The sequence below is a fragment of the Syzygium oleosum genome, unplaced genomic scaffold (genome assembly GCF_021117445.2).
Source record: "Syzygium oleosum isolate NSW1041296 unplaced genomic scaffold, Sole_v2.1 Sole_v2.12, whole genome shotgun sequence".
NCBI lineage: Eukaryota > Viridiplantae > Streptophyta > Magnoliopsida > Myrtales > Myrtaceae > Syzygium > Syzygium oleosum.
The window spans coordinates 6,684,467-6,828,645 of record NW_026607496.1 but is presented as its reverse complement, the minus strand read 5'-3'; the positions used below and the strand labels follow the sequence as shown (position 1 = coordinate 6,828,645).

At 39.9% G+C, this 144,179-nt stretch overlaps 7 protein-coding genes, 1 long non-coding RNA gene and 1 pseudogene across 13 annotated transcripts; 4 read left to right on the top strand and 5 right to left on the bottom strand.

Moving 5' to 3' along the window:
* Positions 1-6,561: 6,561 nt before the first annotated feature.
* On the bottom strand, positions 6,562-8,090 carry LOC115672186 (cyclin-dependent protein kinase inhibitor SMR3-like). Its single transcript, XM_030593962.2, has 2 exons — positions 7,176-8,090; positions 6,562-7,073 (listed from the first exon to the last, which is right to left on the bottom strand). The coding sequence occupies exon 1, from the start codon at positions 7,764-7,766 to the stop codon at positions 7,203-7,205; it is 564 nt and encodes a 187-aa protein (XP_030449822.1). The 5' UTR covers positions 7,767-8,090; the 3' UTR covers positions 6,562-7,073; positions 7,176-7,202.
* A 43,380-nt stretch (positions 8,091-51,470) lies between these two features.
* LOC115672316 (metallothionein-like protein type 2) lies at positions 51,471-52,614 on the top strand. Its single transcript, XM_030594100.2, has 3 exons — positions 51,471-51,643; positions 51,893-51,973; positions 52,114-52,614. Exons 1-3 carry the CDS (start codon positions 51,579-51,581, stop codon positions 52,202-52,204), a joined length of 237 nt encoding a protein of 78 aa, XP_030449960.1. The 5' UTR covers positions 51,471-51,578; the 3' UTR covers positions 52,205-52,614.
* An 887-nt stretch (positions 52,615-53,501) lies between these two features.
* Positions 53,502-57,726, bottom strand: LOC115672177 (kinesin-like protein KIN-10B). The gene is made up of 13 exons (XM_030593952.2): positions 57,366-57,726; positions 57,057-57,225; positions 56,128-56,521; positions 55,839-56,044; positions 55,466-55,746; positions 55,324-55,387; positions 54,935-55,022; positions 54,435-54,808; positions 54,297-54,343; positions 54,189-54,210; positions 54,036-54,098; positions 53,869-53,907; positions 53,502-53,738 (listed from the first exon to the last, which is right to left on the bottom strand). The coding sequence occupies exons 1-13, from the start codon at positions 57,563-57,565 to the stop codon at positions 53,694-53,696; spliced, it is 1,992 nt and encodes a 663-aa protein (XP_030449812.1). The 5' UTR covers positions 57,566-57,726; the 3' UTR covers positions 53,502-53,693.
* Positions 57,727-80,265: 22,539 nt separating this feature from the next.
* Positions 80,266-83,426, top strand: LOC115672287 (mitochondrial import inner membrane translocase subunit Tim9-like). Its single transcript, XM_030594061.2, has 2 exons — positions 80,266-80,452; positions 82,859-83,426. Exons 1-2 carry the CDS (start codon positions 80,358-80,360, stop codon positions 83,049-83,051), a joined length of 288 nt encoding a protein of 95 aa, XP_030449921.1. The 5' UTR covers positions 80,266-80,357; the 3' UTR covers positions 83,052-83,426.
* Positions 83,427-84,985: 1,559 nt separating this feature from the next.
* LOC115672286 (E3 ubiquitin-protein ligase PRT6) lies at positions 84,986-117,654 on the bottom strand. Of its 5 annotated transcripts, none has more exons than XM_056316513.1 (20): positions 117,425-117,652; positions 115,573-116,682; positions 110,326-111,548; positions 110,037-110,177; positions 106,686-106,929; positions 105,885-106,607; positions 105,169-105,354; positions 104,406-105,094; positions 102,400-102,451; positions 99,009-99,642; positions 94,750-94,958; positions 94,082-94,605; positions 93,876-93,980; positions 93,693-93,759; positions 93,505-93,582; positions 88,989-89,057; positions 88,669-88,765; positions 88,455-88,586; positions 87,833-87,937; positions 84,986-85,214 (listed from the first exon to the last, which is right to left on the bottom strand). In XM_056316513.1, exons 1-17 carry the CDS (start codon positions 117,488-117,490, stop codon positions 88,694-88,696), a joined length of 6,192 nt encoding a protein of 2,063 aa, XP_056172488.1. In that variant the 5' UTR covers positions 117,491-117,652; the 3' UTR covers positions 84,986-85,214; positions 87,833-87,937; positions 88,455-88,586; positions 88,669-88,693. The 5 variants fall into 5 exon arrangements, with proteins under 5 accessions (XP_056172488.1, XP_056172490.1, XP_056172489.1 ...); XM_056316515.1 differs by lacking the exon at positions 87,833-87,937 and having other exon boundaries at positions 94,082-94,310; positions 94,575-94,605; XM_056316514.1 differs by lacking the exon at positions 87,833-87,937 and having other exon boundaries at positions 104,406-104,846; positions 104,934-105,094.
* Positions 117,655-118,362: 708 nt separating this feature from the next.
* On the top strand, positions 118,363-120,102 carry LOC115672379 (uncharacterized; annotated as a pseudogene).
* A 6,671-nt stretch (positions 120,103-126,773) lies between these two features.
* On the bottom strand, positions 126,774-128,559 carry LOC115672363 (uncharacterized). Of its 2 annotated transcripts, XR_004004722.2 has the most exons (6): positions 128,056-128,559; positions 127,937-127,983; positions 127,636-127,819; positions 127,481-127,551; positions 127,249-127,399; positions 126,774-127,108 (listed from the first exon to the last, which is right to left on the bottom strand). It is a non-coding gene; the product is annotated as an uncharacterized LOC115672363 (long non-coding RNA). The 2 variants fall into 2 exon arrangements; XR_008817661.1 differs by having other exon boundaries at positions 126,774-127,399; positions 128,056-128,476.
* A 5,723-nt stretch (positions 128,560-134,282) lies between these two features.
* Positions 134,283-138,107, top strand: LOC115672276 (probable serine/threonine-protein kinase PBL11). The gene is made up of 6 exons (XM_030594048.2): positions 134,283-134,695; positions 135,434-135,750; positions 136,446-136,581; positions 136,729-136,871; positions 136,992-137,115; positions 137,418-138,107. The coding sequence occupies exons 1-6, from the start codon at positions 134,644-134,646 to the stop codon at positions 137,864-137,866; spliced, it is 1,221 nt and encodes a 406-aa protein (XP_030449908.1). The 5' UTR covers positions 134,283-134,643; the 3' UTR covers positions 137,867-138,107.
* Positions 138,108-142,028: 3,921 nt separating this feature from the next.
* LOC115672277 (expansin-A4) lies at positions 142,029-143,628 on the bottom strand. Its single transcript, XM_030594049.2, has 3 exons — positions 143,433-143,628; positions 142,976-143,294; positions 142,029-142,453 (listed from the first exon to the last, which is right to left on the bottom strand). The coding sequence occupies exons 1-3, from the start codon at positions 143,581-143,583 to the stop codon at positions 142,144-142,146; spliced, it is 780 nt and encodes a 259-aa protein (XP_030449909.1). The 5' UTR covers positions 143,584-143,628; the 3' UTR covers positions 142,029-142,143.
* Between the last annotated feature and the right edge of the window lie 551 nt (positions 143,629-144,179).

The following is a 144,179-nucleotide window of genomic DNA, read 5'->3' as shown; positions in this document are numbered from 1 at the left end:
TGAGAAAAACGAGGTTGTCAGGTATAAAGCCCGACTAGTTGCCCAAGGATTCTCCCAGAGACCTGGGATTGATTATGATGAGACATATTCACCTGTGATGGATATGATTACATTTCATTTTCTCATGAGCCCGGTACTATCTCAAAGATTGGAAATGCGTCTTATCAACGTTGTGACGGCATATCTCTATGGCTCATTAGACTCGGATATTTATATGAAAATTCTCGAGGGATTCAAAATGCCTGCTGCATGCACTCCCCGCAACTTATTCTCAATAAAATTGCAAAGATCTTTGTACGGGTTAAAGCAATCCGGTCGCATGTGGTATCAACGCCTAAGTGAGTACCTAATTAAGGAAAGGTACAAAAATGATCCTATCTGCCCATGTGTGTTTATTAAGAAATCAGAAACCGGATTTGCTATTGTAGCAGTTTATGTCGACGATATAAATTTAATTGGAACTACAGAAGAATTAGCTAAAACTGCTGAGTATTTGAAAAGGGAATTTGAAGTTAAAGATTTGGGTAAAACCAAACTTTGTCTTGGTCTAGAGCTTGAGCATAAAGCAAATGGAATAATCGTCCATCAATCAACATACATTGAAAGATTACTTAAACGCTTCAACATGGACAAGGCTCATCCATTGAACACCCCTATGGTTGTAAGGTCTCTAGATCCCCAAAAGGATCCGTTTCGTCCTAGAGAATCTGATGAAGAGATACTTGGTCCTGAAGTACCATATCTCAATGCAATTGGGGCTTTGATGTACTTGGCACAATGTACGAGACCAGATATCGCTTTTACGGTAAATTTATTGGCACGTTTTAGTTCTGAGCCAACTCGAAGACACTAGAATGGAGTTAAACATATTTTTTGTTATCTCCGAGGAACCATAGATTTGGGATTATATTATTCCAAGGATTCTACTACCTCTGGTTTAGTTGGATATACTGATGCTGGATATAGATCTGATCCACATAAAGCTTGCTCTCAAACCGGTTATTTATTTTGTTATAACGGCACCGCCATTTCTTGGTGTTCGACGAAGCAATCGCTAGTAGCTACATCTTCCAACCACTCTGAGATTATTGCTTTATATGAAGCTAGAAAAGAGTGTGTTTGGTTAAGATCCGTTATAACACATATTCACAGTTCTTGTTGTTTAACACCGGTTACAAATTCTCTCGCTATAATTTATGAAGATAATGCTGCTTGTGTTGCACAAGTTAGGGGAGGACATATCAAAGGTGATAGGACCAAGCATATCTCGCCGAAATTTTTCTATACTCACGAACTCCAAGAAAGTCGACAAATTGATGTTAAGCAGATTCAATCCATAAATAATCTTGAAGATCATTTTACCAAATCATTGCCAACGTCAACTTTTGAGAAATTAGTATATGGCATTGGTATGCAGCGAGTTCATAAGATGCAAGATTGACTAGCCCTAGCAGTGGCTATATAGCTCAAATTGAGGAGGAGATATTATGAACTATGCATTGCACTCTTTTTCTTTCTGTCCGGTTTTTTTCCCACAGGATTTTTCCGGCTTAAAGTTTTAACGAGGCAATTAACGCATCTACAAAAGGGAGAGATCTTAATATTTGTGCTGTGTACTCTTTTTCCCTTTTGTCCGGTTTTTGTCCCACTGGGTTTTTTCAGCTTAAGGTTTTTAATGAGGCAGTATCATTCAATGGACATTCATAATATAATGAATACAATGAATATTCAAGGGGGAGTGTTATGAAATACATGAATAAATATTCATTATATTCAATGTACCTATTATGGTACATTTGTAACCTACATACATGAATGTATATTCAATGTATGTATATTCAATGTACCTATTATGGTACATTTGTAACCTACATTCTATGTACAATCTCCAATGAATGTTCATTTCCCTATTCAATGTATGTATTCAACACATTGACATTAATGATATGTGCATTCTTGTTTTCTTATAAATAGGAGTTTAGTTTTGGTCATTGTGTAAGAAAAGAGAACATAATGAAAAGAGAAAATATATATATCTTTGGTGTTTATCTGCATTCTCTACTTAATCTCTATTCTCTCTATTATATACTTGCAACGCAATATTTTACAACACTAAACCTATTGCACTTTTATTAATTCAATTTTAAACCTTTCAATTTTGCCAATTGAATCATAAACATTTTGCCAATTTACCAATTAAGTTCATTTAGCCAATTTTGGCCGGAATTCGTTGATGTGGACGTCGATCGTCCTACATGGCACGGCCGGTATTGACGTAGATAATTTTTAATAATAGTTTAATATTTTTTCGATTTTTTTTTCCTTTCTTTCTTTTGCCAGTGACCAGCCACAGGCGAGCCCTAGCTAGGCAAGTGCTAACCCAAACGAGATCTTGCTAGGCTACCCTAGCTTGGGCCAGGGTCGGCTCTGCTAGGTCTAGCCTAGGCGAGGTCAGCCTCGTCGATGGCAGGCGACAGCAACCCTTGCCCAACCAAGGCTAGCCCACTCGGCCATTGCTTGTGGCTGGTGGCCAGCAAAAGGAGAAGAAGAAAGAAAAAGAAAGAAAAAAATAAAAACATCAGAAAAAATAATCAAAAATATTAAAATATTATTAAAAATTATCCATGACAGCGCCAATCATGTCACGTAAAATGGTTGACGTCCACATCTAATTCTAGCCAAAACTAGCCGAATTGACTCAATTGGCAAAATTGAAAAGTTTAGGACTGAATTGACAAAAGTATAATAGTCCAGAGTACCTAGAAAATAATTAAGTTTGACTTAGGCTTGATCGAGAGTTGGGCAAGGTTGACTGATGAAATAAAAAGCCCAAAGCACATCTAAAACCTGAAAAATAGCTTGTACTCATTAAAACAAGTCTTTTGACGGTCATATTGCCTCTAAAATCCGACGGTCAATTTTTTAGCTCTCAGAATTGGTCACCCATCTTTTGCAGTGTCGAGAAGTTTGTGACTTCCTGATTTTGTTGCACATTCCGAAACTAGGGATCACAAGGTCCCAACACAACAAAAACCGCATCGAGCAAATGTTGAATGAGGAAGTAATCGCTGGTTAAACTTAGGTCAAATCATTATATAAGAGAAAAAGGTCACAGAGCCCAAAACCATACTCAGGGATCTTGGAATCAAACGAAAACTTCCAAACCTTTGAGTTACGATCGATGATTACTTATGAAAATGATAAGCCACCGAAATGACGCTCGGTTCATAGGCCTGAGTCTTAAGCCCCGTAATAGGTCGAAGTCTTCGGCCTATGATTTCGCAAATACCCCTAATAATGTTGGGCTTGTTGGAAAGCTTTTCACACGAACATTCCAATGGCGCCATGAGGAGACACGAGCTCGAGGCGCGTACACCTCCTCTTAAGATGGCCGAAAAAACGCCCATATAAAGCCCTACATTTGTTTCATTTTTAGGGGCGGTGAGTCAATTTCTTACCCTTTTGCTCGTGAAATCTTTCAAATTGAGTTCATTTCGCTTGTTTTGTATCCGAGTAAGATACCGAACTCCCGCGCTTTCGAGGTAAGTCCTGCTCCCTTGTTTTCAAATTTATTTAGAAATGCAAGCTAAGACATCACAATGCTCGTTTAAAATCATGAGATCTAAAACACGTTGTTACGATGTCCGTTTGAATAGTCGAAAAACTCGTGTATTTAGGCCATTATAATGGCAAAATGAAAACTCAAAAACTAGGATATGTCCTATGTCGTGATGCTGCCAGTATGAATAGGCAAAACGCATGTCTTAGACCGTCGTAGTGCCGAAATAAGATCTCAAGTGAAAGGCTTTGTGGTTGTGCTGCTGAAGTGTCGTTAGTAATTATGCATGTTAGTAGGCCGTCATAATGACTGTTTAGATCTGGAATTAAGCTTTTATGATGATGGCTATGATGCGAATGTGATGGAATGCATGCCGCTATTTTTGTTGATATGTAAACTGTTCAATATATAGAAGGGACATAAGGTGACTGATATATTGAAGTGCTACATCAAAACACCCTGTTACCAGAAAGACAACCCATAGGTTATGCACCGAAAGGATTGAGTTCGAGTGTTTAATAGGTTATAGCAATGCGGCTGGAAGTCAAAAGTGAATAGCCATCGCAATTTGAACCCTTGAACTGAGGCCCCGTACATGCATTCTTCATGTCATGGTCTTGATTAGGAAAAATCATTTTGAAATCAAAATATGATTTTGTTTTTACACATTGTATCTGATTTGCTATGTCATGCTACATGTGATATAATGACTCTTGCAACACCAATCGTCGCATATGTCATGCTTATCACTAACTTCATAGTAGCCGTGACTACTGCAGCCATCGCGACCACAGTAGGCCCCAATTATCCCGTCAATCCTCGTATGAATTGTATTCCTTTCGGGTAGGTTGGACATTGGTTGCTCCGCATTGCCGAAGTACATTTACGGGACAGTTGGCCATCGGCTCAATTCCCGATCGGTGCCACTTCGTCGATCGGAACTGGCTTTGTCTTCAAGCCAAGATCTGGAAACCGAGAAGTCATTGGCATTTGGCCTTCCAACCAAACAGTGGTCACCTTCGGTTGTCGTTCTATGGCTTGTTGAGATGACCTACGACGGTCATGATAGAGCCCACACCTTCCAATCTTGGTTGGCGAGATGGTTATCCCCAGGGCTGTTGTTACTAGATGTCACGATCTCCGGTCGATACCGACCCAATGGAAACGAGGCTATAAACACAAGTTACCACTTGCAAGCACACAAAGCGCAGCACACACGAGGCTTACAGAGTTTGTCATTAGTCAATAGGTAAGCTCAATTATATGAAAGATAAAGCATACATCCATACGCGTGATAAACCAGAAAAGTTGGAAACTAAGTCTAATAATCTTTAAAAACAAAATGATATCACTTACTAGAATCCAGGGAAAATTATCAAAAAAATGCTAAACCTATTGCACTAGTGACAATTCAGTCCTAAACCTTACAATTTGACTAATTCAGTCCTAAACCTTTGATAATTTGCCATTTCAGTCCTAAACCTTTCAATTGTGCCAATTTAGTCCTAAATATTTTGATAATTTACCAATTTAGTCATTCTAGCCAATTTTGGCCGAAAATCACTGACGTGACGATTTAGTCAGTGCCGGCCGTCCTACATAATATGGTCGACGCTAATGTGGATAATATTTTAAAATTTAAGATTTTCTGAATTTTTTAGCAATTTCTTTTTTTTCTTCTTTTATTTTTTTTTCGATTTTTTTTGTAACCTTGGGCTGGCGAGGTTGCTAGCCATAGGCAAGGGCCAATGACTATGCGAGGGCGTCATAGCCCTTGACTATGGCCAGCAACTACAAAAAAATAATGAAAATTTAAAAAAAAACAACTTTAAAAATTATCCACGTCAACGCTAGCCATGTCATGTAAGACAACCAATGCTGACTAGATCATCACATCAGCGATTTTCGGCCAAAATTGGCCAAAAGGACTAAATTGACAAATCGTCAAAAATTTTAGGACTAAATTGGTTAATTGAAAGGTTCATGGGCAAATTGTCAAAAGGTTTATAATTAAATTGGCCAAATTGAAAAGTTTAGAACTGAATTGACGTAAGTACAACAGGTTTAGGAATTTTTTGATAATTTTCCCCTAGAATCCGAGTGATATCAACTAAAATATCCTTAATAAGTCTAAAACATAAAACAGAAACAATAAGTTCAGAAACTCCATAATAAATAATTAACATATATAAATATCAAATTTTGATATCCTAAATCCATCATGTAACGAACGAATATCAAATCTTAACGTGCCCCTCATCATGTGTCATGCTAGTTTAAGGTTGCACATCACTTATCTTCCAACACCAATAGCTCATATTGGGGCAATGTGGGCTCAGAGACACATCTAAAATCCAACACCCCCGCAAGGTGGTATGTGACGTATCTTCCAACACCAAATGCCCATATCTAGGCAATATGTAGGATCAGAGACGCATCTAAAAGCCATCATCCCCGCCTTGCCTCCGATAACCATTAAAAGTAGCCCCATTCCGATGTTGCCCGATATTGTTAGCTCTGGTCGCAAGTCATCCACACATGCACCGTTTTGAAATGCATCACGTTAACTTAAGTTTGCGCGAGACTATCTACCAGTGGAGAAGTTCCTATCTAGTCGGTGTGGGATCGGAGACGTATACGAAATCCAATACAAACCCAAACAGAGTTTTTTTTTAATTTTTTTGTTTGGTCCAAACCAAACAATTGAAAACCCCCCCACAAAGAAAATTTTGTAATCGAGAATGGCATGGGTTTAGTTTTTTAGAGCAAAAGATCGAAAGCTTTCTTCTTCGTTTTGCATTTATAGATCCTACAACAAGGGGTAAAAGTTACTGGCTGATGAGAGACGTTCTTGGAGTCAATCATATTGTGAATGAATTTCTATGCATAGTTATGGGAAAAGAGGAAAAACTAGAGTGAGCTTTTTCACTGCGTTCTGTCAGCAAGATCTAGCCTTATTATGCTTGGGAAAACTCGAGATGAACCGTAATGGAGAGGTTACATAGCTGGAAATTTCCCGTCGGATCATTAACATAAACCCATAGTAGCAGATCACATGAAGCAGCCAAAGATCATGTACATCGTACTAACAGAGATAGTACACGTGTGTATATGTACACAAAATCCTCCATACGTCTATGGATACTGTTTGTGTTGAGGACTCTGAAACTTGCGGAGGATGTCTGGTTCTCTACTCCTCTTAGGAAGAACAGCAACCTCATTTACCAGGTAAGAAAGGACAGAGAAAAAGAACATATAATATTTTCAGATACCGAAGAACGAAATTTCATCTGGAACTCCAAATTTCCATCGGAGAGTCAGAAACTAAATTAGCAGATGGTATAGAACTCTTGGCAGGAAATATTTCCTCAAAGAGAGCACTGTAACACCTGGAGAAAAAAGCACCAAACTGGATTTCCAAAGTTATGCTCCTTTCCAATGAATCTGGTCCACATTTTCCTTTCGCTACTTTTTCATTCTTCAGCATATTCAAGTGCTTCTCATCATGGCCAACCTCCAAGAATCACAGAGAGAGAGAGAGAGAGAGAGAGGAATTAGTTTCTTTTTTATTTTTGCTCTAAAGCAATGGAAGCCTTATCTACATGGCACTCCTTACCTCATCAAATGGACATATAATCAATCATCAATTATTATTTCCATTCCTTCTAGCTTTCTTGATCTCATCGCGACGAATTGGCCAAAACAGTGATTCCACTTCCTCGGAGAAATCGAGTTCAATCACTTCTCTGCAGCGATCATCGGATGACATTGACGACGACGACGACAATTTCCGCTTTCTCGTTGGCTTCGGCTTCATCGGCGCAGGCGGGCATTGGGTCATTGCAGGGATTTTGTGGTCCAAGGACGTCGGAGTCCTGAATCCATCATTGTTCTCCCCATCTTCTTCGACAAGCTCCGGTTCTTCTCGGAACGACGTTGTTCCACACTCCTCCTCCTCCTCCTCCTCCTCTTCTTCTTCTTTGCTTGTTCCGATGGTTTTCTTCGGCCTCAGATGATCAGTCTCGATGCCAACGTGGTCCAAAGGGGAAATTTGGGCGATCTCGTAGTCGTACTCCAACTGGGGATTCTTCAACTTGTCACTTCGGATCGTTTCTTGCTCATCTTCGGCGACGAGCTGCTCAGAACCATTGGACATTGGAGTGATGATTAGAGGGGAAATGTTTCGCATGAAGTTGGAGCAGTGCATGAAGAACGAATCAAGAAGATGTAGCTGGTGACGATGAGCAGGAGGGATGAGAGAAGCAATGGAGAGATCTCCAACGTGGTGAATGAATCACGTACACGATCACGAAATCAGCATCTGAAACTGTTTGTTTAGTTAGAGAATTTTGTCAGTCTTTTGACACTTTCTCCAGAGAGAGAGAGAGAGAGAAAGGCGTTGTTGGCGAAGGATCCGATGCACTCATATGAACTCCTTTGCCTATTTCTCTCTCGGTTAAAACTGTCTATTTCCGCAGATTATTTCCTAGGCTCACTTCATAAGTGAAATAATGTAATCAACAGTCGTTTGAAAAGCCAAAAATACAAAACATATGGTTGAAAAAAAATGACTAATATTCGAAGAACTTAATAAAATAAATTATAATATACAACCGAACAATGTTCATGAGATTCATGAGATTATCTGCATGAGCACTAAGAAGTAGCTAGGGAACAATGGTACATCTGAATTTTTTGCACTCAGCTTTTTCTTTTCTGGTGAGTGCTAACTTTGATGCATCAATGCACGTGGTCCCTGCTTTGTGAGGACCACCTGTTTGTTTCTATCCAAAATGTCCATCTAAGTTTTCGTCTCGCGATAATATTAAATCTATTCTCTATGTTTGTTTCACGAAAAAAATAAGTGATTTAGAAAATATTTTTAAAAAAATAATCGTTGTAGCACTTAAAAAAATGAATAAATGAAAAATATATATGATCCACGAAATGTTTACGATATTGAAAATATTCTTATTGACTAATTATCTCAAACGATATAGGTGATCAATTTTAAGAAAACAATTTCCAAGAAATGCATTTTTCGTGAAATAAACGGAGCCTAATAATGTCAATTAGCAAGAATTGACTTTAAATAAAGAGAAAAGATTTGGAGGAGCGTGGAATAGAGATAGCTGCATCTTATTCTTAGTTAATCAATACTATTGTGCATGAGATTCTACATTGTCAATTGATTGGAGGAAGAACGGCTTTTTTTATTTTAAATGAATTGACGCCCTTGGTAGAAAGTCTACAACTTTCGAATAGAAAAGAGTACCTATAACTTAATGCGGATTTTATTAAAAACAGCTTTTCAAGCACTTAAAAGTCATGCGCGGTGCGGAACTATTGGACACTCGAGAAACTAAATATACATGTCAACAAGAAAAGCCAGTACATTAAAATCGTAAAGTTTTCTTTCGGCATAAGGACTCTAGATGTGCCAAAAATTTCATACGGTGCTCACTTTAGTGCCAAAAGTTTTCGCCGACTCACTTAAGTGTCAAATTGGGAAAAAAAAAGATTACTTAACTTCCTCCGGCAAGAAATTTTACCAAAAGTTTTACGTGGCTTTTTTAGTAAAGAGTTAAATATGAGTTGGCATTTTTATATTAAAAACGAGTCCACGTGGACATCCTGAACGACGTCACATGTAACGACGTGGCTGGCTTGCCTAAAAACAATGTTGTTTTTATAGATTAAGCTGAAACTGCCACGAAATTGAGAGAGAAGGGGCGATGAACCTCTTAATAGATCAAACGAGATCGAGAGAAACAGGGTTGCGCAGCCTGTCGAGGAAATCATAGAACTCCATCGAGGTTGAAGACGCTAGCAAAAATGATGATGGAGACGGCAAAGTCGTCTCCATGTTTCAACTTCATTGCTTTGAAGCTAGAAAAAAGAAAAGAAAAGAAAAAACAACACCAAGGTTTCCAAAATTATTACTTCAGAAGTGAGAGTCATGCAAAAAGCACGAGCGCCGATCGCTCTTTCTCTCCGCCTCCACTATCAAAGTCCCCACTCACGATTAGGGAAAATGACCTAACTTGGGATAATGACATAAATAGTCCCTGAACTATGACTTAATGTACAATGTGATTCTTGAACTTTTAATTTGTTCAATGTAGTCTCTGAACTTTATCCTGATGTTCAATGTGGTCCCCAAACTTTTAATTTGTTCAATGTGATCCTTGGACTTTTAGTACATGTTCAATTTAGTCATTGAACTATATGAAAAAGTTCAATGTAGTCCCTGAACTTGAATTAATTGAAAGACTATATTGAACATTTGAACATTTTCATATAGTTTAGGGACTAAATTGAATATATACCAAAAGTTTAAGGACGATATTGAACAAATTAAAAGTTCAAGAATCACATTGCACATTGGGTTGAAGTTTAGGGACGAGATTGAACAAATTAAAAGTTCAGGGACCACATTACACATTGAGCTGAAGTTCAAAGACTCTTTGTATCATTTTCCCTAACTTGTAGTTTGAAAATAGAGGCATGTTTTTTGTCACGGGTTGAAAACTTAGCATATTTTTTGTATTATTGCTAATTAAATTTTAGTGTTTTGCAATAACAAAACTCCACACAATTAGAAAATTCGATTATAGTAGGTGAATTTAAATTGTCATTCCTAATTTTTTTCCATCTGGTGGCTAAAATCACAGTTTTCATCAACATGTCCTAGGGATGGATCAAATTACATGGAGGCAATAGGACACCTTATACTTGCTTTAAGAGACTATTTGTTTGAAGTTCTATAAAGGGATAATGACACAAACAGTCCATGAACTTTAGTCCAATATGCAATTTGATCCCTGAACTTTTAATTTGTTCAATATAGTCCTTGAACTTTAGCCTAATATTCAATTTGGTCCTTGAACTTTTAATTTGTTCAATGTGATCACTGGACTTTTAGTACATGTTCAATTTAGTCCTTGAACTATATGAAAATATTCAATGTAGTCCTTGAACTTGAATTAATGGAAGGACTATATTGAACATTTTCATATAGTTCAGGGACTAAATTGAACATATACTAAAAGTCCAGGGACCACATTGAACATATTAAAAGTTCATGGACCAAATTGAATAGTAGGCTAAAGTTTAGAGACTACGTTGAACAAATTAAAAGTTCATGAACCAAATTACACATTAGGTCAAAGTTCAGGGACTGTTTATGTCATTTTCCCTTCTATAAAAAGCAAAAAGTACTTGTTTTACTTTCCTATGAATTAATATACTATTCAAATTTCAAAACAAAATTATGAAGAAATTGTACGTGGAATGTACTTGTCAGCATTTATATTTTGTGAAAATTTCAAATATTTTAGATTTCAAAAAAGTTAGATACATGCGAGCCATAAGATTATAAGTAAATAAAAGGAATAAGTATACTAGAAGTTTTAAAACTTGTTATGAAAGTATAATTTAGTCATAAATCTTTCAAAAAGTACAATTAAGTCATAAAACTTATCATAAAAGTGCGATTGAGTTTTAAAACTTTCAAAATGTACAGTCAAATCTTAAAACTTATCATAAAAGTGTAGTCAAGTTTTAAAACATTCAAAAGTACTGTAAAATCCTAAATTTGTCATGAAAGTGCAATCGAAAGAACTTGATTGGATCAATTTTATAAATTTTAGGACTTGAATACATTTTTTGAAAGTTTTAGGACTCAAGCACACTTTCCTAACAAATTTTATGGCTTAGTTACTCTTTTTGAAAGTTTTAGAATGATGTTGCACTTTCGTGATAAATTTTAAGACTTTCAATATATTTATCTCTAAATAAAAAGTAAGAATACACACTTTTTACTTTCTAGAAGCTTTTCGGCTTAGGATTCCCCCGGGTTAGTCGGAGATGATTAGGTACATTCCTTATGCTTCCACGGGAAGCCAAAGACTTCGTACTAACAAGAACCTCCCACCAAATCCGTTGGCCCGTCGCTTTCCAACTTTGCAACCCCTTTAAATATTTCACGGTATTATTGACTCCTCTCGCTTCGAGACACAGCAGCAGATCACCCCAAGCGTGTAAGAGTGATTAAAGTTTTGTGGGGAATAATTTAAAATTTTTTTGATAAATGTTATAATATGAAGAACCTGGGAAAATCATCTAAAAATTCCTAAACCTACTTTACTTTTCGCTAATTCAGTCATAAACATTTTAATTTTGCGAATTGAGTCGTAATCTTTTCGCATTTTGCCAATTGAGTATATCCGGATAATTTTAGCCGAAAATCGTTGGCAACATGGCACTACCGATGTCCATGTCAGCGATTTCCGGTTGAAATTAGCCAAATGAACTCAATCGGCAAAATGTGAAAAGTTTTAGGACTCAATTAGCAAAATTAAAATATTTGACTCAATTGGTCAAAGTGCAATATGTTTAGAACTTTTTGGATAATTTTCCCTAAAGAATCTGGCAAATAGGAATTAGAATTGTATATATCAACCACGAACTAGGTATATAAGACGAGGCAAAATATCAAATATACAAAGAAAATGTGAATATAACGCTATGCGGTACGCTTAATATCTCATATCTCAAGACAAGTAATCATGCTTCAATCCCAATTTACTTATTTGACGGGCTAGATGATGATACAGTATTTTACTGCTAGCATGAATTATAATAGTAACTTTAAAACGTTAATGTGAATTGTCGGTCTTACCACTATGTTTAGACTGGAAATACAACGATGCTAGCTTGATTTATTATTTAACATGGCAATTTGGAACTTCTCATAATGACGTGATCATGTGAAGGATTGCGAGCATGCGCTTGGCTACTCGACACAATTCTCCCATATTAACTTCAGCAAAAAAAAAAAAAAAGAATGTTGCACAGTTTATAAGATGTTTGACAAACACCTCACAGCTGAAGTAGCTCGTAATAATTTTTAGGAAGCTATTCCATCCAACTTTTAAGGCATTGTCACTCGAAACATATGTTACTAAATACATAAGTTATAACACCTTACAACACAACTAAGGTACATAAAAGTTACTGTTCAATGTTCTGTCACAGTTATATCGATCTATGCAAACGAGGGAGAAGCGGAGAAGCAACGCCACGGGTGTTGTTCCATCCCATCACGATCCATACCTTTAATCCTCTACCAACTTTGATGCACGGAGGAGGGGCCACATGACTGGGAATCGCAACAAACTTTTCATGTCATTTTGAAAGTGAATCATGTACCATCTTCTTTAATGTTGTGATACCTTCTCCGTATGAAGTGTTGGCGTGCACTCATATAAGCTTGGTTGACCACATCACATAGTCTCATCCTAGTGTATCCCAAGCACGCAGGTTTCAAACCAAGCTTTTCCTCAACAGACCTGTTACGCTTTCTCCCATGGCTACTTTGTAATCAACCTAAAACATATGCTTATAATGACGGTGAGGTAGAGTTGACGCGACTCGTACTTACCGTTTTCACCGCGTCAATTATCACTATGCTTTGATTGCACTAAATTGGCAACCCTTCGATCCTAGCTTGCCCGTAATAATGCAGCTAACAGGTGTAATGCGAAATTAGGCACCGTTGCACCTTCGAATATCTGCTATCGTTCATTACCTGTGACCCACAAAGATCATATGTGTTCAACTTGTCCTGCTGTTACAGAAATAGTACTCTTTGCAGTTAATTTGACAACAGCAAAAATACCTGCCTCAGTGCTATAAGTTTTGTCTGCTGCCACAAAGAAAAAGAAAATGTGGCAATCACTCAGTTTATGGCCACAAAAATTTGACCATTAAACGAAATTTGGGGCTGTATATCATACATATAGCCACGAAACATGTTCTTTTCGAGTCAATTGATCAGCTCTAGTTATGAAAAAGTATCAAAAAAATCTTAAACCTATTGCATTGATACCAGTTCAGCTTTAAACCTTTCAATTGGACCAATTTAGTCTTAAACCTTTTTGCTTTGGTATCAATTCAATTCATCTAGCCAATTTAAGTTGAAAATCGTTGATGTGGACTTCGGCGGTCCTATGTGGCATGACCAGCATTGATTTGGATAAATTTTATATTTTTTCAGAATTTTTGAATATTTTTTCTTTTTCTCTCTTTTCTTTTCTTTTTTTTTTCTTTTTCTTTACCCTCTTGGCCGGTGAGGTCCCCGACCGACCATCGCCGGCCATAGGCTGGTCTGGGCAAGGGCGTCTACGCCCTCGCTGGCCACGGGCGAGGGCCGCCGTACCCTCGCCGACCACAAGCAAGAGCCGAAAATAAGCGACCCTCGCATGCTGGCGAGCAAGGGCCACCGCACCCTCGTCAACCATGGGCGAGGGCGTCAAGGCCCTCACTTGTGGCAGGCAATCGCCGCGACGCCCTCGCCCTCACCTAGATCTAGGCGAGGGCCTAACGCCTACGACCGTGGCCGACGAGGGCATGGGAACCGTCGCCTGTGGCTAGCGATGGTTGGCCGGTGACCTCGTCGGCCAATAGTGTAAAGAAAAAGAAAAACGGAAAAGTAAATAAATAAATTCTGAAGAATTATAAAATTTGTCCGAGTCAGCGCCGGTTATGCCACGTAGGACTGCCGACATCGACGTTAGCGATTTCCAGCCTAAATTAGTCGGATGTACTAAATTGGTGCCAGTGAGAAAAGGTTTAGGACTAAATTGGTCTAATTGAAAGGTTTAGGACTGAATTGGTATCAATGTAATAGATTTAGGACTTTTTTTTATACTTTTCCCATCCTTTAGCTACAAACCAACTTTTGTTGCTAAAGAACTTACGTACTGCCATTAACATATGCCCACGAGATAAATTGTTGTTGCAAAACATATGATCTATCCCCACAAAAGCAATTTTGGGGGCAGTAGATTTCATTTTTAGGCTTTGTTTGTTTCGCGAAAAACATATTTTCTCATTTTCTGGCGTTTGGATCGCCTAAAAAAAATGAGTCAATAGATGATCTATGCTTAAATTCAGGAAAATGATTTTCTCTTTAGAAAATTGGAAATTATTTTCCAAAATATGACTAGATATCAGCACTTGGGCACGAAAACGCCAACGCTCATTCCCAAAACCTTGGCAACTAACTCGAGTCTAGAGGCCAGGGTTAGATGCACAAGGGTCAATAAAGTCCTAGCCCGAGTCTAGAAAGGCCAAGCCCAGGTCCATAGACGCCGAGCTCGCAATCCAGGTGCACGTACCTAGTTCCCTGGTGCCTGAGCCTGAGTCTATCATCATCAGTGCTCGTGCCCAAGTCCCCCTGGGTCCATTGAGACTAGGCTAGGGACCACAGTATTCATGCTCGGATTATGGGCCGCCCGAGCTTGAGTCCTTATGGGTACAATCGAGGCCAAACCCAAGAACTTAGTGCCCGTTCTCGGGTCCCCCTCAATACACGAGATCAAGCCCAAGACCCTAGTACCCGTGCACAAGTCCACTAAGGCTGAGCTCGGGATCCAAGTGCCCATGCCCAATTCTCAAGCAACCAACCATGGGTTCCCCTAGGTCCATCCAACCAGGCTTGGGACCCCGGCACCAATACCCGAGCTCCCAGCGCCCACTCGTAAGTTAGTCGAGGCCGAGCTTAGGACCGTGATGCCTGTGCCCGGATCCTCGCTCCCAAGCCTAGGTCCCCAGGCCGACCTTAATGCCCCGACCCGAGTCACTGGCACCTACGCCTAGGTCCATCGAGGCCTAGCCGGGGACCTCAATGCCCTTGCCTAGGTCCTGGCACCCAAGTCCATTGAGGTAGGGCCCAGGACCCGGGTGCTCGTGCCCAGCTTCCCTCTCCCAAGCCAAGGTCCCCTGCACCCGTGCCCAGGTCTATCAAAACTAGGCTCGAGTCCCCTATGCTTCTGCCCGAGTCCTCGAAGCCAGTGTCCGGGTCTACGGTGCTTAGGCTCGTGTCCATTTAGGCCATGCTCAGTTCCTAGCAATTGGGCTGATCGCTAGGACCCGAGCCCGGCCTCAATGGACCCAAGCTTAGGTGCCAAGTACCTAATCTCGGGCACTAGGGATCCAAGCACAGGCATAGGGATCCTAAGCCCAACTTTTATGGATTCAGGCCCAAGCGCCGAGCACCCGATCTTGGGTGCAGGGAGCCAACCACGAGCACTGGCACTAGCGTCCCGGACTCGACCTCAATGGACCCGGGGTAGGGACTTGACCTTGAAAGACCCAAAATCAGGCGTAGGGAATCTAGGCACAAGCCACTGGGGTCTTGAACCCCATGTCAAGGACTCGGGCATAGGCATCGGGGTCTCGAGCCTAGCCTAGATCTATCTAGGCTCGGCCTAGGCCTCTGCGGACTCAACCACAACCATTAGGATCCTAGACTCGGCCTTGATAGACCATGGCCTAAGTGTCGGGGACTTGAGCTCGAGTGCTGGGGACCCGAGCAAAGGCACCAAGGTCCCGGGCTAGGCCTCTATGGACTTGGTGCTCGTGCTCGAGTCTTCGATGCTCGGGTTGGATCCATTGACACTAGACTTGGGAACTTGGTGCCTATGTTTGGTTTCCTAACCACTCGTACGCAAGTTACTAGAGCCTGAATAGTGTATATTTATTTAAGAAAATCAAATCAGATTTCCTTTCCAAACGACAGAAAATATTTTCCGATTTTTATTAGATTTTGATCAAACACCGAAAAATATTGTTAATTTCCTGAAAAATGACTTTTTGGAAAATATTTGTTTAGAAGTGTAACATTTTCAGTAATACAAACAGAGCATTAGCCAGAAAAAATTATTTTCGTGGTAAAATATGGGATAGAGAGTCATGAAAAGTTTGCCACGAGCATTATTTTGTGGCCAGAAACGCTTTCTATTGCCACGAAACAGGTTTCGTGGTTAAGGATCTATCCTATTACCACAAACATGTGGCAACTATAAAGCTTTTCGTGCCAAAAGATATGACTTTTCCCCACGACAGTTTCGTGGCCATAGGTATTATTTTTAGCCACCAAAACTATTGTTGAGATTCAATATGAGATACACCGACACGAAACATTTGAAATGACTTGATGATCACGTTAGCAATTTTCGGTGAAAATTAGCCTGGAGGACTAGAATTGAATTTCATACAAAGATTTAGGACTAAATTGACAAATTTGAAAAGATTAGGACTCAATGGGCATCTATACAATATGTTTAGGACTCATTGGGCAATTTTCCCTTTGTATAAATGATTGTAATTGCAAGTTTGATGTGATTTATCATATATCTATATCATTAAGGGTATATCTAAAAAGTCCTAAACCTATTGTATAGTGGACAATTCAGTCCAAAACATATTGACGATTTGCCAATTTTGGCTGGGAATTGCTGATGTAAATGATTTTTTGGATTTTTTTCTTTTTTCTAAAATTTTTACTTTTTTCTTCTTCTTTTTTCTCTTTTCTTTTCACCAATGGCCGATTGCCGACCACCAACCACAGGTAGGGTCGACCTTGCCTGAGCATGGGCGAGGGCCATCCTTGTCAGATTTGGCAATGATGACCCTCGCCAAGCCTTAACTGTGTGAGGGCAAAGCTCAATCTGGTGGCCCTCATCAGCCATTGATTGTGGCCAGTAACCAGCCGTTGGCAACAAGAAAAGGAGGAAAAGAAAAACTCAGAAATTTTTTTAAAAATTTTCAAAAATCATCTACATTAGTGATGGCCATACCATGTAGGCTGATCGACGTCTAAGTCAGCGATTTCGCATAAAAACTGGCCGGAAGAACTCAATTGGTAAATAGTCAAAAATTTTAGGATTAAATTAACACAATTGAAAGGTTTTCGACTGAATTGGCCGCCACACTATAGGTTTAAGACTTTTTGGATAATTATTGAGGGCTTTTGGTCTCGCATTTTTATTCTAATAATGTCCTTGTAATAAATATGAGCTGTTGGAGTTTATTGACCATCCCAATTGTCCATGCATTCACTAATAGCTAGCCATCAATAGCAGTCCATACACTCCTTCGGTAGCCACTCGTTGGCTTCATGCATGCTTGGACACAATTTTAGTGTAATACAATTTACGAGGCAAGTTTTTTTTTTTTTTTGCTAAAACAATTTACGAGGCAAGTTGAAGAGTCATCGGGGTGGATCTGGAACGATAGCAATCGTCTCAAACCAATCCTGCTACCATTCTTGGTTATACTCGGGAATTAGCCAGAGTTCTTCCTAAAGCTGGCCTGAAACTAAAGTAAATAAGAAGAATCCCATATTGGACCGACCCCATTACATCCCCTTTAAGGAGTGATTCAATTTGTGACCCAGCCCAAATTCAATCATCTAATTTCTTCATTTCCTTTTTAATTTGCAAACTATGGAAATTATAATAGCATATGATAGACGTGGTCAAGCGACATGGTCCACGTTTTGATACACACAAAATTCCTCTTTTTTCTAGGGGAAAAGATAATAAAAGGAAGATATCGTTGAGGCTAGGAGAGATAGAGATCGAGGAAGAACACAATCTCAATCTCTGATGCAGGAAGCAAAAAAGGATGATTCCATTGGCAGATGGGGAGTGCATAGGGCACATCATTAATAATAACCGAACTGGTGCTTGTACGTCAGACTCAGACATCGGGAGCATCGATAGCCAACTCCCATTTTATTGCTGTTCTGTCATTTTGTATTTTCTTGCCAGAGGCACCGTGTACATTAGCAATTCTAGACATATTAAATTATAAATTAAATTTTAATATTTTGACTGACTTTACACATTGGAAGTAGACGTTTATTAAACGGGTCGTACTAAAAAAATGAATAAGAGTACATCACAATCACATTATTATTATTTTTTTTGTCAAAATTTTTTTTCATTTATTACCAAAATGATAGATGAAAGGATTCATAAGAAATATCAAAAGTCATAATAACAAGGCAAACCAATAAAGATCCAAAACAAACCAAAAACAAAAAATTAAGACATTGTCACCAGAGCATGGTTGGCAAAGATCATCATACGCTCATTCTTCAAGAACAAATTTGTAACTGCATTCAAGCAAAATGATCGGCGATCAATCACTAAATTACACAGCATCATCGGTGAAAAGCATACATTGGGATCTCCATCTGTAGTTACGGCTTTACCTTTCGGTGGTTGCGCCTAAATTCGGCGTCCCCAACACCATCACTGTACGTAGACAACATAAACATGTTGAATAAGATTTAACCAAAAAAAAAAACATGTTGAATAAGATCGAATCTGACACATGTGAAAGCAAGCCTTTAACCAGTGCTTAGCGCCAAAGCTTTTAATTAAAACATGTTGAACGAGCACATATTTGACACCGAAGCTACTATGAATACTATTGAAACTGAAGGCAAAGTACTTATTCATTAAAACTCCAAAATCTAAAATTAGATCGGAAATAAAAGCTCACATATATAGGATCGGAAGAGCAAAGCTCTCGGATCTAAAACTAGATCGAGAGAGTAAGAAAAGAAACAAAAGGAAATTAAAGCAAAAACAACTAGGAGGGGAGGGAGAGATCTAGGTCAAATCCCTCCCCTCTAGAAGTGGAAGAGACAAAGAAAGGTTCAGAGGGAGATTTAGTATAAACAATTGGGAAAATGGCGCAAGTAATCTCTTAACTTTGGCCCAATATACAATGCGGTCCCTGAACTTTTAATTTGTTCATTGTAGTCCTTGAACTTTAACCCAATGTGCAAATGTAATCCCTGAACTTTTAATTTGTTCAATATTATCCATGAACTTTTAGTATATATTCAATTTAGTCCCTAAACTATATGGAAATATTCAGTATAGTCCTTTCATTAATTTAAGTTCAAGGACTACATTGAACATTTTCATATCTTTCATGGACTACATTGAATATGTACCAAAAAACTAGGAATCACATTGAACAAATTAAAAGTTCAATGATCACATTGAACATTAGGCTAAAGTTCAAGGACTACATTGAACAAATTAAAAATTTGTGGACCAAATTGCATATTAGGCCAAAGTTCAGGGACTTTTGTGTCATTATCCCTTATATGACGAAAGGCAATCAATAAAATCAAATATGTGTCGCTCCAATGTTGTATATGAGCTCAACTAGCACTTTTTCATTCATTTGGATTTGACCCGGGCCTAGTCCCGAGATATTAATTAGTATTGAGATTACCTTTTTCTTTTCCACTTGGTAATTGAATTTATTAATCTAGTGATGGAAATTCTATGCTAGTAGTACTTATGTATAATCGATATGAAACATGGCAATTATTTAGTAAATTGCGCATGAAGAAAAATCAAATATTTTCGAAATCGCTAAGAATTCCATAATACCGGCGCACCCGCGAGCTCAGCGATATGTTGCCTAGCTTCACATGATCCCGTTTTCGACATAGCTATGGTTGCACCACGACACCACCTATTCCGATGAGTTGCTTACACCCCGAAATTCTTATTGCCCAGGTAAAGTATCAAAACCAGAGCATTCCCCATATCTGGGTTAACTTTTGAAATGAGTGTCAAATGGAATTTTATAGGAAAAATTTCGACTAGTCCTCATTGAACTTTTTCAATTTAAAGCGAATAGATCATTAGTAAATCATGTGGGATCGATCTAGCGGAACATATATTCTTGTGACATGGATCGATGCCCAAGTAGGCAATGATGATAAAGATGGTGTCGGCCACTAAGCTCTGTTTTGGATGACTTTGGTACACGTGAAGACATCATGTGATTATGTGCGCTTCAATGGAGATATCCTAATACTCTCATCTGAAAGTCAACCGCTTCTATTCCCCAAGAATCATGTGGGTCAATTTGAAAAGTTGGTGGTTGACTTGTGTGTCCATCTCCCAATCTGGTTGGCCATCCTAGAGATCTTCTTGGAAATCAGTGCGGAGAACCGGAGATAAGTCCCATCGGACCGTGAATTATGGATGAATCTCATTGATGGAGATATAACGAGAAAACTGGAAGGGGAAATGGAATAAGTGGGGTTTGGAAGTGAAGTTTATATGTTCAAATTATACTAATCATGTGAAAATTGTTCTAAATTAGGGTAACATGCATGGGCCAAAGATCTGGACTTAACCAGGTCATGAGATTCTAGGTATTTCAAGAGCTTCGAAATAACCGAGTTTTTGTGCTCATGGCCCTAGAATAAATAGAGACATACAAAAAAGGGGGGAACAAGAGCATGTATATATTCATTTTGAAACCCAATTTAGCATGTCCTTTAAGCAGTGCCACCATCAACATCATTGGCGGCGCCGCTCACGACTATTGCACAGTGTTCATAGATCTCAAGTGATCATTTGATCCTTTTTCTCTCTCTCGAGATCTCAGGTTGCGTAACCATCACGGAATTCCACCATTCTAGGCAAACTGCCAGCAGTGGTTTCGCTGTCTATCCAGCCACCATTTCTCATTTTGATTCCAAAGAGACCACCACCACCACCTTGGTCGCGGCTCTTCATAGTCTCCCTTGTTTACCAATGCTCTCTCTGATTTTGATTATAGTGGTGAACCACCATAGTGATTGACGTCTCTAAATGTCATGATAGTCCCAGTGGCTACATCCCTAGATCTAGGGAATTTTTTCTTTACTCAGCAATTTATTGAATTGTTTTTTTTTTCGGGGGAAGAATACTAGAAGTGCCAAAACTTGTGTATGACGTTCACTGTAGTGCCAAAAAAAATTTTCGAATCACTTAAATGCCACTTTTTAAAAAAAAACGATCATTTAAATGCTAACTCCGATTTAGGTCGCCAGAAATCTGACGTGGCCATATTTTATTAATTTCTCAGTCCTATGTGGCACGTCGGCGCTACGGGGACAATATTTAATAATATTTTAATATTTTTTCGATTTTTTAAAATATTTTTTCTGATTTTTTTTTCCTTCTTTTCTTTCTTCTTCTTCTTCTACCTTTGGCCAGTGACCGGACACCGGCCACCAGCCATGGCCGGCCGCCTAGCTTCGCCCGGACGAGGCCGCCGTCGCCCACCACAGGCGAAGCCCGGCCGACCCTCGCCTGGGCGAGGGCAGCCAATCCCCGGTGAGGGTCGGCCTAACCTCGCCTCGCCTGGGCAAGGGCGAGCCCCAATGAGGGCTCCCCTCGCTAGATCCGGCAAGGCTGCCGTAGCCTGGGCGAGGGCCGGCCTTGTCAGATCTGGCGAGGCCGACCCTCGCTGGGGCTCGCCCGCCTTCGCCCAGGCGAGGGTCGACCGGGCCTCGCCTATGGCGGGCGACGGCAGCCTTGTCCGGGCAAGGCCAGGCGGCCGACCATGGCCAATGTCCGGTCACCAGCCAAAGGTAAAAGAAGAAAAAGAAAGAAAAGAAAAAAATCAGAAAAAATATTTAAAAAAATCAAAATATACACGTGGAAATACCACGTAGATTGATTTCTTTTTTTAAAAAAATCCAAATCAGATTAAAATTTTAATTATAAAAGCCACGTATTAATTTGTCCGGAATTTCTCGTCGTTGGCACTTAAGTGATTGTTTTTCCTCCGATTTGAGACTTAATAGAGCTAGCGAAAACTTTTGGTACTAAAGTGAGCGCAGTACACAAATTTTGGTACTTCTAGTGTTCTTCCCCCTTTTTTGTTTCCTAGTATAACATAGATGAACCAAATACTATCCGACATTATGTGTGATATTTTCACGGACACAAGGTAGGATATAAGCATTTTTTTTATCATATCCGAATTCTTATCCTAATGACTAAATGCATTTTAAAAATGTATCTAGACGGGGCTAGTTCCTTTTTACCTATTCTTTAATATGGATATTAGGTGGATTGGAAGGGCTGTTTTACCTGTTTCTCAATTCATTCGGTATTGTATCTGAACGTTCGATAAATCGACATTTATCACGTCTGTTTCTAGCAACAAAAAAAATAGACTCTTAATAAGTGTGGATTCCCATGGTGGTAACTGTATCGCTTGCGGTGGTTTAATATTCTCTTTGAGGTACAAGTTTTACCAAAAGAAGAAATAAATTTTTTGAATTGCATTATGGAATATTAGCAACCGCATATTCAATGCTCATGTTAACACCTAAATTTTGGTTATTCTATATAGTCACATATCATATAGAAATTAGGGATTGACCCCCCCCCCCGATCCCTAAACAAAATATCATTGACAGGCTTGACATTTGCATTACGGGCATTAGGGACTTTTTTATTTAGTAAACAAATTGCATTTAAGTTGGTCTGATCATAAATTACCTTGTATTAGCCCAAAGTGCTGCCTGGGTTTGAGGAAAGAGGCCTTAATCTCATTTGAATTTAAAAACTACGCCCATTTAATTGGGAAATTTTGGCCAACCCATTTATCTCCCTCACTTGGCCGAAAATCACATGTATCACTTGATGTTCTGAACTTGGAAAGTAGGTGTTCTAAGGCAAATAATTCCAGCAGAACATAAAGTATGAGAGGATGATATTTGGTCATATTATGGGATATATATTACAAAATTTCGGCCATATGGGAGTAAGAGAGAGAAATATCCAAATTTTAATTGTATATTTGCTTGATCCAAAATAGGAAAGTAGGAAATTTTTTTTCTTACAAGAGGGCCTATTTTATTCAGTCAAAAAGAGAGGGATACATACAAATGATACACGCGGAGAGAACACACTCAGAGAGCTCTCAAAAATTCTAAAACTCTCATTCTCCATCTCGGCAATCTTGAAACTCTCTCTCGGTAGCAAAAAAATTCCAGCTCGCAGTTTCACGAAATCAACAAGTGACCATTCGTCAACCGTTGGATCATGCTCAAATTTTGTGGAGAGTATGTTCAGACATTATTCTTGAGTTTGTCCAATGGAGATGGTAAGAAATTATAAGAAAGTATGTCTTTGACAAAAAAAAAAAACCGAACCAATCGGATTGTTGGATCAAGACAGGAGAGCCCAATGCGCGATCTTGCAAAAATGATGAGTACGTGTTCGTTACAGGTCATAATGCGTTATATTATTGAGGAGACGTCTACGACACCTAGTTCTTTCAACCCCAACGAAGGAATCGAGCGTCAAAGATTCAGAGATCCCAAGAGGTGTCAACTATCACCGAGTCAAATCCTTGGCCTTGATTCACACCAATTCCGGTGGTCAAACCTGCAGTCAACAACTCCACTGCTCCCAACCAGCCCCTATCACGTCCAGCACTACCGAAGTGGTGTTCATGATTGCTCCACATCGCTGCCCAGCCACCGTGAGCCACCGTCCACACCAAGAGCACCGCCGGCCTCCAAATCTCTCACCGGCGGTCCTTGAGCTCCACCATCGTCCCTCCTAACTGCGGGTCTCCCTTGGTGTCCCTGTTAGTCCTAATCAAGTTAAGTTTAGTAATTGCATAGATTATGAGTTAAGAGTTAGATTTTGCGCCTTGATTCAGTGCATATCGTATAGTTGTCAAAAGGTTGGACCTCAAATTATGTCTTTCATGCATTATATATAGTAACTTGCATCTAAGATTAATCGAGAATATTATCTCTACATCATAATATAATTATTGCATATCTTTGATAGATATTGATGATTCTTTCTGATATTGCATAATTTCCATGAACATTGAATTATAATAGTAATTCTTAAAGTGATTCTTTGATCATGTGCTTTTATCAGATATTGCTCTTTTATCATATATTCACGCATGTTGTATTTTTTAAGTTATATTCATCTATATATGTTTCCTAATATAGGATTTCATATATTTGATGCAATAGAAAACATGTAGTAGTTTAGTAAATCACGAATTCTAGTTTGTGCATGACTAGGATTTGATAAACGTAATTTCCTAGTTAATTTAGGTCATCATATAGATTTAGGGTAATTTCCTATTTCTAATCCATAAAGAAAATTTCAAAAATATTTTATTAATGACTCACGAAGATTGCGTTTAATTATAGTATTAATTACTATTAGCTCTATATTATCCATGTTGCATATTGCATGCCATTTAGTAAGCCACGTGTCTTTAGGAATTAATTTATTGGCATCTCATATAGATTGCATTTAGGATGAATGCATTGCATCACATGTTATTAGCATTTAAGGGATGGACGTTAGCTTAGATTATGCACATCATATCATCTAAAAATTTAAGTCATGTCATATCATATTGCATTAGATCATGTCATTTCGTGTGCACGACATTTGTCATAAGGGGTTCATATTAAGTCATTTGAATATGCCTTAATTAATCCATTCATTTTAGGCATCTTAGTCCAATCAGGATTTTCATGTCATTACATCAAAATGCATGCCCATTTTGGCCATTAGTGTCTTAGGGTTTAATTTCATATTTATCATGGCATTCAAATGAGAAAATACCCCAAAAAAATGAGTATAGGTTGCACACTAGTTAGTTTTGCATCATGATTGCATATTCCTACATAATCATGCATTTCATATGATCTTGCATATATCATTTGTGTATCTCCCTTTTGAGTCTAACTGTGCAAAATCCTTGTTTCAATTGGCGACAAATAGAGATTCGCTTCTGCTTGCTCGTGCATTCCAAGTTTTTTAATCTTTTCAATACTTCTTAATTTTTTTGAATATTAGGTATTACATGATTGTTTGCACAACCCACATCATCATTTCTTACACATTAGTGGTTTAGGATTAAAACCAGCAAAGATTGCATGCAAAACATTTTCGATATTCAGAGAAAATGTACCAAAAGGGCGTCAAATTAATCTAACGTAATCACATTATATATCCATGAATCACTTATTCATAGGGATAAGAACAGTAATGCCATAACTTTTTTTTCGCTCACTTAAGTGCTATATCGGAGTAAAATCGATTATTTGAGTGCCATTTTCGGCAAACCCTCCTACATGGATTTTTTTATTAATTTCCTATTCCGACGTGGATTTTTTTTTGAATTTTTGTAATAATTATCCACATCAGCGCCGGCGATGCCAAGTTGGATTTTCCGACGAGGCAAATCGCCGATGACACTTAAGTGATTGATTTTTCAAATTTGTGGTACTCAAGTAAGCGTCGTACGAAAGTTATGGCACTCCTAGTGTACCTATCCCAAAAATGCTTATACATGCGTCCATTGAAGGAGTGATTATTTAAATATTTGAGAAAATTATCAATTTAGTCCTAAACCTATTGTATGGATGTCAATTCAGTTTTAACTTTCCAATTTTGTCAATATAATCCTACACATTTGCACGATATTTAAATGCAACCTTTCTTGCCAATTGTCATCGCGAATTGCAACGTGGAAATCAACAAATTGCCATCCTAACTTTCCACTTAAGATAAGATGGCCGGCCATGACTAAACGCCACGTCAGCGATTTTTTGTGGTAATTGGCGGGAAAGACTACATTGAAAAATTGGTCAAAAGTTTAGGACTACATTGTAATTGCATTATAAGACAATCCAATCAAACCATTGGCAAATACATATTTTTTGTCAACCCTAAATGCATCAGAATTTCCAAAGAAAGAAAAGAAAAGAAAGGTAAGAAATAATCTTAAATCTGGACCTACAAGAGAAATTATGGTTAGTTTGAGGTAACAGGGGACATCGAATGTCAAAAAAATGGATGAGAAAAGGCTTTTATGCATTTATCCTTTTCACATAATTACTCATTTAAATGTTAAAGCTAACCTACTTAATTATATTTGAGTTGATGCGAGTAAAATAATAAGAGAGTATGATGGGTTTCTAGAATCAAAAGTCATATGGTGGTTGAGAAAAAGGAGAGTCGAATGATATCATTTATAATTAATACTACTTATGTATTAGTACATAATAATTGTTTTGATGATATTTTAATTTTGATCTTTGTTGAAAATTAAATTTAAAATTTTTTGGATTTTCTGTGTGATAGACCTCATTCATGAGAAGTACGTAGTTTTATAAATATGGCACCTACTTTTCTATTAATATGTTTTATAAAGAATTAATTAATGCAAGGCATTTGTTTACGTGGAACCCTTATGGTAAAGTTCAAAAGGCATTGCATTGATTGGCTCTCCCCAACCTTTTCGCTTATAAATAAAAATGTTTTGGATAAGGATAGCAGGAGTGTTATAACTTTCGTACGGCACTCACTTGAGTGCCACATCGGAGTAAAATCGATCATTTAAGTGCTATTCCTTGGCAAATTGTCCTATGTGAATTTTTTTATTAATTTTCCATTCCAACATGGATTTTTTTTTGAATTTTTAAAATTAATTATCCATGTCAGCGTCGGCGATGCCACATAGGATGACCGACGTCCATGTCGGATTTTCCGGCTAGGCAAATCGCCAATGGCATTTAACTGATACTTAAGTGAGCGGAAAAAGAAAGTTATGGCACTCAAATAAGCGCCGTATAAAAGTTATGGTATTCTTTGTGTTCTTATCCCCTTATTCGTAAAAATAAAATGTACTCCGCATTTTATTTTGGGGTCTAATCAACCCATAATCAATTAATGGTGGCTCCAAAAGCTAAGATATGTTATGAGTTTAAATTGAGACTCTAACGAGCAATTGGTATGGGCTTTGAAGAGTTCGCACTAGGCAACGGTACCATCTCTTTAATGAATAACCATTTGTGTTCGCTTAGTAATCCATTAGCTTTTCCTTGGTAGTTCATGCGACAGCCCATGACCATGTACTTTGAGATCTCATATTTGAACGAAACTTTCTAGCTATAGTGAATAATCAGTTTTGATGATCCAAGCTTGCCAATTTGAAATTTGATTTGCGAACCCAAAAAAACCGCCTCGGTTTAAGCCAAACCGTACTTTTTCCCAATTACCCCCATCAATGCTGTGCAGAAAGTATTTTGTCACAAGCTTTCCAAAAATGCAAAGATCGCGCTAATAGGACATCGAACGAGCGGATACAAGCTTAAGAAAATAAATGTAGATAAATGTAAGGCACTGGTCTCACAACTTAATCCATTCTAACTTGCGTTTCTCTCTCATTTTTGCTAATTTGAGGAAGATAAATGTAAGGCACTGGGTTCGCACAAGGTAAGTCACACGACACTTGATAGACATTCACATCATTCACATGCGGTCATTGAGTCGCCCCATCACATGCCCTGTCGTCAGCGTACATCGAATTCACTTACCACATCACATGCCATGTCATTCCATTTTCAATTGCCACTTCATTTTGCCATGCCATCCGCACGTCATTTTACATGTCACATATCTTGTGTACTACGTATACTCCGATTTATACAATCATGCACATAGATGAGATCATTCCGTTTCGCAAGATGTTATAACTTATTTCAACATGTTGCAAACTAGCAAAAGTTAGATATTCTTTTTGGAAATTATTTTTGTCAATTTAGGAAAAATGTGCAATAAATGCGATTGAGGACTTAATCAAAGACTTGTAAAACCGGAAAGGCGTTCTGGGTTTGCTAAACCTTTCCCAGGCGTAAACGAATTTTAGACCTAAGACTCTTGGTTTACGCAGATAAATTGGTCACCTTGCACATGTCACTTAGATATCCTGAAATCTATTAAGGATGCTAGGTGCCGAAGCAACCTACGACTCTTCTACTTTCGAATTTCAAATAATCAACATAGTAATCAATTTGAATCTAGATTAGGAAAATCTAGGAATTGAAGGCACTACGGACTACCTACCTACGTACGTTTTGCAAAATTCCGAGGTGCTACAAAAATGTTAAACAGAAAGTGCACGTTTTTGGCTCAATCTAAGCCTATCGATTCGGCTTTGAAGAAAGCCCAGATAGTTTCCAAGCAGGTCCAATTTGGGTCAGCCAATGTAAATTGGAAATGGGATGATGAATGAATGTGTAATTTCATCGATTAAAGACTCAAATCATGATGCGATCCAACAAAATCTCAGTCCTCACTAAAGGCAGTACGATGATAGTTTCAATAGTTTTTATTGGTTAGGAAAATGAGTTAATGAAAAATATTTCCATTATCAGTACAATATTTAGGCATTAGAACGACGTTGATTATGAAAGCATTTTTTAACATGACTGAATTTTTTCTAAGGGATAACAACGATTAAAATTAAGAAAATATTTTTCAAATTATTGATTTTTCTTGAAACGAACGGATCCTTGAAGTTGAAAGAATGGATTGACGAACTGCAAGACCTGATGGTGTTTTGATTTTTGAGTAGTGCTAAATTCAGGCTGAACAATGAAGGCCCATGATGAGCTCATGACTTAATCTTTTACCTAATTGGGGGCTGTTTAACTGCCTCTGATCCCAGATCTTAGCCCAAAGGTCTATATGTAAAGGAGATTTGGTGCTAAAATAGCCATGAAGAGGGAAATCATGAGATCCAAGAAAATCTCATGAAGTTAGTAAATTTCGAGGTATCGTTAAAAGCAGTGAGCACGATGGCCTTCCTCACTCACTCAAGGCCCATATCATCGTCAGGATGAAAAAAGAACCATATTATAGCGATAGATAAAATACAAGCAAGTAATTGACAATCGCAAAGGAAAGGACTAAAGTATATTGGTCATGGATTTGGCACTAAGTTGCCACAAAAGTTTGGATCGTTTCGATTCCTATTCGAAGTGTGCATACATGGGCAAGTTCATACTATTCTATCAATTTGAAAATGCAATTTGGGATTTTTCCTATTTGCCCTTGGTTTGTGATGAAGAATAACATACCTGTGGAATATAAGTATGGAAATCTGGCATAGATCAGATTTAAATAACATTCGAAATAAGTAAAATAAAATATTGAGTTAAAAAAGATTACATTATACAAAGGAAGGCCATATAACCAAAAATAAAAAAAAGTTAAATTTGTTATTTTTTTACAAAGAGTAAAAAACAACTGTTAAATTTCATGCACCCCTCACGTTTTTTATTGGTTGTTAGAAAGAATAAGGGGAAATTGTCCAATCAGTCATAAGCATATTGTATGACAATTCAATCCTAAGCTTTTAAATTTTGCCAATTTAGTTCTAAACATTTGCGCAAAATTTCAATATAGTCATTTGATCAAATTTCACTGGAAATCGCTGATATGACGGTTTAGTCATCGCCAGTCATCCTACATGCTATATGGCACATTGCCACGTTAGTGATTTCTAGCGAAAATTGGTCAGAAGATCTACTTTGGAATTTTGCGTAAAGGTTTAGGACTAAATTGGCAAAATTAAAAAGTTTAGGACTAAACTAACATCAATACAATAAGTTTAGGACTAATTGTGCAATTTTCCCAAAGAAAAAACGATAAAGCAATAGATGATGGATGAATACAAGAAAGCGTTCCCTTTTTTTTAATACAGTAGTATTTCTAGTATTAATAATATTATTGAATCTTTCATCATCTGCTTGAAAAAAACCATTAATCAAAGTCTTGATTTTTTTTTTATAAATTAAAGAATGGAGAGGGATGACTGACGCTAGTAATCTATTCTGGGTGTTATCATAAGTATCTCACACCCGATGCGAAATGTTTGTCGGATCATGACTATTTCACAGCATCCGTGACATGAAAGTTCAAGATTGATGAGTCTGTCACCGCAGCACCACCAAAATACCATCAATCAGGAAGTCCAAACGAGGTATGCTATAGCTGAGTAATGTAAGACAAGCAATGTCGTCTAGAGATTTGCTCATCATTTAAATTTTACTCATGACCTCGTAAAAGATAGGTGATCCATTTACCATTAGACCAACCACCTTGTTAGTATCAAAGTCTTGATTTCAATAAAAACCATATATATAATATGGAGTTTTGTAGTTGAGCCACATCATCACAAAGCTCTATTCCCTCACTTCCCTTGACATCTACATATAAAATTATACATGTCATTAAATGAGTCTAATTATAACCAGCATTAATTGATTTTTGAACGATAAAAGTTCTAATTCATGATTTTCTTAATTGAGTTCATTAATTATAATAGTTAGTATTACGAAAAATATGAAAATCTAACTCAAAAAGTCAAAGGGCCATGAACGAGGATAAAGATGAAATTGTATTTGATAAATTATTTAGAGAATTGAATATTTTCCATAGTTCATTTCATAATTGATAGTGTACGAAAATGAAAAAACACACACACACACACACACATTTCACTTCTCCTAGAGACACGATTTACTCTCTTAAGATATCTATATTATTAGTAAATAAGTAAAAAGAAGTTAGTTCTTAATGCGAATCATATAACGAATTTAATTTATCAACCAAGCCACAAAAAAAATGAAATCCCATCTGTATAAAAGTTGCCCATCTTCCTTTTTATAGTCATGGCTTTCGTAATTATTTTCAATTGATTTATTTTCCTAGTTAGCTTTAGAAATATTGTCTCCTGATTAAATGTAGGGTAAGTACCAAAAACATGCATCTTTTATCTTATGATGACTTCCGTACCTCTACTTTTGAAAATGCATTTTCCATGCTTCTCAACAACAGCCCATCAATAGAAGACCAAATTACCCCCTTTGAAAACTCCCCAATATTTCAAATCGTTTAAAAACCCTAATCTCTTCTTCACCGCCCACCACCATCAGCCGTGCCATCCTACGCCCACAGCAACCTACGACCACCGTCCCAACTCGGTGCGCCGTCCACCACCTTTGTCCCCTCGATTCGACGGGCTTTGTGTGTGGGTGGCAATCGGAATTTGGTATTTGGGTGGGGGTATTTTGGAAATGAAAATGACATTTCTGTAAATAAAGAGGCACTACTAAATAATGTGAGGATGTACTGTTGTAGTTGTCGAGTTAAAATTTAAAGGTGCAAAGATATATTTTTAAAAGTTGATGCATGTTTCTTTGTTAATGGGTAAAATTTCAGACATATTTAGAGTATTTGCCTCTAATAGTTATAGGCCTTGATTATTGATAGGTTAACGAAGGGGAGAAAAGCAGAATCAATCCTGGCCGAATGCCATGATCGACAGCTCTAGAGAGGATAAACGGTGTCTAGGGTTTGGTTTTTTAGCTTTTATCTCAAGGCTCCAAGTAAAATGGTCAAAGTGCATTTCATTAAAAAGTCTGTAGAGTGCTCTACTTGTTAGAAAGTAATGTTCTCCGAAACACGAACGAATAAATTAGCCAAGCAGTCTCACGTCACAAAAAGCCATACGACTGAGCAAAGAAATTACAAATTGTAAATTCTACTTCTTCCGCATGTCGTGTAATTTGATTGAAGTTTTTTACGGCTTACTTATTATATAGTTAGATGATCTATTTCCTTGGAAAAAAGTAACATGTGTTAGTCTATATGTGGTGAACATTGTCGCATCCATGATGAGACGAAGTTTAGTGAGGGTGGGACTAAAATATGGTGCCAATTTTTATGTTATAAAGTAGTCCTTAAATTCAATTTGGATGATTTATATGATATGTGCCGTATTTGATTAGATTCAATTTTGTCGAGAAGCTTTTTCTTATATGATCTCCTTTTGCGATTTAAATTAAACCGAAACCCATGCATCGCACACGTCTTTGACCAGTATATATAGGGTGGTTAAGGCTCTCCGAGCATTCGATTGATCGTCACTACGTGCGGTAGTTCTTCTTGTATACGGGTGATCTTTGGGAATATGGGTTTGTATTTCTGAGGATGGCCTTATCAATGTGCGAGTATAAAGACTCAAACTCAAAAGTGATGTCGAATCTGACTGTTCAAGACCAGTAGTGAAGTGTAGGGACTACGATCAAGTGAGCACATGTATCTGTTTTGCCACATTCGCGATAAGTTCTCTATCGACCTCTATCCATCTGAACTTGCATTTGGATTTGGTATTTTGGAAAAGTATGTTGACCCACCTCTCACGATCAAGTAAGTGTTCGGACAAGTTGCCTTCTTTTTTCTTTTCAGAGAAAGCGAGATACCAAGCTGCACCGCAACTGAATGGCTCGTCCATAGCAATAAAAGGCAAAGAGAATATCACAGTGCAATAATCTAGAGCAATCGTTAATTTATCATATCAATGGGTGTCCAGAGTTCTCAAGCATCCCGCTAGTCTCTATCGGACATGGCAGCCCTCGTCTCCCACACACCCATCAGGTATTTCCTGAGACACACGGGTCTGTATTCCTAAGGGTGGCCTCAAAGGAACGTCCAAGTGTACTGATTTGAACTCGGGTGTTGAATGAGGAGGACAAATCTGCTTACCGCTTAAGTTATCATTAAGGTTAATTGAGAGTAATTCTCGAAATATTGAAAAAGACATGCAAAAATTGATATATCTAACAATTAGCTCTTTTATTTAAAGGATGTATTGAGAGAAGCAGGCTCGACATATGTCGTGATGAACTTGTTCAGGCTCAAATTGGAGAATCAGCTTCGTCGGCGCAAGTTGGAGAAAATCGTTGTTTCCAAGCTCTGCTTTCATGGCGGATCCTCATGCAATAGCTAGCGGCGGCAGAGCCTTCCGTACAGGCGCCTCTTCTAGTTCAGGATCAGAATTGCGGCAATCACCAACCACGGCAACGTCGCGAGGAGGAGGACGAGTACCCACACCTCAATCAGACGCTCCACAAGCCGGAGATGTTCGTCTCTTTCATAGGCTTCAACTAGTCGACTGTGCTCAGCACCGTGCTGCCATGGACTACATTCATAGTGATCGGCGTGGTGTTGCAAGTGATTGTGCTCGAGCCCTCCGATTGCTCGGATGCGAGCAATACCAAATCTGTGCGAGGGTCGCAACCCTTGCCGGCGGCTGGCGAGGGCGTCGCGACGCGAGCTCGCTGGTCACTATGGGAAAAAAAAATACAAAACAAAAGAGCAGAGGAAAAGAGAAGAAAAGAAAAAATAAAAGGAAAAATATTAAAAAAATTATACCACATCAGCATTTTAGGACGGCTAGCGTTTACGTCAGCAATTTCCGGCTAAAATTGGCCAGATTGACTAAATTGGCAAAACCTGATCAAAGATTTAGGACTAAATTGGCACAATTAAAAAGTTAGGACTGAATTGGATAATAAATTTAGGATTTTTTTGGTAATTTTTCCATCTGCAATGAGACCAAGTTTAGTGAGGGTTGGACTAAAATATGGTAGCAATTTTTATATTATAAAGGAGTCCTTAAATTCAATTTGGATGATTTATATGATATGTACCAAATTTGATTAGATTTAATTTTGTTAAAAAGGCTTTTCTAATATGATCTCCTTTTGCGACTTAAATTAAAATGAAATCCACGCATCGCACACATCTTCGACTAGTATATATATATGATGCTTAAGGCTCTTTGAGCATTCGATTAATCGTCACTATGTGTGGTAGTCCTCCCTGCATATTGGGTAATCTTCGGGAATACGGGTTTGTATTCCTAAGGATGGCCTTGACAATGTGCAAGTGTACAGATTCAAACTCAAAAGTGAGGTTGAATCTGACTGTTCAAGACCAGTAATGAAGTGTACGGACTATAGTCAAGTGAGCACATGGATCTCTATCGACCTCTATACATCTAAACTTTCATTTGAATTTGGTATTTGGAAAAGTATGTTGACCCACCTCCACGATCAAGTAAGTGTTCGGACAAGTTGGCTTCTTTTTCTTTTCGAATAAAGCGAGAGAACAAGCTGCACTGCGGCTGAATGGCTCGTCCAAAGGAGTAAAAGGCAAAGAGAATATCACAATGCAATAATCTAAGAGTAATTCGTTAATTTATCATATCAATGGGTGTCCAGAGTTCTTGAGTATCCAGCTAGTCTCTACCGGACATGGCAGTCCCCATCTCCCACACACCCACAGGGTATCTACCGGAGACACACGGATCTATGCTCCTAAAGGCGGCCTCGACAGAATGCCCAAGTGTTTCGATTCGAACTCGGGTGTTGAATGAGGAGGACAAATCCGCTTACCGCTTGAGTTATCATTTAGGTTAATCAAGAGAATTCATGATATAGTAATAGACATGCAAAAATCGATACATTAAACAATCTACTCTTTTATTTAAGCGTGTATTTAGAGAAGAGAATCAGGCTCAACATATGACGTGATGAATACGTTCAGATATCTAGCACGATCGATGCATATCATTCATAGGGAAAAATGACACAAATGGTCCCTGAAGTTTAATCCAATGTGTAACGTGGTCAGTGAACTTTTAATTTGTTCAATGTGGTCCCTGAACTTTGGCCCAATGTGCAACTTGATCCATGAACTTTTAATTTGTTTAATGTGGTCCATAAACTTTTAATTTGTTCAACATGATCCATGAACTTTTGGTACATGTTCAATTTAGTCCCTAGACTATATAAAAATATTCAATCTTGTCTCTGTTATTAAATTAATGGAATGACAGCACTGAACATTTTCATATAGTTCAAAGACTATATTAAACATGCATCAAGAGTTCAGGGACTACATTAAACATGTATCAAAAGTATATTGACTACATCGAACAAATTAAAAATTTCAGAAATCACATTATACATTACGTCAAAATTCAAGGACCGTTTGTGTTGTTATGCCTTCCATGTGCCAATTATTTCTTTATGAATCCACTCGTCGCATAAAGGCAACGAGAAGATGACCGATTCCCACATCCACCGTTGACGGGCCAGGTTCATTCGGGCCCCACCACGAAAACCGCGGCGGTATGATTGAGCAGGGGCCCCAGTCCACGTCAAGTCCGTCTCGAAAGGAAGGGCTTGGACCGCAGCGGGACCCGCGGCGCGCAGCGCACCATGTGGGGAGACCGTGCATAGTGGGGGAAGCGGAACGTTTTTGTACTCGGCACTGCGCATTTGTAGGGAGGGAGGGAGTTGCAACTTGTGTCCGAACAGATTTTGTTCGGGGAAGAGGTGAACCATCCCTTTGTTTGCGAATGGGCCCCGTGAGTCAGTCGTGTCCTTGGGGGAATCTTTTGGAGTTGTGTCCCTTCAAATGACATTACTTTTCATGTTATTCAACGGGTTTTTAATCTTTGGATCCGAGCAAGATCTTGAGATCATTGTGATGTAAAATTGTCGAAAGGTATTCCATTTTCCTGAGAAAGACAAAGATAAGGGGGCATTGGGAATACGAGGCGTGTGGTCACAGTATATAAGAAACACATTTGTAGAGCCCGCCGTCCTTGTATATCGAACGAACAGGCCGTGGAGGCCTTCATAAGAACGAAAGCTCTCTCTCTTCGGTAATATTACCTCTTAACCGAATACCAAAGATCCAAGTAAAATTCTATGCAAATGTCTGAATGGATTTTGTTGAGGAAGAGGTGAACAACCCTTTTCTGCGAATGCGCCTGTGAGTCTGTGTCCTTGGGGGAATCTTTTGAGTTGCGTCCCTTCAAATGTCATTACTTTTCCTGTTGTTCGATGGGTTTTCCTCATCTTTGCTTTTTGAGCCTTTTTTCCCCGGTTGGATTCGCCGTCAATGGTTTAGGGGGACAATGAATGGTGTTCATCATATTCGATTGGCATGAGATTTTTCTCTCTTTTGTAATGCCACGAGCACGGCCATGGGTTGAGATAAAGAGCGGCGTCGATTCGAGGTCTCATTCTTGAATAGGGTAATCCACCCAAGAGGTCTTTTAAACTTTTTCTCACCATTCGACATAGGTTCTGCTGTTAGAATAGTTTTTTGTCAACTCGTCGTCCCATCAGCACCCCTTCGAAACCCATCCATCTCTCTCTCTCTCTCTCTCTCTCTTTCCGCGCCTCAGATTTGAGGTGCATGACTGCAATTCTAAGTCGTCCTCGCCTCAAACCTAGTACCGTTGAAGGTCACATCAGTCGCGAGAGAGAGGAGGGGGGCGGTGGTGCCAAGGTCTTCTGATGACGATGATGTCCTCTTCGGTGGTGGTGGTGGTAACAGCGGAAGTGTTCGGTGGTAATCATGGGTTCGAGCGGCAGAGGTGTGATGGACGCGGGTGTTAAAAGATGCAGAGTTAGGTGCTATGTCAGCAATATGGACATGGCTGGAACATTTGGACCGTCTAATAAAATGTGTAACGCCAACTTGGATACTTGAAGGATGGTTAACTATATTATGTGCCCTATTTACAATTTTTGTTAGCCTGATTAACAAAAGAATGAGATTGCACCGATTTTAGGCTATACAAGAACTACATTGAACCAAAAAAGAAAATACAGGGAACCAGATTGAACAAGTTCACATACATGCGGTGCATCTGCCTATTTTCAAACTCAATTGCATTCTAAAATTTAGGAGTATGCAAAACAGATCGTCCAAACCAAGAATCGCCCAGACCAAATCAGAATGAACCGGCCAGTTTGGTATGGTTTCCCGGGAGTATCGGACCAATTCCCAGTTCCTAAAAATAGAACCGGTGTCCAGACGGTTCGATTCTCGGTTCCAAGGGAGAACCGGGAATTGGACCGAAGTGGATCGAACCGACTAGATATACTTTTTAAATTTTTTACTTCTTAAAAAAATAGTAAAATATGAACTAAATCCTAAGTGAAGTACTTTAGTCTTCTCGACTTCTCGAGTCTCGTCCAGTCGCCACTCGCCAACGTCAGTCTGCCGTCCACAAGGGGGTAATACTTAACACCACCTATAAAAAATAATGTAATGTGCTAGACTTACCAGTGTACAACTAACCAAGGGGGTAATACTTATCAACAGTAGTAAAATTGTTTCTAATGGGTCTCTTCTTTTTTTTTTTATTCCATCATAGACATTAGTAGTACATGTGTAGTTCGCATGTTTTGACCAGTCTACATCAATTCGTCATCGCAATGGCTCAAATTGCACGGTTGTTTTTATGATTATGTGTAGTCAGCATAGGGAACATAATTCCAGTTTCAAAACAGATGGCATCAAGTAGCGGGAAAAAAAAAAGTGACCGATTCCATTGGACCGGAACCGAACTGGGAACTGATCACCCATACTAAAATCCAAGATGTTGGACTCATCTTAAAGTTGAAATTGATCCGCATTATGTTGATTGAGCTTGATTACTAGTAAGAAATTTTAATTCATCTCGAGCTTGAACTCAAGTTTTCATAGCAAGTTCCGTGCAAATTTCCGGCCTCGTTTGATTTGTGAAGATTTTCAATTTTCCTATTATTTTTTCCAATGAATGAAAACGTTCCATAAGAAATGTGTTGTAGTATTTTCGAAGCGGTTTCCAAACAAAAATAAGGGAAATTGTCATCAAAATGAAATATGTAATAAAAAAAATTTAGACCATCATTCCAAAAGAAATAACAAGGAGGTGTGGAAAACTAAAAGAATAGCCTCCCTTACAATTATTATGAATATAAGATTATTTTTATTAGAGATGGGCACGGGGCGTGACGCTCCATTTCGAACAGGGCAACCTCGCAAAAATGGAGAATAGGGCAATGAGAGGGGATTTGGCAGGGTGGGTAAGGTATCGACCCCTCCCCTCCAATCCGTACCACGAATTAAAATTCATAAGAAAATTATATTTCTCAGTGTTTTAACAAAAATAAACAATAGACACTACATATATTATTTTATATATTAATATCTATTTATATAATAATTTAGAACTTTCTCTAAAACTACTTTGCTAGCTCATAATTTTCGTTGCTCGACTAATAGGGGGCAAGGCTTTTGGGAGATTATGTACAGGTCAAATGAAAGTCTTGGTTTTATAGGAAATGCAAGTTTCAAAATTCTTTAAGTACGCAATGTGAGACCATTGTCTTCCATGTCTCATCTTCACCTTGTTTTCATATCGACAAATTTATGAAAATTTAGCTTGATTGACATTATCAGACCCCATTGTTTTTTAAACTCACCTATGAGACCCTTCTCTCTAGTAAAAAAGGAATTGATCTTGGAAGTGATTTGAGTTCACTTTTAAAAATAAAAAATAAAAAGCCTTGCGCGGCCCCGTTGCTTCGTGATGCAATAATCGCTCAATCCTCGTAGCGCTCTCACTTGGCATTGACATTCCAATTTTGTGTTAAGAGTTTTATATTTCTTTTTTATTTTTCTTGGATTAATAACACAAAAAACCCCAAACTGGTACACCTGTGACAAATTTACCCAAAACTAATTTTTTGACAACCAAAAACCCTAAACTGGTAAACCTGTGACAAATTTACCCTCCGTTAGTTTCCGTTAAATTTTACAGTCAAATTGCTGAGTTGAATGACACGTGACAGTTGACAAATGTATTAGTTTGGGGTTTTACCCATTCGTTTGTCGCAGGTTTACCAGTTTGTGATTTTTCATGGTATTAATCTAATTTATCGGAGGGTAAAATTGTCACAAATGTACAAGTTTGGAATTTTTGGTGGTCACAGGTGTACCAATTTGGGTTTTTTGGTGGTCAAAAAATTAGTTATGATTAAATTTATTACAAGTGTACCGGTTTGGGATTTTCGTGGTATTAACCATTTTTTCCATAAATCCGGTCTAATCTTGCGTCATGCTGTTTTTTTTTTTCAAGTTAATCTATGAATTTAATCTTGTATTTCCACCAAAGAAATGGAAATTTGTACTAAGTGGGAGTGTACTGCTGTTTAACTAGAAAAGAAGGGGGAGTGTACTACTGTAATTTTTGTACTACAAAATATCTATAGATCTATCCCTAAACTCACGAAAAAAAAAAAAAACAGCCTCTATATCTAGGTTCGTGGTTGAGTGTGAGCCACATATGTGTTTTTTGTTTGTTGTCAAAATAAAAATTTCTCGTTTAATTTTAAGAAATTTATGCAAATCGAAATTTAAATTTTAAGACTAATAATATAAGTGATAAAGTCAAAAACAAAAATCATTGTAAGTCTCTAGCGCCGGTCGGATACATTTATTTTTGTTTCATAAAAAATAATAAATTATTTGACTCGTTTTTAACATATTTAAACGTTTCTTAATTCAAAGCAATATATGTTTGGTTACGTCTAGTAATAAATTTTTATTTTATATCATTTCTTTTACTTTCAAAACACTATTTATATGTACTTAACTAAACCGTTGCCCTTTAAGCCAACAATTATCCTAAAATCCAATGACACTTATGGAAACCACTTTAACTAAATATGATTTTTGTTAAAAAGTTGCCATCGAGACACTAGTCAACCAACCAAATAAGGAAATACAGCAATTTTTAGTACATTAAAAGTATAATATACACAATCAATACTTTGAAAATTGAATATTTCCTCGTCAGACATGTTGAGCGAATGCTCCGAATGTACTCATTAATGAGAATTGTAAAATAATTTTGTTATGTCCACTGTAGTTGAAATTTTATTTTTTTTTAACCCAGGGAACCCCCGCACGGCCGACAGCCGGGGAGTAAACCCTGGGGGCGACACGTGCTAACCACCACACACGTGCCACCGGTTAAGTCACCCTGCGGCGCCCGGGATTCGAACACTCAACCTTTTGCGAGAGGAAGAGTGCGCGCTCCAGCAGCGCCACCCAGTTATTGCCTCAGCAAAGTCAAAATATTGGCATGCATTCGATTTTTCTTTTCTTTGAGTAACTATATTCATTTCATAGATAGATGGATCTACCTTAACAAGGTGGTAATATCACCAGCACAACTTTTTCATGTGAAAGATTGGAAATATTTTAGGGCAGCCTCATTGACACCATAAATTTGAGTTCCACTCAGGTGATTGGTTTTGTCCCAAGAACCGATAGTTTATACACTTAATTTTTTTATTTTTTATTTTTAAAAAAGCTTGTCATGTTTAAAGTACAGACAAGTTGAATGGCCTAATTGCCTTTTGTGTCCAGTGATATAATAATTAGCACCTAAAGTATCCTTCAATGAATTTCCTAATTAATATGTACTCACAAGAGTGTCTTTACCACTAGCATATATATTCTTATAATTATGTCATACGAACATAAAGTATCTCATAATGCGTAATATTAATTTATATCACCTAACAACTTTAAAAATAAACCCGATCAATAAGCAGGTGGCGAATGGGCCCGCCCATTGGCCGAACTCTTTTGCCTCGGAGAACTTTTCTAGGCTTGGTCAGTAGGCGGGGCTGGGCTTGGGCAAGTGCCTCGACATCCTACCTGCCCGACTCGCCCATATATTTTATACGTATCAGCACTAATAAGATAGAATAAGCCCCAAATTTCTACTATAGTAGAGAAAAATACACTAAAAGTCATAGGTAAAGTAATAAAATAAAATAACACAAACTCCTAAACCTCATTTTTCATTTGTCTTCAGATTTGCACTTTTTTTGTTGAAATACCTTTTTTTTTTCATAAAAAAGAATGGTGGCCCGATGGGCGGGCCTGTGCAGACCTAATGATGTTCGGGCCCTAGCCTGCTCAATGAGCAGGTCTAATTGTAAATGACATAATTGCTCTTCAAGCCATAATACTTTAAAAAAAATAACAATATTGTTTTATGTCAAAAAAAGTTTATGATTGCCTGGACGGGCCAAGGCATCCACAGTGGGGGGGCAACTGGCCCCACTGTCTATGACTTTTACATTTTTTGGGTTTGATGATATGTTTTTCTTGAGAAGTATCAACTTTCTTTGTAATTTCTTTCATCTTGACTTTTCCGAAGGATTTGATCCCCTTGCTACCATTGTGACTTTTAATTAATTGTGCCGTTAGGAACTCGCCATATTTTATGGCTTTTGTTATTTGAATTATCAAAAATTAACAAAAGCCACCTAATTGCTTAGACGACATGAAGTGTTGTCACTATAATATGTTATATAATAGGACATATCATAATTATATGCATATGGAATATTATATGGTAACAAATTGTTTATACTTTTAATATTCGTAATATACTTTATTTAACTCTTTTAACATACTTATTAATTCCGCAAATTTCACAGGTTTATACATGTATCTACTTAAGTATTGAGTGGATACGAGATGAGTATGATTCTAAACCCTGTAATCTACCATACACTCACCGGTGTTAACATTACAATGATCTGGTCATGCAAGTTCTGCAGATTCCGTAGATTTCCTAGATTCTCTTGCGCAGCCCTAGTTACAATCATCTACGTTGTCCGGAAACAGTCTTCCTCCTCATTTCTTGACAAATTTTCTTTTCTTAAGTGTCTTCTTTGATCCTTGACAACATTGCCAAAACGGCAACTTTGGCATCTATGCAATCAGTCAACCTAATTTCGAAGAGTACGATGGGTCAGATAAGGGTAGCTTTCATTAGGACTTAATGGGAAGTTTCTTCTTCAAGAAACCTGCCGCAAGCCCCAATACTGCTACGTAATTTCTTTCTGAATTCCATCGTACTCCGAAAGCACTTGTTCAAAGCAACCTCGCGTGGGGCACGGCGAAAACAGCTATTTACTACTTCAAGTTATGATAATCCATCTAAAAATTTGAAAAAAAAATATTCAAATTCATAATTATAATCTTTATGTATTGAAATAGATTTTGGAAGATTCACGCTTAAAAAATATTTGAAGTGACATCAGCCACAGAACTTAAAAAACGTAAAGGAGCATTAATCAATCTGGGGTGAGTGGCGCGTTGGAGTATTTCAATTGAATGTCAAGTGTTGTTCCTATTTTGCTGTTTTTAGAGAAATTGTGAAATAAACACAAAAATTAGTAGATGTTGTGATTCAATATCAAATGTAAGAGACCGAAATTCTCGGAGAAACCAACAAGAAATCATAAGAACACTGGAGATTTACATGATCTGATCCGAGTATGGGTATCTATTTTACGGGGAGAGCCAATCGCAAAATATTCTACTATGAATTTAGAGAATTACAAAGTCACAATAAATAAATAGCTCGAATGCTTTCCAACTCTAAATTACACTTAAAAGATTTCCAGTTGTGTTAACGCCCAATCGCTCACATGTATTCTCACAAGAAAATATTCACAGAGACAAAACTAAACACTCGGATAGAAGCTCCAGGTGTACAATACGAGCAGAATCCACTTTTACTTTGGCGGAACCAAAAACCCACGTAAAGAAAGATTCCGTCTTTGTATGTTCTTGCGTGACTTTTTTATTCAAACTTTTTTTTTTATTCAAACTTGAAAACAGTTATTTTCTTCTTCTTTTTTTCTTTATAATCCAAGATCACACCCCATCAAATTTTAGACTCCATCGAATTTGCTTGGAGTTCAGATGCAAGTCAAACTTTACTTAGGGTGTGTTTGTTTTGGTGAAAGTATTTTCCCGAAAAGTGTTTTTTGAACTTTCAACCGTTTGGTTCTTCGAAAATGATTTGGTCAACGGAAAATACTTTCCGGTTAACATAAATATCATGTTTAATTTTATGAAAGCGAATTCCCTAATTAAAAATATGAAAACACTTTTCGGAATTGCTTATCTTGAATTTATTAATATTTTTTCTTTTCTTTTCTTTCTTTTTTTTCTTTTTTTTTCTTTCTAAGAAGGAAAACATTCATGTATTTTCTTTTCTTAATAAAAATAATTTTATAATAACAAATAATTTGAAATAATTTTAAAAATACAAATTTTTTTGATAATTTTCACTATCAGATTTTCCTTACCAAACAACTAAAAATACTTTCCAAGTCTTTTTTAGGTTTTAGCAAACACCAAAAAAATGAACTCATTTTCCTGGAAAGTGATTTCCTGAAAAGTATTTTCCAGAAATGGTACATTTTCGGCAAAAAAAACACACCCTTAGTAAACACCACAAATATCCAAACAAGCTCGAACTTCGATCGACTCGGATTTCGATATGAGTCCATACTCGAGACATAAGCTGAAAATATTGGGGAAAAGTGCCATAAAAGTTCTAAACCTTTTGCATTAGTGCCAATTTAGTCATAAACCTTTTTTTGGTGCCAATTCAGTCCTAAACCTTTTGTTTTTGTGCCAATTTAGTCCTTCCGGCCAATTTTGATCGGAATTTGCTGACGTGGACGCCTGCCGGCAAGCGACCGGTCACCGACGCCGACGTGGCGCTGACGTGGACAAATTAAATAATATTTTAATATTTTTTGAATTTTTATTTTTTTCCTTTTTTTTCTTTTTCTTTCCACTTTTTTTTTTTTTGGGTTTCTCCTTCCTCTGGCCGGTCGCCAGTCCGACGACCAGCCAGAGGCCAGAGGCCGGCAAGCTCGACCTCGTCGGCCACTGGGGAGGGCGGCCTCGCCCGGCGAGGGCGAGCCTCGCCCAGCCGCCGACGAGGCCCGTCCTCGCCAGATCCGGCGAGGTCGGGCCTCCCCCGACCACGGCGAGGCTCGCCCTCGCCGCGGCCTCCGGCGAGGGCTCGAGCCTCGCCATGGTCGGGCGAGGCCCGACCTCGCAGAATCTGGCGAGGTCGGGCTTCGCCCAGTCGCCGGCGAGGGCTCGAGCCTCGCCATGGTCGAGGGAGACCCGACCTCGCCGGGCGAGGCCGCCCTCCCCAGTGGCCGACGAGGTCGAGCTCGCTGGCCTCTGGCCTCTGGCCGGTCGCCGGACCGGCGACCGGCCACAGGAAGGAGAAACCCAAAAAAAAAAAGTGGAAAAAAAAAGAAAAAAATGGAAAAAAATAAAAATTCAAAAAAATATTAAAATATTATTTAATTTATCCACGTCGGCGCCGGTGACCGGTTGCCGGCCGGCAGGCGTCCACGTCGGCAAATTCCGGTCAAAATTGGCCGGAAGGACTAAATTGGCACAAAAATAAAAGGTTTAGGACTGAATTAGCACCAATTTAAAAGGTTTAGGACTGAATTGGCACCAAAAAAAGGTTTAGGACTAAATTGGCACCAATGCAAAAGGTTTAGGACTGAATTGGCACCAAAAAAAGGTTTAGAACTAAATTGGCACTAATGCAAAAGGTTTAGGACTTTTATGGCACTTTTCCCGAAAATATTGATACCTATCATTGTCGAAAGGATAGAGATGAAAACAATCGCAGCCCAGAACCACCCCATCTATCCTCTTGAGTAGATGTTTTGTTTCAACACCACAAGAATATTCAAGAATCAATACATGAAATTTCAATCCCAATGAGGTCACTATATGATTTTCCATGGTAAAAGAGTCCTGAACAATTCGAAGCCAAACTAAATAAGAAGATAGTTGCAATGAAAGGAATTCATTGACCATATTGTTCTCCTATCAGAGTTTTGCTAACGTTTCCAACGAATTCATGGTCATATTCGTGATTTCAACATAAGAGAACCCGTCCATGGCTTGACTGTGCTATGGAAAACTCCAAGGAAGTCAGAATAAGAGAACACTCATCTTAGGGTGGCCTTTTTTTTCACATTTTTTTTTACTTTAAGACCCTTATATCTTCTCTTGTTTGGGGGCAAAAGCTACAAAAAAACTCCAAACTATGCTCATCGTGACACATTTATCTGAAACATTTTCTTTTGACATAAAAAATCCCAAATTTCTATCTATGTGACACATTTACCCCGTCAAGGTTCCTTAGATGATTTTTCAGCCAAAATAATGGCGTTTTTATTTCACTTAAATCACGTGGGTGCCATGTCAACATAGTTTACTTTCTGGCTCCATGTAGGCAGATCTTTAGTAATTCTCATTGACAAAACTTTGATGAAAGGTAAATGTGTCGTATAAATACAAATTTAGGGTTAATGTGTCATACTGAGCATAGTTTATGATTTTTTTTGGCTTCTGCCCTTTGTTTGGACAAAGTATTGTGAACGATTTAACTCGTGTTGTATGTAAACATTATCTTGAAAATTGTAATATTCCTAATTGAGTATATATAATAAGTGCTCCAGAGCCACTCGTTTACAAGATTTAAATAAGAACACAGGAAAATTGATTTTTAGGCTACTCAGTATTGCTTTTGAGGGGCCATCATCTGTATTAGCTTGAAATAGAGGATAGGCATTTTCAGTCATGACTCTCTTCAATGGAGATATTTCAACAAATTTCTTCAAGTAACTCACAATCATCATCGTCACCAAGCCACAGTGACACTCTTTTTTCTTCCCTTGGCAAAAAGAGGAGAGCGGCAACTTGATAGCTACTCTCTCTGGATGCTACTACAAGAATTTCATATCCGCTATGAAATGTCTGATTTGAAGTAAAACTATTCAGTGCACCCATAAATGAGTCGTCACACGGGAGATGCAGTTGCAAGACGTGGCCATGACCAAAATTGATCAACACAAGCACTGCTAAAAGATGAAGAGAAGCTCAATGGAATTTGAAGGGAAATTTTCAGGATAAGAAAGCAGGCAGTCTATATTTTAATTAATGTCAAGACAAGGTATTCTCTTTCATAACCTCTCAAAACATGGTGATATAATATTTAAATAGTGTGAAAGAACCAAAATATTGGGCGATGATTTCATTGCCCTAGAAGTCTCTATCCATTGAAAAACTAGGACTCTTTCCTTTCCCTTTCCCCAAACAATAGAATAGCTGCGGAGCATCAACTATCAAGATTGGCAATCTCTATAATTCTTTGCAAATTGACTTATTTTGTCCCATCGAAAATCAACAATCTCATGTTCTTTTTTATCTTCGATTCAAACGATTTTTAGATAGCCACAAGAAATCTGACTCACTTCTGACTCTCTATCTTTTCCTCGTTCAGATTCTTTTTCATTTATCGAAATACACTTTTAGAGTCATTCCTAAATAGGAAAGATATTTGTCTTTTTTGGCAAAAACCCTAAACTATGCTCACTCTGATACATTTATCATAACCTTTTAGCTGTGATATCAAAAATCTCAAACGTGTACCTATGTGACATATATACTATCCGTTAAATTTATGTCAACAAGAACCGTTAAAAATATGCCAACATAGACACCAGAAAGAAAATAGCATTGACATGGTGCCCAAGTGACTTAAGTAAAATAAAAATGATATTGTTTTGGCTTAAAAATTATCTAATTGAACATTGATGATGGGTAAATACGTCATATTGATGCATGTTTGGGGTTTTTTATGTCACAAGAGAAAGTTTATGGTAAATATGTCACGGTGGACATAGTTTGAGGTTTTTTATAACACAAAAAAATTCAAGGTAAATGTGTTACAGTGAACATAGTTTGGAGTTTTTTTTTTTTTGTAGTCTTTTCCCTTTTTTAATGAAAGACTCGTAATTATTTTAGAGCCTTCAATCGAATCAGTTATTTCACAAAGTCCTAATTCCGTGGTCATATTTCAACAACTGAACACGTGGCATTAAATAATATCGTCATTGATCGACAGGTGTTGACTCCTGTGCCCGTCGATAGATCAATACGTGCATGATGGTGTTCATGTGTTATGCACATGATTACTTTTAGCCATACTCATATGCCACTCACATGTTTTCTTCATTCACATGCTAGGCACTTGTGTATCAAGGACCAGATCATTTTTTGGTATCAACACTAGTGACATATTTATCCCCCGTCAAGATTCCGTTAGAAGATGTTTTAGCCAAAACAAGATCGTTTTATTTCACTTAAACCACGTGGGTGCCATATTAACCGTTATCACCGATAAAATTTTGACGGAGGGTAAATGTGTTACACATATACAAGTTTGATATTTTTGGTGTTACCGAAAATTTTTTATGATAAATGTGTCTCATTGGTTATAGTTTGGAGTATTTTTGTGACTTCTGCTCCTTATTTGGATAAAGTATTAGAAAATTTAACTTGTGCTATGTGTAAACATTATCTTGAAAATTGAAATCTTCCTAATTGAGCGTGTATAATAAATGCTCCAGAGGCACTCGTCTACAAGATCTAACTAAGAACGGGAAGGTTAATTTTAGGCTAATTAGTATTGCTTTTGGGGGACCATCATCCGTATTACCTTAAATAGTGGATAGGCATTTTCAGTCACAACTTTCTTCATTGAAGATATTTCAACAAATTTCTTCAAGTAACCGATAATTATCATCGTCACCAAGCCCCAATGATACTCTTTTTTCTTCCCTTGGCAAAGAGAGGAGATTGGCAACTTGATAGCTACTCCCTAAGAATTTCATATCCGCTATGGAATGTCTGATTTGAAGTAAAACTATTCAGTGCATATATATATATATATATGTATGTATATATATGTATGTATGTATGTATGTATGAGCCCGTCACACGGGAGATGCGGTTGCAAGATGTGGACATGACCAAAAACTAATTAACATAAGAAGTTGTTGAGATACACGCGTGAGTTGTATTAGAGAAGTCTCACATCGGATAATTGATGTAGTGTTGAGCAGTTAATATATTTTAGTTGGCACATAACTCATTGGCTTAAGCTTTTGAATGAAGGAGGGTCCAACTGGATATATTAACGGGCTTGAACTTGAGCTCCCTCTTGTCGATCTCCCTAGGTGAAGGTATTAAGCTTCTGCTACGCATTCCCAACAATTGATATCAGAGCCGATGGTTGATTGGTGGGGGCCTCCAATCTATTAAGGTGTTTGGTGAATATTTCAATAAAGAAATCTCAAGATCGACGCTTGTTTCGGGTGGAAATTTCTTTCGCGGTTGGTCTGGCGAGAAGTGACCATGGACAGTTGGTCTGGTGCGCGAAATAAAGACGATGGGTGATGCAATCCTAAGTTAGCAATTGATGATGGTTGTAGTGGATAAAAAAGTCAGAATTTTTCCACAAAGGCAGTTAATGATAGTTGTTGTGCATACTTGCGGGTGCATTGCAATGACTTGGAGATTTGAGTCAAGATAAGTTGATGCAGAAGAATACCTAAATTAAGGGAGAGCAAACATAACACTGAGCTCACACGTGAGGACGAGATTGTTGAGATACACGTGTGAGTTGTGTTAGAGAAATCCCACATCAGATAATTGATGTGGTGTTGAGCAGTTAATATATCCTAGTTGACCCACAACTCATTGGCTTAAGTTTTTGAGTGAAAGTAGGTCCAACTAGATATGTTAACGGGCTTGGACTTAAGCTCCCTCTTGTAAATCTCCCTAGATGAAGGTATCGGGCTTCTGCTGCGTGCTTCCAACAGAAGCAATGGTTAAAGATGAAGAGAAACTCAATGGAATTTGATGAGAAATTTTCATCTCAAGACAAGGTATTCTCTTTCATAATCTCTCAAAACATGGCGCTATAATATTTAAAGAGTGTGAAAGAACCTAAATTCTGGGCGATGATTTCGTTGCCATAGAAGGCTCTATCCATAGAAAAACTAGGACTCTTCCTTTCCCTTTCCACGAACAATAGAATAGCTGCGGAGTATCAACTATTAAGATTGGTAATCTCTATACTTCTTAGCGAACTGACTTACTTTGTCCCGTCGAAGATCAACAATCTCGTTTTTTTTTTTTAACCTTCAATTGAAACAATTTTTAGATAGCCGCAAGAAATCTGACTCACTCTCTTTCTTTCCTCGTTCGAATTCTTTTTCATGTATTGAAAAACCCTTTAAGAGTTGTTCTAAAATAGGATCGATATTTGTTTTTTTTTTTAATGAAAGACTCGACTCTAATTCCAAATGAATTTCTGAAAATCAATTTACAGCTATTTTATCATGTTAATAAAAAAAATTAGTTTATAATGTTTTTTGGACCTTGGAGATCTAGACCCACTTCACCATCGTTCATCTATATACTAGATTCCTTTTATTTTACGAAAAATAAATAATTTAAAAAATATTTTTAAAAAAATAATCACTTATATCACTAGAAATAATTTGTAAATGGAAATTTTTTTCATTATTGATAACAATTTATGGCTCGAGGATAATAAAGATGTGTTTGATTCATTCATTTTCGTAAACAATACAAGTGTTCATTTTTTTAAAAATGTTATTCAAATCATTCATTTTTCACGATATAAAGGAAGCGTTTAAGGTGGCACGCCATGATTTCGGAGCTCGATTCGAGTCGATTATTTCGCGAAATCATAATTAAAGCTGCTCAAGCCATCACCCCTTTTGAATTAGACCTTTTCATCGGATTCATCGATGGAGATGGGTAGGCGAAAAGTCATTATCAATCAAACTAGCGTGAAGACAAATGTACACCTCAATCATACCCTTTAACCTCTTTCCTAAAGTCGGACGGGTCGAGTTCATCCGTGTTCCAACGTGGTGTAGCTTTCAAAGGCCCGACGCTTTCGCACAGACCACGTTCTCACCCTTTTCCTCTCATTTTCCCCCTCTCCCCCCAATTTGATCTCTTAAGGAAAAATGGAAGCCCAAGTTGACGTATCCACCACGTGTTTGTCGGGCTAATTAACACTGCTTATTATTTCGATTTTGTCTCACGAGAAATGAATTATTTGAAATATATTTTCGTAAAAACGATTACTTATATCACTTAAAGTAATTAGTCAATAAAAAAATTGTTACTGACAACAACTTATAGAAGATGAAAATATTTCTTCGTTCATTCATAAGTAAACGATACAAACGATCGTTTTTTAGAAAATATTTTCTCTAAATTCATTCATTTTTTGCGAAACAAATGGAGCCTTAAACTTATAATAACCTCACTCTCCTAAGGAGCTTTGCCTATTTGGAATCCATTTTATGATACAAGCTTAGAGTCTAAACTACTTTTATTTTTAATAATACGTTTTTTTTTTAGTATTTAAGGTTCTTGATATGGAATAACCTGTATCTTTATAGCCTTGTTGATCGATACATAATTTTTTCCTAATACAGTTATGTAATATTTTTCATAATTTTCTAAAGTAAAATTATTATTCTATTATTATTATTTTTATTTAGATGAAAAGTTGGTAAGCATTTTTTTCAAAATGGAGCCATTCAAAGAATATCTCTAACCAAAAATGACTAAACTTTTCTTAAAGAAGTTCAAAATGTTTTGGGAAACTGACACAAATAGTTTCTAAACTTTGTCATAATATACAATGCGGTCCATGAACTTTCAATTTTTTCAATGTGGTCCCTAAATTTTTATTTTGTTCAAGGTGGTCCCTGAATTTTTTGTACATGTTCAAACTAGTCCCTAGACTATATGAAATGTTCAACGTTATCCCTAAACTTAAATTAATGAAATGATACCGCTGAACATTTTCATATAATCTAGAAACTAATTTGAACATGTATCCAAGATTCAGGGACCACCTTGAACAAACTAAAAGCTCAGAGATCGTATTGCACATTAGGCTAAAGTTTAGGGATCACATTAAACAAATTAAAAGTTCATGGACCACGTCACTTATGATAAATTCCAGGGACCGTTTATGTCATTATCCCAAATATTTTAGCCACGGAATCTCGGATCGAAGTAAAAGACGATAGCGAGACACGTTACGCGGCTCCTACTTTATACTCACCGGGAAGGACCTAAATTTTCTCCTCACGGCACATACGGAACAAAATGAATCTAACTTCGCGAGTGAAAAAGACGGAGATCATCGAATCTTCTACGCCGTTTGCGACGCGGGATCGACCGGAAAAATTAATTTACCGGAAGAAATTCACCCCGTAACGGGCGGTGAACTTCATCTGAGCAAGTATGATAGACGGGGCTGATTAGCAACCAAAAAAAAAAACAAAGAAACGAAAAAAACGGTCTTCCCTAAGTATTGGATTAGATGTCTCTTCGAAAAGATAATAAGCAATTTGCCGTATCGGCGAGCCTGTCGAGCTGAGTATCGACAAATTTCGATATCGCGCGAGCGAATTCCGAATAAATTATTGAGTACGAGCCTTGAAAATAGCTTCGGCTCCGTTCCGCGCTAAGACAAGGAGGGGCGAATCTGGCTCTAAGATAAGAAGAGACGGCGCGCCGCGGCTTCGGCTCGGCTCGGTTGGGGGTGGGTCGGCATCTTGCAAGACAATCCAGGCCGTCCAATCGTCCGAACGTCTCGTCATCCAACGGATACGCCGCGCGGAGATGGACCCCGCCCCCCACCAGGAGGAACGCGCGGGGTCTGTCTATCCCCCATCTCGAAACCCGTTAAACAGCGCGGGGCCCACGCGACGCTAATCGTTTTGACGGCCGAGATGAGGTGAAATCATATAGAATCGGGTGCAGGCGATGGTCACTCCCGCGGAGGTAGGGGGGCCCACCGCTCACGGGACATCTTATTTCGGAGCGACGCGCGTGGATGGGATCGAGGGGTAGATATCGCGACACGTGTACGGTGGACACGTCCCCGGGGTGCCCCAACCTCGCGCTATAAATTCGGGCGGCGCTTCGTTCTTGAGAACTCGTTCTGCGCCAAGGAGAAAGTTCAGGATCAACTTCGATACCTTCGTCTTGCCTCCGCGATCTTTCCGAGCTCTCCGGCTGCCTTCTCACCCTTCCACCGCAACCCGAGGATGTCGTGCTGCGGAGGGAACTGTGGCTGCGGCTCTGGCTGCAAGTGCAGCGGCGGCTGCGGAGGGTACGTCTACGTCTCCCTCTGCTGCTCCCTACGTTCGGCGCTCGTCGATGCGCCGATGATTCTTGTTCTACCGCCCTGTTTGATCCTTCAGTGCCTACTGAAAACTTCTTTGAATTGCTGGGTTTTTTTTTTCCCTTTTTTGGGCTTAGTTGTCGTTCGCTTTGTCGAGTCTTGCGATGGGTGACTGGAAAATGAAACGGTGTTGTTTGTGTTGAGTGGATGATGACGATGATGGCGATGGTGATGCAGGTGCAAGATGCATGCGGACCTGAGCTACACCGAGAGGACCACCACTGAGACCCTCGTCATGGGCGTCGCTCCCGAGAAGTCGTACGCGTCTCCTCTTCCCCATTAGACTACGGAAAAAATCGGAACTTCATCGGAGACGTTTCTTTCCACGCAAGCCTCTTGTTTTTTTGGCCTCGAGCCTGAGATCTGTGATTTTGATGCGAATGTTTTACGGCATGCAGATACTTCGAGGGGTCCGAGATGGAGGCCGGAGCCGAGAACGGGTGCAAGTGCGGCTCGAACTGCAGCTGCGACCCATGCAACTGCAAATGAAACGGATCGCGACCTTGAATTCAGCACCGCCGACCCGCCCCCCGACCGAAGGCAGAGACCGAGAGATCGGAACTAATCCTTAGCTTTATGACATGTTGGCGTTTTACTATGTGTCCTTCGCCATGTGGGTCTTTGTCTTGTGTGCTAGAATAAAGCAGCCGCGGCTGGATGTGTGCGACTGCATCCTGAACTCCCCGGTTTAGGGTCTCCCCCCTTTGATGGGGGGGTTGGCTTCAGCCGTGACTGGCTTTGGTGTTGTTTTTCTGCTTTCGTTCTTCCTTCTTTTTTTGTCGTCTCTGTGTAAAGGTCGTGTCCGATCTGGGTGTCTCTGCTTCGGGTGGGTTGGTTTGTGTTGGGGTCAGATAATGAAATGATAAGGCGATTGAAAGCTCTGTTCTTGCGGTCAAAAAGGTCGGCATTCTCTCTTTAAATTCATTGCCCCCCACCCCTCCCCCTGGTATCATGGACAATTTTGACTAATGGGTTACCACAAATATCTTCCCCTCTTCTTAAATTGAAGATTAGTGTGAGGAGACGTAAAGATTAGATTGCAAATCACATGATGTTTTTTGTCGACTTCGGGGAGACTTGAAGTGGACGTCGGGGTGGGGTTTGGGGGGTGAATTATTGGGAAACGAAGGAGGGTCACCTTCAAGTCCGTGGTTCAAACTTGAAACGTCTGCCTAACTTTATCCACGAAGCGTCGCCTAAGTCGGACTTTGTGTCTATCATATCCAATCGCCGAACGCAACCAATTATGTCATACACGGTGCATGCATCTTCCAAAACCGATTTGGCGTGATGCACTGTTTACATCAGATGAGTTGGCTCATTAGATTATTGAAGTCTTGGTTTGTATGTGCTCCTGGTGGAAATCAATTTTCATTTTCATGCCGACATCGTACCGGTTTCATCCGACGGCCGACAGCCAACAAAGCTTATTTTGTTTTATTTTTTATAAGAGCACGATGGGGTAGACAAGCCCCATCTACATGTGCATACGCCTTCGAAACCCTTTGCACTATAAACTGTCATTCTTTTAATTGTTCCTCCCCTTGCAATCTTTTACACGGATTAACGGGAGGGACGGGGACGGGGACGAGATGCCAAAAATGCTTATCGACAATTCACATGATTTGGGTAATGGACGAACGCAACAATGAGAGATCATAGGATCGAATGGGATTGTAAACAACGCACATGATCTGGATAATGGACAAACACAACAATGAGAGATCAAGGATCGAATAGGATATAAACAACGATCTGGATAATGGACGAACACAACAATGAGAGATTCACAGGATCAAGACGCTATTGTTTGTGACATTACATCCTTTCTGATCTCACAATTTATGGATTTTAAAATTCTTGTCAAAGCTTAGACGCAGCTTGTTTACAATCTCCCAAAACAGGGACGAGACAGAGACAACATGTGAGATGATTCAAGCAGAAATGCTCAACAACAGGTTGTTGCCGGTCTTCCGGATCACTCGAACGCATCTCTTGCGACTCTACCAAACATGTTATGAACCTGCAAAAAAATCCGGGGTCACATATAGATTAGTTGATGTCGAAGATCCAGAGAACATCAGAGATTTGTCTTGGACGGAGGTCACATATCTATGTATCTAAATACAAGTTTAGGTGTAACTAAAGTGTACCTGCTTAGAGGAGAGGCCGATCTTCTCCAAGTCATCTAACTGCATTACCCAGAAAAACGTAATGACAAAATAAGTTAGGAGAAGAGTCTTAATTTTCACTGCTATAATCTCCCGCTTACATAAACCGAAAGGGGAAGAAAGTTGACGGAAGAAAGTAGTCTTATTACCGATTTCAGAGGGCTAGAGTCCCTGAGTTCAAGGATATAATCTGCTCTCTTCGGTCCAATGCCCTGTATCATCATTCAAGAGAAAATATCAAAAAGTGTTAACAACACGAAATGTTCATTTTGAAGTGTACCTAATTCCTACTACATGCGTACCTTAATCTCAAGAAGCTCCTCTCTGCAATTGCAACAACCACAACACATGTTCAGTACTCACTGACAAGAATAAATACATGCTCTTAATACAACAGACGGCCGCATTACCTGCTGGCAACATTCAAGACATCGATGAATTCTTTAATAAGACAGGTCTGCAGATCAGATACCGCGTGTTAGTTCCACCACCACAGTACTAAAATGTTGGCAATGAAAGTGAAGCGGTTCTAGGTTATTTCTACTTACCTTCAAGTTAGAGCTGCACTCATTAAATTTATCAAGTGGAGTGACAAAATTTTGGAGCTTGCTTGTGCAGCTCTTGGAAGATGTAACTGGGGTCCGTGGCTCAAATGGCTCGGAGCATGTTACTAGAGCCCTTTGTCCGATGTTTACATCTACTGGGGAGAGTGCTTTTCTTATTGGGCTCTGCCTTGCATTTGCCGTATTGGTAACTCGATATGACTCTGTGAAGTCGACAGACGTTTTGGCTCTCTCTACTGGGGAAAGCACTTTTCCTTGGGGACTCTGCCTGCCACTTTTCGTACCGGTAACTCTAAATGACTCAGTGAAATCGATGGATGTTTTGGCAATAGCGCGGTCGTCCTTTTCAATTGGCTCACCTACATATAATTACAGCCACTTTAAACGATAGCATGAAGCAGATATATCCCATGTATCGAAGATAATCCAAATTCCAGCTTATCTAAATTGACTACAAATAGAAGAATCCTTGAAGACTAGAGTACCTCGGAGGTCTATTCTTGATTCCAAAGTAACTGCATCGAGCACATCTTTCACCTTAATGTCTGTGTGCTCAGGTATATACTGCAGGTTCTGAAATGAACATTGTTTGACTGTTAGAGAAGCCAGTACATCTCCTTGTAAAAGTATACGCATTCTTCGTGATGAGATGCTTCAGATCATAATTGACAAGAAACCACTGTAATCATTGTATTATATCATTATAAATTACTCAAAAATTAAGGGACCAGCAGAAGCATTGAACGCATCACAGTGACAAAGAACAGCGGCATATGTAAGGAAGTCATGCAGAGTAGGTCCTCATTGCTGGTTGGAATTTCATTCTAAGGGACATAATGTCATGTACAAAACAGCCTCTTAACCAACGACATACCTCTGCGTCCCTTTCCTCCAAACCTCCATTATCGAATAAATTTCTGGAGGAGACCGGCAAGATCCTGCATTTATGTGACCATCAGATAAAATTGAAGGAATAGTATGCCGTTCAACACTTTCATTGGCCGTCATGACCTTACCTTCGGGAGACAGAATTATCCTGTCTAGAGCTGACCTTCGTTTTAACAGAAGTATGACGCTCAGCAGTTTTCTTGACAGAAACTGGTGTCTTCAAGGCTCCGACTCTGTTTGCACTCTTTGTTTTGCCTCTTGATTCAAGCCAAGCACGCAGTTTTGCCTCCATGTCAACTTTCAACTTGGGAGTCTCTTGCTTTTGAGCAGAAGGAATGAAGTTAGTGATGTGGCGTGACCGAGCTGCCAAGCTCACAGTATGAACAGATTCTTGGTACTCTCCAGGATTCTATTAATTGAACACCAAACAGAAATGATATTTGTTAAAGATCCAATGGACAATTGCAAATTCTTAAGGGGAGTTCCACACTTGAGTCTTACCAAACATGCAACCATGATGGCACGGCTGGTTCCACCAAGAGAGTCCTGCAGTATTCGAGTCAGCTTGCTCTCTCGATAAGGCACGCGAGGTTTGTTGTTGTTCAGAGCATAAATCACGTTGGATAATGCGAACAGCGATTGGTTTATCTTGCCGCTCTCCTGCATACGGATTCCCTCATTGCAGGTCCTCCTATTATCTTCGTTCCCTGACGAAAGACAATTATATAAAAAAACGTGGGCAAAAATGATCTGCAGTAAACAACTTAACAGTGAGGAAATTAGAAAGTACCGGCTAGATCTATGAGGTTCAACTTTCCGGTGACTACAGCATCAGAACCATCGCCACAAGGTGTGGTGACAGCTATAACGAGTGCACCATGGCTCCTGCTGGAGATGTCATTTAGACCAGTGTGTGCCACTTTGCGCTTCTGGATTCCACTAGCAAACACCTCGTTAAACTCGGACATTGATTGCACATGGACCCACGAGAGTCCCTTCAGGTGGATTTGCCCATCCTTGTCGTCCATAATCACGATTTCCTTCGGTTTCTCTTGCAAAAGGTCATAGCATCTCTCCATGTAGACCTCGTAGTACGAAATCTCTGCAGTGCTTCTCATGGTCTCACACACGGACAGGATCGTGGACATGGCCAACGGCATCAGGCCCGGCAGTTCATCGGTACCCTAAATCATTTATCATTTCGTCAATTCTCTTTCGGCAGAAACGCTAATAGCAGTATTCAAGCGAAGGAAACAATTTCAGTCACCATTAGAGTCCGAATACAACAAGAAGAAAGAGATTCAAAAACCAACAATCCACCCCCCAAACATGCTTATATATGACGACATTCTATTAGTATTCCAAGCAACGGGGCATTCATCATGAGGAACATAGAATTTGCTAGCTCTGCGACTTCTGTTCGCTGCGGAAAACTTTCCCCCCGTCCTTCCTACCAATTCTCCCGAAACCCGACCCGAGACTAATTACATACAAAGTGAAACGAAGTTGAACAACAGAATCATGATCATCCGGACGTTTTGCTCAAAAGCTCAAACTGCATATAAATATGAGCCCATTATTCAATTCAATTTCACCTAACCAGCTTCAGAAGCGCCCAGACTAACTTGGGAACTCAATACTTCCTTCTGTTTTCACGTGAGTCTAAGTCACAATCAAAGCTCAAAAGCTAGAATTTTTTCTCAAAAATACAGTGCCAACCTGCATCGTGTAGGTTTTACCGCTGCCCGTGGCGCCGTAGGCGAACACCGTAGCATTGCACCCATGGAAGACCCCAGCAATCAGGGGCTTCACTTCCCTGTCGAATATCTCCCTCACGTTGTCGTCTTGCTGGCCGAAGAACGAGTCCAACTTATAGCACTCGTTCCGACTGGCGCGCGCACGGCGAACAAAGAAACAAAATCACCCGAAAGAACAAAAACACAAAATCAAAACCCTACGGAGGGACAAAATCGGTCTCGGAGCAGCACAAATTCGAGCACGATCGAGTAAGGGACTTTTTCCACTGACCTAGTGGCTTGGTCCTTGAGATGGACGGTGACCTCGTCGTCGGGGGACGACGATCCGCTCGCACGACGACCGAGTACGGAAACGCATGAGGCGGGTCCGCCGTTCCCCGAGGCGGCAGCGGCGGCCTCGTGAGGGAGGAAAGGGCGGACCCGCACGACCACCCGGACTTTGGAGGGTAAATCCGCGGACGATGCGTCCATTGGAGGCGGGAGATTTGCGGGAAATCTGAAGAAATCGCGAGGCAGAGCAGGAAAATTGAAGGAACAGGACGGAGGCAGAGCAGTTGATGTTGGAGTTCGACCGTTGGGGAGTTTCAGATTTGAACAGGAGGAGTTTGAAAGGGCTTCGGAGGTTGGGCCTCTTTCGTTTGTCGGGGTCCAATGCCCTTCCCGATTTGAATTGTGGACACCCGCAAGAACGCCACGTGGACACAAATTATTGTTTGGGGATTCGGGGATTTAGTTACGCATTTTGAGATCGGTATTATCCGAATTTTAGCGTCTAATTAGCCCCGACACTTGTTAAGCATGTTTAATCGGGGGAATTTTTATTTTTTTTTAACTTTCCAAAGTATTTGTTGCACGTAACGTGAGAAAAATCATCTCGTGGGAACTATTACAAACTTTCCTTATTGGATTATTTAGCGAATGTCCTTAAAATGGTATTTTAATAAAAGGGCTCCATCGATTCCCACTATGAATCGAGGAAACTTTTTAATTTCCAACACACTTTCTCTTTCATAATATTATATTATGGGTAATCAATGCATCCAAACTCAAAACTTTATTTAATTAGATTTCAAGAATTCATCTTTTTTTTTATTTTGTTTGAAAGCGCGATTACTCTTGCATTGTTAATTAAATCTCGACCACGTCGTGAGTTTACCTTCTAATTCCCATGGATAAATTTCTTATGAAGTGGCGGGTAGTTTTACTATGTGCTTAACTATAATTATGTCCCTGTTTTTTGACTTTCTATTTATTTAATGTGGGATCTTTACGGAATGCTTTTTTTTTACATTAAAGAAATATTGACAAATACTTAACAGAACGCTTCATAAAGTGCATAAATGACACTTCCGACTCGAACTTGTAAATAAATATTGATAAATACTTAACAATAGTGAGAAAAAAAATCATTCAAAAACGATTTATAAAATCCATCTAATTATTTTCCAGCAACAATTCAAATCCTTCTTTTCAAAATTTTAGTTTAAAACCGGTGCACTATCCCATGCGTTTAAAAGTACTTTGTCTAATCTAGCTAAATTGTTCAAAAACTTTTTTTGTATACCAATAGAATTTTTGAATGGTATACTTTCTTTGTTCAATTTCATCTTTCGATAAAAAGAATATAATGATCGTTCAATTAAGTATTAACAACTTTAGAAAATATAATAAGAAATAAAATAGATATCTTCAGTAAATTTTTTAGATGAAAATGTGAAAAAAAAAATAAAACTAAACTAGAGCAAAGATATAGAAGGGAAAGGGAAGTTGCAGGGGTAACACCACCGAATAGTCGACGTTCCCTCCTCACTCATAAGGACGATAAGCTTTAGAGAAAAACTCCGGACTTCTATTATTTGTGAATGGATACAAATGAGAGAAATGAGACCCATTTATATACAATTATAGGCCTCACTCGTAAATCTCTCCTAAATCTAATGGTGGGAGATTGCACTCCCCATCTACCAACTATTCACATGAAGACTCTACAATACGATACACCGCCCCCAGGAATATCCTAGAGAACTGATCTTTGATATAGCTATCAAGGATCACCTAGAGGAGGGTGAGTATGTGATTTTAGATAACTTTGATCAATTTTTATAACGGCAATAATTGATCACCAGTAAAGTCTGAATAATGTTTAGATTCTGAGCAGTTTATATAGACAATGTGCTAGTGTGCAGGATAAACAATAGAATAAGAGTTTAGGGATAGAGAAACTGCACACAAGAAGTTATAGTGGTTCGGCGTAGGTCAAGCCTACATCCACTCTCCCACGCTGACAGCCTACCGGCTGGATTTTACTATGTGATCAAAAAGGACTACAAGTTCTGAGTAATATCACTCCGTGAATGATATAACTCTCTATCTCACACAATCACTCTTACAAAATGTCCCTCAAGATCTTGATGTTTGGCTCAGGACAAACAAGTAGTAGAATCGGAGTATGCCTAGACATTAGACTTGTTCATTCTTGATCTTGTTCACTACCTTCTGCTCATCATTAATCTTCTTTTATACTCATCCACTTCCAAACTAACCGTTGAACGGTCTTCAAAGGATCATCTTCCAATATTCACCTTGAATAGATTTGTATAAAATTGATTGGGTAGCCGTTGGTTGACAAAAACTGAATTCCGCTGAATTTGGTCGCTCGTATAACCAGAATCTTGGTTTCCATAAGTAGAGCTTTATCCGTTGTGAGATATATATATACACACACTTGCTTTAATGTTTGATTGTCAATCAATTATATCTTCTTAAGATTGAGTCAATCAAAACTTTCCTTCTGTGAAATCCATGCCATATCACTAACCGTTATGTTCGTTCTGAATAATTTATGGTTCTTACTTCACATTCAGAACTTAAGTCAGTGTGGATCTTCAGTAAGGTCTGAACCTTTCAGAAATAGAGTCTGAAGTTCTTCATCTGCTTAATATAACGTCTAGATGACTTTTTCAGTGAAGTATGAACTTCTCGTTTCGAAAGCCGTAAAGTTTGAAATTTTCTTGCTAGTCCTCGTAAAGTCTGAGCGTCCAGAAAGTTTAGTTCTCTCGAAATAGCCATTTCCAGAATATATCTACATGGATCAAAATACTTCAGAGCACGTGTCAGACTTAACATGAATAGTTTTATCAACTTCAAAATCTATTAGGAAGTTTCTTCAACAATCTCCCCATTTTTTATGGTGACAAAACTTCCATGCAAATTTAAAAAATTTGAAATAGACTTGACAATAAAGTGAGCGTAAATATCTATTAAGCGCATAAGGCATAGAGAATAATTATAAGTGCAAACTTTTAATGTCTGTGTCCTTTTCTTTCTTCGAGTAAGTCCAATAACTTGCATTTTAAAACATGTTATGTCTACATATCAAGTAATATCAACATGCATATTTATAATCTGCATACATTTTCCCCCTTTTTGTCATCAGCAAAAAAAAAAAAGATAATCAAACCATTAAACTGAATAATTCAACCATGTCAGTCACTGAAATAACAAACCAAGTCAAAGTGAATGATCAAATTACACATTCAATTGGTAAATTTTGAAACAAGAAAGCAGTTGAAGCAGGCTATTTTGTGATAGGGGTTTCGAACAAGTTGGAAGTTTTCCAGGATTTGAACAGCTTCCTCAATCTTGGTGGAACACTGACCAACAGCTTTCTCAATATTGGATGAACTGAGAAACTGCTTTCTCAATATTTGCTTTATCTTGTTTTGCTTGAAGGCGAATATTATGATTGTTTCCTCAACAATTGCCTTAAGCTTCTTCATGTCTTCTTTAAGAACAGATTGTTTTTCCTTAATTTACAGCAAAAGTGAGAGTATGGTCCAGTCCTGTGAGATTTGTCCCTAGACATTTTCATGTTCTGTTTGTTCAAATTCAGTCCCTTCCTCGGCCAAAATCTCCGCATGAATATTTGCATGTTTTGCAGCATCATTCTTTTCCACCGTATGTTCAGGATGTTGGAGAGGAGATTGGCCTTCTTTTGTCTCCATAGGAATATTGCCTTATTCTTGTTGCTTCAAACCTGATCCTTTTGGATCTGGTTGTGAAGTCTTTTCAATAGATTCTAACATCCCTGCAACAGGTTCTAAAACTTCTTTTTATTTCTCTGTAGTCTCTTTAACAGCATTATGTCCTTCATCAGTGTTCTCTATTTCATCCTCTTCATTTATGAGAAGGATCTTTCTTCACTTTCTATAAACTTGATAAGGACTTATTGAGAAAGTCTGCTCCTTCTTATTCTCTATTGACTTTGCTTTTTCCCCTCCTTCTCCTTCTCTATTTCCAGCAGTTTGTGCTTCTGACTTTTCACTAATCTTGCCTTCGGATTTACTTCTAGCAATCTCCTTTTCCTTTCTGATATCAATTTGCTTGAAATTCATTTTAGCAATCATTTTCTCCCCAACATACATCAGAGGAACAAATGTTTTGCACAATTCAATAGGAATATCAATTTTGAGATAAATGAAAATCCTGGTGATTAGTACACCATAAGGAAGTTGTCCCTTGTTCTTCTGCAATGTTCTGTACATATGAAGAATTATAATATGAGGGAGAGAGAAAGGAACTTCATTCAGGATTGCCCATATTAGCTTGACCTCAAATTTAAACAGGTCTGTCTTGGATGATGCTTTGGGCCTCAAGCAATTTATGATGATCTTATGTAAGATCATTGTTTTTTTTGTCAAATCAGAATAGGATATGTGTCTTTTTGAACTTCTTGAGAAATTTGGATTTTCTGAGGCTGCCTTGGAAGCTTCTTCTGTACTTACTTCAATTGATGTGAACTTGGTATGCTTTACTCCAATAATATCGGCTAATGTAGTAGCAGACAGATCATACTTTTTATCACATACTATAAAATGAATCCAGTTTGGAGACAAAAAGGAATTATTGGAGTAGAAGTAGGCAGTCAGTTTACCATGTACATGAGCAGACTGAAGACAAAATTCCTGCATACCCAACTTTTCAAAATGTTGCCTCACCATAATACCAACACTTTCCAGGTAGGCAAAATCAACACTTTTATGGTTCATAATTCCTCTAGATAACAAAAGATAATGATAATTACGGTGCATTTTATTTCGAAACAGTTGTCCATTTCCTTTTACTCCGGAAGCAATACCTGCCCTAATTTCAAAATTATTGAATAATCTAGCATCATCATCCTCCTTTTTCTTTTCAACTTTAGATTCTGAGCCACTTTTGACTGGGAGCCTTTAAAAACAGGTTTCTTTGGGATAGGAGTAGATAATTCTCGTACATTTTCTTTACCTTTCCTTGACATACTCTCCTTCTTTTCAGGGCTAGTCAGATCCGCTTTAGAATGAACAGTTTATGAATGAAACAAAGTATAGAATTGCACAAGTTCTACCTCAGAGCGAAAACCATTGTCTCGTAGGCACTGATTTAAGAGCAATTAAGATGCATTGTTGCTTTTCAACTTTTCATATGTCTTCCACACAAATTTAAGATCTTCGAAACAAAAATCTGTTTTACCAGATGGTTTTTGAGAAAATTGATGTTGAGATGCTTGAGGAGTCGCTTTGGAAGGTACTTGCTTGTCCGACTCTGTTTCGGACGAATCTGTAATCTTCATGTATTCTGCTCTTCATTGGACTTAGATTCTCTGTTTGGAATACGTGATGATCTTCTCTTGTAAGGCATTGTGATTCTCAAAGGACTTTTAGAGGAGAAAGGTTGGATTTTGTGAACGAGAAGGAGTAAGGTCTGAAGTCATTTAGAAATCGGGAATGAACAGTCGGGTTCCTATTAGAGTTTTTAAAAAGTAGACTGTTTTTTAGAAATAAAATCGCTTTTGAAAGTTATATATTGAAACCCGATTTTTCAGGAATTTTCAAAAATAGCAAAAATATTTTAAGCACACTCAATCAATCAGATAATAATATTTGACAAGTAAGGATACGTACCTGATTTTCTTCCAAAATTAAAATATGCCCACCAAATTTGAAATAAAGGACTTACCTTCCTTTTGAGTCTGGATAGAGCGTTCAAACTTAGATAATCTGAGTCTGAATAATTCCTGCCTCTAAAGAATTCTTCAAGCAAAAGGGTAAGTGATGCATAACTTATTACGAATAAATTCAAAGGAGGATTTTTCTAAAGGTTTTGTGAATATATATGCTAATTGATTTTTAGAATTAATAAATTGAATATTCACATCACCGTTTTGGACATGATTTCTGATGAAGTGATGCTTAATTTCAATGTGTTTTGCTCGTGAGTGGAGAATTTGATTCTTGGTCAGATTTATATCACTTGTGTTGTCACATTTGATTGCAACATTGATTCTTCAATCCCAAAATCTCGCAGTTGTTGTTTCATCCACAGAATCTGAGCGGAACAACTTCCCAAAGCCACATATTTTGCTTCTGCTGTAGATGGTGCAATTGTGCTTTGTTTCTTTGAGTACTAGGACACCAACATATTCCTAAGTAATTGGCAAGTTCTTGTAGTACTTTTCCTGTCCACTTTACATCCAGCAAGATTAGCATCAGAATAACCAATAAGTGTAAAGTCTGATCCCTTTGAATACCATAGACCTAACATTGGATCAGTTACAATGTATTTGATTATCCTCTTTATGGCTGTAAGATGTGATTCCTTTAGGTTGGATTGAAATCTAGGGCACATACAGGATACTAACTAATATATCAAGTCGAGATGCAGTAAGATATAGCAATGATCCAATCATGCTTGTCACGCCCCGGACCCCAACGGGCTCGCGACACCCCTTCAACGGTCGTATTGAACGCGACGTCCCAGGACGCGTCGCCGACCCAAACGAAACACCCAACGATAAAGGCAAGCGGAAGCGAATTTAAAACAACCCAAACAATAAAATATGACAAAGGGATAGCACAAAACAATAATTCCAAATACACAACATCAAAAGGGAATAGTGGTGGGGTATCCTACTTCGCTATACAAAAGAGGGGCACACAAAATATGGGGTAACTTGACCCGTCCTCCATCCCCGAGATACCCTGGTGGCGTCTCCAATCAATCACGGTCGCAGATCTGAAAATGGTTATGTAATAACCGTGAGAACGAGTCTCAATAAGCAATCCCCTATACCCCCACATAGGCCAATGCGTACCCAGACAAGTTGTAACATGCAATCTAACCGATAACTTATATATAATTCACATCAATGGACTTACCTCGCCATCCAATCACATGCCCACACTGTATATTAGTCAAATCACATTAGTGCATCCAGCAGAGCTCATATTCAGATCACACAAGGAAATTTTCCATGCATCATACAATAACACTCGCGCGTGTCTCGATTATAAGGTAAAACCACTTGGGCACGTCCCATACCATGCCTAGCAGTATTCACCTCATAATCAAACACTATGCAACATGCGTGGTCCAGCCAACTTTCTCACGACCTCCCGGGTCCTTTCACTGCCCGCGCCCACTGCGCCTCGGGCCCATTCTCACGACCCGCGCTACGCGCCTCGGGTCGCCCTCGAGATCAAGCCGGGCTCCGTCCTCACTTGGACATTTCACACTTTCCCATGACCCGCGCTATGCGCCTCGGGTCCGCCCCTCGGATCAAGCGGGGCTCCGTCCCTCACTGGACATTTCACACTTTCCCACGACCCGCGCTCATCGCGCTCGGGTCGCCCTCGGATCAAGCCGGGCTTCGTCCCGCGTAACCACGCCTCAGGACATTTTTCCCTTTCCAATGACCCGCGTAACCTACGCCTCGAGTCTAACTCACCTTTCACGGCCGCGTAAACACGCCTCGAGGCTCGGCCCTCCGATCGATCCGGGCTTTTCTCATGCACATGCACCACAATACAAAATTCTCCATGCTCTTAGTCATATAAATCAATTTCAATCACCACCCTTTTACCAATGTCAATCTAGCACGCCACATCAGTCAACTCAATTCATGCTCCCCACATCGGCCCACCGACCCGACATTCAAGTCAACACATTCAATTGATTCCAATTCACCCACAAGCGCCACGACAATTCAGTCATGCTATTTACCTCAGTCAATCACTAAATTAGCCACACAATTATCACCACAATAATTCATAAATCGGGCACACTCAATCTAATTAGCCCACGCCTAAATTAATTCCTAACCCGATACTAATCACATCCTAAACAAGTCTAAAAATACCCAAAGTACTAGGTAAGGTTTAGGAAGTCACTTACCTAAGTTTGGCCAGGGAAAAGTCGGCTCGGGCCCAAAATGGCCCGGGTGAACAGTACCGGAATGGGCGCGGGCGCGGGCCAACAGGCGCGGTGGCTGGCCAACGCGGGCATAATGGCCAATCGGCGTGCCTGGCGCGCGGGCGCGGCGGACGTGCGGCGTGCCCGGGCGCACGAGCGAGCGGATGGGCGACGCGCCGGGCGACGGGCCGGGCTGAGCGGCAACGCGCCTTGGCGACGGGCACGAGCGCAGCAACGGGCACGGGCACGGGCGCGGGCACGGCGACGGGCGCGCGGCTTGGTCGCGTGGGCGACGAGCCGGCCACGGCTGGCCGGGCTGGCCGGGCAAATAACGGTGGCGGCGGCGGCAGCGGCGGCGGCGACGACGGCGAATGGCGGCGGCGACAGCCGAGCGGGACGAGGGAGAAAAAGAGTGAACCAGGGGGGGTGAGGGTGAGGGTGAGGGTGAGGGAGAGAGAGGATCGAGGCCGAGGGGGAGAGATGGCGGACCGGCGGCGACGAGGCAAGACGGCGGCGAGCCGGACGGCCGAGCGGGCCGAGCGCAGCGGCAAGCGGGATGGCTGGGCCGGGCGGTCGAGCTGGCCGGCGGCACGGCACGCACGCGGCGACGAGCCGGACGGCGTCGGGCGGAGCGGAGTCCGACGCGGCGGCTCGTCGGGGAGGAAGAAAACCGAAGCAGAAAAAGAAAGGAAGAAGAAAGAGAAGAAGAAGGAAGAAGAAGAGAGAGAGGAGAGAGGGTGTCAGAGGAGGAGGGGGAAAGAATGGGCATGAGTGACGTTGCAGGGGGGTTGCGTGCGGTCAGAGAGGAGAGAAGAGAAAGGAGAGAGAGAGAGAGAGAACGTGCGCGGTCAGAAGGGGGAGCGTGCGCGCGGAGGAGAGAGGAGAGAGAAAAATAATAAAAAAATTAACTTCAATCAAATATTAAATGCGATCCGATGACCCAAATTCAAAATCGAAAGCGATCTACCGGTCCAAAATAAGCCTCGCATATAAAAAGGGACAAAAGCCGAATTAATTAAATCAAACTATAGGAAGGGAGGTCTACTAGTCCAAATTCGCACCCGATCAAAAACTCCCCTTTTTCCATTATTCCTGACAATCTCAACGCTAGCTACGATAATATTGACACCGTCCAATTTATTTCGTCCTGAAACTCCCAAAAATCGACTGCTAAGTTTGGGGTCTAAATAACGGCCAGATTTGATCGAGTGCGATTCTAGCGAAATCTCTAATTTAAAATGATAACCGGGAGTGATCAGTTCCCGGGCGAGATTTTACTATAAGCACACTGACAAATTGCGCGTTTTATAAAACCCAAAAATGGGCCGAAATTCGGGATGTCACAACTCTTTCCCCCTTACAAAAATTTCGTCCTCGAAATTTACAATCCAAACCCGACTACTCAAACAATTGGGGGTACTGTTGTCGCATCGCCTCCTCGCTTTCCCATGTGGCACCTTCCGTCCCGTGATGTACCCAGATAACTTTAACCAACGGAATCAGCTTGCTCCTCAAAACCTGTTCCTTCCTGTCCTCGATCCGAACTGGCTTCTCCACGTACGACACCCTGTCGTCCACGTCTATTACCACATGATTCAGCACGTGTGTCGGATCCGGTTCGTACTTCCTCAACATCGACACGTGGGAGACGTTATGAACTTGCGACAAATTCGGCGGCAAGGCGAAACGGTAGGCCAACGTCCCAATCCTTTCCAAAATCTCGAACGGGCCTATATACCTTGGACTTAGTTTCCCTTTCTTGCCAAACCGAGATAGTCCCCTCATTAGTGAGATCTTAAGAAATACATGGTCGCCAATCAAAACTCTAACGGCCTACGCCTTCGGTCTCGCGTAACTTTTCGACGACTGGCGTTCTCAACCTTTCCCGGATAGCCTTTACTTGTTTTCACCGATTCTTGAACTAACTCTGGACCCGTTATACTTCTTTCCCCACTTCATCCCAACACAATGGTGTTCGTACGCCCGCCATATAGTGCCTCAAACGGTGCCATTCGATACTCTGTGGTAGCTATTATTGTAGGCAAATTCCACCAAATGCAACTGTTCTTCCCACTTGCCCTGAAAGTCTAACACACACGCCCTCAGCATATCCTCTAATGTCTGAATAATCCTCTCAGACTGGCCATCCGTCTGCGGATGATAGGCCGTGCTGAATTGCAACTTAGTCCCCATGGCCGATTGCAGACTTTTTCAAAAATTCGCAGTAAACCGAGGATCACGGTCCGAAGTGATTGATACCGGTACTCCATGAAGACGAACAACCTGTCGCACATATAACTCTGCCAGCCTTTCTAGCTCGAAGTCCTTTTGCACCGCCGAAGTGCGCGACTTCGTCAATCTATCTACTATCACCCAAATAGAATCATGTCCCTCGACTTCTCGGCGAGTCCGTTACAAAATCCATTGTGATATGTTCCCATTTCCATTCGGGATTTCCAACGGTTGCAACATTCCATCAGGCTTACAATGTTGTGCCTTCACTTGTTGGCACGTCAAACACTTGGCCACATGCTTGGCTACGTCTACTTTCATTCCATTCCACCAATAGTGTTGACGGAGGTTCTGGTACATCTTAGTGCTGCCCGGGTGGATACTGTAATTGCTCCTATGAGCCTTCGACAAAATCTCTTCCTTAAGTCCCCAATCATCGGGCACGCATAACGTCCTCGAAACTTAAGAATTCCGTCCTCGGACACTTGGAAGTCCGGTTTCCTCTTAGTGCATCCATCTCCAAAATCTTCTGAATCTCAGGGTCCATAGACTGCAACGCCTTAATCTTGGCTTGCACTTCCGGTTCAATCCTTAATGTCGTCATCAGACTAGAGAGGTGTCCTACCTCGAACTTAAATTCTGAGTTCCGCGCTACCTCCAATAAAATTCACTCTTTGACCAACAAATGCGCGATGCTCGATTTCCGACTCAAGGCATCCGCTACCCGGTTGGCTTTACCGGGATGATATAATATATCACAATCATAGTCCTTTAACAATTCCATCCAACGCCTTTGGCTCATATTCAATTCCTGAAAACTCTCTTTGCGCTTTTCCGTCCATTCAAACTTAGTCTCCTTCTTAAGCAACCTTGTCAATGGAGTGGCTATTGCCGAGAATCTTTCCACAAATCGTCTATAGTAACCTGCCAGTCCTAAGAAGCTTCGAACCTCAGTAACTGTCGTCGGTCTCGGCCAATCCATCACTGCCTCAATCTTTGCCGGATCTACGGAGATTCCTTCTCCGGAAATTATGTGCCCAAGAAACGCTACACGGTTCAGCCAAAACTCGCACTTGCTAAACTTAGCATACAGTGCATGCTCCCTTAACGTCCGTAGAACTCTTTCCAAATGTACCTCATGTTCCTCGGAACTCTTTGAATACACCAGAATATCATCTATGAACACGATCACAAACTGATCTAAAAATTCCTTGAATACCCGATTCATTAAATCCATGAAAGCAGCGGGGGCATTAGTTAGTCCAAATGGCATTACTGTAAACTCATAGTGCCCATATCTCGTCCTAAATGCCGTTTTCGGTATATCCTCCTTCTTAATCCTCAATTGGTGGTAATCCGTCCTCAAGTCGATCTTTGAAAATATCGATGCACCTTGCAACTGATCAAACAGGTCATCTATCCTTGGCAACGGATACTTATTCTTAATGGTCACCTGGTTCAATTGTCTGTAGTCAATGCACAACCTCAAGGATCCATCCTTTTTCCTCACGAACAACACTGGCGCTCCCCATGGAAACGCACTCGGCGAATAAAACCTTTATCCAATAACTCCTGCGTTTGGACCTTCAATTCCTTCAATTCCGACAGTGACATCCTATAGGGCACTTTCAAGATCGGTTCTATCCCTGGGGCTAATTCACCCACAAACTCCACTTCTCTATCAGGTGGCAATTCGGCAATTCCTGAGGAAAGACATCAGGAAGATTACACACTTCGGCTATGTCCTCTAGCCTTGACTCCTTAACCAACGAGTTAATCACAAGATAGTTATCTTTCCACACCTCAAAGACGAGGCTTAATCCCTCCAATTTCAATCCAACAGTCTCCCAAATTAAATCACCCCGGTTCTTTATAAAATCCGAAATTTCCAAACCACACTTATCATTCCCAACCCGTCCAAAAATATCATCAATAATTCAGAAACCCGTAAACTGATTGCGCCTATTCACCATAAGATTGATTATAAGTCTTACATGACCACTCAAGCGATAACTTCAAAATCATCTTCTATTGTACCCAATACCATCTCATAACGCATCTAGGCTTTCAAGGCGCATCATTCACTTCCTTCTCAGCCACAACATACACTTTTCCTTACGTCCTTAGTCGATTCTGATAAATCTGCGAGGTAGCTCTCGCTTAATGTCCTACCTGCGGTCGCTGCGATTGCATTAGTGACCTAACCTGTCGGTTCAACAATTTCTCACTTGGTGACCTTACTGTCCACATCCACAACATGCTCCACTTCTACCTTGGCAACAGTCATTCCTATGCCTCTTTCCATAAGACCGACATGCGGCGTTGGAGTCGTAGTTCGACTTCCCAAAGTTCTTTCTTACTAGAGGAACAAATCTCCGATTCTCTGTCATAGACTTCTTCCCAAGTTCTTATTGTCCCTAACCGACGCGTACCACGATCCGGGCGACGACATGCCACTCATATCCATTTCAACTATCGAGCCCTCTCATACACTCATTGTAATCCCTTAAGACACAAGAGTACTAACTGATTGCAAAGTTCCGATTTCAATCCATCCCAGAACCTCCTTGTTCTATCCACACGATCATTGACTATCCTTGGTGCGTACTTAGACAACCTTACAAACTCGATCTCATACTGATCAACTGACATTCAATTTTAGCGAAGCCGAAGAAACTTTGTCATTTTCTGTTCTCGCGCACTCTCTGAAAGTACCTCCCATTGAAGGTCTCGATAACGACACCCCAACTTGGAAATATGCCCTCTGAAATATCCCACTTCGGGGCCCTCTTACCAATCCTTTGCATCTCCTTAGAGTTGATATATAGCCAGGGTCACTTTCTCCTCACCAGTGCACCTGAATACCTCCACAGCAATGTAGCCTCATGGTCACCTTTACCATCGAACTTCAGAGGTTTCGATTTCAAATATTTTCCAACCAGCTGACGCATCTATCTGACTGCATTAACTTGCCCTTGACCTTGATTCCCAACATTTCCATTAACGGCGACAATAATGGCCTCAGCATCAGTGGCATTAGTAGCAACAGTAGCATTTCGCTCCTCAGTTTGCCTTCCCATTAAAATTCCAACTCCCTCGAGTGCCCTCAAAATTCCATCCACTATGGGATCCTCTGCAACTCTAACTTGCGGACCTACACGACCTCGACCTCGACCTCTTCCTCGGCTACTCATACTCATAGGGTTCACACCACCCACTTACCTGCTATAATTCCCCTCGGGAATTAAAGACCTAGGCCAACTATACCAGTCTAAAGCCCTAGGCAGTGAATCACAACAATAATTCACTAAGCAGGCAGCCAATCACAATCGACAACCAATCACAACCAACATAGTTCGTGCACTTACCTCAAGTCCTGACGCACCTGCACCTCACATAATATTGCATAAAAATCACTTAGCAAATCACAATCACACAGTCTGGGGTACGCATGGCACACAGATCTCCCTAACTAACTACCCCAAAGTCATCGCTCCTTATCACTCCAATTTCAACCATCTTGGTTCGAGCTAACCTTGCTCTGATACCAAATCAACAGGGATGTCACGCCCCGGACCCCAACGGGCTCGCGACACCCCTTCAACGGTCGTATTGAACGTGACGTCCCAGGACGCGTCGCCGACCCAAACGAAACACCCAACGATAAAGGCAAGCGGAAGCGAATTTAAAACAACCCAAACAATAAAATATGACAAAGGGATAGCACAAAACAATAATTCCAAATACACAACATCAAAAGGGAATAGTGGTGGGGTATCCTACTTCGCTATACAAAAGAGGAGCACACAAAATATGGGGTAACTTGACCCGTCCTCCATCCCCGAGATACCCTGGTGGCGTCTCCAATCAATCACGGTTGCAGATCTGAAAATGGTTATATAATAACCGTGAGAACGAGTCTCAATAAGTAATCCCCTATACCCCACATAGGCCAATGCGTACCCAGACAAGTTGTAACATGCAATCTAACCGATAACTTATATATAATTCACATCAATGGACTTACCTCGCCATCCAATCACATGCCCACACTGTACATTAGTCAAATCTAACTGGGACGGCTGGGCCCGCGGCGGTCGAGCTGGCCGGCGACGGCACGGCACGCGGCGACGAGCTGGACGGCGTCGGGCGGAGCGAAGTCCAGGCGCGGCTCGTCGAGGAGGAAGAAAATCGAAGCAGAAAAAGAAAGGAAGAAGAAAGAGAAGAAGAAGGAAGAAGAAGAGAGAGAGGAGAGAGGGTGTCAGAGGAGGGGGGAAAGAATGGGCATGAGTGACGTTGCAGGGGGGTTGCGTGCGGTCAGAGAGGAGAGAAGAGAAAGGAGAGAAGAGAAAGGAGAGAGAGAGAGAACGTGCGCGGTCAGAAGGGGGAGCGTGCGCGCGGAGGAGAGAGGAGAGAGAAAAATAATAAAAAAATTAACTTCAATCAAATATTAAATGCGATCCGATGACCCAAATTCAAAATCGAAAGCGATCTACCTGTCCAAAATAAGCCTCGCATATAAAAAGGGACAAAAGCTGAATTAATTAAATCAAACTATAGCGAGGGAAGTCTACTAGTCCAAATTCGCACCCGGTCAAAAACTCCCCTTTTTCCATTATTCCTGACAATCTCAACGCTGGCTACGATAATATTGACACCGTCCAATTTATTTCGTCCTGAAACTCCCAAAAATCGACTGCCAAGTTCGGGGTCTAAATAACGGCCAGATTTGATCGAGTGCGATTCTAGCGAAATCTCTAATTTAAAATGATAACCGGGAGTGATCAGTTCTCGGGCGAGATTTTACTATAAGCACACTGACAAATTACGCGTTTTATAAAACCCAAAAATGGGCCGAAATTCGGGATGTCACAATGCTTCTATACACCTTCTGATCAACCTATTTACCATTCTCATCCTTGTCCAATTTGAACGAATGAGACATTGGAGTGTGTGTTCTTGCTGTTCTATAATCCAAACTTCTTCATAATCTTTCTTGCATACTTTTCTTGGTAAATGAAAGTACCATCCTTGGTCTATTTTCCTTGTAGTCCAAGAAAGAAGTTCAGTTCTCCCATCATGCTCATCTCGAACTCATTCTACATGCACTTTGAAAATTCCTTACAAAGTACTTCATTAGAGGATCCAAATATAATATCATCCACATAAATTTGAACAATTAAAAAATCTTTACCTTTTATTTTAATAAACAGGGTTGTATCAACCTTACCTTTCATGAAGTCATTCTGCAGAAGAAAATTACTTAACTTCTCGTACCAAGCACGGGGTGCTTGTTTCAAACCATAAAGTGCCTTTTTAAGCTTGTAAACATGGTTAGACTTTCTTGGTTCTTCAAAACCAAGAGATTGTTTTACATATACTTCTTCTTTGATGTAGCCATTCAGGAATGCACTTTTCACGTCCATCTGAAATATTTTAAGGTTATGGAAATAAGTATGAGCTAAAAGTAGCCTTATGGCTTCTAACCTGGCAACCGGTGCATAGGTTTAATCATAATCTATACCTTCTTCTTGTGAGTAGCCTTTTGCTACAAGCCTTGCTTTATTCCTTGTGACTTTTCCCTTGTCATTCAGCTTGTTTCTGAATACCCATCTTCTTCTAATTATTGGATGATTTTGGGGTCTTGGCACAAGTTCCCATACTTCATTGAATCTGAACTGATGAAGTTCTTCCTGCATTACTTATATCTAGCTTTCATCTGAAAGTGCTTTATCAACCCCTTTTGGTTCTATCTTAGATATCAATGCCAAGGAACTAATATTTTCCTTGTGTTTGGATCGAAATCCTTTGGATGACTAGATTTATATTTCTAGTTTCTATTGAATCTTTCCTTCTGAGTACCATTAGATTCTGGTTGATTCTGAGGGATCGATGGATCTTCCTTTCTTTCTTCAACAAATTTAATATTCTTTGGAGAGTCTTGTTGAGTTTCAGGCATTTCATTATGGGATGATTCAGATTCATCCTTTTGAGTCTAAACATTCTCATCAAATCTCACGCTCATTGTTTCTTTCACGGTTTGAGAGTTTTTGTTGAAAACTCTGTATGCCTTGCTTGTTGTGGAGTATCCAAGGAAAAATTTTACATCTGCTTTCTCATCAAACTTTCAAGAGCAATCATTTAGATTTTTAAGTATAAAACACTTACAACCAAACACATGAAAATATGAAATGCTGGGTTTTCTACCTTTGTTGAGCTCATAGGGGGTTTTATCAAGAATGGGCCTTATAAAAACTCTATTGATAACATAATAAGCTGTATAAACTGCTTCTGCCCAAAAATGATAAGGAATATTGCTTTCAATTAAAAGAGTTCTTGCTATTTCTTGCAAAAAACGAATTTTCCTTTCCACATCACCATTCTGTTCTGGTGTATAAGGAGAAGAAAAATTATTTTGAAAGCCAGATTCCTCACAAAATTTGAAAAACTTTGATTTTCAAATTCTCCCCTATGATTAGTTTTGATGCTGGAAATGGTATAACCCTTTTCATTTTGAACTCTTTTTGCAAATTTTGAGAAGTATGAAAGAGCCTCATTTTTGTGTCCAAGAAAGAATACCCAAGTGAATCTAGTAAAATCATCCACAATAACTAAACAATACTTTCGGCCATCAATGCTTTGAGTTTTGGTTGGTCCAAACAGATCCATATGTAGAAGCTGCAGAGCACGATTAGTAAAAACATGATGTATAGATTTAAAAGAGCTTCTGACTTGTTTCCCTAAGGTGCAGGCTGTACATAAGTCAGTTTTCTTGTACTTCAAATCTGGCAGACCTCGAACAAGTTTTTTGTTTGAGATCTTTGAAATTTGTTTCATGCTGATGTGCCCCAATCTTCTATGCCATAGTTCTTCATCTTCCTTGATAGAATCAGAAGCGTTGAGTAGAATCAGAATTTACATCCAGAAGATAGATATTACCATGTCTTCATCCTGTAAAGGTTTGAGAGTAGTCTTTGCTAGAATCGGAACAAATGTTCTCTTGAAAGCTTATTTTGAAACCAGTATCGCATAATTGGCTTATGCTGATAAGATTGTAATTGAGACCTTTTACCAATGAAACATCATTGATAGTAAGTCCTTCAATCTCAATGGTTCCTTTTCCAACAATTTTTCCTTTGTTATTTCCTCCAAAGGAAATACTCCCACCATTCAGACTTTGAAATTTAATAAACTTGCTTGGATCTCCTGTCATATGTCTTGAACAGCCACTGTCCAAGTACCATTTTCTTTTTCTCTTGCTGGTAACCTGTAAAAATCACATATACTCAAGCTTTCTTTGGTACCAGATTTGTTTGGGTCCTTAAGAATTAGTGGTATAGGCTGTTTTTACAAAGTTTCTCCAAATTGGTCTTCAGACCTTAGGACATTCATTCTCAAAGTGTTATGGATCTCCACATTTTAAACACTTGATTGCACTTCGGCCAACAGGTTTTACAAAATTCCTTTGAAAGTGATTTTTGTAAGCTTGTTTAGGAGGTCTTTGCCTTAATCTCTCCTTGACTTTTGGAAAATCAATTAAATGATCACTTTCCTTAACAAAACCGAGACCTGATTTGTTAAAGTAAGGAATTTGCATAGAAAAAATATGTTCCAGCGTTTTTGAACCATTTGAAAATTTGGAAGTAATATCAAAAAACTTCCCCTTTAAAGCAGAATTTTTTCAGCAAGTAAATCTCGATTTTCCTTGATTTGATGAAGTTCTTTTTGCAGAAAATCGATTTTGTTCTTTTGAAAAATATCCCGTTGCCTCAATACTGAATTTTCCTTTTTCAGTTCGGAGATTCTCTTAAGAGTAGCCTTAAATTCAGAATATAATTCATCAATACAATTTGACACTTCAATCGAAATTTCAGAATACTTTACCTCGATTTCAACCATAGTATCAGAATCCGAGTCTGAGTTTGAGTTTGAGTCTGATTTGGCCATCAAACAGAAGTTTGAGACGTCTTCATCACTTTCTTCACATTCTGTATCACTCTAGGTTTCTGTTTTCAAAGCTTTCTTTGCCTTTTCATATTTGCTCTTCTTTTTCTTCAGGAGTGGACAGTTTTGGTTTGATGTGTCCACGCTTCTTGCAATGGAAGCATATTACTTCCTTTGATTTTTCTGTCTCATCAGGGATCTTCTTTTTCCCAAATGGCTTCTTGTTTTTGAAGTTTCTTCCTTTCTTTTTCATTATTCTGTACTTCTTTATGAAAAGAGCCAGTTCTTCATCATCAAGATCCTCTTCTTCTGAATTTGCATCATCAGAATCAATATTAGATTTTAAAACAATTAACTTATTACCTCTGGATTTATTCTCCTCATTTAGTTGTTCAGTTTCATATGACTGAAGAGTTCTAATTAGTTCATTCACTAATAAAGGCATGATCCTTTGAGTCTCTCGAAGTGAGGTTTTTATGTTGTCCCACTCCTTTGATAGTCCTCTTATAAGCTTGTTTACTTTCATTACATCTAAGACTGGTTATCCTTGATATGCAAGACCGTTTACTATATCAATAAATCTGTCATACATATCAGCAACTGATTCTCCTAACTTCATTCTGAATGATTCATATTGCTCAAGCAATAGGTTGATCTGGGTTTCCTTTGCTCGATATGTTCCTTAATATGTGGTGTAGAGGGTGTCCCAGATGTCCTTTGCCGATTCACAAGAAGTAATTTTCTTATATTAATAGGTGCTAAAGCACAATAAAAACAATAAATTGCTTTTGAATCTAAAGCTTCTCTTTTTGTCATCTCAGTTTGAGATAATGGAGGATCTGCTAGTTTGCTTTCATCTATCTTCTCTTTTGAGGCATATGCAGATGTAGAAGGTTTTGGATTGACTCCTCTGATGACAACATCCTACTACATGTGATCAATTCATTTAATGAAAGCCTTCATCTTATTTTTCCAGACGTTGTATACCTTGCCATCAAAATATTGTGGTCTGGAATTGCTTTGTCCTTCAATGAGACCTGGAGCACTCATGCTAGCCATAAAAATCGTTAGCTCAGAAGTAAAACACTTTAATAGACGAGCAACCTACTCTGATACTAATTGACGTAGCTAGTAGGGATCACCTAGAGGGGGTGAATAGGTGATTTTAGATGACTTTGATCAAATTTTATGACGGAAATAATTGATCACTAGTAAAGTTTGCATAATGTTTAGATTTTGAGCATTTTATATAGACAATGTGCTAGTGTGCAGGATAAACAATAGAATAAGAGTTTAGGGATAGAAAAATTGCACACAAGAAGTTATAGTAGTTCGTCTTAGATCAAGCCTACGTTTACTCTCATACGCTGATAGCCTACCGGCTGAATTTCACTATGTTATCAGAAACGATTACAAGTTCTAAGTGATATCACTTCGTGAATGATAAAACTTTCTATCTCACACAATCACTTTTACAAAATGTCCCTCAAGATCTCAGTGTTTGGCTCAGGACAAATAAGTAATAGAATCGGAATATGCTCAGACTTTGGACTTATTAATTCTTGATTTCATTCACTACCTTCTGCTCCTCGTTAATCTTCTTTTATACTCATCCACTTTCAAACTAGCCGTCGGACAATCTTCGGAAGATCATATTCCAATCTTCACCTTGGATAGATTTGTATAAAATTGATTGAGTATCTGTTGGTTGACAAAAATTGAATCCCGCTGAATCTGGTCACCCATACAACCAGAATCTTGGTTTCTATAAGTAAAGCTTTATCCGTTGTGAGATATACACACACACTTGCCTTAATGTTTGATTGTCAATCAATTATATCCGTTTAAGATTGAGTCAATTAAAACTTTTCTTATGTGAAATCCACACCAAATCACTAGCTATTTTGTTCGTTTTGAATAATTTATGGTTCTTACTTCCCATTCAGACCTTAAGTCAGTGTGGGTCTTTAATAAGATCAGAACCTTTCAGAAATAGAGTCTGAAATTCTTCATCTGCTTAATATAACGTTTAAGTGACTTTTTCAGTAAAGTCTGAACTTCTTATTCTTAAAGCTGTAAAGTCTGAAATTTTCTTTCTGGTCCTCGTAAAGTTTGAACATCCATAAAGTTTAGTTCTCTCGAAATAGCCATTTTCAGAATTTATCTACCTGGATCAAAATACTTCAGAGCACGTGTCAGACTTAATATGGATAGTTTTGTCAACTTCAAAATCTATTAAGAAGTTTCCTCAACAGTCTTGTCGGATGGTTCATGGTCCTTCGAACATAAAAAACCTTAAGATTGTGATATATATAAAGAGTGAGGTAATAATCACCAAGATTTGCGAAAAAGGATGGCCATCGTCATGTTCATTGACTTACCAAACCTAACAAATGTGATCTGATGTTTTCCAGCCTCTCAAGATCAACTTTCTCGTTCATCCTAGTCCAAAGAATCACTCCACTAGAGCCATTATCATATAAGAAGGCATGGGTTTGTGCATGTATTCCCTCAATTGGTGTAAGATCCATCTGATTTAAAAATGAATAGATCTTTTTTTTTGTCAAAAAAAATGAATAGATCTAAACACCACATCTTATAAGCGAATTTTTTTCCCCTTCTTTTCCATTTTGACCAACATTATTATTATTAAGAGACTTAGTTGAAAATTTAAAAAAAATTGAGGGACTCCCTTTGTTTTGGCTAGCTATCGAGGCACGCTCTCACTTAACTTACAAACTAGAGATAAATTCACTATAAATTCTAGGGATATGTTCGCTAGAAGTCATAAAACTTGTCACAAAAGTACAATTGAGTCATAAAACTTACAAAAAGTGTAATTGAGTCCTAAAATTTGTCAAATTTGTTCAATCAAATCCTAAAGTTAACACCGTCAATTTGTCTGATGGAAAATGCTGACGTGGCATTTTAAAATGAATTTCTCTCTCCTATGTGGCGTTTATTATTATTATTTTATTCAAATATTATATAAATTGAATTAAAAAACTAAAAAAAATCTAAAAATTACTTTAAAAAACAAAACTAAAAAAAAAAAACTAGGGCTAAGTTAGGAGTTGCAGCCGCCGCCCATCGCTAGAGGGGGGCCGGTGGAGGTCGCCGAAGGGGCCGGTTGAGGTTGCCGACCCCCGGCGAGGGTGGCCGGCCCTCGCTAACTCCAGGTGAGTCCTCTCCAACCCCAGGCAAGGGCGCCCAAATCTGGCCGACACCGGCCCTCACCCGGGCCAAGCGAGGGTTGCCGGCCCTCGCCCGGGGCTAGCAAGGCTCGCCGACCTCAGGCAAAGGCCAGGCGTCGCCCAGATCTAGGTGCCCTCAACCCAAATCTTGGCGGGCGATGGTCGCCGGCCCCAGGCAAGGGCCAACGTCACCCAGATCTGGGCGCCCTCACCCGGGGCTAGCGTGGGGCCGGCAAGGGCTGGCCACCCTCAACCAGGGCCGATGACCTTAGCCGGCCCCTCCGACGACCTCCACCAGCCCCCCTCCGTTGAATCTGCTTCTCTCTTCTTCTTTTTTCCAGTTTTGTTTTGTTTTTTTTTTTAAATTTAGCCTTTTAATTTAATTTATAAGATTTGAATAAAACATATATATATAAATGCCATGTAGGAGAGAGAAATTCATTTTAAAATGCCATGTCAGCATTTTTCGTTAGACAAATTAACGGTGTTAACTTTAAGACATGATTGAATCAATTTGACAAGTTTTAGGACTCGATTGCACTTTTTGTAAGTTTTAGGACTTCTAATGAAAATATCCCTAAATTCTAATAGTTATCGCAAAAGTACAATTGAATCCTTAAACTTTATAAAATTACAATCAAATCCTAAAACCCGTCAAATTGATACAATCGAATCCTTCCATTAATACCGATTCATTTAACTAAAAATACTGACGTGATATTTTTTTAAGGGAAAAAACCACCAAAAACCCCGAACTTTGTCATCTGTGACACATTTATCCCGAACTTTTTTTTGTGACACCAAAAATCCCGAACTTTGCTTTTTGTGACACATTTACCCCAATGTATCTAGTCCATGGGCATTTTCGTCTTTTTGCTTTTTCTTTTTTTTTTTTTTTTTTTTCCTTTCCGTGAGGGGGCCTCGCCGGATCCGGCGAGGGGGCCCTCGCCGGCGTCAGCGAGGCGGCCCTCGCCGGATCCGGCGAGGCGGCCTCGCCGGCGTCGGGCGAGGAACCTCGCTGAGTCGGGTGAGGTCGACCTCGCCGAGTCGGGCTAGGGCCGCCCTCGCTCGCCCAGCGAGGGCGACCCTCGCCGGCGTCGGGCGACCCTCGCCGGCGTCGGGCGACCCTCGCCCGGCGTCGGGCGAGGTCCGCCCTCTCTGGGCGAGCGAGGCGGCCTCGCCGATCTGGCGAGGTCGACCCTCGCCGCGTCGGCGCGGGTCGCCCTCGCTGAGCTCGGCGAGGGCCGCCCTCGCCCGAGCGAGGGCCGCCCTCGCTCGGCCGCGGCGGGCGCCCTCACCCGACGCCGGCAAGGCCCCCCTCGCCGGAAAGGAAAAAAAATGAAAAAGCAAAAAAGACGAAAATGCCCATGAACTAAATACATTGGGGTAAATGTGTCACAAAAAGCAAAGTTCGGGGTTTTTTGTCACAAAAAAAAGTTTGGGGTAAATGTGTCACAAATGGCAAAGTTTGGGATTTTTGGTGGTTTTTTCCCTTTTTTTTAATTAGAGGAGAAGGCTTACGGCGGATCCACACTCTCAAAGGCACGTGCGATGCCCGTGCAATGCCTCCTTTCTCTCCTCATTTCAGGGTTTAAGGGGAAAGAAAGAGCTCTCATGGCGTCGTTACTGCGGCCCGCCCTTAAACCCTAGTCGCAGTCGAAGCGATGGACAAGACCATCCTCGGAGAGCTGGATTCCCTCCCCGAAGAAGACAAGCTCCGGCTGAGCGCCTTCGTCGACCGTCTCCAAGCGCGCGACAGGTGAGCCCCTCGCGGGTCCCCGAGCTCTAGGGACCCGAATGTCGTCTCCGACTTTTGTTTTGCAGAAGACGCATTCGTGATGCGTGGGCGCGCGGTGATTTGAAATTGCTGCAACTGGGTTTTCGCGCTGCGTTGTTTTCGTTTGGTAGTTTTCTTTTTTTGATGATCTCTGATGTCTGATGTGGGTGGATTGATGATGGGTTTCTAGTCCGTTTTCGATGATGAGACAGACGTGTTGATCGGGTCGAAGAATTTCGGGTAAAGGAAGGCTGGCTGTAGATGTAACAAGTCTTGTTATGCCAGAGCCTTTGATTCTTCATTGCTAGAAATTTTTCCTCCTAAAGTTTCCATTTTCCAATTCGCTGTTTGTATTCCGCTGGAAAGTAATAGCGTCAGTCTTCAAATCGAATATGTGCATATGCAGTGATTGTTAATCCTGTTCCATTCTGATTTTTGCGTTTACATTTGTTTGCGTTAACATTGGATCAGTCTTCTTCTTCTTCTTCTTCTTCTTCTTCTTCTACATTTTCTTTTGGAAGGTTTCATGATCTATGATTCTGGTATGTGTCAATGGGTAAGTTTCTAGTCTGCTGCCGCCAATTTCAGGTAAAGGAACACTGGCTCAAAATGTAAATGTAACGAGTCTTGTTATGCAGAATATTTTCTTTGTTCGTGGCCACAAATTTTCTCCCAAACTTCCAATTTCTTATTATTTTTTCTGCCACAAGAAAGTTCACGCGATGCGTCTTCTTTCACTGGTCTTAAAATTAAGGAGGAGTGACTCTGGCCTTTTCCCGCTGGTTTGTCTGCATATGTTACTTCAAAAGATGTAACCCGAAACAAGAAATTTTCTAACCATTTTATCTGGGGAAGGGGCCTTCTCTTATTGTTGAGCAAAATCCGTGGAGTTGGTCATACCCAAACTGGAAATTCCTCTCCACTTCTCCTATTTTATGCCTTGTTCTATTCTTTTCTTGTTTGAGAGTGGCAATCTGAATTAGTCTGTTAAGTTTCTCTCTCTTGCCATGCATGCTGTCAGTTTGGAGTATAATACATGGTGTATGTGAGACCTCTTAACCGACTTTGTCCTTCACATGGCATTGGCATCTTCTGGCAACGTCTGATTAAACCATCACATTCCACCTATCTTATGTCTGGAGATGACTCACTGAGCATCAATTGCTTTGATGTCTAGTTTCGGTAAAAAGTTTGTGCATGGAGAGGCAAAATTCTTTTTGTTTTGTTAAGACTAAGAAGTTTATTCAGTAAAGAATAATTACAATCCTGTGTGGATAAAAGAAATAGTACAAATAAAAGAAATCAAGACTCAAACATATGTAGAGGTTTTTCTGTCTAAGACATAATGATGCAGCCTTCAACTGATCTCTTTATCATGCTTATCAGCATAGATGGTTCCGTGGGCCAGGTTGTTCTCCCTCGAATTTCTTTCGTGGCTTTCATCCAAATTTTCTGTGTAATGTTCGATTGTGTAGCTCATTATAAATTCCGGTCAAATCTGACCCTCTGTTTTCATTTCCAGTAAGAAGAAACATTTTGTGGCATTACCAGGAGCATTCCATCTTTCAATTAAAAAAAGTTCCGGATGTCATAGATAGAAAATGGATAATAATGTCATCCACAGATGGCTCTCTTCTTGCAAGGGAAGCATGGCTCGACATGGTAATATTACAAAGTTTAGTTTGAATTTTCCTAGAACTTGCTGTGCATTTGAGAGAACTGGCTTGATGGGGCTTTGACCTTCAAAATTCGCTGACATGAGAAACAATTAGGTTTATCTCCGCATGAATCATCATGAGAACTAAGAAGATTTCACACCAAACTCGTGTCCTGTTGATATTCCATCGTCGCCTTCGTTCAGTTTAACAATTAATTCACTGGTGATAACTTTTCTGAGAACAATACCCAACTCCCGGTCATTGAAGTCTCTTGTGAACTTGGCAACACCAGGACATTATCTTACTCTAATTGATCCCATAATGGTCCAAGGATTATCAATTTGATCTTTGACCTCTCTTTTCTGCGTCCAATTCTTTTTCTACTGAATAACGGAAGATGAGATTTTATCTTCTGATGGAACAGCCTGATTCTTTTGACCCTTTCTTTTTCTTTTTCTGCCCATCCTTATTTATCTTAATCTTCAGAAGTTAGCCTGTTCTTTCTCATCAATTATGACATCAATCTAACCAGTATTCATGTTTCACTTTCGCAGACCCCAGTAAACCTCCAGTCATCTCTTCACTCCACTGTGATTCTATGAATCTTACTAATTCATTCAAACTTAAATTGCATATGCACGCCTTGTTTATACTTTAATTTACGTGAGTGAGGGTTATGCCATATGTGAGAATCTGATTTCTTTCTCCTGCTTCGGATATCTTATTGCAGTCTAAGGTTGTATAATTCTTTGGTGGAGAGATGCTTTATCGATTGTATCGATTCTTTCTATCGCAAGTCTCTTGGCAAGCAAGAGGAGAGATGCGTGCTTCACTGTGCTGAAAAATTCCTGAAGGTATCAGCATATGTTGGAATTAGACTGGCGGAGCTCAACCAAGCAGAACAGCAATCAAATCCAAGATGACCCTCACTTGCTGATAGGAACAATGGTGTTGTCATTGGTTTTTTTTTTCCCCTCCTGAGAAGATCCCCAATGAATGAGATGGCAGTGTCGTGTTGGGAGTTTGATGTAGCGACAGATATTCTTGCATAAGAGTGTAAAAGAATCGAGGAACACAATAATCTTTACCATCCAATATCTTGCTCGTTACTTCAACCGAGTGTAGCCACTACCGTGATTTTAGATGGAAATTCTTACTGTAAAATGAGCGATAAGAGAGTAGCTTGAAAGGGTCATGTTTTCATGACCCGCCTTAACAGGTTGATCTTTTAAGCAATAGCATTCCTGCTATACTTCTTTCTGGACGCATTTTAGTGATGTTTCTGTTCGTTTCTTGAATACTTTGATGCTCGTATGCATAGGTGGTTGTTACTTTTGAGCATGAGCATCGAGTTCAGTGTTTTGCGAACATAAACAAAGGGACTGCATTTTTCGTTAGGAACTTCCATTTATTAAAATCCATCTACCAGAAACGTGAGATTCCAGGATTCACTTGTCATCTACACGACTCAGAATAAAACAATAGTCACGTATTAAATTATACAGAGTGAAGAAACAAATTGAGGATAAACAAAGAAGAGAGTCAAAATTGTTTTCATGATGCACCTCCAGCACTTTCCCACCTCTCTCTCGTCTACTAGTTAAAGATTCAATTGAACTCCACAAGATGCCAACCGATCTATGTTAGTATCTAATGTTTACTTGCCAGTGCAAAAGCACTTGATAAGAAGAAATTAGATTCTCCTGGAGTTCTTGTTTTTATGATACTATGGGGGCATAAATCAACCGTTCATTGCATATGAGAACCAAAATTTAATGAGATTTACGGCAAAGATAAATTTAGCTAAGCTTCCGCTATAGTCAACACGCCCCAAACGATGTGACAATAAAACTAAGCCCATTTATTGAAAAAGAAATTTGTTGGGAAAGTGACAGGTGATTCCTAAATTTTGACCCAATGTATCATTTAGTCCCTAAACTTTAGCTCAATATACAATGATATCCCCAAACTTTAGTTGTACAATGTAGTTCAAGAAATTTTGGTATATATTTAATTTAGTCCATAAGATTACATGAAAACTTCCAATGTAGTTCTTTCATTAATTAAAATTTAGAGACACATTGAACATTTTCATATAGTTTAAAAACTAATTATACATAAGCCAAAAGTTTAAGAATCACATTAAACAAATTAAAAGTTTAAAGATGACATTGCACATTGAAATAAAGCTCAAAGATCACATTGAACAAATTAAAAGTTTGAAAAGACATTACACATTGGACAAAAAAGTTCATTAACCATTTGTGTCATTGTCCCAATTTTGTTAGAAAAAGAGGGAGTCACGTCATTGCATCAAAAAGAAACTTTGATAGTTTCTTCTAAACAAAGCGTCGGCTTTGAAACAACCCCATAAGATGGTCGATTCAACTTTCAGAGTCATTTACCACTAAATTACTTTGCAAAGTTCACAGATCCAGTCGAATTAACTTGATGCTCCCTGTCATTGTTCACCGCAAGAAAAATGTCACCCATGTTTTGGAAACTAGAACCCCCATTGATCACCCTGCCTTGGCTTTTCATAATACAAACATCTCAACCAAAAGAATGGTGACAAATAATTTGCATCAAAAGGTCGATGCCTTCAGAAGCAACCAGGCGCCACCAAAGTCCTTCATAGGGAAGAGCTTACAGCAGAACCAATCAGCTTCATCAGCGGGGCAGCTCTCTAAAAGCTGTGGCTAGATTTTATATGCAGCCAGAGTGGTTACCACATATCATGACAATAACCTAATTGATTGCATACTATGTGATTGTCAGAAACACGAGCTGAACAATGAGACTTCTCCACAATTTCGGCGTGAAAGAGTGAATATAAGAATAAAAAGCACAAAAGCAATTGGCAAGAGAGATCAAGAGCCTAAATACTACTGCAAGAGCATGAGCCAGCAATCTTGTAGTCATGTCAAGATCATACAAATTAAGATCCTGGAGTTTACACCCTACTCAGAAGACTGATAAAAACGCATGTACAGAGGAGAGAGAATGTACAGTAGAAGTATGAGCCAGCGACACAAGATAAATTAGGTGCAAACAAACTCCAATGGATGGTGGAAGAGCAAAATTACCTGTCACAATAAGTTCAACAAGATGAGATAACGGTTATAAATAACAGCTATAAATAACAAAGTGAGCAAAAACAGTGTAACTAGATAGATCACTGCTTCATAAAAAGCCGCACTTCCCACCAATTTCATAAAATGGGCATTGATATTAATGGGATGTTCATTTCAACAAAGGATAGTAGAAAAGAAGAAACAAAGGAAGAGATCTGTCAGGATATTGCTTGATGAAGTAGTAGATGTAACGCTATAATTAATGACCAAACAATGAATACTGGAGATGAAAAAATAGCTAAGGGCGAATGACGCATGTTTGGGGAGGCCATGACTGTTGGCTTTGACTTTATACTCCTAGCTATCGTTTATTTAGTCAAATGAGAAAATTGGAACGATATAAAAGGACTTGAAATAAGCAATAATTAATTGAACGGTATATCATCCACTCACAGGCTGACGCCTTGGAATTGGAATGAGATGTTTTTCAGGTTAAAGTGCGGAAGAAATTGATAACAGCAAGCAAACTCATAAAAATTTACTCAAAAACTCTCCAAGAAATAGAAAATAAAAAGAGAGAGAGAGGCCATAATTTTAATTTAGTTGTTGTAACTCATAATTAATCGTGAATCTAAGCAATTATCATTTTTGTTTAAGTCGTGCCCACCTTTTCTCGTGAATTTCCGCCTCCCCTTTGTTGAAAAGCATAGTAACGGCCTCTTTCATTCCCAGTTTCTATTCACATTCCTTTCTTATTCCAAATCCCCAAAAACCATAAATAAAAGGGATGAAGAGCACATTCTCGTTGCCAACTTTCAACCTAAGCATAAAATACATATCCTAGCATATAAAATGATGTTTTGATAGTTCCACCAGCGCACGTAACTTGACAAATTCTCCTTGCATTCTTATAATTCCATCATTCCCAATTGTAAGCTCTTGTCTCCCATCCTATTACCAGAAGCCCCCTATGTTCTTGCTACTTGAACTAATTAAATTTTTTTTTAGATAATGCAAGTTGCAACTGAACAAGGATCTAACCTATGGTGCGTTTGTTCAAGGAAAATGAATGACTCGGAAAATATTTTTCTAAAAATAATTGCTTGTATCGCTCACAAAACTGAATATACGAGAAATATTTTCATCATTCACAAAAATATTTAGACAAATTGTTGCCGAAAATTTATACGAGAAATATTTTCATCATTCAGAAAAAATTTAGACAAATTATTGCCGAAAATTAAAAAAAAAATCATTGATTAATCATTCAAGCAATACAAACGATCATTTTTAGGAAAATATTTTTGAAATCATTTATTTTCCACGAACTAAACGGAGCGTAAGAGAAACAGGCACAACTTAACACAAGTCAATATGATTTATTGACACAATAAGCAAAAAGTAAAAATGGATATTCGAAAAGAGAAGCTAGCGCGAAAGGAAAACTGACTCAGTAAAATAAAAAAATGATAAACAGTGGTGGATAATAAAATATTAAAAGAGCAACAGCACAAATGCAAAGAACCGAAGGAAATCAAAGAAGAGAACCACTTCCACCGGTCTTACAAAGCAGCTAGAAGTTCGCCACATTCATGAGTCACAAAAGAACGAGAAACAAGTTATTCTTAACAACAGACGAGGAAAGATGAAGTTGATTGGAGGTAAAGATAAACAAGACGTTCAACTTCAGATATTGTTGTTTAGAAGACAGAAGATGGAGTTCGACTCCCCATGAGCACCGTCTCTCCTATGGATCTTTTGAAGATGAAGTTCACAAGCAATATTCTTTCCAAATCTGATGCCATAATATTGGATCTCGGCCTAAAATATGATGAGGCATGAAAGTGGATTTGGGGTGAGCTAAAATTAGCCCCAATTTCTTGAGAAAACTAGGATCATATTCATGGGTGGATTGCTATCCTGTCCAATAACATTGATCCTTAGAATCTGCTATTTTCAATTTAATCTGGATCATAGAACAATACCAGATCATAGAATAGTACAAACATAATATGGTATTTGATTTGCTTTTTCTGGGGAAAGCCAAAAGTTTTGTTTAGAGGGATGAGAGAGAACAAGCAATCAAATGGAATGATCAGGAAGAAGAGATGGATGTTGACCAAAGTGGTATATTCATCATGCATGATCATGAATGCCTTAAAATTACAATAGATGAGGAGGAGAATCATAAAAACGATCACTCAAGCAAGTAAGAATCAAGATTAGTGTGTGTTAAGTAAGAATCAAGATTAGTGTGTGTTTTTGCAAAAAAAATGGAGTCATGTAGCTTATCAATGTCCAACTAAGATATTTGATAAAGACACTGAAACAAACATAGCGAAGATAATGGAACATGGGCAAAATGGAACCTAAGAACCTTTGAACTAGCTGCTGGAACTTCAACAGTCTTCTCTTTGTTCCTCTGAACCAAATTGTTCCATTTTTACTAATTTTTACTAAAAAAATAATGGAACGTGTATTACTCCGAGATAATCCCCTGAAAAGGGGAGGTCCACGGCATATTTTTTTTCCAATAAGAGTGCTATGATGATAAAACTCATAAACGGTAAGTAGGATAATAAAATTAAAACACCTGAATTTCTAAGACAAGACATGATATATTCATTTACCTTAATGGCATTTCCCAGCCTCACAATCCGTATTAAACAAAGAAATAGAAGCCAGCCTATTACAAGTTTGGTATGCCTGCCAAGCCTTTTTTTGTTTCCAGTTGTCTGTTCATAAGAAATTGAACTACATAATATGCTCCCTAACTAGATCACATACGAAAGGCAAAAGAGGGATTCAACTAGAAATACATGAATAAGGGCTTGTTTGGTAAAACCAGACAATAAATGCTGAAAATGTAAATTCTGAATTTTAAGTGTGAATAACCTTAAGTACTGAAAACAAGAACAGAAATTGTTTGATCATAACTGGGAATGGATTACTAAATGATATTAATTACTTTCTAAGTATGGAATTGCAATTATCATTGGTAAGTTTAAAATATAATTGGCATGATTCTAATTAATCAATTAATTTTCCATTAAACGTATTAGGTGACCCTTCTTTACTTACTGGATTAAGTGAATTTTTTACTTAACTAAATCTTTTAAGTTGAAATTAATTATGGTTAACAAACCAACTTAATTTCATTAACAGCTGAATTTTTTAATTTCAAACACTTAATTAAGATTATCAACCAGGCCCTAACAGTAGCCAAACAAAGCAAATAATTGAGCAACCTACCATTGTCCTGTACATAATTCATGACGAGTGGACCAGAGAAGCTTAACTGCCATAATATCCACATATCGACAACCTTGGGATATGCACAGCCATCTTGCCACCACTCAATATCACCTTCATAACGATAGTCCTCTGATATGATCAAATATCAGGAGTCAACAGGCTGCCCCTCAAAAGATGGAACAACGGCAAGTAAACAAAAACATGGGCTGACCTTTGCCGAAGTCCTAGCATCCAATCTAAAAGAATAAGGCACCGACACTTGTTTGACGAAGAACCTTGGTGCTTCGGTCTAGTCCATGTGAAGCCACCTGAAAAAGACGATGTTTGATCAAGAAAGGTGGAAAAGAAGTAGGATTCATGCTAACTGAAAAAATATTCTGCACAAGATGGGCATGTTCTCTAAAGGACACGATCACAATCAATGCTTTTCCTCATTTTACATCTGAATGTCACTGACTAAAAGAGAACTAATTTCTAAAGTTAATGTTATATAGATATCATTGGAAGAAGCATAACAAGAAAAACCATCACCATATAGGTAAGAGCAGCATAACGTTCTTCGTTCAAGTACAGAGGCTTTCCCCTGTGCAAATCATTGTCCTGCAGAGAATTAGGACAGATGAGTAACATGTTATTAACTTATAGCTGACATTAACAAGACTGCTGAAACTGAAGCTTCAGAGTCATTGTGCATTGATAAGTCAAGATCTAGACGATGCAAAAATCAAATAACTGCTGAAAGCTAAGACTTTCGCATAGCAGTGCATTGACACATACTGCATCATATAATGAGCAAATGGAACTTAAACTAGTTGCTCTCACATTTAGACAACATACTTCTGTCATCTTTTTGTAGAATAGTAAGGTAAATAATTAAAAAAGCACCAAGGGAATGCCCAACCATTTACAAAATCAAGTAAGAAGTCTAGTTGGTCTAGAACGGCACAAATCTTTAGTTTATTCAATAGATAAAAAGTTAAACTATAGTTCACCAAGGGGGTGCCAACAAATACAAAAAGAACCCAAAAAAGCTCTCGAAACCAAAAGGGAGCTCAAATACAAGATATATCATCGACTATATCAACCAAGGCATTTACTTCCATATGCAATTTCCATTCCACCAAAAGCATATTTCGAGGCCAATTTTCAATAAAAATAGAAATGGGAGAGAATCCTCTCCATCAAAAAACAGAGAGAAGAATTGAGGTAATCCTTTTTTCCTGTTGCGCTGTAAACGAATGCACTGCCAAGACCAAAGCTCTTGCTGGATGAAACCTCCAATAACCCAAGATAAAACAGTGCAAGCATAAGAAACTCTCCAAACCATTCTCATCCAACAACAATGAACGAGGAGATACCACACTGACTGTCTCCTTTTTGCAGAGGAAACAGCTATGGACCAGTACTTTGCCTCTTTGTTGAAGGTTATCTAAAGTAAGGATTCGTCCCCAAGTTGCAATCCAAGCAAAAAGATGAAACTCTAGCTGGAAAACTAACTTTCCAAATCGCTTTCCAAGGAAAATCCATTCTACCAGCAACCTCCCTATCTAGTAGTAAGACTTCGCAGAAAAGATTCCATCTCTTTCATTGTTCCACACCAAAGCATCCTCGGAAGCAGTTGAAATCTTCAAATTATAAAAGACAACAAGAAAGCAGGCAAAAGCTTTGAATTCCCAACCTTGGGCTTGTCTCAAGTAATCAATCTCCCAAATGATCATTCTGTTGTTTTACCGATGACAGTCCACTACCAAAGCTTCATGCAGAGATCTGGGAACTGATCCCTTGAAACCGTTCCCCCACCAAACGTCAGAGCAAAAAATCGCTTTCCATAACATAATTTGAGTGAAGTAAATAAAATAAACTCACTCCAATCCTCTTTAATCCTCTTCTATATCCCGTTACATGCGAAACTCTCCAATCCTTAGTGATCAACCTGCCTTCTCAAGGTTGAACAGTGTAGTCAAAGGCACAACAGGGAAGCTTCTAGGTAGTCAGGCGAGGTGGTGCATCGGGTTTTCTTTTCCAAGAATGGAAAACTTAAGCCATCGCGCGAAAAGCTCTAAAGCCCTTGACTGACCAAAAAGAGGCCAAAAGGAGTTATTTATATTCAAAAAGACTTTTCAGAGTAGTTACTGGGAAAAAGCTTTATCCATAGTGAGGGTCAAGAAAGTAACTTTAAGACCAAAAAACTTTTCAGACTTTAACAGAAAGTGGCAACCTGTCTCTATTGCTACTGTTAAAGGCAGCTAAAGCCTACAGCATAGGTCACTAGAAGAATTGATCAAAGTCACAGTACCCCAACTCTCACTTTCTTTTGTGTTTGACTCTCTCTCTCTCTCTCTCTCTCTCAAACATCTCTGCTCAGTTTATGTTCTTTTCCCTTTTTTGCGCTTCTCACCTGAGACGTTTTTTGGTCCTAGTGCCTGAAGAGCGCCTTTCGCCTATGACAACACTGAGGCCAAAAATAGCAACCACTACTCCTCTGCTTCCCAGATGTTCATTATCAACACTGAACCACCAAAGCTATTTGCCGAGAAGAACCTTGTTGAATAATGAAAGGGACTAAATGGCTAATCCACCATTGCAAAAAGGTTGTTTATCTGCTTTCCAATTGACCAAATGGAACTTGCAAGCCTCCTCGGTATCACCCCACCAAAAATTATTCTGAATAGCTTTCAGCCACTTAGCCACCAAACAAGGGAAGGGAAAGAGAGACATAAAATAAATAGGAAGATTGGACAGAGCCCTCTGAATAAGAGCAAGCCTCCAATCTTTTCCAACCAGACAATCTCTTCTCAAACTCCTCAAGAACGGGCTCTCAGATACTCTTGTTCTTGAAACTAGCGCCCGAAGGAATACCTAAGTAGGTGATGGGGAGAGAACCTAACCAGCACCCCAAAACGAACATACCAAAGTACCATGCACTCCTTCACCTAGCAGAATAAGCTCGCTTTCACTCAGACTGATCTTAAGCCCAAAAATTGCCTCAAAACACAAGAGTGCACTCCTCAAATAAAGTAACTGCTGAACATTATGTTCACAAAAATGATAGTATCGTCTACAAAGAGGAGTTGAGAAACAATCATTTCCATGCCATGATTGTACACCTTTGAAGCCAGAAAGCCAACCCTACACGGATGCTTTGCAAAACATTTTGCTAAGGTCCCTCATTACCAGGATAAACAACAAGGGGGATAAAGGGTCACCTTGTCTAAGGCCTCGAGAAGATTGAAAACAACTGGTTGAGCTGCCACTACCAAGACCAGAGAAGCTCGGGGTTGAAATAAACCGTTTTATCCCGTCACACCACCACCGCTCCCAAAGCCCATCTTCTTCAGAACAAACAAAATGCAATCCCAGGAGACATGGTCATACGCCATCTCCATATCAAGTTTGCAGGTAACACCTTTCTTCGTTGCCTTTAGTTGGGAATCCACTAACTCATGTGCAATGAAAGCTGCATCTAAAATGCGTCTTCCTTCAACAAAAGCACTCTGAAAAGGACCCACCGCATTGCACGTTCTAATCTCTTTGCAAGCACCTTAAAGAGAATTTTGTACACAATGCTCCCTAAACTAATAGGGCGGAAATCCTTGATGTTAAGCGCACTGCCTCTTTCAGGAACGAAAGTGATAAAAGTAGCGTTGATTCTACAGACAAATCCACCTCTCACATGAAAATCCTCAAAAAACCTTCATCAAGTCACCTTTCACTACTGCCCACTACTCCCTGAAAAAAGCCAAAGTGAAACCGTCTGATCCCAATGCTTTGTCCCCGTCTAGAACGGCATTTGTATTAACAGTCAAGCTCTGTGCATACCCAAGAAATTAAAAAAAAAAAAAAAAAGCCAAGAGTCCCTAATTTTTACAAAATGACTATGTATTATCGATAAATCTCCAGTTTCATTCCCGCCAAATCAGCCAAAAAAGTCACCCGGGGGATCAACTGAATCTTTTCTCTTTTCATACATATGTCCTGCAAAGCTCTCAGCTCTTCTTGCAGTCTTTGCACTGGCCTGCTTAATGCCCACAACTGGCAAAGCCAAATTCCAAAGCATTCATGACCAACCACAGCAAATCAATAAACAATCAACAGTTTCAGGCAACACCTATTAGCCAAGATTTGACCTCGTTTTTGCAAGTTGTCCAGGAAATTACTTCCATCATCAATCAAATTCAAACAAAAAAGTATGTATCATATGAGTCGTGGACAAGCATGCACGATGCCATCATCCAGAATACCAAACAATGACTTAATTCACCGTCCAGCAGCCATCTCTCAAAGATATATATAGATCCATCACTTTACGGGAAAAGAGCTAATGAAACTACATGTACATTATACGCTTTACAAAGAGTAGTGAAGCCAATTGAAACAGAAGATAGCATGAGTAATTGCAATTATCAAGTCACTCCGAACTATTTGATGACACATTTAAAGAACTGAAAACAGCATAAAGAGAGACGATACTCTCAAGCCAAGGCAACAAGGTAACATGCTCTTTTGATGAACTGAAGACTATAGTGTGTTTAAAAACTTCTAAAGTTCTTGCTCTTCCGTTGAAACAAACAGAGACATACTCTCAAGCCATGGCAACAAAGTAACATGCTCTTTTGATGAACTGAAGAATGTAGCGTGATTAAAAACTCTTAAAAGTTCTTTCTTTTCCACTGAAACATTGCTTCCCCACCAAATAAGAAAATTCTGAAATTTAAAAATGGAACAGGAAACACTCCAAAATGATCCTACATGTCAATGTTTACGTGTTTTAAATGGTACAAGAAAAGATTGAACCGAAAGAAGAAAGACCAAAGCCTCTAAAAACACATCCTAAATGATTCTCTGCCTAAAAAAAAAATCAACATTTATATACTTCTGCTAAGATCTTGCAAAGCCACACCATAGCAAATTAGAGAAAAGCTACTCAAACATAATTCTTGCAGATAATAGGCCAGTCCCAAAGAAAATTAGCTTAAGTGAAAACACGAGATTTAAGCTTCCACCCAAGAATAAAAAATCCAAACCACATCCAGGTAAAAAAGCTAACCTCTTCCCCAAACGCATCTAAGTACGGAGACGGCCAAACTGATTGACGTGCAGACCTTTGGAACAAAATCATTGTCCTCTGCAACAAGAAAAAGAAAGTCCACAAAGTGAATAAGGAGAGGGAGAGACAGAGACAGGGAGGTCTTAAGTGGGACTTCCCACAAATCCACAAATAGCAAGTAGTCATACCCTGATCAGCAAGAATACTCCAATACCAGCACCACAGGCAAATGCATGACTTTGGCATCCACTTTTCCTTCAGGAAAAGATTAGACAAGGTCAATTAAGTTCGAGATTAAAACTTATGATTCCAGTCAAACAGCATATCTCCATCCAAACTATGTACTGCTAACTGAGGTGAATTGAAAAAACCTGCAGCATGATTTCCAGCTTGGCGAGCATATTCTACCACATAGCAGGCACAATGCGGGTTCCTCTATAACAGTATTGCAGTAATGGCATTGCTGCTTAATATACCTGTTCATACATTTGCAACATGAATGATGTATACTAGCAGGCAGAAAAGGACGGGAAAAAAAAGTGTCAAATTCTTGAAAGTATTCACCATCCAAACAAACCTCTGCAAAAGGTCCTGGTATAGGTAGGGTAGTTGCATCAGCTTAAAAGGAACCGCAGGGACACAGCGTGCAATGCAAGTGATCCTACTAAGCTGAGCCTCGTTGCAGAGATGACGAATCCACCTTAAGACAAAAAAGCGGAGCTTTTCATCTTTATATATCTTATCAATCGAGGGGATCTTGAACATCTTCTCAAGCGTTTGAATCTCATTGAGCTCCACAGAACTGTCTGAGAAATGGGCAGCATAAAAAGGCCCATCTGAATCATTACCCCTATCAAAGAATGGGCTATGGGCAGACGAGTTCAGAAGCTTCCACAGCAATGCACATCTCCGCAAATAAGGTAAGCTCAAGTTACAGACTACATTGTCAATGCCCCATGATGGATCGACATGGTCAGAAACAGCATACTCGAAATCACATCCAGACTCTTTCATAAATTTGCCGACGTCACTGACCATACCATTATGAAAGCCTAATTCATCCATCTCACCTCTATGTTTCCCACAAAATGAAATTATAGCCTGCATATCCATAAAATTAAAACATAAGAATCCAACTACGTGACAACAACTATATGCCACTGCACCAAAAAAAAAAGAAAAAAGAAAACAAACAAATAGAGCTCCAAATGCCAATGTAAAAGAAAATGGATGCCAGTAACAAACCTGAGTGATGGAGACAATGTAGAAAAGGTGCACAAGTGATAATAGGGACTCCTCGCATAGCAGGAAGGGGCAAGGGAGACAAAAGAGAACCCACATCAGAGATGAAAACGGGTCATGAGCAAGGACAGGATCGGCAGCTCGTTTCCAGAAATGAAGATCAGGATGTAGTGATTCCCCCTTGAAATCTTCCAAAGTACACAACATACTGCCTATGAAGTGAAGACCCAAGAAATTCAACAAGAAATCCAACAAGAAATCAAGTGATGAAGTGAAAACTAACAACATGGCCCAACTACTTATTTTAGCTGCTTGTCCAATGCTATATGAGCACGATGACTATACAACCAAATCTTACCTCGTTTCAAACAGATATAAAAATGATGTCATATAGAATCAACTAACAAAGGAACAAATTAAAAAGCTTTCTCAAGTCATGGCTGTTACCCTAATTCAGGGAATTAAAAGGACATTAGGAAAGAGAACCAACCGAAGAAAGAATAAAAATGGTAAGAGATTAGAAAGCAAAATCAACATAACAAAAAGCTAATCTAATCCAATCTAACTTATTTAATAACATATATGGAGAGAGGTGCTCCTTGGAGAAGTCTAATGAGGAGCAGACATGTGGTCCTCTCCAGTTCTTTCTTTTCATTCATTCCCTTCAAACTCTGAAAACCAAAGCTTAAATGAAAATAGGAAAAAATTATATACCCTATTTCCTCTTACTCTTCCCAATCCCCAGGTTCTAGAATAATAGTAAGTAGTAATAATCATAAAAAAGTAATCGCCCATGCTCGAAGTGAATGTGAGAGAGCTAATTTTTTTCAAGTATATTAGAGAGCACCAAGGGGGTGCCTCCCATTTGCAACTTAGGAGTTAGAAAATACATTAGAAATTCATTAAGACTTGGCGTCGAAGGATCTGCCACCACAATGCCAAAAATTAAGGTGGCAGGCAAACCATCCTCTACATCACCATTAGAACTTTCCTCATTTTTAAAAGCTCGCCAACTTCTTCCTTTCTAGATGACCCGTAAAAATGGAAGCAGTGATGAAAAGTCGTATTAGCAAAGGGACAAGAGAGTGACCCTTCAATCTTTTTAAATGAGTGTTCTATAGCATGAGTTAATTTAGTATTAATTTTCATCTATACTATCTATGAAGGAGGACAAGAGAGTCATATAAATATAATTAGACTCCCTTCCATTCTTTTCATTTCTTCAACCAAACATGAAATGGTCAAATCCCCTTCGTTTTCTTTCTTTTCTTTCGTAAGTATCTAAACAACAACAAATCAAATCCTTTCCCATCTTCTTTTTTCTCTTCTGAGGACATTATCCATATCCTTTCCATTCTCTTGTAATCACTCCATCCAAACTAAGTGTAAGAGTAATCTCCACCACATGCACAAGAGGTATCGGATCTCTCATATGTTGCGTCATTTATTTTTCCAGATAGAATTTTGACGGGGAGTTAGCACCCTTAAATAAGCAAAGCTAATCATTTTCTAGAATCAGGCATCAAATAAGGGAGAAGATGAACTAAAAGTAGACAAGGTTTCCATAATACAAGAATATTTAGAACTTCTATTCTAGTTATAAAAGAATCGGGTCCAAAAAACTATCGGTTCTATCTCCAATCCATTTTTGCATTGATATATAGACTATCAGAGATGTACATATTGCATTGTTCAAATATCGCTAAGGAAATTAAGGAAAGATTTTTCCATTAACACTCCACGATATAAGAGCCTGCCTAATTTTCAACTTGAGATCTATTCTTACTTCAACTTTTGGTAAGTTACTAATCTACTTTTACTACTCCATGTCGGATTAAGAAGTACTTTTAAGATTTAACAAGCCAATTAATTGATGATTTTGAATTGATTTTAGTTTGACATTTTTCCGAACAAAACTATAAGGGCATGAATGGTAACCGTTCTGTTCCTGGAAACAATTTCTGGCTAGAAATTTTTTATTTTTATTCCCTGAATGAGTTTCTGAGTAGAGAAACGTGTTTGATAACGACATAAAATTTCTGTTCCCGGAACAGAAATTCATCTGATAACGACAATTTCTATAATTTCTGTTCCCTCAGTCGATCTATCGTCTGTAACCTCATCTTTTATAGATCCAAATGGGTACTCCGGATCTCCATATAGGGAAAAGTTCTTATCCCTCTTGTCTTGATCACGGATGTAATTATGCATAGCATAACATGCAATTACAATAAGTGCTTGCTTTCGAATTGTAAATAAAGGCATGTGCCTCAAAATGAAAAAGCGATTCTTTAATGTCACAAATGATCTTTCAATGACATTCCTTAGTGAAGAATGCCTACAGTTGGACAATTTTATTGTAGCTTGGTTTGAACACCCTTTTGGGTTTTGGCTTTAAGGAGGCATTCTTGTCCTTCCACCCCTTCAATTCGAAATGAGCTTGTTCTTTGCCTCTTCTCCTCCTCCTCCTCCTCCCCCTTCTTCTTCTTCTTCTTCTTCTTCTTCTTCTTCCGTATCAGTGAAAACAGGGTGAGAGAGGATAATGTTGAGCAACTGAGTCCCTCTCAGGGCATAGGTGAGTGGCTAGTGACCCTTAGGAGTGTCCTCCTTTAACTCCCACATTAACTCAATTGGGGATGACCTATAATTGTATTGCTCAACCTCCATGTCCAACTTCTTCATCCACCCGACCTTGATGAAGAACCTCGTGAAGTCCCTCTTGGCCTTGTCCCACAGCCTTTTCCGAATGTCATATTTAAAGCGGTCGTTGCTGTGGCGACTCAATAGGTCATCAATCGACTTGAGGTCGGCTGCGGCGATGAAGTGGGCCTCGGATAAGAAGACATAGCCGTGCTTGATGGCAGCATCGCCGGCCAGGGCGATGAGAAGGCGATGGGTCTCCTCATTGGCAAGCCAGAAGTTCTTGATGGCAAGGTGGCGCTCAAGGAGGTCGAGGGAGGTGGAGGAGGGGGAGGGGGCGGTGGAGGTGGAGGGGGCGACATTGGTGGTGGTGGAGAAGGAGGAGGTGGTGGTGGTGGAAAGTAAGAGTTTTTATTTATGATTCTGTTCTAGAAATAGAAAGTAGAAAATTTATACTTCTCATTTCTATTCCAAACCTATTTTTGGGCTAAAAATTTGTCTTGAAAATAAAAAAAAATGAAATTGCATTACCAAACAGATTCTTCAATTATAATCTTATGAGTTTGAGTTTAAACAACATTTACATGATACTATAGATAGACATTTCCTCAGATAGAAAACATCTCCTATTCTTTGTATATTCAATAGAACATACATAGTTTTTCCATATAAGATGAGAATGTCATGAATGATGTTTAAGTTTAGATTGGTTTAACTTTTATTTTGATTATGGTTATGGTTTTCGAAATGTTCAAACCGACAAATTTTGCTTAATTTGCAAATCCCACGAAACCTAACCAAAAACCAAACCAAATCGAATCAATACATATCAAGCACATGCAATACCATGGGGAAGAATTGTTAGTATACTTGATGGTAGGATAGTGAATTAGTTGCAAAGGAAATGCCGGACCTATTCATATAAAAGAAGAGAAGCACCCCCAACACTACTCCCACCTCAATTCCCCATCAAAAACTAAAAAAAAAACCTCCAAAAAGGCTGATATGGCCTTCTTAATAGTTTTGCACTGGGAAAAAAAGCAAGTTTCCAGTTTAATCTGATGCAACAAACATTATTTAGATACAGATAAATATGAGCCGTTAATTTAAAACTTAACAGCCCATCAGTATAGAAAGATACAGATGAGTAAAAAAGATAAAGACTTAGAAATTAAGCATATTATATTTCTCCTCGCCCTTCAACATACTGAATATACCAAATGAAAAAATAAATAAGACAAAACTGTTGTCACGAGGAGAAGAGAAAACAAGGATCAATCATATAGATATACGACAAGTATATCCGTAATCAGTCAAGGGTTGGGATATAAACGGCTCAAGCTAACAAGACATATAAAGATGATAAAAAGATATAATTTGATTCTCTAAGATTCATTAAGTAATGGACTAAATTAGCCAATGTATTTCCTGGATTTCGCACCATTTCCATAAATACGTTTGTAACATGTTCTTAATGACGAGCAAGGAAGATAACACGGACAGCTTAAAGAAATAGAGGAGAAGCATACCTTACAGAGGACGCCTGACTACTATGATACAGTAAAATGAGGCAGAAAGAAAGACAACAAATATAACACTTTAATCATATAATAAGGAATTACCTTCTTTGCCATCAGGAGAAAATGGGCGATCTGTCGAAATGCCAAAGCAGATTGAATCTGCAAAGAGCTTAATGCCTCTAAATCTTTGAAGAACGTCTAGGGTATCCTTAGTCCTCATGCTCTGAATGGCCCTCAAAAACAAGGAGAAAACAAACTTCCCAGCAGATGAAATTTCCTTGAACAAGGCACTAAGGCTAAGATTTGGGGTGAGAGACGTCCTTCCGCTACGAGCAGAAATTTCTGTTGATATAAGCGAGTAACGAAGAGTATCCCACATGATAACTGAGCAAGTTGCCTTAGCAGTCCTAGATGATCTTTTCTGTTGGCCTGGAAAATACAGCTTAGATAGCAGATCACAGAGCAATTCGAGTTTTGATCTTAAGCTAGAGTTACTATGAAGAGGAAAAGCTTTAAAAAGTTCGCCCTTCTTTACTAAATCGGCTGCAGATTGCAAAAGGCACAAGGCTTCCGGTAAATGAAGCGAAGTTGTGTCACTGCTTGCACCAGGCCAAGGACATTGCGAAGAATTGGGAAATGAACTCGCTGATTGCTTCCACAACATCTGACCAACACCCGGTAGGGCAGGCAAGATTGAATTTGCCAGACGACGGCAAACAGGGCATAGAAATTCACCCTAACATGAGAAGAAACATATATTAGTATAGAACTTATAAGAGAAGTATAAATCAAGACAAACAGACATGTTCAAAGCATCAACAGTTCATGATATGGATTGTAATATTAAAAGACAGTCAATTCACATAATAGGTTGAAGTAAGAATAAAATACAGACCCTTCCCCCACAACAAAAAGAATATGTAAATAAAAGTAACTTTTGTGCTCTTTAGACTTAGAACATAACCATGAAAAATTTACATCATCATCGGTGTTTAGGAAAAATCATTTTTTTACACAATAAGTTTGGTTCTAGTCTCATTTTGTTCCCATTAATATTTTGCCCCATTCAACCCCCACCCAAAAAACACCAAATAAAAAAAGGAAAACAAAACATCCAGACAAAGCCTCACTAGTTTGCTCAATTTATTACTTAGTGCCACTTGCTTTTTGAACAGAATCATATCTCACTCGACTGATTTGAAGTTCTTGACTTTATTTTAATGACCAAGTATGGAATGCAAATAGGTGTCATAAGATTTGTCTGACTTGTCCAAATTCAAATACGAAAGAGAGTGAACCACTGTAACTTGTAGCCAAAAAGTAGGAAAAATGCAATTTAAACCAGTGTGAAGCTCAGGGAATATATTAACATAAACAAATTTTACAGGGAACAAGAAGATCAAATTTCAAAGAGCAAAAGAAATATGTTCTAATTTTTATAGGGAAAATACCACCAAAAACCCCAAATTATGCCACTTGTGACAAATTTACCTTGTAACTTTTTTTTGTGACACAAAAAACTCCAAACTATGCCACTTTTGACACATTTACCCCGCAATACTTTGGCCCATGGGCATTTTCGTCTTTTTCCTTTTTCTGTTTTTTTCCTTTTTTTCTCTCTCTTCCCTCCGCCGGCCTTGGCGGAGGGAAACCGGCGAGGGCTGCCTTCGCCGGATCCAGCGAGGGTGACCCTCGCCGGCGTCGGGCGAGGGCTGCCCTCCCCGACGCTGGCGAGGGTTGGCGAGGGCAACCCTCACTGGCATCGGGCGAGGCTGCCCTCGCCCTCGCCCGACGCCGGCAAAGGCAGCCCTCGCCAGCTTCCCTCCGCTAGGGGTGATCGGTTCCCGGTCCGGTCCGGTTCCGAGTGGAACCGGGAACCGGACCGGGAGAACCGGTTCCCAATTTTGGGAACCGTGGACCGGACCGTTTGGTCCTAGGATCGGGAACCGGACCGGACCGTCGGTCCGGTCCGGTCCGGTCCAATAGAACCGGTCACTTAGGATTTAGTTTTTTTTTTGGTCAAATACTTAGGGTTTAGTTCACATTTTACTAATTTTTATCAATGAATTTATATCAATGAAGTTCACTTAGAGTTTAGTTCACATTTTACTAATTTTTATCAAAGAATTTATGTCAATAAAGTTCACTTAGGATTTAGTTTACATTTTATTAATTTTTTTGAAGAAAAAATGTCGATCCGGTCCGGTCCGGTTCCCCCTTGGAACCGGGAACCGGACCGCCCGGACACAGGTTCCACTTTTAGGAACCGGGAACCGGACCGGCACCCCTTAGAACCGCCCAAATAGTGTCGGTCCGGGCGGTTCTCGGTTCGGGCGGTTCCGTTTGCACACCCCTACCCTCCGCCATGGCCGGCGGAGGGAAGAGAGAGAAGAAAAGAAAAAAAAAGGAAAAAAAACAGAAAAAGGAAAAAGACGAAAATGGCCATGGGCCAAAATATTGTGGGGTAAATGTGTCACAAGTGGCATAGTTTAGGGTTTTTCGTGTCACAAAAAAAAGTTCAGGATAAATTTGTCACAAGTGGCATAGTTTGGGATTTTTCGTGTCACAAAAAAAAATTCAGGGTAAATTTGTCACAAGTGACATAGTTTGAGGTTTTTTTTTGTGGTATTTTCCGTTTTTTATATTCGCAATCAGTTCCTACCGGTGAGTTTCCCATTGAAACTTTTTTATCCTTATTAGCATTTCCACTAGTAGTCCTAGACCGTCCTAAAAATGCCCTCCTTGAGTGTTGTCTTCTCGGAAAATAAAAACTAGCAAACTAATTCTCCTGCATCATGTACTAAGCATCTACAATCTCTAAGGCACAAAACATGGTGAACCGGAGTAGAATCTAACAATCACATCCGCTGAAGTATGTATGTTTTCCCTTTAGGTAAAATCAGATTAAATCATTGGTCTTTTCTTTCTAAACACCCCCCCCTCCCAAAAAAAAAAAAGAAAGAAAAGAAATCCTTGCTATTTAGACGAAGGTTGTCCGTAATGGCATCAGTTTTTTCTCTTGCACTTATAAAAAACTTGCAATATTGGCAAGAATACAAAAGCTCCCCACGTTGGTTGTGCCGGGTTAACTTTTAGGGTGTATTAAATTGAAAAAAGTTTCAAAGTCACAGAGTGTAGTCTTAAAGCCTACTGGTTGAAGGCAATAAGATTGATAGGAAAGCTTGAAGAAGTACAAATGGACCTCGTCCCTCATCCAAGAAAAGTCATTCCAGCTCTCTGGCTACGATTAAGGGGGAAAAACACTGCCAAATAACGAAGACAAAATAAGATAGGGACTCTCTGGCTATGATTATAGGTGTTCGACAGTGTCTTTTATAATTTAATGAAGACAAAATCTACTATAAGCAACGCAAGTATCTAAATCCAATATAAACATCGATCAACAGCACTAAGAACTTGGTGGTTAAGAGAAATGAGATGACTACCTTATGCAGCCTAAGCATAAAAAAAAGGAGAGTTAAAGGACATGCACCTTATCGAGATTCACAATGTGCCCTCCTTCAAAGATAATTCTTCTTGTATGTCTGCAACAATTGTTTCACGAACAAGTCAACTTTGTCAGGAAAGAGCGGCACGCATGAAAAAGGAGATTGCTAATTGATTGGCTAAGCACAACAAAGAATTTGATAACAATTAGATTTGCTTTAAGCAAAGGTCCACTGGGATTACAGTCATCAAGCTGACAATATCCAGAAAGTTCACCAAACACAGCAAGACAAGGACAACAATTTGAACAATGTCTGAAGCTTCACAAGAAAAGAAACTTCATATGTCACCTTTTAAGGCTGAAACACTATCAAAAAGTTGACCACAAAGTTGATAGATGACCAATCATTTTTTGGCAGGTTAATTACTCAAAACTGATCCTTTTGCCACAAGATGCAAACAACTAGCTAGGTAATGATTCGGCATTTTGCTTTGGGCAACCTATCGGTACATTCTATTAGTCTTGCAACACATTAGTGAATAAATCTTGCAGAATTTTTCAATTTGTACGAAACTAATCAACCACTCTTATATACAATGATCATAGGCAAATGCCAGAACTTCCAATGTGGCATGACAATTTCTCGGCCTGAAATTAAAGACACTTAAACTTGACCTAACTAAGATTAAAGTGCATCAAAATCCTCAAAGCAGAAATGTGGTACATTTAATCTTCAAAGCAGAAATGTGGTACATTCAACTTCTGTTACCCACAATCCTATATCACGTTCTACTACAGACAACTTCACGAAGTTTAAGCTGTGTTAACATACCCCAGATGAAAGAAAAACTCACATCACGTCTAACAAAAAGAAATTACCATATTAAAATTAAGCAAGGTTCACAATAGCAGAAACTCACCGATGCAAGTATAGCAGCTGCCAAAAAGCAGATAGCCATCACATTATGCATTTATTTTCAAAATGATAGCACGTGAAGAAGAATCATAAATTAACTATTGGGGATTAGATGGTGCATTTGTTGTGCTTATAGCAACTCTTGGCTTGGTTTTTTTGGGTTTTTTGGTCAAAACTCCAGTGCAAAAAATTATTTTAGTTTAAAGTATTGTGAAAAATGATATGCAAATCAATCAGCTAAAATCTATAAATTCTGAATTATTTTTTGGTGTTTCATGCAAAATAGTCAAAAGGTATGAGCCGCAAGATTTAAAAAAAAAGAAAAAAAGTTAAAAGTTAGATTCCCTCCAAACAAACCTTAACGAGACTAGAAAACTTTTATGCAAATCTGTCTGGAATTACTTTCATCTTTGTTACATTTTCCTAATTTAAATTTTGCAGCTGACGCATTTTGACATTTTAAACCCAAAATACCTAAAACTATCACCATATGCTAATTTTGACACGTAATTCACATATACTATCTTTTAGAATTTGAATAATAAATTAAAATTGGCGGTAGAGCAAAGAAGTAATTTTTGCTTTTATTTATCCAAATCAAAACAAAAAAGCTCATAATGTTTTTGGCATAAGTTACTGAAGTGTCGCAATATAGCCACTCATCCCTAGAGGTCAAGTATGTTCATCAACATTCTTGTTTTCTTTTCCCTTTTTCGATGTTGTGATAACGGTGATGACACTTGTCAGGTGACAGGTGTTATCACTGCATAGTGCCAACAACATTGGCTATTGACCCAAAACATTTTTCTCACCATCATAGCAACAGGAGCATTATCAGCAGCCGCTGCTTCCACTACAAAGCAGCCACTACTGGCCAGTGTATAAACTTCCTATCAAGGCATGCCATAGCTAACATCTGATGTAGCAGAATTTTAAACTCATGCATAATGGGACATTTCTTAAACCTCCAACCCAAATAACACATGCACCAGTCAATCATTTTCTATCCTCCAGTTGCCATCAATGTCAATCATTTTCTATCCTCCGGTTGCCATCAATGACAATGAAACCTAACCACCATCACAATCATATCACCAAACAAAGGATGAGAAAAGAAATTTTTAGCAGAACTAACCTTTCCTTCAATGAAGATAGATAACGTTCCAGACAACCCTGATGGACGGCGTGACCACAGGAAGAAAGAAATATTCCATCACAATCATCTGGACCAAATCCATCATATGCTAACCCTTGTTTAGCATTTTCTACTGAGGTCTCATCAATGTGCAAGTGTTCAGAAGCTGACGGATCTTTTGCTCTATCTCCTGAAAGGCAAGCTATATACTTTGCAAGCAGAACAGTTTCATCGTCTTCAAAATCCCCTGCAACCTCTTGAGATGTTGAGATATTTTTATCTCCCTCAACTGACTCTAGGAGATGTGCATTGTTATGAACTCCCCTTCGAACCATTCGGTACATATCTTCCTCTAGAGTCTCAAACATATATACAGTGCTTTCCTTTTTATCCTTAGACATCTGCGGCACTTCAAGGTTTCTCAACAAAGGGAAGCCAGCCCTGATAAACTCCATGAAAGCATTGACTTCAGAAGGTTGGGCATTATGCATGAATTTATTTATAGTATTGCGAACCAACTGCACTAACTTAGAAGGTGGATCTACTTCTGAACGACTAGCCGCCGTAACTTCAACTCCACTTTGTTCAGATTCCTTGTTCTTCTCGATCTGCATTGTTTCCTTCTCTGGCCGTTGAACCATATCCCATGATGGGGGTCCTCTTTCAACAAGACTTAGCAGCCTAGATTTCTTATATCAGGAACAAAAACAAACATTAATTTTAAGAAGAGATGAAGAAACAAAAAATATATATAACTTGTTACCTGGAGAAAAATTAAGAAAGAGAGAGGATTCTCTGGATTAGAATCATGGCAAAGAGAGCAAACATCTTGAACAGATTCTCTGCTCTCACTAACAGCAGCTGAACGAGTTGCCTCTTCTGCAGAGGATAAGCCCTCATCAGTTGAAATGCTTGCTAGAAACTTGGACTGCTCAGCTCTCATTCTTGCCTGCAAAACAAACTTCAATAAGCCAAATAGGTTGAAGCAAATTTGTGCTGGTAATACAGCAACCTATGGAGCAAACTTTAGTCTTATATGCAACAAATTTATTTTTGCTGGAAACATGCTCCAACAAATTTAGCACATTTATTTTCCAACCACCAATCTTTGACCGTCCTGTAACATCATTTTCGCTCCATTAAAAGCTTCAGTTTATTGGATCAAGCCATATACTCTTCCTATTTATATATCAATTCATCTAAAATACTTTTTGAGATGAAGTTTGCCCAGAGTCATGTAGTTTTAATACCTCATGTATAACAAAATAATGACTTGAAATATATATGTATGTAGACCACAGAGCACCGTGGACAGATTAAACATCACACAAACACTACAGCTATTTTGAACATGACAACAACAGCCAACTTCAACTAACTTAGACCAAGTCTCTATTAAAATGCATGGCTCTATATTTTACTTATTACACCAAGCAAGCAGAAAAGATTATCTGCATAGATAATGTCTCACATCCCTACCATTATAGCAGCCTGCCTTTCGCGAGCTTTGGCTCTGTGTTTCCCTTCATTAGAAGGAGATCCTGAACTTCCATTACCACTGTCTAGGACGGACTGCGGTACTTGATTGAACACTTCTGGGGCTAGCTGTTGCAACTCATTCATACAGTAAGGATCAATTTCAGCAATTCTTTTCAATAAGCTTTCAATCATATGTGAAAGATTGGACCCATATGCATCCGTCTGATTCCCAACTCTCTCTTTCTTATGTAACATCATCAGCAAAACAAGTAGAGATAATAAGCTGAGTTTGCCAACACCATAAGATAATCCCTCATTAATTTCTTCAGCAACAAAAGATAGCATGGAATTTTGGTCTACATTGAGCCATGTTCTATCTCCGGACTCTCTCTGCTGAAAACAAATATCTACAGCTAGAGAGAGCAAGTGCAATGCAACAATCAGGACACCGTCAGGTGCACGTGAGTCACATGCCTTATCACTGAAAACAGCATAAAATAGCACTGAGCGGATAAATTGAAGGGTCACTCTACAAGTAGCTATTCCAGCTATTCCTCGTAAAGGTGCATATATGTAGGTCCACCTAGGTAACTGAGCAGTTAACGCTGAAACACTGCAAAAGCGTGCATATCTTTCTTCTGCAAGTTGCAATTCTCTTGAGTTCCAACGCGGGTGATACAAATCCAGTTCTTTCCAGCATGGCCATCGCAATGAATATGTACCCTACAAAAAGAGCGACATATTAGGACAATATCTGTCAAAGGCTGGTAGAGAGAGAGTGTGTGCGAGTGTTAAAAATACCTGATTAAGGCCAGAAGGATTGGAATATGAAGCAATAGTATCCAAAATTTCCTGCAGACCCTCAAACTTAGCCAGGTCACGGGGGAGTGACTTCACAAGTTGACTCCGAGTGGCATCTCCAGTGGCTAACTTGTAAACTAACTCTCTTCTCAAACTTTCAGCTATAGTCTGTCCACAAAATCGCCTTTCTTTAACAATTTGGATTATAAGAGTAAGCATTTCCTCTACTAGAACCGGTTCATACCTGAAAATCCATATCATTCAGCCTTAACACAAGAAGCCACATTTCCATATTGGATGGACAATCAGAATAGATAACAACATACATGTAGTATGTAAAAGCCCAAGCCAACCCGTCCAAAGATTAAGAACTCCCTTCCCCTGCCCCCCCCAAAATCCAAAAAAAAAATGTTGCTTCTCCTACATCTGAAGTCTCTCACTCAAAATTGCGTGCACATGCACGTGAACATAGAGGATGCTAAAAAAAAGTGTGATATTAATATGTAATTTTGCCGTATCAAAAACAAGGCAAGTAGATAAATTACAATCGTTGACACGTGTATACACATGTATTATATATAGCACCTAACAAGACTTTCTTATTAATAGGATCCGTTGAGGATTATAGGACCACTACCAATTCACTTCCAATTATCTGAAAGCTCAAACTTTCAAAAAAAAACATGATAGCTGTAAAGAAGGAAAACCATAATTTGATTATAGGAGATTACAAGGATTCCAACTCTGGACTCGGGGCTTCAAAAGTGCATAATTGATTGTTCTATAAGCTTAAATTTATAAATAAGTGGAAAATGGTCCCACAATTGTAAACACGGCATGAGAAAGCGGCCAGACCATAGAAAAAGGGGAAGTGCATGGTTCGGTTTTTGGTACGATTTGAAAAACTAGGAACGAGCAGCTTAGAATGAGGTCCCACTCTACACACTCCTAACCCCACCCCACCCCTAACTAGAGATGGCAATGGGTTGGGTTTATTAGAGTTACCGCCCTGACTCAATCTACAATAGACCTTAAACAGGTTGCAGGACGGGTTGGGGATATTAGTTACAGAACCCCATAAGGTTTGTGACAGGTTTGTCATTTGTCTCACAAGTAATCCAAACCCAAGAGCCATTTTACTACCACAGTTTTACTTTTCTAACGAATAGAAGGTCCCCTATTTAATTATATACAAAGATAATAGAAATTACTTATGCCCATTTACATTCTTTTGAACATTCATAGTTTATACATTATGTTCTATTAATACAAGAATTTGAAATTGAATTGGTTACTTAATTTGGATTTCCACGATGGTGGATGTGTACTCACGAGGTTTACTATTTACATTGTGTTAACAATTTTTTTCATTACAAAATTATATAGGAGAAAATAACAATTGTAGAGACATTGAGACTCGTTGAGAACCCACCAGGTAATTTAAGTGGCGACGGGGTGGGATTTCATCAAAAAACCATAGAGGGTTTGAGACGAGCTTGGGAAAAACTCAAAAATTAGTGGGACGGGGGTACAGGATCACTCGTCCCAAATCCCATCCCATTACCATCCCTACCCTAAAAAAATTCAATTTTTGAACCTATGTCAAATCCCCATGTCAGAGGAAGTGCTAGAACTTCTGGATATGAAACATCTTCATTTACGTCCTTAAGCATTTGGAACAAATGGTTGTGCACACTGATTCAGAGGAACCACGAATGAGAAGTAGAGAACTATTCACTTTCACCAGTAGCAATCATCTACCATCAGAAGCTTCATAATTCCCTCGCTACAATCTCCATTGGAACCCCCAAACCAACAACACAAGAATGGGATATTTACATTAAATATTCATGCAACAAACATTCTCTAAAGCAATTTTTGGACAAGCCAAGGACGAATTAAAAGGAAAAGGCAATATAATTAGAAATTCAGTCTTCTCATTTTCATAGGTGGACTAATGAAACCTGACTACTTCCAATTTCTAATAGATTTCTATGGCCTAGAACTCGTACAAGAGGAGCACTATCAAAAACCATTCCCTTTCTTTAATAAGCATGGCAATTCATTAACAAGTAGGTGAGAAGACTAAGTACCAATCTTACAATTACTGGCTAATGTACAAGGAAAAGCTGACACTATGCAAGTATACATATCAGACGTTTGGTACATAGCCCCCCTCTCTTTCACTAACTTCAGCATCCTAATACTTATAACCACCCTTAAAGCAGCATATCTTCTGCAGCCCATCAGTTCCACCAAGATCACCAATGATACAACTCACGCCAGAATGTATGACCAATCATTGGCATCAAAGTAATCATCATTTAGTTTTTCCTCATCCTCCATTTGCATTCTCCCTTCTATTCACCAATTAGATGAAAAGCCATTTGGCTGCAAGCACCAAAACCCTTGGGGCCTTTTTTGATGTAGCTGCAGCATGTGGCTTTCGACTTCGGTAGCAAGTATTATTGGATGTAGTAGTACGTAGAAGCTCTACGTTTGAAACTACTATTTTACGTCTTTTACTCAAAAACGACAAAATATTGTATTTTAGACATTTCATGGTTTAAGATGTAAAACTAATTTTTATCAATATTTCTGCTCACAAGCCGAATCGACAAGCTAGAACCTAGGGGAACTTCAACTTCCAGCCCGTACAGATTAGCTCTTTACTGGCTTCTTAAACCCGGATGACTTGTCATTCTAGAAGCTAGTGGCCAGGAGTTGGTTGTAGCATGTTCAGAGTGAGGAACAATTTTGACAAGTGAATTACTCACACAAAATGAAGATGACAACAATGATATAAATGATTACTTTATGCACTATCCAAAAGGATTTTTTATGAAAAGGGCCATAGCACAAAGTCCCAAAGAACAGATGGTATAATGCTCGATAACCATAAGTGAACATGCAGGGTTCTTTTGAAACATCTATCCCGTGGCCAAATGCTCTAACGTGTATCACCTTTATCAGTGATTGAAACTTTGAAAGAAAACAGAAAAGGAATACGACACAATGAAGCTCGAATTTCTAAGACACGGCCAATTCCTACTCCTTCTATGAGAATATGTTACAAGCCCAAGAATCCCTCCGCTGCTTTTTTCTGAGAGAATAAACCGAGGGCTGATGGGCAGCTTAACAATAGGCCCAAAAAAGAGGGACCACAAAGCAACTTCAGGCCATTCATTCTACCAGAAGATATATCGAGACTCACGGCAAAATTCAATATCCAAATAAAGCTATCCTACTTGTTCATAAAACTGCAAATCTTACGATTCTCCTGATCTAAAACAGGTCGAGATGTTATTTAACAAAGGCATGTATGTGCGATTCAAGAAAGTATGTACATACTCGCTATCCCGTGCAGGCTTAAGAGAGAGGTAACTCAATAACCCAAAACGTTCTATTATTCTGCTGACGAAAAGATCAGCAGGGGCTACGGCCGCACAGAACTGCATCAGGAATAGGTCAAGCTCCAAACCTTGCTCGGACCTGCAGAAAAGCAAAATTAGGAATCGCCATGCCCTATAGGAATCTGTAATGAATAAAAGTAGGAAAATCATATAGGAAAATCAACATTGAGTTAGAAGGAATGTCTGTCACTCTGGCGTGTAAATCACACAAGATGAAGACCACATACCACCGAGCTGAACGATACAATTCACGAGATACAAGGGCTGCATCCCCATTCTTCTTCCACATTCCAGCGCGAACCTCAGCGCAGAACACACTAATACGTAAAGGATGCTCCATGACAAGAGCAGAAAAACCCACTGGACTACAAAGACCCAAAAGGCACTTAAAAAAGTTGGAGTAGGGCACTGATGGCTGATAAGCAAAAGCAGCAGCTTTTTCATTGGATGCAGTTGTATCCCCATCCCATATTTTCAAGGCTTTAAGCAGAAGTAATGAGAGTAAGCGATGCAACGGAATGTGAACAGATATGTCTTGCGAACTAACATCATAGACGATATTTGGCCAATCCTGCAAACTAAGAACACGCAAAGCACCCACTTCTGAAGCATAATCACCTTCCATTGCACAATTATCAGAGGCCACAGAAGCATTTGCAACATCACTTTCACCAACAGGTATGGACTTACTTTCAGTATCAGCGTCCTCCCCATTATCTACACTGGCATTGGGCAAATCACCATGATTAAGTCTACCTTGCTGGTCACTAGGACTACCAAGTCTACCAAATATATATTTACCTTTTCTGATCCTCAATATTGTCTTCTTCAATGCGGAAAAATGGCTAGTGGCAATACTACTGTTGCTCTGAGATAAATCAATTACAGTGGCCCTTGAAGTCTTATCAACTGATAACCAATTCTCAATGGCCTTCAAACATTCATTTATTAGCCATGTGATAGACAGTGGAACTGACGGATGACTACTTTTTATAGTATCGACTTCAGCAGCCTTGGATCCAGATGCTGATGCCTTGCTCCTCCCTGAAGTGCTACATGCAGAGCTTTCGTGAGATAAACGTACTACTTTTGCATGTCTCAGACTTTCTCCATCATCCATGTCCATTTCATCAATCCCAGTGGTGTCAATTGTCTCTTTAGCAGGTTCATCAGAAGATGCTCCATCAACCAGTAGGGAGTGAGTACTTGCTATTGAATAGCATAGACCAAAAGGAAAATGTGTATCATCAATTTCTTCTTCTATAAGTATACCTGTTTCTCTTCTTAGAGGGTTCATTCCTTGCACAAAGTTCAAAAGCCTCATCCAAGTCCGTAAGATATCCCGCTTTTCGTTAGTTAAATACTTCTGTACAACCACATGGCTCACAACAAATCGTATATCTTCAGCCACACGAATGGTTGTATTGTACAAATTTTGCCACTTGGTGACCTATCAACAGAATTTTTCAGCTATTTAGACATGGCAGAACAAAGGAAAAGATGTTAAAGGAAAAATCAAAATGTACTTTATTAAAGTACTTTTAAAAATCAAAACGAGACATTTATCGTGGATTTGCTTCAACAGGTAAAATGGAAAACCATTAAAACCTACTTTTCAATGAAGCTCCTCTTCCATTGACACTTTGAAGCTAAATAGAGATAAAACTTCATGAGATACACAGAACATCATCGGATAACTTGAATATTGCCTAGCCAAGCCATCAATTAGTGCAGTGAGGACACTGGTTAGATGGCCAATCCTCGACACATAGAATACCAAGTGCTTTATGATATAAAAACTCACTCAATAGTTTACAGCGGCTGATACTACCAAAACAAATGGAGGACGTGATTTGTAAAAATACACCAAATGATACACTGCATGATCGATTACCTAATAGAAACCTAGTTGATTGAGAAGGAAGTAGCATCAAATCAATAGTCAGAAGCAGCAGAATGAGGTTTGACGATAACACAAGTGATCCATAGCCTTCTCAATATTCCCTCATTGCAATATAGTAATGTAATTTCCAAAATAGAGACACGGAATTCAAATACTAACTGAAAAATGTATGTAATGCAAGCACTGAGATTATACATAGATCAGATTTCACTAAAAGATGACTCCTTACAGAAAGACTTCACTCAAAGAGCACTGATTTTGTCATAAATTAAATGTACTGTTATTTCCCAATATCATTCACCACTTCCAGTTGGTTAATGCATTCCATTTAACTGTTTTCTATAAGATTCTCAAACAGTACCATTGACATAAAAAGTAAATGATAATTCAATAATTTATTAGACAGTATATAAGACTTTATGTACGTCTTAATTGGAAGTATCTTTCAGTGTTCATTCTACATCTGTGCATTCTTGTTTAAAGTATCAACTGTAAGATGTCTAGATTATAATCAATCTACAAAACAATATCAACACCCCATCAGTAAGGAAGAAACAATACCTTTCAAAGGGATTTCCAAAGAATACTTTCAAGTATTCTGAAAGCAGAGAACAACTATTGACTTCATTAAATTCCGAAAACAGTCTATCCTGCTATGAAACTATTCAATAATGAGAACCATAGCTGTCAATCATACACAAACTTATGATTTATGATATCCGTAAATAATCTAGGATCTTCAAGAGAAAGGGAGAGAGAAAATAATCAAAGGCATACATCTAGCGGATATTGGCTAAGTGCTCCAGCAATTGGTTTGGATCTAGCAGATCCTATGTCCACAGCGTCACCCCTCATTAATCTTACGGGTCATGCCCGCCACCCTGTGGAAGGAGCCTTATCCAATGTACGTGAATGAGGCGGTTTGCATGGAATTTGCTGAGCCGCAGGGCTCAAAAACCCCGCGTTATAAAAAAAGAAACCACACGAGATGGCTCTATTTATAGAACATGATAGACACCTAAAACCCTGATTACTTTATTTGAGACTCACCTACTAACTAATATTTAACGCCACTAAGTATACTTCAGTACTCACCGTCAAGCTAGAGTATCCATATTGCAACTAACAAGTGCAACTTTCTAGTTGCAACTTTCTCTTAAAGAGTGTGACCAAAGCGCAATGTAAACTGGACCTTCCAATAGATAATGGATGTGGCAACATCCAACCAAATTCAAGACAATTTTGTGTAACCCGTTCCTTACATGACAAACTAAATACTTTCGACATCAATACTAAAGTTGACAGAGAACCAGGGAAGAAAGAAATGATCAAAAAGTTGACAACTCTTTCTCACATGATGTTGATTAAAATCATGTAAGAACCCAACTTGTATTGTGGCAAACCAAATTGCATCACCCCACGGTACTCGACTATGGCTGCTCAACAAATGTGTGCTTGACTCCAGCGCTCACGGCTAACTAGAACTTGATGGCGACTTTGCTTGTCAATGACGCACACAGTGTAAGAAGAGTCTCACAACTAATAGCATCCATAATAGGCTTGTTGAGATTTCAGAGGACCAAAATTGGAGAAATTGCCAAAGATGAGTCGCTGGATATCGGAGCAATTATATATCTCTAGAAAATCTTTTTTTGTTTTGTTAACCTTTTCTCTAGGATTAGAAAAAGACATAAAACAGGAAAAGACCAAAGCAGAAACCAATGGCATCAGAGATGACAAATCTTGACGGAAACCAGTGCTGGAAATAGAAAGATGCACAAGGGTGCATTTGGTAACATTTCTATTTCCGAGAACAATTTTTTTTTAGAAATAGTTTTTTTTTCTATTTCTATTCCCTAGATAAGTTTCTAAGCAGAAGAACGCATTGGGTAACTCCACAAGATTTCTATTCTCGGAATAAATAAAAAAACAGAAAAGCGTTTGGTACGACCCTAAAAAAATTTTGTGACGTGGAATTTTTTTTAGTTTTTTAATAATTTTCTCAGATTTTTTGAATTTTTTCTTTTCTTCGCCGGCCATCGCCGAGGCCCGGCGACCGGCCAGAGGAGGAAGAAGAAGGGAGAAAAAAAAAGAAAAAAAAATGACTTGTTTCATAAATTGTTCCTAGTAACAAAGAAGTAGGTTTTTTTTACTTCTTGTTTCTATTTCAAATCTATTCCTTGGCCACTTTTCTATTCCAGATAATAGAAAAATGAGCTAACGTTTCCAAACGAACTTCTGTTCTTTTTTTGTTCCAGGGAGCAAAAAAAACAGAAAAATAGAGAAACGGGATGGTTACCAAACAAGCACCTAGCGAGTTATAGAGAAGGAAGACGAGCAAACAATGAAAAAGGAAAGCTCCCAACAAAGAATGACAGCAGCAAAACTTGCTAGCAAAGAGTTGTCCCCTTGATGATCAGTAGAGACCAATGAGATATGGGCTGGAGAGATGAAGAACTCAAGAGCCAAGAGATGGACAAAGGAGACAACTTCGGTCGAGCAACTGGATATGGAAAGTGAAAGGTTGCTCGGGACAGAGGAAGAGACTATGAAGATGAGGACAACAGAGGCTGCGAGGGGGTCGTACTAGAGAACCAACAAAAATTACAAACAACAACTCCACAAAGCTTGAATGGACGCATGACTAGGACTAACGAGGTTGGCAGAGAGGACAAGGGTGATGACGACACCACTGAGCTTAAAGGGACGGCATGACTGAAGTTGACAATTTCGAGATAGCGCTACTCTCGAAGACGACAAGACCTGGTTTGAGACAGGGACAATCTGTGGACAATGATGCTGCTCTTGAAGATGACCAGGTGTGCCTGCTCTCAAGGATGATGAAATGAGCAAAGAATTGTCGACAACAACAGGTGACAAACAGCGAGCAATGGTGGCAGCGCATAACAAGGTGATTGTGTTACTGCCCTTATGAGAAAACTGGAACAGGGATCAATGGGGCTGATAAATGGGTCTTTGGGATTCTTTTCTCTAATTCAATGGCAATGAGAAAAAAGAAATATTAGGGTTTTGATTTGGGTCCCTCTCTCTTGTGGCTCTTATACCATGTAAATATTCTAGGATCATCAAGAGAGAAGGAGAGAGAAATAGTTATAGGCTACATCTATACTCAATTAATTAACAAAAGGGTACATTAGATGGATCTATTTATACATCATGAGAGACCCAAAATCCTAACTACCTTGTTTAAGACTCACCTACTAACTAATTCCTAATACTACTAAATATACTTCAAAAATATCATAAGGCAAGAGGTATCTGTAAGGAAAAGATTAAGGTTTTAATGATAATAATTAATCAAGTACCAATTGCTCAACCATTGAATGATTTTTTTTCCATGGAAAAGCTTGAGTCTCAATGCACAGTGATTAAATAAATGCTCTTAATGCTCAGGAGAATATTTCATAATAATGTTCAACTAGAGTAGATCTGACATCCTATCAACTAAATCACTAAAGACTACACAATTGTCAGAATTCATCCGGTGGACAACATCCAAGGCTTGTAGGGAGAATATAATAACCAAATAGGAGACAAACTTGTGTCTTACCTGTAAACGACCGTCTTCACCAGCACATGAAGTAAATATGTCTCCTAAGCATCCAAATAGCATTTCAAGTAAGTTCATTTCCTTCACAAGACGTGGAGTCAGAGGTGGCACTGTAAAGATCTGCACTGAAAATGTCGATACAGCATGCTTCTTAGAAACATCATCATTGCACTCTTTTATAGCTTCCTCTACAACAACTGGGTAGTAACTCAAAAATGCCTTGGCAAACTCATACTTGAACAAGGGCTCTGCAAGCAGTTTAAGAAGTAGTTCATAAAGTTTCTTCACAACCTCATCACTCAAGAAACTCTCACCCCTCACCAGAATCTCCAACAGACCAGCAGATGAAAATATCCTAATTGAAGCAAAACTCAGCAAACTCTCGCTATGCTTGCAGAATTCTAGTAGCATCTCAGCTATCACAAGAGTAAGCTCATTTGCAACTTGACTACACTCTGCAGCAAGGTCGCTTGCCCTGCTGTCTTCTTGAGTGGAAGACTCAGCAGACAACAGCTTGTTTTTCCAAAACACAAAAAGGGCATCAAGGACTGGCCCAGCAGAGTGTGCGATTTCCTGAGGAAGGGGTTGGATCTGTTCTGCACCTTTATGCTTCGAACAGAAGCCCTCTCGTCTCCATGCAGTCGCATCTCCACAATCGCAACAACCCCCTCCAGTATATATCATTGAGTAATCATGGTCCTCATGATTCCCATTTTCAAAACAAGGGACACATATTGCACATGTGGGGTCATTTTCGCATGTTCGGCACCTATAGGCAATATCATCGATTCCCCACACAGCACCACAAACTCCCCTCTGGCCCACATCAATGTCCAAAAGATACTCAAGTACATAGGCAGGTTCATCCTTAAACATCAACCACTGCAACCAAACCATACTTTCTCTAAAACGCTTTCTCATGTCATTTTCTTCCGGAACATCTTCAGATCCCGTTTGCAGTTTCTGATGAATCTCTGTCAGCTCCTCATCTAAGGGTAAAATTGCAGATACAAGCTGTGGGGTCCAGGACTCATTATCCTTGAGGAAAGAAACAACACCAGATTCAAAGTTGCAAAGGTACTCCGGTGGAACTTCACTTTGTGCAAGCCTCTAGCATAAATAACCAAGAAGGAGCATAAGATAGCATCCAATTTACCGAATTATATCCTGCCTATATCCCACTGTTAGCAAATTGTCTCTTACTTCATATTATTAATGCCAAAATATTACCAAACAGTAAAAGAAAAGATCATCAGTGAAAGACTGGGCAAACAATGAAATCATTACAGCAAAAGCAGCAGAACCCTTATTACATCTCCATCCATTCAGCAGACTAAAAGATGAAAAAAAGAAGAAGAAAGAAAAATGGAAATACTCACTTTCAAAATGCCCCTCGAGGCTACAACCTAAGGACTACGAACACACTGCCCTCACATCCCATACGTTTCCTGTATACACAAAGCTCACTTCGCACTGCCATACACTAAGTCCTATTATGAAGCTGTGGAAAAACGAAGCAGCGCAAAAAAAAAAAAGAAAGGCAGTGATGAGAAATTACATTTCCAGCTTCAATTCACCCGCATACAACCTGTCAAAGATCAATTCCTAGCCTCTTTGAAGTAGAGCCGACACGTTTCGCTTCCAAAGACCAAAACAGAAGCTCTCAAAACCCCATTCAGACCGCACCACATCGAAACCGATGGCAAAACATTCTCAATTCCCAAACTTGAAAGAGGAAAGAAAAGGAGAAGCAAACAACAGCCAACGATCCAACGATTTCAACAAAAACGACGAAATGGAAACCGGGAAGAAAGCGAAAAACCAAAACCATCGGAAGAAAAAACCGCCGCACCTCCAGAATTCGATCTCGAGGGCCGAGATTGCTATCCTCGGGAGGGCGATCGGTGTCCATGTCCATCCCGTGGCTCCGAACGAACGGCAAGATGAACTCCGCGCAACGCAGACAGCGCCCGAGCCCCGACCAGCTCTCACCGCCCAGATTCGCTCCTCAAACCGCCCCTCCGACGGCAAGCTTCACCGATCGGAGAACTCACCACACGCGCGCGCCCCCCCGCACACGTCCGTCCTCGACAGCGCGGGCCACCACCACCAGCGGTGGGGCAAAAGCTCCCTGAGTGAGGAAGGCGGCGCCGCCCAATCGCAGACGAGAGACGCCGACGGCGACGAGAGACGCCGACGGCGAAGGAGAAGAAGAAGAAGAAGAAAGCGCGATCGGGAAGCGATGATGTGACGGTGGAATCTTTGAGAGCAGAAAGGAAAGAAAGATCGGTGCAGAGTTAATTGCTCGCTGTGTTTTGCCTTCATTTTATGTGCTCGCCCTCGCTTCGGCCCCTCGAGAGAGTCGGTGTCCAACTCGTGCCGAACGTGGGCCGGGCTTGGGCCGGGCTTGGGCCCTTTGCTGAACGTTTGTGATTACAAATCCCGTTCTGATCCATTTTCATTTTTTGGATTGGATTAACCGAAAGCCGGTAACCGGAGGTGTCGGAACGGGTTGACGATCTATTTTTTTAACCCGTTTTTTTATTAAATGGGTCGGATATGGGTTGGCCTGTTGATAATAAATGGGTTGTTTGTGGGTTTGAGCTGTAAAGCTTCGATCAAATGTGGGTCTTAAACGGGTTTTGAATGGGTCTACGCTTTTGCCCGATCCAACCTACCTGCAAATCCCTTATGTCGGCGCGGAAGCTTTAGATTTGTGTGGCTGCGCGGGATTTGTGTAGATGTGATTGTTCGGAGGAAAACTGCGATACACGTGCAATAAATATCAAACGCACTCGATGCATGGCTAGCTTGTTCAAGATACAGGATGATTAGCTACTCTAATGTATCTTGTGGCCAGAACGCTCTATAGTCTTAGATTCAGGTGGCTGAAGTTTAGTTAACGTGAATGGTGGGGTAGAGCAATCCTTCGAGAGCCTCCACACTCAACCAACTAACAACTTCAGCTTAGTAAGTGCATTATAACATCTTCTGACCTGCATAATATTGGAAATAGTGAGTATATTGTATTTTCCCTCAAAAGAGGAGAAGAAAAAGTAGAGCTCGCGTAGTCATGTCGCGTATTTTCCCCCAAACTGTCCAGTTTGGTTAGACCAAGCATTAGCTTGGTGCAGCACAATGAGACTTCTGAAGATGATATATGCTTGCGATATATGCTTGCTTGTACAATACTATATGCGGATGTTCTCTCTGAATTTTCTTCGTGCCTTTTGTTTTATTAATAGTTTTTTGAACATTAGATATATGTGACCTTGACATCAAATTTTTTACGCTTGAATTGGTACACCATATGATATGACTCATTTGATCTCTGTCAGTTAAGGTTAAATGGCATCCCACAAAGAGGCATTCATAGCAAAGTGGACCGAGCCGCTAACCAATATGCTTGTAAGTTTGTTGGTAGAAGAGGTGAAAAAGGGAAATCGCACTACTTGTACCTACAACAAAGTAGGGTGGAATAACATACTTACCCAATTCAATAAACAAACAACACTTCAATTTAGTCTAGTTCAGTTGAAGAACAGTGTAAACAAACTGAAGAGACAGTATGGTAGTTTTAAGAAGCTTTTTTCATAATCTGGATTTGGATGGAATAATATTAACAAAACGGTTGCTATGGAGGATCCAAGTGTATGGGAGTCTCACATCAAGGTATCACTTTCGTTGGGTCATTTTGTTCTTATTGTGGATGTAATCTTCAATTATGTTGCTGACGTATGTCAGTATTGACAAAATTGTAGAATAACAGCAAATGGGCTAAATTCTGAAAAGATGGGTTTCCTCAGTATGTATTGTGTTCGGTGATACATATGCTACGAGGGAATACGCAGCAGGAAATGCAGAGTGCTTGGTGGTGTCGGAGGGGGAAGACAATGGTCTTGGTGGTGGTGGCAATGGTGGTGGCGGCGGTGGCGGCGGTGGCGGCAGCAATGGTGGTGGTGGTGCGGTGGGTGATCCGGAGGAACTTAGTGAATATCCTAATGACTAGGGAGTCTTCGCACCTTATGTGACTGCCACGCCAGTTCGTGAGAAGCACAAGTTGGATAGAACTCCAAATTCGAAAAGGAGGAGAAAGAGTAACACATATGATGCCTCTAACACCTTCAAAGCCATTCAAGAGATGATAAAATCCAGGATGGCTCAATCAACAAGTGGCTCCGTCACCTCACATCCCCCACTACCCGGAGATGCCTACTCCATAAGAGCTGTGGTTGTCGTCCTAAATGGCATGCTTGACTTGGAGCAAAATCTTTACAACAAAGCTGTGAACCAGGCATGTCTTAATGCCATTTGGAGAGAGGCTTTCATCATATCTTTACCTGAAAGGAGACGTGGTCTTCTTGAATCTCTTTAAGTAGATGTTGAGAAATATGCTTGGATTTATATTTGGCTTATTTTTCAAGCTATAACTTATGTACTTGAGATGCTTTGTTATTTTTTTATGCAACTGTGATGACATTGTGGCTATTGTTGATTACTCTTGGATTCCGTACTTATTTGTTGTGTTTACGTTCTTAGTTCGTGTGATTGCATAGGTCATATGGAGGGGGGTGAAAGTAGCGGGAGTATTGATCAAGTAGCATCAGTTGAATCAGTTAAACAAGGCTTTGATGATTTTGAACTTGATATAATAATAGCATAGGCGTGCACTACTGAGTTTGATATGTCCATGCACACAAAAAAACCTATTAGGGCCAGCGTATTGTCAGGACCCCAATAGATGAGGGAGGTTCTTTATGGACATTCAGATAGAGCATATGAAGCTTTTAGAATGGAGAGACATGTGTTTCTCAACCTTTGTGAATTTATGAAGGCAAGAGGTTGGTTGGAAGATAGTCGATATATTAGGGTGGATGAACAAGTTGGGATTTTCTTATCTATGATTTGTCACAAGAACTCGAATAGAGATTTATGTGAGAGATTCCAACATTCGGGACAAACTATTAGCAAGTACTTCGCTATAGTGTTGCAGGCAATTCTCAAACTGGCAAGAGAGATTATCGTGCCACCTTCCTTTGAAGTTGTCCCCGAGGAGATTTTTATGAATCCTACCCGTAAACGCTACTTCAAGGTAGAATTTTCATACATTCCTTTACACCATTAGTTTCATTTTGTTGATAATCTTGTATAATATTAGTATTTGCTAAAATGATAGGGTTGCGTAGGTGCTATTGATGGCACCCATGTTCATGCCTCTGTACCTGCGGCGAAACAGATCCCATTTAGAGGCAGGAAAGGAATAACCACTCAGAATGTGATGTGTGTTTGTTCGTTTGACATGAAATTTACTTTTGTGTATGCTGGTTAGGAAGGTTCTGTCAACGATTGTCGGGTCTTATCGGCAGCACTTGATACTCCTCGCTTGGAATTTCCTTGACCACCACCAGGTATTTGCTTGTTCTTCATGGGATAAATTCATTTATAACTGTATTTCGATTGCAAATCATGACCAACATATGAATACCATGTGATAGGCAAATATTACGTGGTAGATTTTGGTTATGCTGCAACTCCGGGATTTTAACTCCTTTCAGAGGCGAACGGTATCATCTAAATGATTATAAGGGTACAGCGAGACGGCCAAGAACAGTAAGAGAATTGTTCAACTATAGGCATTCTTCGCTAAAAAATGTCATTGAGAGATCATTTGCAACATTAAAGAATCGCTTCTTCATTTTGAAACACATGCCTCCATTTACAATTTGAAAGCAAGCACGTATTATAGTTGTGCTATCCATAATTACATCTGTGATCAAGACAATATGGATAGGAACTTTCCCTATATGGTGATCTGGAGTACCCATTTGGGCCTACATAAGATGAGGTCATAGACGATACATTGACCGGGGAAGGAATCGAGATCAACATGCTTAGGAAAAATATCACCAATAAGATGGCAAGAGATCATAATATGACGGAGATTCCATGAAATTCTATTTTCGACTTTTGTAATGTATTTCAATTATTTTGTATTTGAGGATTTCCTATGTTAGCTCTTGTAATGTGATGTGGTATTTAGGGATCCTGTATGTTCGCTCTTGTAATATGATGTGGTACTTAGTATTTAGTAGAGTTCGCGGATTTGTCATTTTTTCTTAGAGATCAGTAACTTTTGGAACATTTATCTTTGTTGCTTTAAATATAAGTGTGAAATTGAAAGAGCATCACAAATGCATTTACGTGCTTGGGATATGCCGATAGTGGTGTCTTTTTCTCTAGATTCATTCTGGCATTTTGTATAGACCGAATGATGTAAAAGCATGGTGATTGTAGAGGATTGCCTCAGCATGTGGAGGCATGTAGGAACTGGAACTTGGTGCAGTTGCTGACTCACATGCAACTATTCTTTGTACTTACAAAGCTCTAAATAAAACATTGGCTTACGTAGCAAATATGAAACCACAAAAAGTCTTCATATTCACAAATGAAGTAGCTTATGGATGTTTTCTGGATCAACCCTTTGCTGTTTCTACTATGTAAGAGCAATATTCTAGATGGAATGGGAGAATGCTACCGTGAAATGTGGATTAGCTGGACTTGTCAATAGTCATTCCATCTGCTCCCATGTGCAATTCTAAATGTTAAGAGCCTTGTGAAGGTAAGGCTAGGTAATACAATTTGCTTTCACGACATACTATAACCAAATCATAGTACATAAGTTGCATGCTTGATGAAATGCCAATTTACCGTCTTTCATTCATTTTAAGAACCGAATCACAATTGCATTTACTTCATTTGAAGAAGTCATGGGATATGCCTGTCTTGATCCTGTCTTTGGTCGGATTTGCGAGAGGGGCAAGGAGGAAACTTGTACCGAAGAATGTGTGATTTGTGAGGAAAAATAATAATAGGTAATGGTTTCTTTATTGGACATTTTTCGCAAAGTCATTTCGAGAGATTTGGTGTTACGGGGGAGTTTTCACATTTTTTTTTTCGCATCAAATTTGCTCTAATAGAAATTTTGGAAATAAAAATTTTATATTATTATAAACGAATTTCTGTTCCAGGAAATAGAAATTATATGCCGTTATCAAATGAATTTCTGTTACAGAAATAGAAATTTTAGGTCGTTATCAAACGTTTTTATGTAATCAGAAACTTATCCGAGGAATAGAAATAGAAAAAACTATTTCTAGACAGAAATTGATTTATGGAATAGAAATGTTACCATGTGCGCCCTAAGTTTCTTTCATGCATCTGATTATGAATGTCTTGCCAGTTCTTTTACAGTGGCACAAATTCTTTATTATAGGCTGATTACTCTTCAGCGGCTCTGGTTTTGAGTGTTTTGGATATATTGAAATTAAACTTCTTGTAGTTCTTTTGGTTTGCTCGCGAGTTATTTGAAGAAATGCCAGTTAGGGCTTTCTCATGGAAATGGTGGATTAGATAGTTTAAGAGGGTGAGAATTGAGCTTGCGAACTATGTTCATGATATATTGCTTCATGAACTTATAGCTATTAGGATCCATCGGTGAGGTTGATATGAATTTGTTAAATTTCTATTACCAATCGACGTGATTATTTCACTATGCCTTCTCTTGTTTAAAAATAATAGTAAATAAGTATCGTGTCGTGTCTGACAATCTAGGGCATCATAGCTTATTTGGTATTAGAGCAAGTTTACCCATGGAATAATAAGGTGCGGTTAAAGGTTGGAGTTGTACAATGGTCATGAGTGTAAAATATTATATGCACGCGTTTGCTTTTGATTAATTGTGAGGTATAAATAACATTAGTTACTAAATAATTAGCACTGAGCTAATTAATATATTTAGGCTTTTGCAAGATAAGATGAGCTCCGGTGGCAATTTGAAGCAAGATCCTCAAATGGAAGAAATTATTTAGGTGCTTGCAAACGTCAAAAGCCTGATTTATTTATTTTTTGGTTGGACGTCAAAAGCCTGATTGAAAGGCAAGTAAAACAGCATGCAGCTTCTAGTTTGGGAAATGGAGATCATTATTTACAAGGTTTAATCAAGCAATTTCTGAAGCTGAAACCGCCAAAGTTTGCTGGAATAAGAAATTTAGAAGAGGAGGAATCATGGATTTGATGGGATTAAGAAGATATTTGCTTTACTAAATTGCAACAAAGCTAACAAGATAGCCCTAACTGAGGGGGTAAGAACAGCATTGGTGCCAAAACTTGTGTACGGAGGCCACTTTGGTGTCAAAAGTTCCATTTGGATCACTTTAGTGCCAAAAAATTTAAAAAACGATCTTTTAAGTGCCAACTCTGATCTGATTGGTCGGAAATCTGACGTGGCAATTTTTTATTAGTATTTCAAGCCGACGTGGCTCGCCGGAGATACAGTGAACACGCACAGTCAGCATTTTTTATTTTAAATAATTTTTTTCTTTTTATTTCTTTTCTTTCTTTCTTTTCTTTCTTCTCCCTTTGTCACCGCCAGTGACCGGAGGTAGGCCACCGGCCGCCTGGCCTCACCCGGACGAGGCCGCCGCCGCCCGCCACAGGCGAGGCCCGGCCGACCCTCGCCTGGGCGACGGCGGGCAAGCCCGGCGAGGTCGGCCTCACCTCGCATGGGCGAGGGCGAGCCCGGCGAGGCTCCTCGCGATCCGGCGAGGCCGGCCGTCGCCCGGCCACGGCGGCCCCGCCGAACGTCGCCCGGGAAGGCAACGCCGGCGGGCCGCCGTGGCCCGGGCGACGGCCGGCCTCGCCGGACTCGGGCGAGGGAGCCCTCGCCGGGCTCGCCTCGCCCATGCGAGGCGAGGCCGACCTCGCCGGGCTTGCCCGCCGTCGCCCGTGCGAGGGTCGGCCGGGCCTCGCCCGTGGCGGCGGCGGCGGCCTCGTCCCGGCGAGGCCCGACCGACCTCGCCCGGGCGACGGCGGGCAAGCCCGGCGAGGTCGGCCTCGCCTCGCATGGGCGAGGGCGAGCCCCGGCGAGGCTCTCCTCGCCAGATCCGACGAGGCCGGCCGTCGCCCAGCCACGGCGGCCCCGCCGGCGTCGCCTTCGCCGGCGACGCTCGGCGGGGCCGCCGTGGCCCGGGCGACGGCCGGCCTCGCCGGATCTGGGCGAGGGAGCCCCTCGCCCATGCGAGGCGAGGCCGACCTCGCCGGGGCTTGCTGCCGTCGCCCGGCGAGGGTCGCCGGCCTCGCCTGTGGCGGGCGGCGGCGGCCTCGTCCGGCGAGGCCGGGTGGCAGTGGCCGGCCTCCGGTCACCGGCGGTGACAAAGGGAGAAGAAAGAAAAGAAAAAAAGAAAAAAATTCAGAAAAGTATTAAAAAAATCGAAATATATACGTGGAAATGCCACGTAGACTAATTTTTTAAAAAAAAAATCCAACTAAGATTAAAAATTTAATTATAAATGTCACGTATTAATTTGGCCGGAATTTCTCGCCGTTGACACCAAAGTGATCATTTTTCCTCCGATTTGGCACTAAAGTGATCCAAATGAAACTTTTGACACCAAAGTGGCCTCCGTACACAAGTTTTGGCACCAATGCTATTCTTCCCCCCCCTAACTGAGTACCAACTCTAAGATAATGCCAGTTTTTGGTTGAGGGCATCTAAAGAAGTGGTTTTTCGGTTGGTGCACTCATGACATGGGGTGGCTTTGTTAAAATGTTCTTTGGAAAATATATCTTGGATTGTGCTCGAGATAAGGAAGTGATGGAATTCATAGAATTAAAACATAATAATATAACAATGGATCAGTATGATTTGAAGTTTGCAAAATTGCCAAGGTTCACCCCCAAATTAGTTGGGGATAAGGAGGACATGGCTAAAAGATTTCAAGATGGCCAGAGGCTAGATATCAAGAGCAGATTAGTGCCCTTGAATCTTGAGAACTATAATGCCCTCTATGAGTGTGCTCAGCCCATAGAGAGAAACTTTTCAGAGTTAGCAACAGCAGCAACTTTCACGACAAGACCAAATCATAAGGTCTTTTGACCTAATTTACGTTGTGGCAAAAGGCCCATACAAATTGGAAAGTGACCATTTGTTTCGATTAAGACGAACAATGCTAGAGGACAGTTTGGGTAAACACATAATAATCAACCGATGGTGAGGATGCAATATCAAAATAATGTATGCTGTACTTGTGGAAAGCCACATGGAAATGCACCCCGCCTGGCTCACACAGGAGCCTTTGGATGTTGACCGAAAGGTCACATGATAAGATAGTGTCATATGATGGCATATCGACAGCAGATGAGGCCACCGCAACAAAACCAAGCCTCACGGCTAGGAAATTTCTAGAGGCCACTAGCCCAAGGCGACTTTGTGCTGTCACGCGGGAGGAAGCTAGGGCTTCCAAAACTATTATATCTATCTTTGTATGCGACAACAGTGCTTATGCATTATTTGATACGAGTATCACACATTCATTCAGATATGCACGATTCTCATAATTAATTGGAGTAAATCCCAAACTGCTCCACTACAAAAAAATAAGGGATTAGCGACGAATTTTGCGACGAAAAATTTAGCAAAATCCGTCGCAAATCGAATTTGCAACGAAATTAGCGACGGAAAAAATTCCGTCGCTAATAGGTCGTTGCAAATTTTTGCGACGGAAAATTTCAATTTCCGTCGCAACATTGCGACGGAAAAAAATTCGTCGCAAAATTCGTCGCAAATTAGCCACGAACTTTATCCGTCGCAAAATTCGTCGCAAAATTCGTCACAAAAATTTTCCGTCACAAAAATTGCGACGGAAGGCATTTTCAATCCGTCGCAAATTTGCGACGGATTTATTTTCCGTCGCAAATTTGCAACGGATTTATTTTTCCGTCGCAAAATTCGTCGCTAATTTGCCACGAACTATATTCGTGACAAAATTCGTCGCTAATTTGGCACGAATTTTTTTTGTTTGTAATTTGCGACGAACTTACTCGTGGCAAAATTCGTCGCAAATTTGTCACGAAAAATTTTGACTTTTGCCATGAACATTATTCATGAACAAATTTAGCAATGATTTTTTATTAATTCTTTAGTGACGAACTCTGCGACGAATATCGTTTAGGGACGAAATTAGCGACGAAATTTTATTTTTGTAACGAACTTTTATAATTTGCGATCGTACGATAAAATCATTTATTTTATTTTTCGATTTTAAACTTAATTAAAAGCAAAATTAATTTCTGAAATTTATATTTAACATTGATTAAGCACTTAATATCATCAAAATATTATAATAATATGAAAATGAAATACATTCATCTACATTTTCCACAAGAATGACATAAATATTTTTCTTTATAGTACACATAATGAGAGAATAAATAATCTTGCATAATAAATAATCTTGCACAATAAACAATGACGACAGAAATGAATCAAAAAAGAATATCTGGCTTTTAGCGACAATCTCCATCATATAAATACTGAACAAAACTAAAGACACGGTCCATGTGAGATGCTCACTTCCTTTGCTCTGTGAAGTTCACGTACTGATCAAGTGCTTTCTTGTTTACATGACTAAACTATCGGAGCTGCTCGTTGCATCTGTGAAGCATCTTCTGCAACTCTTTGATGCTCCTCCGTCTATACCTATAATCTCAAACATATAAAATGAGGTATGATGAGCTTCAATAGTGGAAACCAAATTAAAATTCAGTAGCAAAGGGAACATACGCCTCAAAAGCATTTTCAAAGTCAAAACATTTTCACAGTTAGACAAGGGAACATACGTCTCAAAAGCATCAGAAGATAACGGGCCCAAGTTCCTTATCTTTTTTGAGTACTCATCTTTTTAGCTATAAGAGTATTCCTCCGGCTAAAGAGTTGTTCAAGTTCTTTAGTTTCATCCTGAAGTGTTTTCTCATAGGTGTCCTCCAAAGCCTGCATTCGAGCAATCATTTGAGAAGAAACCAAAGAGTTGAATACCAACATTTAGTCCACACCGAAAAAATTAAATAGTACCTTCAACTTTGCCATCTCATCTTTGATCTTTTTGATTTGCTTATTTGTTTCCTCTGTACTTCTATTAATTCCTGATAATTTTTGTTTCAATCAAAAGCGCGAACAAAATCTAAAGCTTCAAGACAACAATATTTCGATCAATCCAAAATTTCCACCTTCTAATCGCTGGGTTGCATCAATGACCAATGATTTAGTATCTTTTAGCTCCTACCACTTTGATTCCGCTTCATTTTCATGCAAATCAGTCTCTGATGAGGATATAATAGCCTCATACTCTTGCTTCTGCCTCTTGAGATTAGTTGCAAGGTTAGTCTCAAGCTCTGCTTTTCTTGTTTCCATCTGCAAACAAACAAAAGTGATGACCAATATGCACAAAAACAGCACAACTGTACTCTGGCAAGGTTCTCATTGCCAACCTCAATACGAATATCAACAATACATAGAACCATATCCTACCTTTTCAGCAGTTACAGGCTTTGTCAACTGGCGATTGCGTTCTTGTTCTGAAGTGACAAGCAAGAGAATGAGCATCTATCCAAAGAAAGCTTCAAAAAAATTAACACATGAAGCACTACCTTCTGCAAGTGAAGTCTGAGTGTTCTTGAGCATCTATCCAACGATAGCTTTGTCCTCTCCATTTTCTTCCTTTCCCCCAGAAAAAAAAAAAGGAAGAACACCCAAGAAAGAACTCACGCCGATTCGAGCCTCGCCTCGCTATTTGCAACAGCACAAAAAAAGTCCAAAATTGCACGTCTATTCGCAAATTGGAGAACTGGGTCATTCATCAAATACTTGCAAAGCACCCTATCCTGACCCATTTACCCTATAAACTCACAAACATCATCTCCATTTCTCGATGAAGACTATACCCAATTCCATTACTTACAGGATGTGGTAAGTCAGTAACTTTATCACTCTCATTTCGTATGGGATGGTCAAGTCCAACAGCCCTACAAAACTGCGCAGACATTATGATGTAAAGAGAGAAATTAAATCATAATCAACAAAGACAACCCTCTTCAGGCTGAACAGATCAAAGCACCAACGTCTTACAGAAAACTCTGATCCTGAAAGTAAATAGCCAGTAAAAAAGATAAAGCATACCTCTCCCTTCCAAGAAATGCCATACAAGGATCCGTCAGAGAGTCCAAGCAGCATATGCCTGTTATCACTTACGATATTGCTCTTGAGGAAGAGACATAAGCTCGGTAAACATTCATCAAACATGCCCATTAGGTTTCTAGACTGCTTTGTTCATTTAATATTTTTTATTTTAAATGAGCAAAACCAATATACTTACAAGATGTTATGTGATTTTTGTACAACTTAACCGAGTTTAGGGAATAATAAAGACAATGGCGTGCCCACAGTCCACTAAGGCACAAGTTTAGATTTCCAGCATATACACAAATACATTGGCGTAATACTCACACAGATAAATTCATGTCTCCAAAGGGAACCTGCTCGCTGAGGAGAAGAGAAATAGTCGCAAAATACAAACCAGACGGTTGCTTCCCTCCAATCTGTACTCTTTTCTCATAAAAGTGAACCTTAAATAAATGAAGATAGAGTGAAGTCGTCTGCAAAAAAATATGAAAACACGTCATAAGAAGCAACCAGGTGCCCTCGAGGGGATAATATAAGAAGCAACTGGTAGTTTATTTTACTAGTCAGAGCAAGACCAAGGAAGGAGGAAAGAATGCTCGCATTCACTAACAATAGGCACAATTGACAAGCATCACCTCTCTAGCTTCTATTAGAGATAATTATCTAAAGGGTCATACCGATACCCCCTTGGCCAAAATTAAGTAGCTACAAAGATCAGTCCGAAGAATGACAGTAGTCAACCGACACGCAGAATTTCTAACTGGAACAGCCAAAGAAGAGATCTACAGCAGGGCACCCAGCTCTCATTTTGAGCACCATCCTTTGCGGATGCATTGTAGTCAAGGTAAATTTTGTACACGAGTACATCCCAAAAAATGAACTTATACCAATCCATAGTTATAGGCCGACCAGATATGAATCAAGAACGGCAATGCAAATGCAAAATCAATTGCAATTGCCCGACTCACAAATCGACCGGATCATATCATGTTTCATCAAACCTATCCATAAAAACATCTCGAACTCACCACAAAGGCAATCAATTTGGCATCAGGGCTCCACACGGCCTGCGAATTCTCCCCCTCCCTCCGCAACGAATCCGCGTCCCTCTTGTACTTCCCCAACCTCACCCTATGCTGATCACACGAAACCAAAGACAACATCAAGAACGGTCACTGTACGAAACCAGTGACGACCGCGGGAGCGAGCTCGTTTCGTACCTGGGAAGAGCTCCAAAGCTCGAGGTGAGACGGGGAGACGAACTCTGTTCGGCTGGGAGATCGTGGGGCCCTCGGTGACGGAGCACCGGATCCCGGCGGGGCGCGCGAGAGGGCTTGTGGGTGCGGAACGGGCAGATGGCGACGGAGGAGGAGGCAACGGCGGTGGCAGTGAGGGTGGCCATCATGGCTGGCGGAGGGGAGGAGGGAGCGACGGATTTTTTTTTTCCGTCTCAAATTTGCGATGGATTTTTTTTTCTGTCGCAAATTTGCGACGGATTTTTTTTTTCGGTCGCAAATTTGCGACGGATTTTTTTTCCGTTGCAAGTTTGCGACGGATTTTTTTTTTCCGTCTCAAATTTGCGACAGAAATTTTTTCCGTCGCAAATTTGCGACGGATTTATTTTCCGTCACTAATTCCGTCGCAAATTAGCGACGGATTTATTTTCCATCGCTAATTTGCGACGAATTTTTATTTCGTGGCAAATTCCGTCGCAAATTAGCGACGAATAATTTTCATCGCTAATTTGCGACGGAAAAAAAAATCCGTCGCAAATTAGCGACAAAAAATTTCCTGTCGCAAATTTCCGTGGCAAAATCCATGTTTTTTTGTAGAGCTCAAAGCACCTCTAAGTGTCTCTACACCATTAAAAGATGCAATTTTGTTCACTATGGTATGTAAGAATTGTAAGATTACCATTGGTGGACAAGATCAAATGACAGATTTGGTCGTATTGACAATGTGTGATTTTGACGTTATTTTGGAAATGGACAAGCTTAGTAAGTAACAAGCCAATATGAATTGTTATCGGAAAGTTTTTCGGTTCAATCCACCTGATCGTTTTGGATTTGCATTCTTCGAAAATGGGGCACATCCTTCAATGCCACTCATTTCTATGCTTGAGGCATATCGTCTTCTGAATGATGGTTGCAAAGGGTATTTAGCATTTGTAACGGACCAATCAAAGGAAGAAGCACAACTTGAAAGAATTCTCATTATTCGAGAATTTCGCGATGTCTTTCCAGAGGAATTATCCGAATTACTGTGAAAGCATAAAGTTGAATTTATTATTGAACTTGCTCTAGGAACATAACCTATTTCTAAAGCTCCATACCGAATGGCTTTAACGAAGTTGAAAGAGTTAAAAGTGCAACTACAGGAATTACTTGACAAAAGTTTTATTTGACTTAGTGCATCATTTAGGGGTGTACCAGTGTCGTTTGTCAAGAAGAAAGATGGGTCAATGCGCCTTTGCATTTATTATTGGTAATTAAATCAAGTTATGATTAAGAATAAGTATCTGTTGCCTAGGATTGATGATTTATTTGATCAACTACAAAGAGCGTTAGTATTCACCAAAATTGATTTAAGATCGGGGTATCATCAATTACAGATAAAAAAGAAGGATATTCCTAAGACGGCTTTTCGAAGCCAGTAAGGTCACTTATGAGTTTTTAGTCATGCCTTTTGGTTTGATTAATGCACCATAACATTTATGGATATGATAGAAATGATGTTTTAAGCCATTTTTTAATCAATTTGTGATAGTGTTCATTGATGATATTTTGGTATATTCAAAAGGCCAAGATGACCATGAGCAGCATTTGAAAATCTTACTTCAAATGCTTCATGAGCACAAATTGGCTGATAAAAAATTCAAACTTATGGCAAAATAATTCAGACAGTCAAAAAAACCATTGTTGGTGTAAGAAATAATTCATATCTTCGCCATTGAATTGTTGACTTACGAAAGAATCTGATTACAAAACTCATTTCAAATACACATGTCACTCGTCCAATGATGAATATGTAAGTATGTTTTTCCCTTGACAGGGGACTTAACGATAGTCCTCCATCTAAAGCTAATTTACAATCATGTTCGAAACCCCAATTACCAAACACTACTCGTGATCAATCAAAAGACTTGAATTCAGGTCTCTTTCCATTAAGGTCGTTGTGTTAAGGTCAAAACATTCCCAAACTCAGCCCTTGGTGGTCCCCAATCCGGTGCCACGACTCCACCAACTCTCAAGTTTAAGAATCCATTCATACCTAAAATTAGCAATGTGGTACACCAAGAGAAAAAAAAAAGTCTTGAGCATCCTCTCTCGGCGGCAGTGTTATCGGGATATGCATGCATTGACATTTGAATTCACCATGCGTTCATCGACACCCTTGTACCACGAGAGAATCATGTTAAAGAACCCAAGATTGACTTTTTATTGCTCCTCTAAATTTAGGAGTTTACCCTTTTATTTTGTCGGTTGAACGAGGGTAATTTTCTTCGATATTGTGTAGATAACGTCTTACATATCGGGTTGCTTATTTCAATCGTAAGAGAAAAGAAACACAGATGAAAAAAAAAAAAACATAAAAGAGGGGAAGAAATAAATTGTTTACAATCTACAAAAGTATTTATGCCATGAAAATTTAATTCGGCATGAAGTTATTTAAAATTTGATGATATAACGTGCGTAACCGTTCTATAAATAAGAATACCGCATGTTTCTGCATGTTAAAGAACCCGAGATTGACTTTTTATTGCTTCTCTAAATTGAGGAGTTCACCCTTTTATTTTGTCGGTTGAACGAGGGTAATTTTCTTCGATATTGTGTAGATAACGTCTTACATATCTCGGGTTGCTTATTTCAACCGTAAGAGAAAAGAAACGCGGATAAAAAAAATCATAAAAGAGGGGAAGAAATACATAGTTTACAATCTACAAAAGTATTTATGCCGTGAAAATTTAATTCGGCTTGAATTTATTTAAAATTTGATGATATAACATGTGCAACCACTATATAAATATGAACACGGCATGTTTCTTGAGGAAAACGAGAGCGAGTTTTCCTTTACCAACGACGGTCGCTCTTTGTCAAATTTGGACCAAACGCCACTCTCGTGTGGGGAACGATTTTTTAAAAAATATTTTTCAGAAATGCCGAATTTTCCGCGAAATATGCCGAGCCCAAATAGGAAATGTAGTCTCTTCTTCCACGGCGGCCGACGCCCCCTTTTTGGCCGGCTTGAAAAAATTGGAAAGGGGTGACGTCATCTTGTCAACCACGGCACACGCAAGCACACGGTAAGACAGCATGAGCTCTCCCTTCCACACCGTTGAATGAACATAATCAAGCCGGCCCGCGTTGACCCTGACTCCGAGGCGTCCATCTTGATGACCCGAGCCAACCGCAGACTCGGCAGCGTCATCGATGGCGAGCTAGAAAAACCTTGAAGTAACTGTATATTATATAGTTTCCATGTTGTGAAATTTTCGTGCGAAACTTTGGTCTCGCCACGGGATTTTGACGAAGGAGCTTTTTCAGCATTAGAACTTCCATCTTTTACTATTCTAACGTTCTGGAATCATAAAGAATTTATTGAAATTGGTTTTTTTTTACCGTTATTGTGTGGAATAAGATTTTCTCATAAGTGTCGATTTTGACCGTGCTTTCTGCGATAATTTCAAGCTCATCAGAAAGTTGGAGTGATTCGGTCCGCGTAGGGCAAGCTTCCATTTTTGGGGGGGACGATCGAAGTTCTGTATCGACTAAAATACAAAAACTTTTGCATGTGTATTTCGAACCAGCGAGACTTTGCTGGTTCTCTAAAACTTGTTCCTGATTTATTATTAATCGTTACCCTAAAATACAGGAACTTAAGTTTAACCCGGATAGAATCTAAAAAGGATATGGACGAGGACGTAAAGGCGCCGTCGGCAATCCGCAATCTATACCTAGATCGAATGCTTGGACGCCCAAGCTTCGAAGGTTTCGACAATATGACGGGTTTTCATCGGGACAAATGAATTTGCCACTAGGATGCTGGTTCGAAATGTCTTCATTTTTGTCTCCAGCTTTCCATGTGGAGTTGTAATTTCTCCATTGATCACGTGCGTACTCGGCTCCATGTATTTAAAGACGAGAATGGGCGGTCGAACAGTTAGAGAGGAAGTCGAGGAAGACGTGTCTACGAGTTGTCTATTCTTTTCTTACTAGAATACCTTGTTTTGACTGTAGCGGCCCGAGATAGGAGAGGAGAAAGCCATTCGGGACAAAAGCTTTCACGAAAACAGTCCAATCGAAAAATTCCAACATCTTATGTTACGAAAGAGGACGACGGGAGTATCATCTTTATCTACGGGTAGCATCAAAGGATTTTCTTGTTACCAAAAGAGCAACGGATGATAAAAAGTTCGTATGCTTTTCTTGGCAAGATCCTCTCCCAACTCTTTAACGAAATCTTCAATGTAATCTTCTTTACATCGTATGATTGATCTCTCTCGTGTTTTGGGGAATCATGGGGGCTGTCCGGTAGACGACAAGGGGAAAGCCAAATATACCGAGTCAAACCTTCACGATGGTTGGCCAGAGAGGGGGTCCAAAAAGGCTACTAGGAAACACCCAAAAGACCACTGCTTCACGATCTTTCTTGCCGGGCCATCTCTCTCTCTCTCCTCTCAATCCGAAAACGAAAGAACCAGGAACCCCACAAACAAAAAAAAATGGCCAGAAAGGCAAAAAGGGTAGAGAGAGAGAGAGAGGGGGAGGTATCCTAGAGTTGGGTCTGTTCTTTTTCTTGTTTCTGCGCAGGATTAGTCTGAATCTTGGGGAGGGTTTGCTGTTTGGAGCAACTTGCACCGATCTTCACGGCTGAGAAGAGTTACTGGGTTCTGGGAGAGACGGCACGAGATCTTTAAGTTATCTCCTTTAAGGGGGAGCTCACGGACTTGGTGCTGTTCTGTTCAGATTCTCTGCACCTGGAGAGAGAATAATATAGCTCTGTCTTTACAAAGGTTTGTCTGCTGGAGCTGAATATTCAAGCTTTTCTTGTTCTTGATGGGTGTTTGTTGGAGCAATAGGATCAAGGCCGAGACTCCTAATCACACAGGTAACTAACTACTGATCTGTTCAGCTTCTTCGGAAGCTTGTTTCTGCTGGGTTTTTGCTCAATAACTTTGACTTGGTTTCTGAGCTTATCTTGGTTAATCATGTAAAGAAGTAGGCTCTGTGGTTGGTACTATCTTGGGTTTTCACTGGTTTTCTTGAGTTTAGTCAAGGATCCTCTTGTTTGACACAAATTGCGTAAGATTTGGCTGTTATGATTTATGGGTAGTGGCCGATGCTGAAGTTGCTAATGTCAGGTCTAAGAGGTGTTGAATATGTGATCCCAGCTAGAGCAAATAAATGACCTCGGCAAACGCGTGGTGTAGATTTCCACTCGTTAATTTAGAATGAGATTTGGATCTTCCAAAATAGAAGGGAAGGATGGTAAAGAATTCCCTTTGGACTTGGATTTGAATTTTATAAAATGTCTTGCCGGCGGTAGTGCCCTACGGATCCTACTTTCATGAATAAATTCATTTAGATAATGAGAATCTATACTTGGAATGATTAGTTAATTTGGGCATGAAAGATACAAAACCGGGCTGAAAGACTATGTTGTTTCGTGGAAGGAGACTACGTGCGTGTCAGGCTCATTGCCATCCCGCATTTAAGCATTGTGGATACACATTAACTTGGACTAAGGAATTAGTCTGCCATGGTCCCAAACTCAAATATACAAAATGGAACCTTCGTTTTTGTCGTAGACTTACTGAGTTGATGCTTGGAAATGATGTATGAGCAGGGGTGAACTCTAAAAATGTCAGCCATGATGGGAACGACTTGAGCGGCAGAATCTCTTCTGCTTCTGGACCTCAGACTCCCCGAAGCGAGGGTGAAATCCTTCAGTCTTCTAATTTGAAGAAATTCAGTTTCAGCGAACTGAGAACGGTTACGAGAAACTTTCGCCCAGACAGTGTGCTCGGAGAAGGTGGTTTCGGGGCAGTTTTCAAGGGGTGGATCGATGAGCAAACGTTGGCTCCTGCCAGGCCTGGGACCGGCATGATTGTTGCGGTAAAGAGGCTAAACCAAGAAGGGTTCCAGGGACACCGTGAATGGTTGGTAAGTATTATCTCCTTCTCATAACCTTATGAAGCTTTTGTTTCTACGGTGCAATCCTCCTTTCCAGTTTCTAATTCACGCAGACTCCTGTGAGTTTTATTAAGGTTTTTCTTTTTAGGAATTTTAGTAACAAATGCCTCCAGGGCAGTTGTTAAACACCTCAACAAAGAAAGTTTGTCATCTTCAAGGCATTGTCTTTTTCTTGTCAAGTGTAATCGGCGTATTTGTCTCTGTCAGAATGTAATCCATGTGTTTGAAATGGAAACATTTGCTTATTAAGACTGCATTTGTTTAGCAAAAAATGAATGATTGAAAAATTATTTTCCTGTAAATGATCGCTTGTATCGCTTACAAAAATGAATGAACAAAATATATTTTCATCATCCACGAAGATCTTTAGACATAAATTGTTGTTGATAATGAATTTGAAACAATACAAGCGATTATTTTTAGGAAAATGTTTTCCAAATCATTCATTATTTGCGAAACAAATGGAGCTTAAGTGTGGTTAACCAGGACTCTGAAAGCACTCGTTAACAAGACCCTTTTTTCAATCATTTGAATTTGGAAGAATTATGACCATTGAAGGATAATCTTTGTCCCCACAATCTTGATATCATAGTGCAAGCAAGCCCACAATGACATGGATTCATAGTGGTAAAGTCTAATTTTCTGTGTGATTTTGGAATATGCAGGCCGAAATCAATTACTTAGGACAGCTGCATCATCCTAATCTTGTGAAGCTGATAGGATTCTGCTTAGAGGATGAGCAGCGGCTTTTGGTGTACGAGTTCATGTCCAAGGGAAGCATGGAAAATCACCTATTCAGGAGTGAGTATCTTCCATGGTCTTGGCTTGCTTTTCTTTTTCAACCTCAACCGTTTTAGTTACTGTTGTTTTTTCCGTTGTCCCTTTTTCCCTTGTTGAGAAGCGAATATCTACTTGCCTTTTCTCATTATATATCATTGCTTGAAACAGGAGGGACATACTTCCAGCCACTTTCATGGACCGTGCGGATGAAAGTTGCCCTTGCTGCAGCTAAGGGGCTTGCCTTTCTTCACAATGCCGAACCAAAAGTTATTTATCGTGACTTCAAGACGTCAAATATATTGCTTGATTCGGTATGTGATGATGCTGTCATTTGCAATTTAATACCTTTGTCTCTGTATCTTGGTTGAAGTGCATAGTTTTGGTTCATCACTATCTTACGGTTATTAATGCCATTTGGCCTTTCTTTTCAGAACTACAATGCAAAACTTTCTGATTTCGGGTTGGCCAGGGACGGGCCGACTGGTGACAAGAGTCATGTATCTACTCGGGTCATGGGAACTTATGGTTATGCTGCTCCAGAGTATCTTGCCACAGGTACTGCTTAGCATGATCATAATCCCTCATGCAAGTGGCTATAGATCCTTATAATCAGATTCGCTCCTGTTCTTTGGAGCGGTTAGATATTTCATTTTCATGTTGAAGGAAGTCTTCCTGTCAATTGACGTATTCTTTAATCAGTTTTAACCTGCCATGGGACTGTCAAAAGTTGGCTCAAATCCTCATAATGCCTTTGGTCGACTTCTCTACTACTTTTTGCTTTGTCTTTCAAGATTCTTAAGCAAAAGCTAGAAGAGATGTGGCTGGTTTCTGATTTTAATCTCACTTTTCAATTGAAGGCCATTTGACTCCCAAAAGCGATGTCTATGGCTTTGGTGTCGTTCTTCTGGAAATGCTATCTGGCCAACGAGCAATAGACAAGAACCGACCAGCCGGGCAACACAACCTTGTGGAGTGGGCAAAGCCATACCTCACAAACAAGCGAAGAATATTCCGCGTCATCGATTCCCGTCTCGAAGGTCAGTACTCTATGGATCAAGCCCAAAAGGCGGCGTTCCTCGCACTTCAGTGCATAGCCACAGAACCCCGGATAAGGCCCACCATGGACGAAATCGTGACGTCCCTAGAGCAGCTTCAGGTGTCGAAGGGCACGAGGGGTACTCACAAGGATCGGCGGTCAGCCGGTCGCAGAAGTTCAAATGCTGCCCCAAGAGCCTGTAGAAGCCGCACGGAGGAAGTGTCTGCTGCTGCATACCCGCGGCCTTCTGCTTCCCCTCTTTATGCTTAGAGATGGAGCGCCACTGCCAGTGTGTTCTTGATGTTATTCTTTTCTCTTTCTGAGTTCAGGGCATGTAGTTTGTGTGTGCCTTCTGCCGTTTGAGCATTGTACAGTAGTTGTCTAGGCTTAGTGTACTAGGTGCTGCCTTTTGATTTGTCGATGTAAGCAAGAGTTTCCGAACGCGCGGTGGTGGAGGAACATTGTTGTAGTTTTGCCATAGTCGATTTGTTCCGTCGGTCTGTTAACATAATTGAGCTCACGCTTCTTTCCGCCTCCCTTTCCAGTAGAAAATCGTCTGAGGATGTCGCTACGATTCACTCGAGAATTTTCTGCTCGCCGCCACGCCGGGGCTGTCGGTGTAGTCCGGTTTTTGCCAGTTGAATCTTGGAGTCTCTGCGTGGTGATGCACCGTCTGAGAGGCGGACGACCTGCATCAAAAGTCATGGTTTTGGCCATCTATCACTTGTAAGTCTGCAAGGATGAGAAGGTGGATAATTTCACCAAGGTTCCGGTAGTTTTGGAACCTTTTAATTTGTTTGATCGGATCCTCGAAATTCTTTTTTCCTCAAACCGGAAATGCCGACTTGTGATGCCACGTCAATTCCATGTCAGCGCTGACTGGATCAATTAGGGTGACGTGCCGACGTGGACATCAAAAAGGAAGATTAAAGAACATTACAAAAAAAAAAAAAACACCCAGACTGAAGAAGCTGTGGTTGCGTAGCCTTGGCTCAAGCCCGGGAAGGGACGCCAGAAACCTCACCCTGCTCGAGCGGCCATGGCTATGGCAACCGCCGCAGCTCCCCCGCCCCTATTCAATTTGGAAAAAGTTCGGGAGCTACCGGTACTTTTATCCCCTGACCTTTCGTGTCTGTCACACTGGTCGTGGTCTTTGGGCCATGTATCCTCTCGATTACAAACTTTCATTTCTATTCGCGTGCAAAGAGGATTTATTTGAGACCAAAAAGTCCTACGTCTATTGTGCGACGGTAAATTCAGTCTTAAACTTTTCAATTGTGCCGATTAGTCCTGAACCTTTTGACGATTTACCAATTTAGTCTCAAATCTTTCAATTATGTCAATTCAGTTCTAAACCTTTCGAAGATTTATCAAATCAGTCATAAACCTATTATTTAGGTATTTTGCTAGATCGACACCTATTTGCAAATCGTCCAAAGGTTTAGAACCAGATCAATAAATCTTCAAAAAGGTTCAGAACTAAATTGACAAATCGTCAAAATGTTTAGGACTAAATTGATATACTTGAAAGGTTTATGATCGAATTGGCCGTCGTATGATAGATTCAAGGCTTTTTTTAGACAATTTTCTTGCTTTTTGCAATCCCACTTCCATCTCAAAACGCCATGGCTGCCTCACGAGTCATTTAGACGTGAACCTTTTGAATCGGAGGACGTGGGAATGGAGTCAGCAAAAGTCAAAATCTTCCATGCGAAGGTTTGCTTTTTTGACAACGCCTTTTCTTGACTCAGCCCTACAATGTGAAGGTTCTTTTCATCTCATAGACCTCTTCAGAAGCAAAAGAGTCATCAAACTCAAATCTGTCTTTTTTTTCGCCGCGATTTATAGACATGGAAAAGAAGGCCGTGCACAGATTCCGGCATCGGCGCTATCGGAAATGCTTTGCAAATGGAATTGGAAGGGTCGAGAATTCGCGAGCTCAAGCGGGAAAAAGATCGATATCTCGAATAATATCCAAAATTCGCTCTCTTTCTCTCTCTAACTTTCTTCATGGACCTCAATGTCCCATTCCTGCACTGCCCCCAATTGGAAAGGAAAGTTTGGGCGGCAACATGATATCCCTGGAATATTTGGTCTCCATAAGTATGCAAGTTGGACACCAAAGTCGACCTCAATATCGACAGTTCAACCGTGCTGCACGTACTAACAAATATAGCTAGATATTTTTTCGAGCTAATACCACGAAAAACCCCAAATTGGTAATGCTCGTGACAAATTTACCCCAAACTAATTTTTCGAGAATCGAAAACCCCAAACCGGGTACGCCGATGACCAATTTACCCCAAATTGATTTTTTGACCAGCAAAAACCTCAAGCCGGCACATTCGTGATAAATTTATCCTCCGTTAATTTCTATTAAATTGGATTAATATCACGAAAAACCATAAACCGGTCCCAAATTGGTACACCTGTCAACTGTCACGTGTCATCCAACTTAGCAATTTAATAGTAAAATTTAATGGAAATTGTAAATTTGTCAAGTTTGGAGTTTTTTCGTGCCATTAACCCCATTTTCCTTAGTTTATTTAACATTTTCCCTTTTGCATTTTTTACCACTTGAAGCAAAGACTTTTCATGCATGCCGAAAGTCTAATTTGATGATAAGATAAGAAGAAAAGTAGATAGACCCCCCCAGCTTTTTTTCCTTGGAAACAAAAGAAGATATGGCTTTCTCCCTTTTGTGGGGGGGGGGGGGCTTTTGGTAATTTCCTCCCGGGATGCTCAACTCAGCACCGGCCTGCTAAAAGTAAGCCAGGAAGGAATCGTAGAACTTATCAAGAAGAAAAGGCCTAATTTCCTAAAAAAATCCCAACTTTATGTTAAAGTCCAAATCCGTTCCGAACTTTTTTTTATCTTGGAAAAAATTCAAAACTTTAAGTCAAGTTCGAAATCTGCCCCGAATCTTATTTTGTGTAAAAAAATCACCAAAATTCAATTTATTTTCAAAAATATAACTCGTGATCCCGTCCCAACTTGACGTGGTACTTCCACGTCGATAACAAATCCACATCAATAAAGTAATGGGGCTTTTTTTTAGACAAAGAAAAGTTCTGAGCAAATTTAGATTAAACCTAAAAATTAGGTTTTTTTTTTAAATTAAATTTTTTTTGGGTGGATTTGTTATCGTTCATAACTTTCATATCTTAGAATGGTTTTATTTTGGAGAATTTCAGCAATTTTTATTGGGTTGGATTTGTTATCGAAGTGGAAATGGGACGTCGGTCCGTACATATCGCCCCATTACTTTGCTAATGTTAATTTGTTATCGACGTGAAAGTGCCACGTCAAGTTGGGATTGGATCACGGGGGTATATTTTTAAAAAGAAATTGAAATTTGCTGATTTTTTTTTACACAAAACAAAATTCGGGGCAGATTTGAGACTGAAATTAAAGTTTGGGGTTTTTTTCGAGACAAAAAAAAGGTTCGGGGCAGATTTGGGACTTGATCTAAAGTTTGGGGTTCTTGAGGGAATTCACCCGAAAGAAAATAAGAATGCTAACACAGAAAAGTACCCCATCAAATTCATTTTACGCGGCGCGACGATGCGCCCAACCTCCGTGCTCGACTCGAAACTGGGGATTTGCCGAAACACGGAAGCCCGTGTAGTTCAAGAGACGGAGCTAACTGAATCGGCTAAACGATTTCGACATCTTCGAAGATCGTAATTAAGGGCGTGAGAAGAACGGTCGCGACGCGCATGCCGAGACTAAGGCAGGGTGGTTAGCGTAACAGGGATCTTCCATATTTGCCAAAGAACTTCATCAAACTTGCTATTGGAATTCAATTCCGGGGCAATCGCGAGCGCGTAACGGGTCGTTGAGCTGCGATATCTCAGATTCCACATCGAACCGGCAAGATCTTATACCGTGTTATTCATAAATAAATGCACAATCCCTGATTGATCGACACCTACCTCGACTGCTCCTTCTAAGTTTGCGTAGAACACAGCCGGATTGCTAGACGAGTTACTGAGCCGTCGTTTCGGACAAACTATTTTCGACGCTGCTCATGCCCGGAGACGAATTCCGGCCAGCGACCAATCACCGCACGCTATTCATCAACGACAAACTATTTTCGACGCCGTTCATGCCCGGAGACGAATTCCGGCCGGCGACCAATCACCGCACGCTATTCGACCCCCTTATCGCTTGTCATCGTTGGTGACACGATGGCACGGCAAGTCACAAGCTTTTTTCCGACCTAATTATATCCCATCGACGTATCATCAAACTGCACAAATCTTCTATGGATAAAAGAAGTGGCAAACATAGACAAATCACAACGTCAAAAAAAACACACACATATATATACACATATATATATCATATAAATTCTTCAAATTGAGAATATTCCTATATGAATTACCCCCCAAATTCAAACCCTTTTACACAAACTACTAAAGTTTTAGCCCTATCCATAAATTTTCCCACTTCCAAAATTTTCCCAGGGAAAAATTTGGGAAAAAAACGGAAGGCGGGAGGGGGAGATATATATTCCGATTCGAAAAGCTTTCCCCGGGGTGAGCTCAGACCCGGAAGTTCTTGCCCGAGAATGTCTGGCCGAACCGCCAGTTGGCGGGGGCGACGTTCCACGAGGTGGAGGTGCGCCGGTCGCTGCCGGCGACGCGGAACGAGAGGGCCTGCCCGGCGAGGACGGCGTCGGACTGCCAGTTCTGGCCCCAGTTGCGGCTCATGCCCATCCACCCGGTCCGCGTCCCCTTCACGCTCACCCGCACCACGTCGCCCGCGCCGGCCACGTTGGTGACCAGCACCAGGTTGAAGTAGCGGAAGCCGTTGATCGTGAACCGGATCCCTCCTCGCTTCCTGCACGGCACCCTGCCGGACCAAAAAAAAACAAAAAACAAAAAAACAAAATTACAAATAATCAAACGCAGAAATTACTAAACAATGCAGCGACCGTTGAAGTCCGACCGGTAGAACCGGTAAGGAAAAGGCGGGAAACGTGGCTCGATTTCCGTCGACGTCACGCATCGGGCGGCGTGATCCGACCCGGTGTCACGGCCCACCCCGGTTTCCCGGTCAAAAACCCATTTTAATTCCTTCTTTTTTTTTTTCGAATTATAAAAAAGTTAATTGGTTTACATTAACTGAGTCGGAGGTGACTCGGGGCTGTAAAAATTTTCAAAAAAAAAGGGAGAGAAGAAAAATGACGAGAGTGCCCTCGGGCCCGAGAAGCCCAATGGGCCCAGCCCCTCGGGCCGACCCGGGAAGGCCCATGCCCGCGTCGTCCGACCCGGAAGGGGCGGGGAACGGAAAAGGGGAGGGCCCGTCGCCGACCACCGCCGGCGCCGCGCTCGTCGCGCGGGGAAAAACGGAGGGAGGGAGGGAGGGGCTGACCGGCGGAAGGTGACGGGGACGATGCCGGCGCGGTACTGGGCGATCTTGAGGAACATGGGCATGGCGAGGTCGAAGTGGGGGCGAGGCGGGTTGCACCACCCGCCGTCGTCGCCGGGGAGGGCGAGGTTGGGCGGGCAGAAGTTGGTGGCCGTCACCGTGACGGCCGGGCTCCCCGGGTTGCACCAGCGCGGGTCGTCGGCGCACCGGATCTCGAAGCACGCCCCGCAGCTCAGCCCCTCGTTGAACAGCGCCGTGCTCAGCGCCGCCGTGTTCACCCCGTACCCCTGGCTGTACAGGTCCCCGTACCCGCAAGCCCCGCCTGCCACAACACAATGCGTACGCGTTAAAACTCTCTTTCTTCCCTCTCTCTCTCTTCCTTAAAAACAAAAGACGAGACGGCGCCGGGGGAGGAACCCAGAATTGCTCGGAACTCCTCCCGAGGACTGTGAAGGCGTACCCATGGTGCCGGAGGCGTCGCTGCCGCCGTAGAAGGTGGCGTGGCCGCTCTGCCAGGCGCCGCCGGTGTAGGCGCCGGGGATCCGGGCGGTCGCCGCCGCGAGGAGGGAGAGGAGGGCGGCGGCGGCGCAGAGCGCGATCGCACGAGCCATTTGCCTTCCCCTCTGTTCACACACGCGCGAGGGCAGAGCGAGCGAGAGAGAAGCGAGTGGGGAAGCTGGAGGGAGGAGGTGGTGGGGGGGCTACTTATGGCGAGGGCCGCCAGGCTATTAACTTTGGCTCGATACGTAACGTGATGTCTCAACTTTTAATTTATTCAACGTGGTATTTGAACTTTTGATACAAGTTCAATGTAATCCCCGAACTATATTGAAAATGTTCGATTAAAGTTCCGGGACCGCGTTGAAAAAGTAAAAGTACGGGGACCGTATTGAAGACCGAGCTAGAGTCCAGAGTCTAAATTGAGCAGATTAAAAGTTCGGGGACCATATTACGGACGTTCGACTAAAGTTAAATGAGATTGACCGTGTCATTTTTCCAGTTATTAATGATCCCTTCCTTTTTCTCCTCGCAGATCTACCTATGTTGCTAATTTTTTATTTTCTTTTTGGCTACGCTTTGTCTACTTTTGCTTCTTCTTCTTCTTTTTTTCATTTAATGTCGGTATGGGGATTTAGTTTCTTCGATAATAAGTTTATTTTTTTTTTTCATCATTTTTTTGACAAATAAATTTTTTTTTATAATTTTT

Coding starts and splice junctions, on each gene's coding strand:
- LOC115672177 (XM_030593952.2), bottom strand. CDS start 57,565: ATGGACGCATCGTCCGCGGATTTACCCTCCAAAGTCCGGGTGGTCGTG. Junction 55,747..55,838: donor CCATCATGGTTGCATGTTTG/GTAAGACTCAAG, acceptor TTCAATTAATAG/AATCCTGGAGAGTACCAAGA. Junction 55,023..55,323: donor TGGAGGAAAGGGACGCAGAG/GTATGTCGTTGG, acceptor TGTTCATTTCAG/AACCTGCAGTATATACCTGA.
- LOC115672276 (XM_030594048.2), top strand. CDS start 134,644: ATGGGTGTTTGTTGGAGCAATAGGATCAAGGCCGAGACTCCTAATCAC. Junction 135,751..136,445: donor AGGGACACCGTGAATGGTTG/GTAAGTATTATC, acceptor TGGAATATGCAG/GCCGAAATCAATTACTTAGG. Junction 137,116..137,417: donor TCCAGAGTATCTTGCCACAG/GTACTGCTTAGC, acceptor TTTCAATTGAAG/GCCATTTGACTCCCAAAAGC.
- LOC115672316 (XM_030594100.2), top strand. CDS start 51,579: ATGTCGTGCTGCGGAGGGAACTGTGGCTGCGGCTCTGGCTGCAAGTGC. Junction 51,644..51,892: donor TGCAGCGGCGGCTGCGGAGG/GTACGTCTACGT, acceptor ATGGTGATGCAG/GTGCAAGATGCATGCGGACC. Junction 51,974..52,113: donor GGCGTCGCTCCCGAGAAGTC/GTACGCGTCTCC, acceptor TACGGCATGCAG/ATACTTCGAGGGGTCCGAGA.
- LOC115672186 (XM_030593962.2), bottom strand. CDS start 7,766: ATGCACTGCTCCAACTTCATGCGAAACATTTCCCCTCTAATCATCACT.
- LOC115672286 (XM_056316513.1), bottom strand. CDS start 117,490: ATGGACATGGACACCGATCGCCCTCCCGAGGATAGCAATCTCGGCCCT. Junction 106,930..110,036: donor AAGCCTGCACGGGATAGCGA/GTATGTACATAC, acceptor ATGGATTTTCAG/GTATGAACCGGTTCTAGTAG. Junction 89,058..93,504: donor TAGATGCGTTTGGGGAAGAG/GTTAGCTTTTTT, acceptor AATTCTCTGCAG/GACAATGATTTGCACAGGGG.
- LOC115672277 (XM_030594049.2), bottom strand. CDS start 143,583: ATGGCTCGTGCGATCGCGCTCTGCGCCGCCGCCGCCCTCCTCTCCCTC. Junction 143,295..143,432: donor CGACGCCTCCGGCACCATGG/GTACGCCTTCAC, acceptor GTGTTGTGGCAG/GCGGGGCTTGCGGGTACGGG. Junction 142,454..142,975: donor GTCCCCGTCACCTTCCGCCG/GTCAGCCCCTCC, acceptor TTGGTCCGGCAG/GGTGCCGTGCAGGAAGCGAG.
- LOC115672287 (XM_030594061.2), top strand. CDS start 80,358: ATGGACAAGACCATCCTCGGAGAGCTGGATTCCCTCCCCGAAGAAGAC. Junction 80,453..82,858: donor CGTCTCCAAGCGCGCGACAG/GTGAGCCCCTCG, acceptor ATCTTATTGCAG/TCTAAGGTTGTATAATTCTT.